This window comes from Eublepharis macularius, chromosome 1 (assembly GCF_028583425.1).
Source record: "Eublepharis macularius isolate TG4126 chromosome 1, MPM_Emac_v1.0, whole genome shotgun sequence".
Classification (NCBI taxonomy): domain Eukaryota; kingdom Metazoa; phylum Chordata; class Lepidosauria; order Squamata; family Eublepharidae; genus Eublepharis; species Eublepharis macularius.
This window is the reverse complement of record NC_072790.1, coordinates 110406874-110519646: the sequence shown is the minus strand read 5'-3', so window position 1 is coordinate 110519646 and position 112773 is coordinate 110406874. Positions and strand designations below refer to the sequence as shown.

At 41.3% G+C, this 112773-nt stretch overlaps 1 protein-coding gene across 2 annotated transcripts; it reads right to left on the bottom strand.

The window, feature by feature from the left end:
- Positions 1-11237: 11237 nt before the first annotated feature.
- NCOA7 (nuclear receptor coactivator 7) lies at positions 11238-105601 on the bottom strand. 2 transcript variants are annotated; one of them, XM_055003484.1, is made up of 16 exons: positions 104665-105601; positions 80325-80449; positions 68458-68714; positions 51332-51411; positions 48991-49098; positions 46473-46583; positions 44809-44934; positions 42673-42857; positions 37387-38426; positions 31615-31783; positions 26023-26170; positions 20003-20152; positions 18817-18969; positions 16770-16865; positions 14413-14486; positions 11238-13884 (listed from the first exon to the last, which is right to left on the bottom strand). In XM_055003484.1, the coding sequence occupies exons 2-16, from the start codon at positions 80369-80371 to the stop codon at positions 13749-13751; spliced, it is 2880 nt and encodes a 959-aa protein (XP_054859459.1). In that variant the 5' UTR covers positions 80372-80449; positions 104665-105601; the 3' UTR covers positions 11238-13748. The 2 variants fall into 2 exon arrangements, with proteins under 2 accessions (XP_054859459.1, XP_054859538.1); XM_055003563.1 differs by having other exon boundaries at positions 37387-38393.
- Positions 105602-112773: the final 7172 nt, after the last annotated feature.

Sequence of the window (112773 nt, the reverse complement as noted above, 5' to 3'; positions counted from 1 at the left end):
GTATGGATAGTCCTCTGATTTAAACAGCCTGTTTGACTGGTCAGGCATAATGACTTCTTCCTCCTCCTCTTCTTCTGAAAGGAACTCCCTTTCTTCACCCTCCTCGCTATCAGAGTAGGCTCCCCCCCCTACAACAATATCCCCATCTCTGGCCGGGATTGGGTGTGCTTTTTGGGCTGCCTTGGTAGGCCACTGGCAGGATGTACGCCGCACTTTACTGGGGGGGGAAGGAGGCAGGGAGGAAGACTGGCTTGTTGCCTCGGGAGGGGGTTGGCACCAATGAAAAATCTCTTCCCGCATGGTCTGTAGAAAGTACATGAACTCGCCTCTCAGGAGGGAACCGAGGTCGCCCTGTACATTACCCGTCCCATGGGCTCCGGTGCCGATCGACTGCAGAGGCCACGTCACTGTAGAAGGGCCTGCAGGGCACTCTCCCGGCTGGAGGTTGGCGACCGCGGCACTGGGAGCCGCGCGGGAATCGGCGCGGGCGCCATCTTGGTTTCCCGCCAAAACCGCGGCTGCATCTAACGGGCTGCTGGTGGCCTGCTCGACTGGCCCTGATGCCTGGGAGTCCTTCTTCTTGCGTCGCGATTTTTTTGAAGAAGTACGCGGCTTTGCAGCCGGAAAGGTGCCGGGATGCCGTTCAAGCCTGGGCGGCAAGACGGTACCGGGTACAGCAGCCGATTCTGCCGCCGATGCGGCCGTTGGTGAGCTTCCCTCCTCACCCTCCATAAAGCTATCTTCGGAGTCCCTGGACTCCATCGTCTTGATAGACTTGGGCCCAGAGAAAAAAAGAGTTGAGGAGGGGGGGGGAGGAGTAGAGATAAGAAAGGTAGAGTAGAGAAGAATAAGAGAGGAAGAGGGAAGGAAAAAACTAGAGCTAGAACAAAGAAGACAAAAAAGACAGGACTGTGGGCTGACAGAGAAAACTGTAGCCACAACTGCTCTCCCTGGAGGCAGGAAAGAACTGGAACAAGGGGGCGTTCCTAGGCTCCAAGAGGAAGAGGAAGAGCTATTTTTTTGACTTCCTGCCTCCCTGATTGGGCAAAAGGAAACAACCCAAGATGTCCTCCGCCTCAGAGGGAGAACCCCTCACACACCACACACACAGTTTGAAGAACTTCAGAGTGTAATGTGCCAAAACACAAAATATCAGGAGTTTGGCATGGAAATAAAGGTTTCAAAATCATATACTTCAGAACATAGCAAGAGCATTAACACAGTGTACTTGTTAAATTAGATAATGGATTTGAAAATAACTGACCATCATAAAACACTACTGAGCATTATCTGAAGATTGATTTCCTTTCCATTCCCCCATAGAAAAATTGAGACAATCACTTCGCTCACAAGACTGTGCAAAGAAGTTATTTTTCTGCAGCTACTTTTGAGGATCAGATACTGTTCTTAGTATATCCCAAAACAAAAAAAAACCTATTTAGAGTACTTTATTAACATATATCAAACTAACAAAACAGCATGGCAATTTTCAATTTCTACAGAACTCTTCATCAGGCCACATATTAGAAAAATTGGATGGGGGAGAGAAAATATCTCTTTCTTATGGTGGCTCCAGCAAGGGAACTTCTAAAGCAGGTGAGGGGCACAGGTGATTTGCCATTTCCTTCCACTCAAATGACAGGCACTTGAGTGGAATGATGGCCCCTGGGTGTAGCAGAAGGACTCTGGTTCTGGAATGACAGGCCTCTGAGTGGAATGACAGGCCCTTGGAGTAGAAGAAGGGCTCTGGGACTGGAATGACAGGCTGCTGAGTGGAATGACGGACATTGGGTGCGGCAGAAATGCTCTGGGACTGGAATGACAGGTCACTGAGTGGAATGACGGGCACTAGGTGTAGCAGAAGCCCTCTGGGACTAGAATGACAGGCCGCTCAGTGGACTGACACTCTCTGGGAGTATCTGAAGGGCTCTGGGACTGAAAGACCTCTGCGTAGAATGATGCCACCTGGGAGTATCAGAAGTGCTCTAGGACTTGAATGACAGAGCCCTGAGTGCAATGACAGCCCCTGGGATTAGCATAAACCTTCTGGGACTAGAATAAAAGGAGTCTGAGTGGAATTACAGCTCCCTGGGATTATCAGAAGAACACTGAGGCTGGAATGAGAGACCCCTGAGTGGAATGACGGCCCCTGGGTGTAGCAAAAGGCCTCTGGGACTGGCATGACAGGCCTGTGAGTGAAATAACAGCCCCTAGGAATAGCAGAAGAGCGCTAGGACTGGAATGATAGGCCCCTGAGTGGAATGACGGTCCTTAGGTATAGCAGAAGGGATCAGGTTCTGGAATGACAGCCCCCTGGGTGTATCAGAAGGCCTCTGGTACTGGAATGACAGGCCACTGAGTAGAATGATGCTACCTAGGAGTATTAGAAGGGCTCTGGGACTAGAATGACAGACCCCCTAAATGGAATGACAGCCCTTAGGTGTAGCCAAAGTGTTCTTTGACTGGAATGACAGCCCCATAAGTGGAATAACAGCTCCTGAGAGAAGATGTGCCTTTGCTGCTACCTTTCCCCCTCCCTCCCATCCTGATACACAGCCCTTTTCAAAACAAAGTGGCCGGGAAGGTTTGGGCAGAGAATGAAGCACCAGCATTTTAACTCTTTCCTAGTTTGGCTTTAAAAAAATTAATGAGACTAGAACAAGCTTGAAAAGTACGTTTTCCTCTGGAACTCTGCTACTAATTGCCTCTTTAGTGGGTATGGGACAGCCCAATCAGCAAACACCGGGGGGGGGGGGGTCCAACATTGCAATGTTAACATACCTGTGAAATTTTTTTTTGAAAAACTGACGTCCGCTCCATCCCCCATAAAATGCAGCTCCAAATAGATACATCTCAACTCGTCAGCAGACACCAAATGACCTCAAGATAGTGCTTTGCAGAATGATGGGACCCGAAGCCGTTTCAGCACCAATTGACGAATGCTCAGCATCACCAGCTTCAAGTGTTCCTTGCGAAATAGGCCACAGTGCTTGTGGGCACTATGGCACAAGGCAACATTTTCCTGGTACCCACCAAGTGTTTTAAGAAAGGGGGGGCAAGGAGACTTTTGCCCAGCAAGGCTACTGATGGGCTGTGCAGATTTTTAAAATCATTCCTTTCTCAGAAGCAGCCACCACATTACAAGAATCTTGACTGTGTGACTGAAGGTACGCTGTGCCCATTCCTTCCTGTCTGGCTCACCTGCTGCAGCAGTCATTTTGTGTCTGCACCCACCATGGCATGTCAGAATTAAAAAGGGGCCTGCAGACTCAAAAGGTTGAGGAACCCTGAACTATTTATTTATTTTATTGGTTTTATAGTCTACTCGCTGCAAGCAGGCTCAGAGTGGATAATAATAAACTAAGTACATAAACAGTAATAGCATAAAACAAGATAAAACCATCAATACAGTTTAACTGTTAACTAGACTATAAGATTGGATTTTTCACAAAGAAACTACGGAGGAGTGCTGTGGGTCAGTGGTCAACACTGAGCAAAAGTGAGCAAGGAACTCAGGCAGTATGTGGCACATAATAGGAACATGGAGGTCTGGAAGGCTGCAGAATTGGACAGGAGAACAGAAAGGGGAACAAAGGCAGGATTTATGCTTGAAAATAGAGGAGGTGGCTGATAAACTTCATGAAAGTGTAAGTAAACCGAGGAGCTGACAGGAAGGATATACAGATGGAACTGATTTGGTGACAGAAATAACAAAATGTAGTTTTTAATTCCGCTCTACCACTTGTGACTCCAGTTGCAGACCACTATCTACTCTCAAGGGATGTCATTCCACTCAGGGGGCTGTCATTCCAGTCCCAAAAACTTTTGCTACTCCCAGGGCTGTGACTCCAATCAGGGATCTGTCATTCAAGTCCCACAGCACTTCTGCTACTCCCAGGGGCTATCATTCCACTCAGGGGCCTGTCATTCACGTCCCAGAATGCTTGTCACTCCTAGGGGCTGTTATTCAACTCAAGGGCCTGCCATTTTAGTCACAGAGCCCTTCTGCTACTTCCAGGGCCTGTCATTCCAGACAAAGAACACATCTGCCACTCCCAGGGCTGTCATTCCACTCAGAGGCATGTTATTCCAGTCCTAGAGCCCTTCTGCTACTCCCAGGGGCCATTATTCCACTCAAGGGCCTGTCATTCCAGTCCCAGAACACTTCTGCTACACCCAGCGTCTGTCATTCCACTCTTGAGTCTGTTGTTTCAGTCCCAGTTCCACTTCTGTTACTTCCACAGGTTGTCATTCCACTCAGCAGCCTGTCATTCCAGTCCCAGACCCATTCTGCTACACCCAGGGGTCATCATTCCACTCAGGGGCCTGTCATTCCAGTCCCAGAGTGCTTCTGCTCACCCAGGGCCTGTCATTCCAGTCCTAGAGTGCCTCTGCTACTCCCTGTGGCCGTCATTCCACTCGGGTCTGTCATTCTCATCCTAGAGCCCTTCTGATACTCCCAGGGGCTGACATTCCAGTCCCTAAATAGTCTAAGTCCCGAAACTTTCCTGGAACGGCCCCTTGGATACTCACCGAGAAGGGTCCTTCTCCTCTGAGGAAAGGAGGACATCTTGGGTGTTTCCCACCATCCAATCGGGGAGGCAGGAAGTTAAACTTTCTTCCTCTTCCTTTGGTGTGTGGGACCACCCTCTCTCCTCAGTTCGGGTGATTCCCCTCAGCAGTATTCCCTCACTCTATTCCTAAACTGTCGGAATAAAAAACTGTCTCTCTCAAGATGGAGAGGAAAACACAGTCAGCAGAAGAACACATCAACCAACAACCACAAAACAGTCGACAACTAGTCGAACCAGAAGAACACAACAGTGTAAACACAACTGAACTGTAGAAAGAACATATAGAGTACAACACACTGTACTGACACAGAACTTGCGAGGATCCTGGGAGGGCAAGATGTCCTCCTTTCCTCAGAGGAGAAGGACCCTTCTCGGTGAGTATCCAAGGGGCCGTTCTCCCTCTGAGGCGGAGGACATCTTGGGTGCTCCCAAAGCAGTTCCCTATGTCCTGGGTGGGATGGATCCTTCGTCCTCTACTACGTGTTGAAGTACTCTACGTCCGAAGGCTGCATCAGCCGAAGCATACGTGTGCAGGTGGTAGTGCTTGATAAAGGTAGAAGACGAAGACCACGTCGCGGCCTTGCATATGTCCTCTAGTGAAGCATTTTTTCTTAGAGCTGCATTAGTAGCTGCGCTTCTTGCCGAATGTGCCGTAATCCCCGACGGCACTTCTATCTTCATGGCTTTATACGCCTCCTGAATGCATGACTTTATACTGTAGGCAATAGCGGCAGACGACATGCGGTGGCCCATCTTAGGATGCGAGATGTTAACAAAAAGAGAGTCGGATTGACGTATCGACTCAGTCCTGATTATGTACGCCTTGAGGGCCCGTCTCACATCAAGGTTGTGCCATTCCCTCTCCTTCGAATGTGTGGGATTCGGACAGAAGGATGGAAGATTAATCTCCTGGGATCTATGGAAACTCGAGTATGCCTTGGGTACGAAGGCAGGATCCGTCCGTAGGACCACCTTGTCCTTATGAAAAATACACAGTTCCGGTCGGATTGATAAGGCGCCCATTTCTGAGATACGGCGCGCTGAAGTAATGGCCACGAGGAAGATGGTCTTCAGCTTCAGCCATCGCAACGTAATGTCTCTAATGGGCTCAAATGGAGGTCTCATGAGAGCGGACAACACCACGTTCAGGCGCCAAGTCGGGAACCTATGCACTGTTGGCGGGTTCAGCAGAGTAGCCCCTCTAAGAAACCTTTGAACGTGCGGATGTGAAGCCAGCGGGATCCCGTCTAGCGCCGGTAGTACTGTACCTATGGCAGCGACCTGTTTCTTCAATGTAGCAGGACGTAGTCCTCTATCCAGCCCTTCCTGTAGAAAACCCAACACAGTAGTTTTGGAAGGTTGAGTAGGGTCCAATTTCTTACGCCGACACCAGCGAGTGAAGGCTTTCCATGTCGAGTTATAAATTCTAATCGTAGAACTCTTTCTGGATGCCATTAGAGTAGTTATTATTTCTGCAGGGTAGCCTGCTAGTAGGAAGTGTCTCCGCTCAATTTCCAGCCGGTCAGAGACCACCACGCCGGCTTGGGGTGCCAAATGGGTCCCTGCTGGAGCAAGTCCGGATGAATTGGGAGTTTGAGGGGAGGTGCTATGGACATACGATGTAAAGTGGCAAACCATGGCCTTCTTGGCCACCATGGTGCGATCAATATTATTGTCGCTCGCTGCTCCCTCAACTTTCTCAGGACCTTCGGAATCATTGGTAGCGGTGGAAAAGCGTACAGGAGACCCGTTGGCCACTGAGAGTGGAGTGCGTCCGTCCCCTCTGCTCGAGGATGATAGTACCGGGACAGGAACCTCGGTAATTGGTTGTTCCGATGGGAGGCGAACAGATCCACCTTCGGTTGGCCGAAGTGTTCTGATACCAGTAGAAAAACCTCTCTCTTCAGGGCCCATTCCCCTGGATGAAGAGCTTCTCGGCTCAGCCAGTCCGCCTGGACGTTGAGGACTCCCCTGATGTGCTCTGCCTGGAGTGATTGTAGGTTGAGTTCTGCCCAGCCGATGATCTTGTTGGCTTCTCATTGTAGGCGTGAGGACTTGGTTCCTCCTTGTTTGTTGATATACGCCTTCGCAGAAATATTGTCCGTTCGTATCAGGACATGGCTGTGGTCTATCCGGTCTCTGAAGTGCTTCAAGGCCAGAAGGATCGCCCTCATCTCCAATACGTTGATTGGGAGTTTCCGTTCCGCATCGGACCATTCCCCCTGCGCTGGCTGTCCCTCCAGCGTCGCTCCCCAACCTAGCAGACTCGCGTCCGTGAAGATCTGGACAAGTCGGGGAGATAGAAAACTCTTGCCCTGGCGTAGGTTGTTCTCTATGGTCCACCATCGCATGCTCTCCCTGACTGGCAGAGGGAGCTGTATTTTGAGGGTGGATTTGTGAGCTATTTGTAACTGAAATGGTCGAAGTGCTGATTGCAGAGGCCGGAGATGATACCGGCCCCAGTAGATGGCTTCTGAATGGGCTACCAGTAGCCCCATTAATTTGGATAGGTCTGTGAGCGATGATGATGGTTGCCTGATTACATCTGAAGCTAAACGGATGAGTTTTGTCCGCTTCTCCTTCGGGAGGAACAGGGAGCCCTCCTTGGTGTCGAGTATAAGACCCAGGTGCTCCAGTCGTTGTGACGGCTGAAGAGAGCACTTGGTCCTGTTGATTAGAAAGCCGTGCCTCTCCAGAACCTGAATGGTGAACGTTGTGTCCCTGACGGAGGCTTCTCGAGAAGGAGATCTTATCAGAATGTCGTCCAAGTACGGATGCAGCTGGTAGCCCCTCTCCCGGAGCCAGACTATAGGTGTTACCAACAGCTTGGTAAATACCCTGGGGGCCGTTGCCAGCCCAAAGGGCATCGCCCTGAACTGCAGGTGAGTGTCCCGTATACAGAATCTTAGGAACCTCCGATGGGCTGGGGCAATCGGTACGTGAAGGTAAGCCTCCGTCAGGTCTATTGATGTTAGTAATTCGTCTTGTTGAAGTGCTTCCGCAATGGACCGAAGAGTTTCCATGCGGAATCTTCTCAACTTGATGAACTTGTTCACGTACTTGAGATCCAGAATGGACCTCCAGTCGCCGTTTCTTTTGGGAACCGTGAAGAAGATTGAGTAGACTCCTTGCCCCTTTTCCTCTTCGGGGACAGGCTTGACGGCTCCTATCTGTAGCAGATGTTGCATGGCCTGAATTGTGATGCTCCTCTTGTGAGGATCTTTCTTGAGTGGTGAGGTGAGGAATCGCTCCGGAGGAAAGGTAGAAAATTCTATTGCATAACCTTTGGAGACAATCTCTAATGCCCAGGCATCCGCCTTGGACTCTACCCAGGTTTGCTGGAACCTGAGCAGCCGTCCCCCCACCGGAGCGTCTTGCGAGTCAGGGCCTCTGCCCTTTGTCCTCGGAGTCCTGCCTGCCACCACGGTGTTGTTGTTTGTTGAATTTTGGGTGAAAAGGACCCCTGCGAGGTTGTGATCGGGGAAGCGTCCAGTTGCGCTTTGGATCTTGTCGGCTTCTCGGCAATGTATGATGAGATCTAAAGGATTGATACCCGAAGGACCTTCTCTCTGGTCTTTTGAGGGATTTTGGCAGCGCCTTCTTTTTGTCCTTAGTTTCAACCAGGATTTTTTCTAGTTGATCCCCGAAGAGCTTGCCGCCCTGGAAAGGGTAGGACATCAGGATCAGTTTGGCTTGGAGGTCAGCTTGCCAAACCCGAAGCCATAACATGCGTCGTATGGCTGAAGAAGACGCCAATGCCCTGGAGGTCATAGATAGGGAATCCAATGTAGCATCCGCCATAAATGTGCAGGCCTTAAGTATTCTGTTGGCTCCTTCCAGCAGTCTACTGTTGTTTTGAGGTAGTAACTGGATCAACCTTCTGGTCCACACTACGGCCGCCCGAGAGACCACAGAGGCTATAGCAGAGGCCTTTATGGATGTAGCCATGGCTTCGTGTGCACGCTTAAGAATTGCCTCACCTTTTTTGTCGAGACCGTCTTTAATCATGCCTTGTCCATCCTCAGAGAGGAGGCCTTGAGACTGGAGTGCTGCCACTGGTGCATCTATAACCGGTACCTGCAAGAGCTCATCAGCAAAATTAGGCAAGGCATACAGCTTTTTCATGATATTGGGGACCTGCTTGGTGGCTGCTGGTAGGGACCATTCTGCCTTAAGCTGCCTTTCAAAGAAATCGGGAAAAGGAAACACTCTGGGGTTGTTGTCAGCCCTAGGAAAAAATTCCTTGTTCCCCTTTGGTCTTGACTTGGCCCCCTGTGGGGCAGTCTCCTCCTCCTCCCGTTTCTCAGACTCGTTCAGGTCCAGTGCTGATAGAGTTTTGGACAGTAAATAGCTGTAATCCTCCATTTGGAACAGCCTAATAGACTGATCGGAGGATGTGGAGTCTAGCTCCTGTTCCTCCTCTGAGAGAAAATCCCCCTCCTCAGAGTCCTCGTCTATGGAGGAATCCCCGTCAGCCCATCTAGGTGTTTTACCCTGCAGCTTTTTGGCCGCCTTGGTTGGCCAGGTTGTGGGTCGCTCAACCGGTCCCTGAGAGGTGCCTGGGACTGCGGCTGGAATGGCAGGGGAGGGCCCCGGGGTCCCGGTTTGGCAGATGGACCAGAGCTCTTTCCTTAGGGACCATCTGATTGCTGCCAGAAAATCCGGGGGAAGATTAGGAGGAGAATCACTTACATGTCCCTCCAGAGTGCCAGAATCGGAGCCCTGCAGCTGGAACGATGAAGAAGGCCGCGTCTCTCCAGTCGGGAGGTTGGCAACCGCGTCGGTGCGGTTTGGCGGGAAAGCAGCCGCTGCGGCTCTTCCCGCCGAAACAGGGCTCCTAGCAGCTGCGCTCGCTCCTGCGTCTTGGTGTTGTCGTGTAGCTGCTTCCGGCACCGTCTGCGACAGACGGGGCCGTTTTTTGGCGGGCTGTTTCTCCTCAGGCACTCTTCTGCCGGGCGGCCGAACAAGCCTCTGAGGCGAGTCGGACCCGGCCGGGCATATTCCCGCCGTCGGAAGGACGGCCTCCGGGGAACAGCCCTCAGCCCTTTCGAGGAAGGAGTCTTCTGAGTCGGATGACTCCCGAGCTTGTCCCTCCATTCTTCTTCGGGCTCCCGAAGGAGCCTTTCCCTCTCTCTCTCTCTCACTTTTTTTTTTTTTAAACAGACAAGGACAAGAGAGAGAAATAACACAGGAGAGGGTAGACAGAAGAGGTTACAGACAAAGGACACTGTGAAGAAAAAGCACAGAAAGAACAGATTGAACAGGTTAGCTAAGCTATCCTAAAGAGCACTGCTCTCCCCTGAGGCAGGAAAAGAACTGAGGAGAGAGGGTGGTCCCACACACCAAAGGAAGAGGAAGAAAGTTTAACTTCCTGCCTCCCCGATTGGATGGTGGGAAACACCCAAGATGTCCTCCGCCTCAGAGGGAGAAAATCCGTTCCACATTCTCTTTGCAACTTTTTTGTGCTGTAATGTATTTCAATGGCGCCCATGCAAGGAAATTGATATTCCTGGTTCCCATTATTTCCAATGGGCCTTTAAACCTCTCCCATTATTTCCAGTGGACAATCCTGTCATTCCTTTTAGTACATCCCGCTGCTGGGCCACTTCAGTGATTTGGTTTTATTTTGTGTTTGAACTGAAGCGAAACCAGGTGAATATACATTTTAAATAAAACCAACAGAAGGCAAGGAAGGTGATTTCTGTTACGTGAAAGGTAGTGGGGAAAGAACCTTCAAAGCACTGCAGACCTAACCTTAATCTGTCAACCCTTCCTTGCTGCTTACTGGTTTAAAGAGCTAGAATAGCCTATACCAGTGCATCCCATCATGATCTGTAGCTTGGTCCTGAGCTTGCTATTTAGAACTACTTCCCAAACTGGCTAAGTGGCAGAGCATATGGCTTTGCAAACATGCAGGAGGGCTGAGCTTCAGATTGGGACAGCCCATGTTATACGGCCTCAGGCAGAGGTGTTGGGAAACACCCGTCTCAGCTTGAGAGCCTGGAGAGCTGCTGCCAATTAAAGTAGACAGTACTTAGTCATGTGGACTAGTACTCAGACTCAATGTGATCAGCAATCTGATGTTGTTAATGACATTACCATCATGCCTTGATTTCAAAACTTGTAGAACCCCCAAAGTAAAAATAAATGATAAACAATATGGGTCTGCAATACCTAGATTATCTAAATTAACAATTTCCACAAAAGTGGGAAAGGTGGGAACACAGTGAGCAAGATTAAAGTAGCCATATACACATCCAGTTGGGATGTGACAGGAAGCATTGCAATTTGGACCCTTAAATTTTCAGGCTTGGGCTGCTACAGAGTTGTGAGATCAGTTAAGAGGTGTTCAAAGTGAGAGACATGATCCTTTTTGTATTTTATAATTGTTAGATCCTAGATTACCAAATGCTATTACAGAAACAGTGGCCTTATTTTCCATTTCTGTCCTACATGTGATGTAACACATGCTCACTGTGCCATGAACATTTTGATTAAGGGAATCTCAGAGCAATTCTGGTTTTAGAAGTCTACGACCTGGATAGTTCCTCAGGAATAATGAAGTGTTGTGGATCAGACAAGACAACAGGCCACGTCTGATTTTAATTCTCCCGGAGTTCTATGACGTTTAGTCAGCAGGAGAAAAACCTCAAATTAAACATATGAATGCATAAATCCCTTTATTGAAAATATTGCAATAGCACTGCATTACATATAATAAATATCCATATGTTTGAAGGGTCACATAATTTTGGTAGGACAACACTGCTTGAATACAGAACACAAAAATTTCAGATATGCTCTGACAAGTATATAATGGAATAACCTGCAGGTAACAGTAGTGAAGTATGTCCAGTATCAAAAAAACCTTTTGCTTTCAGTGAGCCAGTGCCTTGTCATTCGCAAAATTCTTTTAAGAGGCTCCTGGTATGTCTTCCAAATATTACACCAATAGTAGCTCATACATTACAGTGACCATCTGTCAGAGAAGTAGTATTAATGGTCAGAATTCTCAGAGGAATAAAGTATAGAGGCAGAGATGCCACATGTTAAATCCTAATATTTCTCACATGATAAATTGTCTACAAGGATACTACTTTGATGCAGGGAACTGTGTATGCCTTGCCATGTGCCATCAGATATGATGGATGCATGCATTTTTATTTTTTAATATGTACATTTTAGAGCAAGCCCCAACTGCTGCATCTTCTCACGGCATGTATGCACACAGAGTAATAAATGTGCATGTTCATACCATGCGATTGCTTACATGGAGTTCCTACATGGAAGCAATAAACATGTATGAAATCATGTAGAAAAAAAATCTTCGAAAGTTGTACTTAATGCAGAGGCCAATCAGCACAAAGAACATTGTACGTAAAGAGCCAAAGATGCTTTCAAAGAAAAGCTACCATTTTTCTTATTTCTGCAGATTAAAAATAGGGAAGAACAATAAATGAGTTTTCACATTCTTTGTAAACTGGGCCCAGCTACACAGGTCACAGCATAACTCACAGAGAGACAATATAAACATATCCATTCCTCAGCTGCTCAAATTTGGCTTTTTTAAATGGATTCTAGTTATCATAGCTTAATCTACATTAACTAGAAGCAATGCTGTTCTGAATGGGAATGACTTGCTGGGAGAACCATCTTTATATACTAGTCTGCAGCCTTAGTTGGGACAGGTATCATGTGACAGTACCCTAAAGGGTTACATATGTAGTACTTTTGGAGTATTGAAACAAAATACTTTTTAAATCATGCTCTCTCTCAAGGTGACTTAGTTTGGGCCCTTGTTTTGCATTTTTAAAGTAAAACTTCAAGGTAGTATATGCTTTTTGGAAATTAACGGGATTACTTTTAATTACTTTTATAACTGGAATATTTTTATGAGAGACAAATAACCCAAACCTTTACATTTTAAAGTTAATGCAAAGCTACAATTCTTTTCATATCATCCAATAAAGTGAATTCAGGTCCAGTGTGTTGTTTTTCAACAAATGCACACAAGGTAGGATCCACATCAATTTGGATACTGCCCTACTGTAATCATTTACCCTTCCCAAGAAGTGAATGATTACAATACTGCGGTATTCAAGTATGTGTGAACACAGTATAAATGCCATTTTTTTAAAAAAAAATAACTAAAAAGACAAGGGTTTTTTAAATGGAAAACAAAATGTTATTCAGCAAAGAACATTATTCAAAAAAGCAGCTAAGCTACTTTGGCATGGTATTAGAACATTTTTTGTTGTTGTTAACAAAATTTCAAGTAATACATAGAGGCCTGTTCCTTTTGTGCCCCATGACAATGTATTTCTGAGAAGTACCTCTGTCCATAGTTCTTTTCTTGATAAACTAGGAAAACAGTCTACCTCCATACATGATCATATCAACACAACCAAATGTATATTTGATGAGGTGTACTACCAATATTCCTCTCTCAATCCAGAATTATGCACTCAGTGTTTCTGCCTCTCTAAATCCCTAAAATAATTAGGGCAAAGCAACAAAAATGTTTCATTTACAAAATTAAAAAATGAGCAAAATATAAAAACTAGAAAATCAAAACTATTTGTCACTGCCACTTAAGACATATGTTGCAATTAATCTGGCTAGCATATTCTGAGACTTGAAATATTAAAACAAAAATGTGCCTACTGCATTTCAGAAAATTTATACTATACAAATAATAAATATATATATATCTTTAAAAAAGGTTCCCTTTAAGTGCCAGCTATATAAGTTCAAATGACTACTACTTTATCATGGAAAACATCACATTATGCCATAGAATTTGATAATGAATTGTTTCCTCTTTTTGGTTTTCATTTATCGGAATAAAAATACACATGGAATGTACTATACAGGTCAATGTTTTCCACACAGAAAAAATGAGACCGTTTTAAACTTGAATGTCATAAATGCCTTCTATAAGTATCTTGTATCCTTATTGTAGGAGCAACAGCAGAGAAGGAATAAGATTTTAGCTAATTCTTTTGTTGCTGTAGTCTATTCCATTTTTGCCTTAAAAACACCCTCAAGTAGTTGGACGTCATCTATTTTAAGGGGAGGGTGAAGTGTATAACATTGTGAGGCAGCCTACATTCCAATTTTTGACATTCAGACTGTGTACAATAAACTTGAGTCCAGTTTAAGGCAATTAGTACATCACTCAAATGTCCACACTTCTATATCCTGGACAACAAAGTCTTCTTTTTTGGATAAGGTGTCATTATTGAACGTACTACAAGAGTTGCTCCGACCATGATACAAATCAGCATCTAGCCATAAACCAAACCTGCCACTGAAAGGAGAAGACAGTTAGCTGAAAGCTTTATTTGGTATAACCTTATAACGTTGAACATAATCTAGCAACAGCAAAGAATTCCATTTGTTTCAAAACACAAGTGAAACATGTTTAACTTTTCTTCAATGAATAAACAGAATGTAAAAGCCTGTAACTCAGGCTGAATTGTTTCTGTTAATTTTTAACTAGAGCAGACGTTCACTGACAGCACCATAAAATATAACAATAGTCCTTATTCACAGATATCCAAGCATTACAGTAGACTGCATGTGCAGAAGAAAATAAATTTAATTCTCTTTTTAGTCTCTGTTTCTTTGCCCACAGTCCAAATCAGCTATACATGCATTCATACATGCAGCTAAAACTTTGTTATAATGACTGGAGACACAAGGCCCTTTTTCAGACCAAACAGCAGTCTGACTCTTCAATAAGAGGAATGGGTGTTAGGAAAATGTCCAAGAAGTTCCAGTTACACATGCAATCTTATCTATTTAATAAATACATTACCAAAACATAATAACTTACTCTCCCCCTCCAAGTTCTAATGAGGTTACATCTCCATTGATAAAATAAGTGTTATCTCCACTCCATTTAAAAACCTGAGAGGAAAGGGTACAGGGTCATTAAAAAAATACACACAGTGTGAAAACAATGTTAGTTGGTTTCAGCCCAAACACTGCAACCAGAGCATTCTTGCTTTCCCCATTTCTGCTGTATTTATTATTTTTAGAGGTTGTATATTGCCTCTCTGACATATGGTATCATGTAGGTGGTTTCCAACAAAAAATGAATATAAACAACATTATAATCAAATGTAATAAAAACAATAGTTTGTGATTATTTTATTAGACCTCCTGGCTGCCTGCATAACTTTCCCCAAGATCTTGGGCTATTAGGGTGCCCGCCTGTATTGGTACAAAACAGGCCATAGCTTGTGTGAGTTTTGGTTTTCACTTATGCTGAATAAAGATGAGCAAGACACATAAGTAGCCTGGATACAGAGGAAAAAATCAATATACAGCTATTGCTGTATATACAGCTATATACAGCTATTGCTGACAAGTGGAAGGGGGGGGTCTTCAATAGAGAATTTCATCTAGTCTAACATCAAATTACCCTATGCACCCTACCCACTTCCTTTAATTTACACACTATAGTGGTTGTGTGTGAGGATAGCTGTGATCCTAGGAAAATCCTCAAATGGCAGGAAATCTGAATGAACACTCTATTTTCTGAATGGGCCAAAATGAATTTCCTGTTCCTTTGAAATAAATATGGGCTAGTAAGAAGCAAACTTGTCACTTTTTGCCAAGCTCTCATCCAGACACTTGCTTTGGGAGGCGCTCAGTTTACTCACAGGAAGATATTTGAAGTATGTGTGATGGGGAACAGGTACTGCAATTATTCCCTATGAACAAAGACTTCCCAAGTGCGGGTCATAAACTCATGATTGTACACACTGCTTGTAACTACTGTCAATCTGATACTTTAGTGAAGTCCTCAGATGAGCTCCTCCAGGGTCAGCTATGGCCCTGCTAGAACACCAAGAAGACAGTCATACTCGACTGTTTCACGTAGCAAGAAGCTGTGTTTTCTTTTTACCTGCGGTTAAGTGGTTTGACTGTGAATTCACACTCTATTAGTTCAAATCCCATTACTACCATGAGCTCAGTAGGTAGCCCAGGATCAGCCACTCCTCTCATCCACAGTTCCTCAGCTGTATTTTGGGGATAATAACAGACTTTGTTTACCACTCTGAGTGGGGCACTAATCTGTCTAGAAGAGAGGTATATACGTGCTGTTATTTACTATCTCTTAGATTCTCCCATTAACTTATTTGTATGTGACAATGTGTATATATAAAATAAAGTGATGTACTTTGATCCTAAGAGACTCTGGATTACTTCCCTCAGGAGCTGACTCAGCAAACTAAGAGCCAAACTAAACGTGACGTCTTACACAGGTTGGACACTAGTCGGCTTCCCTCAAGTTTTGATGGGAAATGTAGGCATCCTGGTCTTGTAGCTGTAATGCAAAGTCAAGCTGTAAAACCAGGGCGCCTACATTTCCCATCAAAACTTGAGGGAAGCCGACTAGTGTCCAACCTGTGTAAGACGTCACTTGTAGTTTGGCTCAGAGAGAGAAATGGATCCCTTTTCCTATCTCACACAGCATGCAAACTACAATCAGGAGAATTACTGGCTGGCCGAGAGCAGCCTGTTAATGTTCTTAAGATTTCCAGGTAATAGCAGAATCTACTTAAGTGTATTTTGGGGGTCCAAGAGGCTAATCTTTCCATAGAACATCTCATGCATGCACAAAAATAATCCAGAAAAAAAATAGTTACAGGGATCATTGTAAACAGTATAGTGCAGAAAGTAGCAACTTGAAGGGAAAAAACACAAAAATTACTCCTTCCACTCATGCATAAGCACCTTTGGATTCATGTCAACTTTAGGAGGGAAGCGTGGAGAACCATGAAAATGACATCTGTTGTATCAAAATGTACTATTCTTTAGCTATTTATATGAAGGAAGGATACATTCATTTTATTTAAAATAAAATAATCTTCCTGACCGGAATATTATTTATTTAACCAAATTTCTACATTGCCTTTCTGGCCTCATGATGGCCTATTACAAGTAGCAGTAAATGTTACGATATCCCAGTGTATGCCCCCCACCCCCATGCGTTACTGTTTGTGGCTACCATTTCTCAGGTCTTCCACCCAAACCTCAAAGTGTATGAAAACAATTTCCTTTCCCCCATCAGTCTTCACAGGTCTCCACTGCTTATTACTATTTTTAAAAATCTCATTTTAAGTCTCATAATTTTTTTTCAGGTAACCTTAAAGAGATTGAAGGTATCCCAGCGCACCGTACCTTGAAAAGAGGGTTAAATGTGTACAGGAATGTTTCTCCAGTTCCATAATAGTGGTCACTAAACCTGAAAGGATGTGTTGCATATGCCCCAAATATCTGTAAAAACAAAAATGACTGTTTTGCTAAAGTGAAAAAAAGTAACGTCCAATTTTTAAGGCAGAAATCCTTTGAAAAAGCCCGTATTCTAAGTGATCCCATTTGCAGTTCATCTATGAAACACAAAGAGCTAAATCTTAAATTCCAAATATTAGGCCTGATTCAAAATGTGATGGTGAATGGAAACAAAAGCTTACTCATACAAGCTTTCATGAGACCAACATTTAAACCGTACAGCTACACATGCAACTTTAACAGTGAAATGTCCAGGTAGGCTGTGACTCTCTACTGTTCTAAAGCTGCTAAGGAATTAGCTGAGAGATCAATTTAAATGAGATGTTAGGCATGTAAAATATAACACAGAAGATCTTGTCCCAGCAGTATCATGTTTAATTCTAACCATTTTCTGTATACAACTCGACTGTGATTCAGAGATAGGTTTTTAAAAATGGAGATTTTAGTCTGCTGAATCATCAGACCAGGATCCAAAGAAATAGAGGATCTTAATCACTTGTCCACTGTGTCCTGCCCAGTACATTCCAAGTACAAATAGAATTCTTCCGGTCATGCTTAGTGGAGTATTGTAATAACGTTTTAATGATACTTTATTGTCTGTATCTCTTATTTTGTTGGTTTTGCATATTGCACTGTTCTTACTGCATTGTTTTTAGTTGTAATTCACCTTGAGTCTCTGTGTGAAACATGAAGTAAATAAATAAAATAAATAAATAGACGCAGGAAAGTGAAACGTAGCAGGGCTGATAGGGATTAATTTTCTAGTTGTGATAGTTGTGGTCCTGAGCTAGCTGCCCTCATGCTTAGGGTAGCCCATCTGGTAGCTCCCACTTTGTGAAACAGGCTCCCTGAGGAGGTGGAGGATGCCATTTAAAAATTTTTAAAGAGGCAATGCAAACTCAGAAAGGAACAGAAAGACCCTGCATGCTTGCTGCACCAAGCTAGCAGCAGCTAAGGACTATCTAGGCTTACCTGTTCCGTCTTTCTATAAACTCCCTCTGATCTCCACTGGTGTGCTTGGTTCCCTCTCGTCACTGCTGGCACGCTCGGCTCCGTCTCGCTGCAGCATGCATTTAGGGGAGCAAGGGAAGCACGCCGGTGGTGGCAAGAGGGAGTCAACCACGCCAGCAGCGGTCAGAGGGAGTTCAGCGCAACAGCAGTGGTCAGAGGGAGCTGAGCACTCTGGCAACAGTGGGCAGAGGGAGCTGAGTGGTCCGGCGGCGGCAAGAGGGAGCTGAGCACTCTGGCAGCAGTGAGAGGGAGTGCACTCCTCTTGCTTCCCTAAACGTACTTGGCAGCCAGAGGGAGCTGAGTGTGCCAGCAGTCGCAAGAGGGAGCTAAGCAGACTAGATGAGACACCTAGAGAAAGAACCTCTGCCAGGGAAAAGATTCTCTCCCTCTTCTCCCTGGCAGAGGTTTTCTCATTACACTTCCCATGGAAACTTGTGGGAAACCAACACATGTCCTCTTCATGTCAGGTGTCTCATCTAATTCAGCTCTAATTTTTCTTTCCAGTTGGAAGCACTGCTTTGCTTTCTTGTATTTGAGCACTGATCATTGAGCACATTTTTCAGACTGGAAATTCTCAGATTGCTATTTTTGCCATGGGAAGGGCACCCAAATTTAGCAATATTATATATTTTATTACGCATGATAGTTAATCCAGCTTCCCTTCTTAAACCAGGCCTATTTTGTGTGTCCACTGTTTTATATTTGCTTTATACTGTACTGTTTTTGCTACTTTTCATTTAAATTGTTCTTGATGTAAATTATATGGAATGTTTTTTACTTAATGTAATCTGCCCTGGGCCTGGCTTGCAGGGAGGGCGGAATAAAAATCTAAAGTAGACAGACAGACAGACAGACAGACAGACAGACTGGCATATATTTGGACTCACAAGTTGATTGATCAGTAAAATTCTATTTAGTGCCTAACCTGGTTGTCCATATCTTTGATGACAAGAAGGACCGGACTATCAAGAGATACTGATTTACGATAAAGTGTTTTCAGACTAGTTCCATGTTCCTGTGTGCTGTACACAAGCCTCCAGGGGTATCCCTGAACTCTTGCAGGCAAGCACCGGGCAAGCTGGAAGGTGAAAAGAAAAATCTACAATTTAAAACATAACCATGTTACTTATATTAAACATGTAACTGGGAAATATTCTGTCCCATTAGAGAAATAAATGGTTTCATCCATAATCAGGTTTGCACTTTTGTACAATAAAGAGAGGCGTTTTTTCATAAACTCATGACGCATGTGTAGTCAGTGCCCAAGTCAGGATTTTATTTCTTTCATTCTCAAATCCATCCATTAATGCTCAACGCTATAATACTATACAGTGCACAAAACACTTACATGGTTTCCATCCAGTGATCTTATAAACTAGTGGACCCAATGGGAAAAATAAGAATCAACAAAAAAATAATTGGAAGGTTACATTAGAAGGTCTAAGAAAGGCAATGCAGCACTGGGTTTTATGTCACATTTGAAAAATATTAAAAAGAGAGCATAGATGAAAAAGAAGGAAACATCTGCAGAGGAGCACAGGCTGTGGTCTTCACCAACATTTTTCATGCAATTTTTTGTTTATATTGAAATAAGGAGGGCACCTCCCACACCACATCCTGTTAACTGACTTGTCTGCATGCACAACACACTCTGTCCTTCTGTACGAACTTATGCATCTCACTTAGGAGGTGATTCTTCCTAACCATAATTTGTTCACCACCATTTTGGTGAATTTTCACAATACAGACATGAACCTATGCTTTTCAATACACTGCTAATTCTGGATAGGAAACCCTAATGGTTTCCAGGGCTTTTCAGGTCTGCCCTTTTACTGGCAACACAGTGTGCGCCTGAAAAGGCATTCTTGGAGTTGGGGAAATCCTTCAGCATCGAATATGATATAATGTGTCGGGAATGCAGGGAGGGAGGATGATTGTAAGCCACCTCTATATTCACAGAAATACCTTAAGAACATAAAAAAGTCCTGCGTTATCAGATGGGTGATCCATCTAGTTCAGCATCCTGTTTCATATAGTGCCCAATCAGTTACTTTGGAAAGCCAATAGCATAGAGGCTGCACATAGCATGTTATGGATAAAATAAACTCTACCTGCTCTACATGCATATTTTCTAGGAGTGAACTCTGGTTTTTTAAGACAGGTAAAGCATCATCTTCATTATTGTCACCATCCTCATCACCATCTTCCTCACAATAGCTGCAAATGCTCTTTCGGCGTTTTGCTTCTTCTACAGTGATAATCTAAATAAAACAAACACAGGCATTGTAAACAATCAATGGTGATCTGATGGTTCTTCCATAATTTAGATCAGCAGTACTTATGACAGATCACCTTCTTTAAGCGAGAAGGGAAAAAAATTATCCAGCCTCAAGGGCAAAAGCCATATCTCATACCTTCTTCTGAAGAAACCACGTACATCTTGAAGCTTGCTGAGCTAACCAGATTAAGTCTGCAAAGCATTTTGTGGAGAGAGAGAGAGAGAGAGAGAGAGAGTGTGTGTGTGTGTGTGAGTGTATTATTTTGAGAGCCAGGGTAGGAAAGGAGCATATGGGATGAATGTAAAGGCTGCTCATCCTTTGCACTGAAGCTTGGAAAAGGAGGACAAAAAGAAACCAAGGCAGAATAACTCTCTAAACCTATATATCAAGTCTCTCCAAATGGCCGAGAAGGAGCCATGGTTACAAAATAAACATATACCAAAACAGGTGCCCAGAACTCTTAACTGATTACTACATTTTACTTCTGTGTTCAGAAAAATAATGTGCAGTTTAAAAAAGTACAACTAAATTTCACTGTGATTACTGCTGCTGAATAGATTTGTTGACCATAACTACCCAATATGAAGAACGCTACTATTTATCCAAATTCTGACTGCATATCCCCCATGTGCTTTACATGTCATGCTGATAGCCAAACAACAGTCAGAGAACTCTACAGCTTGCAAATAGTGATAAAAAGCAACCTACCTGCACAACAGGTTCTTGATCAGGTCTGGCACTGTATATTATTTGAAAATTCAAGGGTATTTGTTGAACTTTCATGCTTAGGACTTTCTTTTCCTGCCACCACCACCATCAAATTCTCGACAATGAATGAAGTTGCTTTTCTCTAGCACGAGCTGTGAAACAGTCTAGACTTCCTTGTATTATTCACTTTCGTTTTCTACTGTAAACTGCACAGGATGGCTTGGCAGCAGTCTCAGTACAAAAGAATGTTCTTGGAAATGTGTTAAGAGTCAAAGGCCTGCAGCAGCACGAGGCTGAAGCTGGTTTTCAGTTCATTATACACAAATCTAACCACACAAATTGAGGATAATTGAAGAGCTCTGTTCTCCAAAATAAGCCTTAGACCACCACATATCACCCCCCTGCCCCCCGCATTCCAGGGACTCTGCCCTCCTAGTGGACTTATGCTGCATCCTGTTCCAAAGCCCAGTTCTACTGCTAACTGCTCCTTTGTAGGGTGCCCCAGGACAAATGCACAGGTAGAAAGAAGAGAAGCTGCACCTCAAAAAATCTTTGGATCACACTGAATTACACAGTCCCGTACTCCGGAGACTGTCCCCTACAAGAAGACATGCACTTGAGCTTGACGCAAGCACTGATTCTGGCACAAACAGCTTCTATTTGGGCTGCCTCTAAGAAGTTTGTATTGGGGAAAAGATGTAAATACAGAACTGGAATGGCTCCATGCCCTCTGCACCTTCTGCTTGCAGGGCTGTCCAATTGTCCACAGAGGGGAAGAGGGCAGTAGTTCCCTGTTCCTTTTCCCCTTCTAAACATCTTTCCTGTTCAGGATCATCTGGGGCTCGCAGTGGAGGCATGTGGGTATGGGACAGCCTGCAGATGTGGCAGCCAAGCAAGAGGCAAGGTGAATTCCCTACCCCCAGAAGCTGCTCAGTCAGCGGCTTCTGGAGCAGCTGGAGTGTATAAACGGCCCAGATCCTCTGGTGGCAGTGGCACACCACTTCCAAGCCAGTCATTTTTTAACTGTGGATGGGATGTTTGGAGTGTTCTGCTGCTGTGTGGTTTGTCTGATGCTGTTTGCTCCTTGAGTTGCAAGTGTGTGCACAGCCAGAGTGAGTTGTTCATATCCCCCTTCTGCGCCATCTAAGTTCTCACTGCATGATGTTTCTGCACGGGATGCACTGGTTTTAATGTGCTCCATGCAGACACACATCAGCTGAAGGGAACTGCTTAAAAAAAAAAAAAGTCAGAATGGCACTCCAACTTCCCCCAAGCTATTTTTCTGCATGAAAATTGCACAGGGGAGGGGGGAGTTATTTTTGCTAATTTTGCTGCTTTATGCGGAGAACTTGTGCACAGATTCTCCACGTAGAGCTGCAAAATCTGTGAAATACCTTCCCATGCACACAGTTTTCATGTGACAAAACAGCACAGGAGGAGGGTTTGTCTGAGCTCTTTGTTTTAAAAAAAGAAGTCAGTTCCCTTCAGCTGATGCAGGCCACATGTTTCTGTTGGGACTGTGCTGTTGCTGGATTTCTCCTTGCTTGTCTTTTGGCTCTTGGGAGGGAGGCAGTGGAGTTGAAGGGCAGTTAGTGGTTGGCTGCACCTACGTGTGCCATCCACAGGGGCATCACTGGCTGCTGTTGCTTGGGTTGCTATGCACTCCAGCATGTTTGCTATGCCTTTAAAAGGGGCACGTGCAGTTATTTCCCCCTGCAGAAAGTCCATAGAGAACGAACCAGCAGCGTTGCTTTTGTGTTGGCTCAAAAACCAACAAGAGTCCAGTAGCACCTATAAGATCAACAAAATTTGTGGTAGGGTATGAGCTTTCATGAGTCACAGCTCAATTCTTCAGATACAGGAAAAGGAGAGTGTGGCAAAGACTTCTATGACCATTACAACACCCTTGGAAAAACAGGCCAGTATTATCTTCATCACAGAGGGAATGATAAACTGATACTTTAAGATAGTGACAGAATTAGACCAACAGAAGCAAACTGAAGCAAGGGAATGCCTTGTGCTTGTGGCTGGGTACTGCTTGGTTCTGTTCTGTGGTGTTCTTGCACTGGTTGAGCTCAGTGCCTGGCTGCTGTGAATTACACTGGTTCTGCTGGACTAGGTTGCAACCCTGTTCTTTGCTACAATTTGGTTTGGGTGGAATGGATGTGATTCTCTGATGTGCTGTTGGTTCTTCTGCTTCACTTTGGTTCTGGGGGGATTCCATTCCTGTGCTTCAGTTTGATTCTGTTGGGCTTTCTCTGGGATGAGCTCAGCTTGCACTTGGGAGTGTTTCTGCAATGGGAGTCAGTTGTGACTTTTCCCCATAGGAAACTATGGAGCGGCTGGGGGCACCTTGTTCCAGGGTCCATAGACCCTACTCCTGACTATCTTCTAAAGAACCTCCAGGTTTCAAGAATACCTGGGAGTTCTTTAGAGGACAGTCAGGAGTAAGTTCCCTCCACATTTGGTGAAGTTTGGATGAAAATGACTCCCCCAGCCCTCTGGATAGCCCCCAGAGTGATTTTCCCATAGAAAACAATGGCTGAATTTTACAGAAAATTCAGTAAAAATTCGGGATTCTTGTTTTTTTGATTCTGAATACCTGGATTTTACTGAACCAGCCAAAATTCAGTATTTTAATCTGAATTCCGAACCAAACTTCATACCCTTACTCCTTACAACATAGCATAAAGCCTCTGCACTTAATGTCAGGGAAAAAACTGTGTAACGAACAAGACGGTTGGATTTGGGTTAAGATACCTGATCAGAAGAACTGAACTACAGATGTATACAATTTTATCATAGTTGGGTAGAATCACAAATATAAAAATTAATGCCTTACCAGAATTGTAATATTTATTAATATACCACTTCAAGTGAACATATATATTTTTACATCTTGGAAAAAATTAATTAGGAATTTTATTTTGCTGGGCATACTGTCTAAGGTTGCTCTGAATACACTCACCAACCAACCAACCAGAGAGGACACCGGATCCCAAACATAAGATATACAATGCAGCACCAAGATTAGCAGATATGAAAGAATAGTATTTTCCTGATATGTATGAGTTCATTTTAGACTGAGTCCTTTATTTAAAAATTCAATTAAAAGCTTTAATTTGATTTCAGAAAAGATTATTAAAATTTAGTTAGCCAATTTTAAAAGCAATCTATTTAGAATGATACAAAATTAAGCTTTCTTTAAGCCCTGATCTTTACCCATTATGCTCTATATTAGTTAATAAGCAAAAAAAATGGAGAATTTAGATGAATTTAAAGTTTGGAAGAAGAATAATTTGGATATTGGAAAATCTGGTAAAATCATCAGGAGTTCGGTTATGAAATGTGCTTGCAAAACAAGTTATTGAGAAACTATAGTGGTATGGGTGGGGGAGCAGCCTTTGAGCTTGTAATTAGAGCTGATGACGAAGGAGAAGTTGGAATTGTAGTACCAAACTTTATTTCTTTGACCTTAAAAGAAAATTTCTTTAGAAGTTTGTTTCAATAGTGTCTTACCGTACACAGACTCGTTGTTGGCAATGTGGCTCATTTATGGCAGGGGTGGTTTTTTTACATATTTTTCCATCGTATTCAAAAATTCAACCATTTTGGAAATTAGCAATGCACAGTTAATGAAATGTTGAGTTGCAATCTACCTCCTGACTAAAATGTTGTTGTTGGATTATATAAAAATATATCAGGATTTGAATCCAGTGGTATCCTAGAGACCAACAAGATTTTCATAGTATAACTTTTTGAGATTCAATGCTCCCTTCTTCAGATAGCTGAAGGTATCTGAAGAAGGGAGCTTTGACTATCGAAAGATTATCGTCTGAAAATCTTGTTGGCCTCCAGAGTGCCACTGGACTCAAATCCTGCTGTTCTACTGCAGACCGATACAGCCACCTACCTGCAGCTATGTTCCCAGAAAGACATGCCATACTTTTATATGTAGAATTTGTTCTGATCCTACTTAGCACTGGCAATAGCAGCAAAATGAAAAACATGAATGGTTCCATCATGTGTGGAATGCTGCATAATTAACTATATTAAAATATTATCAAAGGATCCAGAGAAATAAATTTCAACGTTCAGATAAATGTATTGCATGTTAGGCTTGTTTATAATGTTTTGGAATAATAAAGTAAGACAAGAAAGTGTTTCCTTATGTGTTGTATATTATGATGTTTCTGCTGCTTTCACACATACTGAATAATGGACTTTCAATCCACTTTCAATGCACACTGCAACTGGAATTTACTGTATGAAATGGGAAAATCCACTTGCAAAAGGCTGTGGAAGTACATTGAAAGTGGACTGAACGTCCATTCTTCAGTGTGTTATATTTTGTGTTGGTACTGTTCTGTCATCTATTGAAAAAATTATGAATATATTTTTAAAATAATCCCTGTTCAGCCATGTAGTAAACTCAGTGGTTCAGACCTTGGGCTAACCACCACTTTTTAGCCTATCATACCTCAAAGAATTGTTGTGAGAATAAATGTAAGTAACTCCATACGTACACTATTCTGAGTTCCTTGAACAATGAGTAGGATAGAAATGTGGATGACAAATATATGGTAGTTAATGAAGATTTGACTTTAATTTCTAAGCAATCGGAGAGATTGTAGTTTTTTACCTCTGGTTTTAGGAAAGGTCATTAACCAGCCTAAATTCGCCTATTTTTCTGTTGTACTGAACCTTTTTGTTTTGAATATGAATCACCTTTTTGCGATATAAAAAATAGTTTTGTTCAAGTTATATCATCAACTATAAAATATCTATTGTAGAACTAATTTAGGAAGATTGGTTTTGTATTTATAAACAGAATATCTGTTGAATACATATACTCAAGAACAAGAGGATAGCGTATTGAAAAGCAATTAGAAGGAATAAAATACATACAGTTGAAAAGCATGTATTTTAACTGCATTTTGGTTCCATTGCCTTCTCATCCCATTATCCTTATGTTTTAAAAGATCTTTCTGAAACCAAAGAGATTACAATCCAAACAACCTCAGCTAACAGGAGATCATAATCATCAGAAAACAGCAGAGAGGCTCTTAGAGGCATGATATGATCTTTGGCCACAATCCTGCAATTATCTCGATGTTTCTGATCCAAAAAGCAAAAGCACTCACCTCCCAACTTTTTGTTGAGGGCTCACTGAAGAAGTTGTCTATCATATCAAGCTCCTCCTTTTCCACTACCACAAAACCCTGATCCTTAGCATCTTTTCCATACACCTCTGGCGACCACTGTACAAAAAATGTATACAGATGATCTACTCTGTAGAAAAGAAGAAAAAAAACAGTGCTCAGTTTACTAGAACACTGTATTTGAGGAATACACAGATTTCATTATGTTACTTACAAGTTTACCATTGCCTAAAGGAGGCTTTACACATTTACCATGAATGAGAAAGCTGCTGGGTAGGCTTCTACATAACATTGTCAGCAAAACAGGACCCCTGGAAGAACACTCTTTGCATGAAGAAAATATTGCCCCATGCCCAACGCCCCCCTAAAACTGCACTTCTGGTTTTCAGAGATTGCTATGGAAGAAAGAGGCATTATAGGATGGATGGACCTGTTCAACCAATGGAATTCAAATCTGAAAGGGCTTTGTACCCACATCACAAGCCTAAGGCAGCTGTGCAACAGTGAGAAGTTTGGGCAAGCATACTGCACTTAGAAACTGCCTGAGTATCAACACACAGAGAGTTGTATACTGTAGCTCTTGGTTTAGGAATTTTCTCCAAAGCAATCAAAGTTAGGACCTTACAGTCCCAGCACCTTGTATATTCTTCTGCTTCCTGACAGAAAAAAAATGAATATATAAATAAATGACAAGAGTTGTTTCAAGTTTTAATAAATGTGTCTGCCATATAGTCCTGGAGACAATATTGATTCCTGACTGCATATGTACAGAACAGTTACATTTCTTCTTGTAGACTAGCATAAATTTTATTTAACAGGATTTTAGGGAAACGTGGACTCATTTGTGGACCACTTGTGCTTGGTTTGATGCAATGCAAAGAGTTTTTAAAATTCTATTTTTATAGCAAGATTCAAGTCCAGCAGCACCTTAAAATCCAATAAGATTTCAGGATATAAGGTTTTGGAAGTCAAAGCTCCCTTCATCAGATGCTAAAGTTTTGAGAGCCTTGGCTCTCAAAAGCTTATACCCTAGGAATCTTGTTGGTCTTTAAGGTGCTACTGGACTCAAATCTTGCTGTTCTACTGCAGACCAACACTGCTACCCACCTGGAACTATTTTTAATGATTTATCTATGAATGCTGTTTTGCATATACAAAACCATCCCTTTGATATTTAGACATTACCAAAGCTTAACATAATGACTTTTATTGCAACTTAATGCTTTTAGATAATGATCTGAAATGTTAAACACACAGATGCACAATGACATTCCAATCAAATTGACTGAGTAAACTTGATTACTGGTGTTTTCCCACTCCTGCAAAGCTACAAAACGCTGTAAATTTGTCTAAGGGTTACTCACAATAAGATGTTTAAGAGAAACAAGCTACATTTCCGTAGCTACTAGTCCCTGAACTGTGGCAGGAGGCAGATTTTACATGGTATAGGAATTGCAACAGTTATAGATATTAAACAGTCCTATTATTATACTATTTTGTGAACATGCATGCAAAACACGTGTGATTTCTCCATAACCTTTTTTACAGCATGAGTTTAATATCTCTCTTTACTAAAGCCTGCTGCTTCATGCACAGAGTACAAATTCCAGGATATTATTAGTAGTTCTAGATCAAAACATTTCAATTGTATCATCAGAGAACAGAACACGTGCTTTGCATGCAGAAAATTCTATACTCAATCCCTTGTAGCAGGAATATGGATTAAATCACAATATTTTCCAGTTATACATGTGTGTTCTAGTGAACTTTGTATAAACTTCAATATAGTTGTTAGCAGATTGTATAGCTATTTCTTTTGACAACCAATTAAAAGTAGTTGGACAATGGTAGATTAACGATTCTTTACTTGCTAGAATGGACCATTAATAATCTGCTCACTTTTTGACAGCTTTTAAAGATTTATAGAGTTTATCAAGTATCTGCTGCATAACATCAGATTTGGCTTTAGTGAAACATCATATGATTGAAAATCTGAAGACCAATCATATTTTTATGTTATTGTCATGTGTAAAAGATTTTAGAGATGTCTTTATAGATAGCACATGTCAATTAATATAAAAGATGTCACCCAGAAAATAAATTAAGGTTTTGAAGAAGGAAATCTCATAAAGAAGATTTGGCTGAGAAATATTCGTATCTGTCTGTGTGTTTATTGAAAATTAAATACATTTCATAGTACACTTAAATATGATCTAATTTTAAATCATTCATAGCTTGAGAAATGAGAAATGTTAAGAGATTTACTTTTTATTACATGCATCTTTTCATCAATTATTGGTTTCATTTTAATAACCCTTTATATTTTAGTACCTTTCCTTATTAAAAATATTAGAGTTTATTTCAATAAAGAATAAAGATTAGCCTCTAAAAGAAGTCTCTGTATGCCTTGGAGGAAAGGATTCACAGAAAAATCTGTACTAAAAAGAGTTCTCTGTCTTTAGACCTTATCCGAAGGTCCCTGAGCTGTTCAGAACTTGGGATATAAATTGAAGAACTGGATGGTTTGGAAGCTTTAATGAGGTACAGATAAATCAGTTCATTACACCCTGGTACATCTCAGTTAAAGAATACCAAGTAGAAGATTTGGGGAAAGACCTTTCTCTGCCTCTGGATCGCCGGGGCCCGTCACTGCAGACACTGCCTTACTGAACAGACAAGTGCTATGACTCATTGTAAAACAGCTTCATATATTTGTCCCACACAGCAGTATTTAACAAGGATCATTCTCTGTATCTTGCATTATTCCATTTCTAAGGATCACAGTTCCTTACACTCTTAGTATAAGGTACTTTGGTGTACAAGCAAAGCTGACTTGGGAAATATAGGCTATTCTTATTTCTAGATGCCTTGCACAGATACAGAGAAGTTGTTCCTGTAGTTACATGATAGTTATGTTAGTGGACAGAGGGACTGGCACAAACTGAAACCCATCACACATGTGGAGTGTTGAGATTAGATGCACTCCTTTCATGCATCTAAACCCTGAAAGAAGAACTGTGCCATTCATTCACATGCATTCTCTACTTTCTAAAATTACTTTCACCTTGTAAACAGCAGTGCAGCTCCCCAATATACCAGGCAATATTCTAATAAGCAATTGCAACTATTTAAAAAATTATCCACCTGACAGTGTTACCAAATATGCACAAAGTGACAAAACAGCCTTTTTTAATACTCACTTTCCAGAACTGTTCATGTTCCCCATTGTAAAATACACAGGTGTTAATGAAGGGCCTTCTGCTCAACCGATGCAAATGTGTAACCGGGTCAAAATGAACATTCAGCAGGGCAATGAAATCCCCTTATAAAGCACACCTTTAATGATTATAGCTTCTCAAGTTACGTGCAAAAGATAAGACTCCTTGCATTTCACAATCACAATGCAACAGTGTCCAAGCCACTGATTAACTCAGTTTCATTGTTTGGGTTGACAAAACAACATATGCTTTAGGAGCACTTGCTTCATGTCCAAAGCCACATAGAGGACAAAAAAGTTCAGCAAAAGCAACTAAGAGCTGTGGTTGTGACACATTGCAAGAATGTACAAAGTAAGCAATATGGACAGCTGCCTCAATCAGAAAGCTTACAAACTATATGATTTCACTTGTATCCTGGGAATTCTAGTATAAAGCATACTATGTATAAAGAGCAGTGCTGCAATTTTGCAACCCAATTATAGGATTCTATACAGATAGGAGCTGCAGCTGTGGCTTTTTTTTAAAATAAAAACACTTCTGTTGCTGTATCAAGTTGTTTCTAAGTACTGGGCTCTCCTACTCTATGGAAGAAAGTCCTTTCTCCTCAAGTCCTATGTCATTTGCAAAACCTATTCCCATAGGTAAAAAATTAAAAGACAAGAGGCTTCTAAAGATTTCATTTATTTTTCCAGTTTCAGCGTCTATAGTAGCCCTGTAGTGTTAGTACTGCCATTCATGTAAACTTAAATACTTAAAGGTTTGTGGAGGAGTGAGAGAGGGAAGTATAACACTTGTCCTTACTAACCTCAGACAATAACTAATGGGTTGCTAACACTTGCGCAATCACATCTTAAGCACCAAGCACTATAAACTAAGTGTGCTATCAGAAAGAACCACCATATTTTCCAATATTAAACATCACAACAACAATAGTTTTGGGAAAATACAGTTTATCTCCCCCAAGTATGTAGTTACAGAATCACAGAGTTGGAAGGGGCCATACAAACCTTCTAGTCCAACCCCCTGCCCAGTGCAGGATCAGCCTAAAGCATCTCTGACAAGTATTCATCCAGCCTCTTCTTGAAAACTGCCAGTGAAGGGGAGCTCACCACCTCCCTAGGCAGCCGATTCCACCTTTGAACTACTCTGACCGTAAAAAAGGTTTTCCTAATATCCAGCCGGTACCTTTGTGCATGTAGTTTTAGCCCGTTGCTTCGAATCCTATCCTCTGCTGCCAACTGGAACAGCTCCTTGCCCTCCTCCAAATGACAGCCTTTCAAATGTTTAAAGAGAGAAATCATGTCCCCCCTCAATCTCCTCTTCTCCAAACTATACATTCCCAAGGCCCTCAGCCTTTCCTCGTAGGGCTCAGTCTCCAGACCCCTGATCATTCTCGTCACTCTCTTCTGCACCCTCTCGATTTCATCCACATCCTTTCTGAAGTGAGGTCCCCAGAACTGCACACAGGTGCAGCCTGATCAAGGCAGTATAGAGAGGGGCTATGACCTCCTGCGATTTCGATGCAATGGCCCTTTTGATACAACCTAAGACTGAGTTTGCTTTTTTTGCTACTACATCACACTGACTGCTCATATTTAGTTTACAGTCCACTCTTACTCCAAGATCTCTTTCATATAAACTACTATCCAGAAGTGTATCCCCCATCCTGTATTTGTGCTTCATACTTTTGTGGCCCAGATGTAATACTGATCTATGTTGAATTGCATCCTGTTCACAACCGCCCACTTCTCCAGAGTATTCAGGTCTTGTTGAATTTTAACTCTATCTTCTTGGGTGTTTGCCACTCCTCCCAATTTGATATCATTGGCAAATTTAATGAGAAGCCCATTTACCCCTTCATCCAGATCACTGATAAAAATATTGAAAAGTACCAGGCCCAAAACCGACCCCTGCGGCACCCCACTGGACACCTCCCTCCAATCTGATGAAATGCCATTGACCACCACTCTTTGGGTGCAGTCCTCTAACCAGTTCCCTATCCACCGAACTATCCTATAGTCCAGTCCACAGTCTTCGTTTATCCATTAGAATGTCATGGGGAACCTTATCAAAAGCTTTACTGAAATCCAGGTAAATCACTTCGACAGAGTTCCCATGATCCAGTAAGCTCGTCATTCGATCAAAGAAGGAAACCAGGTTGGTCTGACAAGATCTGTTGGGGACAAAACCATGTTGACTTCCCTGGCTCACTAAGCGGTCCGTCAGATGCTTACAGATCAATCCCTTTAAAATGAATCTGCTCTAATATCTAATTACATACAAAGTATGTAGTTAAGAGGAATGAATAGTGGTTTTACAAGTCAGAGAATGTATATTAAGAAGAGCTCTGTCTCACCTCTCTCGAGGAACAGCAAACCAGTACTCTGGTTGCTTTCTTCGTTTGCCATATTGCTGGGCCATAGTGGTACTTTGAGAAGTGAATGACTTCATCATAGGCTTGCCCACTTTGATGCATAGGAACATTGGAGGGATCTTGCTTTTCTCCTCTTTCGAAGGAAGCATATCTGAATCCAAGAGAAAGGAGACCATGTAATTACAACATAGCAACAAGAACATAAAAGTCAGTTTAACCTCCAATATGACATCACATTTCAGAAGGTGCAAATGGATATTGAAATTAATCAGTGTTACAATTTTCATCTATGATTCATCATAGGGAATCAATAAAATTAATTACTTTAACATAACAGGGTTGGCATTTTTCTAAAGAACCTCAAATCTTTGGGTTGTGTTTCCACATACACCCTGCAATCTGAACACCACTTTTTTTCTGGTACATTCCTTCATTTTAACTGTATTCCAGTCATGGAAACACTCACCTTTCCACACACTCATTTCTGTCTCTAGAAGCATCAGCAACTCCAACAGGAAATATGTTAAGGAAAGAAGAAATTGCTCCCAAATGAGAAAGTGGTAGCTTCCTCAGGCAAGATTTTAAAAATATTCTAAAAATATTTTTAAAATACAATTATTCCTATACTTAACTCCTCTCTGTTGCTGTCCCCTTAGGGAAAAGTATCATGGTGCTACCTCAACCACCTGTCTTAGCATCATAGAGTTGTAAGGGACCTACAGGGCCATCTAGTCCAACCCCATGCACAATGCAGGAAATTCACAACTATACCCCACCCCCAGTAACCCCTGCCCCATGTCCAGAAAATAGCAAAAAAAAAAAAAACCAGGATCCCTAGCCAAACCAGCCTGGAAAAAATTCCTTCCTGACCCCAAAGTGGCATTTACCCCTGGCTAAAGTCAGGAGAAGAAGCTAGGGTGCACTGCTTTCTCCAGCCTGGAGAAATAACAGATGTTTTAGGATTGCATGCACTGCCAGTACAGTCATCCTGAAAAGTTGTGGCTGAAAAAGCAAACAAGCAAGTGGTGCAATCCTAGTCCACAAATCTGCAATATTACAGTTGGACAATTGTAATTAGTTTCAGGAATACACTAGAAAGACACTATGCTGGATCATACATATTAAATTTGTTAAAGAAGCTGGGGACACATCAGCTGTGCTTCAGTATACAATACTGTGTGCTTCTTCCAGAATACTAAGTGTACAATTCCTGCTGACAGCCCAGAAATGGCAGTTCTCATACTGCCCTGGAGCTTGTAGCCAATGAACTCAGACTCTCTATTGTAAGACTCACAACAGTAGATTTTTTTTATTGTAAACTAGCTTGATACTTGTGCTTCACTACAGTATTTAACTACTTTAAATACAGTTATAATACTTATGGGTATGTAACATTTTTTGGTTTGTGTTTTTTTTTGGTTGGTTTTGTAGTATAATAGCATAGTACCCGAGCTTTACAAAGGTGTCTGAATAAAGTGAAGCATGTTGATGCCGAAAAGCTATGAAGTGAATTTTGAAATGTAACATTTATTGAAGAGATTTTAAAAGGAAAAGATTGCAGTGCAATAAATAAAGTAAAAAAATACGTACAACTGGTGTTTTTTTCCCTACTGAAAGACCTCTTTGTAGACCACATTGGTGGTTTTACCCTCAAGTGCTAGGATCACTAGGCTGCTGGGTGAGCTCGCTCTGGAACAGGCCATGTAGAATTGCCCATGTAAGAAGCAGTCCTCCCTCAAGTAAATTCCTGACACCTTCAGTGTCTGCCCCTGGGACTTCTTGATCATCATAGCAAAGCAGACCTTGAGGGGGAACTGCAGTCTTTTGCTATGCTCATAGAGAGACTCTGTCGCTCTGTGCACCTTGGGGTGATCTCGCTGGTACTTGGCCACCACTAAGTGCACTGCAGGAGTACAAATTGCCTATTTCTTTGACGCATCTCTAACTTGCTTCCTCCTTTTAGCATCAGTGTATCTTGCACAACGTCTGCCAGGAGGCTTCATGGGGGCAGTAAGGGTGACAGCTGCAAGAGGTGTGAGGTGGAGTTGGACTGAGGGAGGGGTGGTGCGGTGGGCACTTTGGCAGGTTCATGTGAGAGGTTCGCATCAAAATGGCCCCTAGAAGGGTCATGTACCATCTCCCCATGAACATTTAAAAACTCAGTTGCCATACTGACTTTTATATAAAATCCCTATTTAGGAGTCTTGTACCGCCTTTTTTCAACTGCCTGCAGTTTCCTTGACCTGATTTTTACCTCAGAACACAGAGTTCCACAGCTGACCAATCAGAGGGAGGGGGGTGCAACCAGGCAGGAGTCTGCCAGCCACACAGGAAAGCCAGGCCCCCATGGAGATTGGCGGCCCTAGTGAACTTTTAGGGGAAGATTGGGAGGTGCATTTTACCTCAGGACACATTCAATCACTCCCAATAGCAACTGCATACTGTTTAGAATGTTTGGGGTGAGGACCAATCAGGCTGCATACGCAAATGACCTCTGTGTTCCCACTGTCTTGGGGTGGGGGAGGATGAGATGTGGAATGTTGTGAGCCCAAATCAGCCCGTATATGCAAATGACCTTGAAAGGCTGGCCCAGTCAGGGAAGAGTGGCTGAGCTGACCGGGCGGGGGGGGAGCGGGGAGGGTGGAAGCAGGCAGCAGCCTGCCAGCCACACAGGGAAGCTGTATCCCTTTGGGAAAACACATTTTACCCCTTTTCAACCCCTTAGGAGGCGAATTTCTTAAAATCTCTTCTTAGTGGGTGTATGTTCTCCCCAAATTTCATGTTTCTAGGTTCAGAGGTTTGGGCTGGGTGTTGATGAGTCAGTCAGGACACTTGTCTTTATATATATAGATGGTCATAACCCCCACAGACAGAGGAGCCAGACGGATGTACACAAGTGAGAAAAATTTTACTCACAGCAGCTGTGTCACACAACCAACTGGCCTTCCAGCCCAAGGATGCTAATGCCATTGTCGAAAAAACATGCAACAAGTGTCATATTTTAAAGCCCAAGTATATATATGAAGTTCTGGTAGCTGTATAGCTTGGTACAATAACACGGAACAATGAAAGTTAGTGGAATTCCAACACTGAAGATGTCAGAAACCTGAATATTAAGGCTTGTAAGAGTAACAAGAGGCCACCATTTCCCAGCATACATTTTAAATGCATAGCTTACCTACCAAACGGCAAACAGAAACAAGTAGAGAGCTGCAGTTCAATAATGACCATACTGGGAGCAAAATGAAAATCTTAGAAAAGTCATGATTTCACCAGAAATAAAAAAACCCCTCATTATTACATGTATAACAATCAAAACACACTAATGGGTTATATCCAATCAGGCTGTTAACCCTTTCCCAGAACAGAGAAGCCTCTGAGTCAGAACTGACAGGTTAGCCGTTGGGGGATGGGTGGAATAGTACCCAACCCCAAATGATCACCACCTGATACCACATTCAGTTCTCTTCTCCAGTTGTTCCATATAAGGCATGACATCCACTTCACGTACTAAATGTAAGGTTAGCAAACACATTTTTGTGTACAGTGAAACTTTTCACCTCAGTGTAAAGAATCTCAATTAGTACTAGTTCTCATCTCACTCCAGTTATATAGTATAGCTTGCTTTAAATCTGTAAGAATACAGGCACAACTATGAGGACTTAAAAGGGTCCTTCAAGATCTCACACCCTAACCTATTTCAGAGGGTTGCTGTGATAAGATGGATAGATACACTTCTTGGAACTTCTGAGAAGAAAGGTGGGATAAAAATGTAATAGGTAGATAAAAAAAGGTGGGGAAAGCCTCTGCTTGAGATAATGGAGTGTTGCCTCCAGTCAGAATAGACAGTACTTTGTTAGATGGATCAAGATTCTTATCACATATAAGGAGCTGCCTTTTACCAAGTCAAACACTTGTGATGTTTATACACTGTATCTTACTATATAATTGAGTAAGCGTATTTCAGACAACTCACTTCATACCCTGGTGCACCACCAGAGGGCGCTGCCGTGAAGGGAAACGTAGACAAGGCACAATGTCCCTCCAGAAAAAGTGCTATAGTGGGAAGCCCAAGCCAGGAGCAGGATGGGAGCAGGTGGCAATGCCCACCCCGTGCCTTCACCCAGCTGGTATTAGGAGCGGAGCAGGTGGGAATGGCAACCCCCTGCCTTAACCCAGCTGGTATTAGGGGCAGAGCAGGTGGCAATGCCTTAACCCAGTTGGTATTAGAAGTGAAGGTAGCAATGCCCACCCCCACCTTATCTGTTGGTATTAGGAGCAGAACAGGTGGCAATGCCCACCCCCCCATCTTCATCCAGTTTGTATTAAGATCAGAGAAGGTGGCAATTGCCACCCCCCACCATCACCCATTTTGGATCAGGAGTTGAGCAGGTGGCAATGCCCACCCACCCCACCTTAACCCAGCTGGTATTAGGAGTGGAGAAGGTGGCAATGCCCACCCCTGCCTTAACCCAGTTGGTATTAGGAGAGGAGAAGGTAGCAATGACCACCCCCGCTGTAACCGAGTTGGTATTAGGGGCGGAGCAGGTGGCAATGTTCACCCCCCGCCGTAACCCAGTTGGTATTAGGAGCGGAGCAGGTGGCAATGCCCACCCACCCCCGCCGCCATTTTGGATCAGGAGTAGAGCAGGTGGCAATGCCCACCTCGCACCTTCACCTGTCTGGGATCAGGCACAGAGCAGAAGGTTATGCCCTTCTTCCCTTCACCCAGATGAGCAGATCAGGTGGAAATGCCCGCCCTCTTCAACCTACCAGGATAAGCCACTGAGCTTGCCGCAATGTCCACCCCGTCTTCACACTGCCAGATTCAGGAGCCAAGCATGCAGCAATGACTGCCCCCCGCCCTTCAACTTGCCAGAATCAGGAGCAGAACAGGTGGCAATGCCCACAGCCTCTTCACCCAGCTGGGATCAGGAGCAGAGCAGGTATTAAAGCCTGCCACCCATCTTCACCTGCCAGGATCAGGTGCGGAGAAGGAGGCAATGCCTGTTCCTCCCTTCACCGAGCAGGGAGCAGGTGGCAATGCCCACCCCCCTTCACCCAGTTAGGATCAAGCTCAGAGCAGGCAGCAATGCCTGCCCCCTTCACCCAGACGTAGTCAGGCACAGAACAGGAGGCAATGCCCCCCCTTTACCCGGCATGTATCATGCACGGATCAGGTAGCAAAGCCCACCACCCCTTCACAGGGCCGAGTTCAGGCAGATCAGGCATGGAGCAGATGACAATGCCCACCTTCCTCCTTCACCAGCTGGAATCAGTGACAGAGGAGGAGCGAATGCCTGCCCACCCACCCTCCCCTTTCTAGAGCCCGTTGTATTTTTTTTCTCACAACGGGCTTTGTTGCTAGTATTAAAATATACTAACAAAGAAAGGGTAAATGTAGCATTAGAGCAAGCACAAAATTTATACATTCCAACTCAAGAGTTGTTTTTTTCAGGATCTCCTACATTTTTGCTCCCACAGGACTTTTCCACTTCAGCTGGAAACACAGCATTCTTTTACTGGGCTGGTAGAATGAATTTATATACCTGTGAATAAGAATGCATTATGTGTATACTAGAGTACCTGAAATTAAAAAATCAGATGGCTGGAAGTGGGGAGAACAGCACATAATTATATTATTAAAATATCTAAAATTAGAATTAAAAGATAAGTTTTTTAACACATTGATAAATTCATCCCTTTTTAAAGAACCAATGGCTATTTCTCTCCCCAAGTTTAAAGCAGACCTACCTTCAATTGGCATTTGGATTCTCTGCAGTAGCCACAGCCTGATTTCAGATTTATTATCTATATCAATTTCTTGACAATGCTTTCCATCCAGATGAGATGCCAATGAAGATGATTTTGATCCTTCACGCTCCTTTTTCTCAGGCACTGCCGAACCAACTTCTAGCAATGGCTCTTTCCTTTCAACAAAACATGTATCAGGTCCTAACTTTTTGCTTATAAAATCTTCAGTGGTTTCAGAATGAGAAGAACTAAGCATAAGGTCTATACCTAATGGTTTATTATTTCCTCCTTCCTTGATTTTAGCCTTACATGAATCATCAGGAGGATGCGACTCATCTTTATTGAGGTAAAATTCAATAAGCCTGTCTTTATTCAACTCCTGGTTCGCATCCAAAGTAGTTTCTAGTTTATTTGTTGGTGAACTGCTGCCCTTGTTTATTTCAGGCACTACATCTAACTTCTCATAGGACTCTAAATCAATGACCTCTTTAGGGACAATCTCATGTTTTGTTCCTGATGAATCTAATTCAAATTGCTCACAATTGCCTTTATTTGTTTCTTGTAGCTGCATTTCCCTCGTCAGTTTACAATCAGTGAAAACATCTATTGGGCCTGCATCTCTACTGTCTCCTTTGTCATCAATCCGAGATGAAGTCTCCTCAAGTTCAATAAAGCCATCTTCTTCCAAAAGTGAATTATCTTTGGCTAGCTCCAAAATAACCTTATGTCCAGAACATTCTTTAGTATACTTCTCTAAAGGTATCTTTTTTGAAGGATCAGCAGTGATGGAGTCCCTTGATGGTTCTAATGACACCAAGGAAGACTTTTCAAAAGGTTTAAGAACTTCAAAATCTGTAGGTTTCTCCTTGTCTGGAGACTTTATCAGTTTGGAATTCAAGCTGACAAAGTTGTTTACTTTTGGTTGCCTCTTCTCCTTGTTCAAGGATTTAAATTTGCTGAAAGGATTGATGTCCTTCTCAGAGGAAAGGTCTTCCCATTCACCAGGCCTGTACAGAGGACAAAGATCCTTTGGTATGTCGCTGTCACGAAAAACGATGGATGTATATGGAGTGTTAAAAACAGGGGGGGGGGGGAAACAAAATGAGAACTAATACACACAATGGAAAAAAGAATAGTCAACTAAAATACTTCAAAACAACATTTAAATAATACAAATTAAACTAACAGCTTCTTCCAAAATAAAATATAACTGAAATAAGTAGTTATGAAGATGAAGGAGTGATATAGCTAACAATCTGAATACTGAAGTACATTTTGTAGTGGTCAATATATTACTGTGTCATTATGTATCCTATAGGTATTATTGAAGACGCAGGAAGAAAAGACAGACCCCCATCTGAATATTAAGTTGATACAAAGGGAACAACAGAACAGTCATACAATCTTAACAAATTTTCCTATTTGTGTGATGGATTCTAATCCACTGATGGCAAACAAATCCTGTCTCATCAGTTTGCAAAAATAGAAATTTAAGAATTAAGGGATCCAAGTCTTCAAAACTGTGATTCATCTCAAATCTATTAGGAAATCATAAGTTTTGAAATGCAAGAACATCTGGGGGTTTTGGCCTCTCTGAACTAATAACATGTCTTTATGGAACTCTAAGGTTCATGCTCTCAAGTACGTCAAAGCGAGCATGCTGTACCACATGTCACTCAACCTTGTATCAATCAAATAAATGGAAGCCTATTCACATCTAATGTCCAGCTTTTTGTTTAAAGATTAATAAAGAACTTCAAAGGCACAGGGATCTTCTATATTAGTAGAGCACTTCCACAACTCCTGTGCTTTTCACTAAATTTTCTAATATTCTAAATTAGCACCTGTGCTCTTTATAAATAGTGAAACCGATAATGTAATTGTAGCCCTTGACTTCCCAAGGCAGGTCTGGGTATGCTAGCTAGCAGGCCTGAAAGCATCTGTAATTCTCAGGGACTTCAGACAAAATATTCATGTATGGTGGAGATAACCCTGAATTTACCTTATAAAAAAACTTGAGTTGATGGAAAACTAAACTAGAAATTTTGCTGGCTCCCTTATTTAGGAATTGGGAACCCAAATCAGTTAAAACATAAACACACAAAGAGGCAGGAGAAAGAGAAACAATTCATTCAGCTATATAGGCTTCATTATAAAATTCTCACGTATGACCAATATTAAGAACATACATGAGAAAGCCTGTTTAAAGTGTAAGTCACAAATCTGAATTATGACGCTTTTTTTGTTATGTTGCAAGCAATACAGTGGTTCCACTTATCGACAGTTTTAATGAAGAAACAATAGGAAGTTATTAATATTCACAGAAACATGAGATTTGAGAAAATCCAAGAACGTCAGGCCTAAATATCTGCCAGCACAGAGGAGGGCTTTTCATATACTCACTCTTCTATTGACTATCCTGTATTGTTCACTCCACTGATATTATCTACACCACACAGTACTGAAATCTATAATCATCTCTGGAGATGGGCACAAACTGAAATACAAACCAAAGTTCATCACAAACTTAGCTGGTTTTTTGGTTTGTGAACCAGTGGTTCGTTGGAGCACATTTCTGATGAACAGCGACAAATGTATATGGTTTTTAAGATGGTTTATTTGGTTCAATTTCTAGTTCATCACTGCAGACAGCTAGGCACCGATCAATCTATTCCCTAGGCAAAGGGGAGGGGAGATAGACTTCTGCAGACCTTCTGTAGACCTGGGAACACCAGTATCAGTCCTCCAAAGTTTTATAGGCAGCTCTGGCTTCCAAACAGAAAGCTCCCATTCTGTTCTATGAGAGCAGAAGGATATATAAGCCCCCAGCTCTCAGACGAGTGGTTTCAGTTTCCAGCAGGCAGTTAGACAGGGAGGAACTGCTGTTGGATTTTCAGTCACATAGCGAGGTATTTGAAGCTTGTGCTCTGGTGCTTCAGGGCTCTGAAGCACCTGCTTCTGTTCTACAGCCAAGGTCAGGGGCTGTAGGGGCTGATAAAAGACTCTGAGGAGTCTTTTATTATTATTTTGAGCATCCCAGTCTCTGTGGCACTGCCAGCCTCAGGGGCCAAGCCTAGTGGGTTCCTGTGAAGACTCACAGAAACCTTTCATATATTTTACTTATTATCAGTATCATTATTACTTAGAACACCTGTCCCGGATGGGAAGGTGTCTGGATGGGTCAGGGCTCTGGACTACCATCCGTCCTTGTCAAGTGTGAATGTACCTCCTGACAAGGGGAATTTTAACCTCCTTCCCCATGGGTTGCAGAGATGGATTCCGCAGGTAGAAGGCTTCCCTCTCGGTCTCCCCATTGGGGAGATGGATTTTGGCTGTTGTAGCAACTTCTACCCAGGGTCTGTTTCCGCATTAAAAGGTTTTTCCTTTCTGACTTCCAGGTTCCCCATTCCTCACCTGTCCCATTGGGAAGATTTCTGTTTCCCCAAGGTCTCCTTCCCCCAAAGGTTAACTTCCCCTCATGGATCACCTCTGTACTTTCCTGTACAAGATTATTCCTGTCTCCCCAAAGAATATCTACTCTGTCCCCCCAAGATTAACCTCCTCTCATAGATTGTCTCTTACCTCCTGTTCTTTAAAAGAATATTCCTGTCTCCCCAAGAACATCTCCTTAACTGTCCCCTCAAAGAATACTTCTGTCCCCATTCCAGCCCTAGAGCAGTTTTTCTGCTCCCAGGGACCGTCATTCTACTCTGGGGGCCATCGTTCTGTTCTCAGAGGAAGATTCTCTAACTCCATCCCACGGTTTCATTGCAACTTTTGGTGTTGTAATGTATTTCAATGGAGCCAATGGAGCCAATGCAAATCAATTGGCATTCTATCTAATGGAACTTTCCCACTTTGGGAGTCTATAACTCAGAAATCCAAAATCCCTAATTGTTTAATCAGGATCAGGCTATACTGAAGCAGCCTGCAATAAAGCACAGTTTTTTTTTTCATTCTCGGTTGTGCCTTCCTTCATTTTGTACGGTTGCTGATGGATGCCTCCTGCTACAATGCTTCTTTGTGCTCTGCACCTGATTACCAGGATAGATGTCAGCACAGGACCTTGGAGTTCTACACAGACCTTGGGCCTCTAATGTGACTTGTTGGTCATACCTGTGTCAGAGAACCAAAACCTGCATGGTATTTTAAAGTATTTATGTAGATTTGTTATTTTCTTTCCTGTTCTGCACAACTTCTCTGTTTGTAATTTCTTGCAGTCTTCTTAATAAATCCCATTACTTACACTTCTGTGCTGTTCTTTGGGTTTGGGGGCTTCAATCGAAATCCAGTATCTTGGCCTATTTTGGCTACAGCTACCCAAGTAATTATTTTGTGGAGCTCAACCTGAAGGTGTCCCATCTTGCAGGGCTGACTTCTTGTTTAGTACCCAGTAAGTCTGGAGGCTTGTAATCTCAGTCTCACAGCTGAAGGTTAGTTCAAAAAGACTGGCGGTGACTCTCGTTACTCTGGAACTTTCCCACTTTGGGAGTCTATAACTCAGAAATCCAAAATCCAATCTTTGCCAAACTTGGAGGGTGGCTGTTGAAGACTTCTCATGAGTTCGGCATGTATGACTGCCAAGGGGGTAATTCTTCAGCCTCTGGAAGTGATATACCATGAACCAAATGAACCAGTTCGCAAACTGGGCAATTTTGTGTAAGTTCGTGCAACGTGACAAACCACTAACCATCACAAACTGCCATTTTCCTGGTTCGTGCCCATCTCTAATCATCTCCTTTTAATTAACATTTTCTCATAAAAAATAAATTCAATACAGACAACAGCCTCTTGAAATCCAAATGCTGTGCCCATGCTTACTGGTTTTATTTTGTTTGTTTCAGTTTCCTCTTGTTTTTCTTTTTATCAATTATCTTTTTCCTTCTTACTTCCAAATTAAGATGTAGGCCAATCTTCGTGTCTATATCTCAGGCAAAAAGTTCACAAATAGTAATTTTTACCTCATAATTTTCATGTGTTGAGCTATTTATGTAAAACAGCAGCCTCACAAAATACTCAGGAGTTGCCATATCGAAAAATTAAAAATAACAAGTTTATCAGCATGCTGTTAACCATCAGTTTTAATGTGGTGTGTCTTGCACTGTATCCAAACAAAATTAATGTATAAATTTGGCCTAAATTAGATAAGCTTAGCTGATCATCTCCCTTTTTATTTGTTGTCCTGCGACTTGTGATCTATCTTCACCATTCTCCTTCCCCTGTTCTGTTTTTTCTCTACATCCCACTACTAACATGCAAACATGACCGATAAAGAACACTTCTTACGATGGCAGAGCATCTTTAATCTTCATGTGTGAGATATCGTTGTACAGAGCAATTGAAATAATCTCCTCCATGGGACAAAGGAGTCCATACTCTTCACAGCCATTCTCAATTACCAGAGGGTCTGACTTGTGAGGGTCAAACATGATGTTGTTTGGAGTGACTAACATAACACCCCCAACCACGCCCTTGAAATAAAAACAAATGAACATTTAGCATATCAGATTATTGTCAAATGCTCATAGAACAGTCTTATGTCTGTTGTCCTGCTCTTACTTATTCTCCCCTAAACTCTCTATAATCCCCTTCCCCCTCCCAAGCAGTTAAGCTATTTACCATTGCAGTGACCCTCAGGTCAACATTCTATTGCAACTAATCACAGATAACGATTCAGAGTGGTCAAAACAAATTTATCTTTGACAGACAAGGCCAAAGTTATAAAGAGGGATTAAGGTGTTTAAATTTCATCCTCAACTGCAATGAAACATAGCTCCTGTTTGACTAGAGACAAAATATTAAGATTTTTGAGTCAACACAAACGCAAACCATTTTGGCTTATCGTAACAGAACTAGCAATAGTTCCAAGTTCCCCCTCTCATATTAGCATCATTTCAAGGTTCATGTCAAGAACTCCAATAGGAAATTTGAATGGTTATAAGACATAAAAGCAAAATGGACTGAAGGTAAGTTTAAATAGATATATCTTAAGGCATAGCTGCATATTATATGTGTACTCTTATAACAAAAGTCTATGGAGAAACATACATTTAGAATCTCACAGAAGAAAAAGTGTATGGGAGAGAAGAGGGAATTCAGACTACAGAAGCAACCAGCAGGGAGAAAGTTTCCTTTCCTTCCACACAGGGGTTCTCTGTTTCAAACTCCCAGCTCTCCATGCTGCTGTTTCCCCCTCCACAAAAGCTGCCATCATAGTTTTGTTACAGATGTAACATGTAGTTCTGCCCTTAGGTTGAGATAGTTATTCAATCAAATGACTGGAATCAAAAGCACACATAGAAACTATCTGGGAAAATCACCCATGAAGCAGCGTATGTCTGTAGGTTCCTTATGTAACCATTGCGCCTAGAATGGTTAGTTTTCAGATTCAGATAAAGTCTTGGAACAGAGGTTTCCTACAATGGTTGAATTTATAAATCAGTTCAGATGTTCAGGTCTACCAAGCAAAGCATCAGCTAAATTAATAACTGATCATTAAATTAAAGCAAGCTGCCACAACTTGCGACCACAAAGCTAAACCTGCCCTACCTGCTGTTCATGGAGGTCACAAGAACTTGGTTTTTTTCTGTGGGGACTGCAAAAAGAGGGTGTTGCCCTGCACTACAAACCACAATAAATGCTGTGGAGCTAAATTGGACCTGGTAGATCATAATATATGCCTACCTGAAAGAGTCAAAATGTGAATTTTTATTCTGATTCAGTCTAATTTACTCTATCTGAAACTGCTGGCAAAGGGTTTTTCACCTTATGTTTTTCATCTTTAGTTTTATAAATTTACTTCAAAATAAAAATGTTCTCTGTCAATGCTATTTTACCGAGACACTTATTTCTTTAGAGTTGAAAGGGAACGATTGCTGGTCAATTCGCTTAAACCAAAAATGACAATCCTTTGTATTTGCAAATTGTATTATTAGAACATCCTTCAAAAAGGTTGCTAATGGTAATGCTGTTAAACAATACAAGTTCTGCATCTGTACTATTCAGGAATTCTACAAGCCATCTTGTTCTACTCACAGCAGCCCTCTGTGAAGCCCCCCCCCAACATTGCTAGGGTCAAAAAGCCTCTTCAAAGATTAAAAAACAGCTGGTATTGGGAGGAGGGGTTATAAGGAAGAAGGAGATCACAGGTCAAATATCCACTCTGCCAGTAAGGCCTCTTGCACCAGTGAAAGCTATCAGAAAAAGGTCAAGTGGTCATGTTGCCTAATTCACCTTTCTCACTGCAGCTTCCTGTACTGGGGGGCTTTTTATGCATGGGAGTCCCCAACAATACCATTTTTGCAAATCACTGAGGGCTGCTGTGGGAAGGGGAAGGTGGGAAAGAGCTGCTTCTGAGCATATAAGATACAATCCAATATCTGTAAGCAAACTTCTGCAAAATAAACAGTTGGAATTCTCTACCTTGCCATCTGTGAAGTATCGACAATTCATTTTTAAAAATTTGACAACAGTGGGCTCATCTTCCTCTGATGTGGAAGACAGGACCCTTTGGATCGGTCTGCAAGCCCTTCTTGCCAGGTCAGCATCCTTCAAGAATAAACATAATACTCTTAAATTTCATGCAAATGTCTATTTCACATCCTCCTCATATAAAAACATGAAATTAATTAGAAATTATACCAGTTACATAGAACTTGGTTTCTGTCCGAAAAGAGTTCTCTGTGACCTGAACCGCTTGCATATTGACAGCGGCAGAAATTTGCAATTTGCAAAATTACAGAAATCCCTCCTTCATTACCTTTTAATGTTATATCTGAATGAATGAAAGCTGACGTCACAAGAGTACTTACTGCACTAATTGAGACTGTCAAAGGATCAAAGTCATACAGCCCATGCTGCAACTCCTTTCCAGGACATCACTGAAAGCTCTGGGAAATACAGCAATGCTTGTGTCAAGAACCTGGTCTACCCTAGTCAGTTTCTTGGCTTTTTCAGATCTTTGGTTCAGGTTCTTAGGCCTGGTTAGGCTACAAAAGCCCTGTCTCTAGAAAAGTGCAGTCACTATGACTTTGCAGTTTTCAGAGATAAGGTTCGAGATGGAAGTGAAGCACCGATGTGCAGGATGAGATCAGAGTTTCAAGGCCAAGCCAGGAGGGAGTTTTTGCACATATGTCATCATTGGTGCAAGGAGCCCTGTGTATGGTAGAGCTGCTCTAACCGTGAATAGGTTCCAGCTGCAGAGGGACATGATCATAAGGCCTAGCAACATCCCTAATTGTTTAATCAGGATCAGGCTATACTGAAGCAGCCTGCAATAAAGCACAGTTTTTTTTTTCATTCTCGGTTGTGCCTTCCTTCATTTTGTACGGTTGCTGATGGATGCCTCCTGCTACAATGCTTCTTTGTGCTCTGCACCTGATTACCAGGATAGATGTCAGCACAGGACCTTGGAGTTCTACACAGACCTTGGGCCTCTAATGTGACTTGTTGGTCATACCTGTGTCAGAGAACCAAAACCTGCATGGTATTTTAAAGTATTTATGTAGATTTGTTATTTTCTTTCCTGTTCTGCACAACTTCTCTGTTTGTAATTTCTTGCAGTCTTCTTAATAAATCCCATTACTTACACTTCTGTGCTGTTCTTTGGGTTTGGGGGCTTCAATCGAAATCCAGTATCTTGGCCTATTTTGGCTACAGCTACCCAAGTAATTATTTTGTGGAGCTCAACCTGAAGGTGTCCCATCTTGCAGGGCTGACTTCTTGTTTAGTACCCAGTAAGTCTGGAGGCTTGTAATCTCAGTCTCACAGCTGAAGGTTAGTTCAAAAAGACTGGCGGTGACTCTCGTTACTCTGGGAAGTGAGGATTCACCCACCAGTTTTGACTGTTTTGCTTTTGACCCCCACTCTTGCCTTCCCAACTGAAGTGAGCTGTGGCTCACAAAAGCTCATACCCTACCACTAATTTTGTTAGTCTTATAGGTGCTACTAGACTCTTGCTCTTTTCCACTGATGAAAACTTTTGTAATTATCCATTGTTTTGAGGAATCAAAACTAATGTACAAGACAGTTTGACATGATTAATTATTTAAGCAGTGTCTTAGAACAAAAATCCTTGAGAGTCTCACCAGAAGTTTATCATATTCTGCATCTGATGATGAAGGTGAAACATGAGCACAAGGACTTGAAGATAGCTTTCCAGCAGAGGAACCAGGATCAGTATCTGGCACATATAGAACCTAGACCAAAAGAAGCAAGATTAAACATATTATAGTATAAAGTACAAAGAACTCCAGGTTCAGCATAATACATTATGTACAACAGTGATTTTCAAACTCTGTCCCATGGAACCCTGAGATTCTTTAGAAGTTCATGAATGGAACACAAGCTTACTATCATTGCCTCTCTTTCTCTGTAATTGCTATCACAAGCACGTTTTGAATGTATTCTAGTGTGTATGTTTAATTTGCACAAGCTGATAGTGGGCTAGCAGTTCGCCTGACTTGAGGGCATACTTTAGAATGTTCTCAGATAGTAGACAAGCCTGGATGAAATATGTTCCCCAAATATAAAAATCTGAAAAAACTAGAAGAGCCAGACAAAGATTCCACACTCAATAAAAGTTCAGTAGTTTATATTGCTCCGAGACAACTGTCTTCTAGGATTACTAATTCATGAGGGGTAGCCATGTTAACCTGTTGTGACAAATAACAAAAAGGCAATTTAAAGACCAACAGGTGTGCTGAAACATAAGCTTTTGTGGGCTACAGCACATTTTATCAGATGCAGAAATGAAATCTCAGTCAACTGTTGAGAAAATGCGAGGGGTTGAAAATCCATGACATGCAAGGGACATACAAGGCAATGACATTTCCATATAACATTTTAACCTACTTTTCAAAAATGTTTCCCTTCACTCTACTGTCTATGCATGCCACTGACTAAAATTTCAACATTTCTATACTTATGCTTCAATAAACCTGCTAGTCATTGACAAGACTCCTTTATTTTTTCTACTTATATGGCATTCCAACATCTCTCAAACCTCCCCTCCCACCCTACCCCAGCCCCTGAGTGTAAGAAGGGACCGAGGCCCGACTTACCGGGCGGAGGCTTTGCAGCCGGCGGCCGGAGGGAAGAACGGCTGCGTGTCCTCGGCGTCGGCGTCCCGGCAGGCTCCCCGGTCTGGGCGGCCAATCAGTTTGAACCTTGGCCGCCCAATCAGCCTGCCGGGGGGGCGGCCGCCGGGGGGGCGGGGCCAACCGCCGGACCTGGAGGGCGAGGTTCTCCCTCTGGTCCGCCGGCTCTGCACTTAAGCAGACCCGGCCCCCGCCTCCCGGCAGTCTGCACCGGGACGCGAACCCCACCCTCCACTCCCTGTTTTCTTCGAATTATTTGTCACAGCTTTGCGGGTAGCATTGGATCGGATCTCTAGCTGGGGGGACCAGGGCCACGGCCCTGGTACCCTGTTCAGGGGATTCCCATATGGAATCTTGGGAGTGAGGTGAGTGGCAGACCCGGGCGGGGGTTGCGGTACTCACTCCCAGGTGGCAGGGGAATCAGGCAGGGGTATACACCCATCTGATTCCCCCCATAATGTCACTCCTCGGTGCCCCCTCCTTCAGCGGGGGTCCTGAAGGGGGGGAGGGGTCAGTGGCTGGCAGGCGGGCCAGCCTTTGCGTGAGATCCGATCCACATGCTTGCCAATGCTCCTTGTTTGCTTGTTTCTGTTGCAATAAAGTTGTGGCCTGTTTTCCCCAGCTCTGGTTGTTCTGACTCTTTTGCGCGCCGTCCTCCCCACCGGGCTTAAGCATAGGCTGCAACACTGCAACATGACAAGTGCTGGTGCTTCCTTCATCTGGAAATTCTAACATTCAGAATAAGAGCACTATACAAACTACTAGAACTTGACTGCTGCTTCCTTGCTTTGTCCCAACCCCCCGCCCATCTACAAGAAGTCAGAAGTATGTTTACAATGAATAAACACTAAGACATCACACAAGTATTAGAGGCGCGTTTCGCACACCTTGCATGAAAAGTATGGGCATGTATCTGCATGGAAGGCAGACAGACTTTCTCCCTGTTCCTCTCCATTCCTACACCCTCTTATGACTTCCCAGGGGATCATTCCTGGGAATCAAAGGACCCATGCAGAGGAACAGCCATGTGAGTCAATGGGCTGCAGTAAGAAAGAACAAGGAGATTAAACTCAGCTCCTGTTCTCAGCAGAACTGTGCTTGCAAAAGGAGCAGCCCCTTAACCTTCTGTCCTCCAACTAAATCTGTGCTGCTATTCCTTTTGGCAAGTCCTGCAACCCTGGAAGCGGTTGTTCCCAGAATCAGAAGGGGCTGCAGGAACAGAGTCCATGTTCTGTGCAAGGAATAGTAAAGTACTCATCAGAATTCTGATACTCATGATACTAGCAGTAACTGGAAAAACGTGCTTAAGACAACAGCAAGCACAATGTATCCACAGCATGAAAAATGCACAATGTATCCACAGCATGAAAAATGCATATCCAAAATCATTATCTGCCTGAAAGCACTTACCCTGGTGTATTATCATTTAAAAATTATTTCAGAATTGCAGTAATCTATTAACACATACTTATCTTTAGCAACTGGGATTTAGCCATTATAAAATTACCTGGCCTGGAACAATTGTGTGCGTGAAAAGCTTATTTAGTTCCACAAGTTTATTTGGAGTGATATTAAACTTCAGGGCAATGCTGTTTAGGGTGTCTTGGCTTCCAGCCTGAAAAAAAGTGAGGGGGAGATTACATTTTAAATACGTTGTGATCACAAATCCATCTCTAAAGCACAATATTGCAATTCACATTTCTTATTACCACATTGTAACATCATTTCTTAAAAATAATTCTATAAATGCAGTATATCGCCAAAAAGTGTCTACCAAAAATCTCTTTTCTCAAACTTCACTTACAAGAAACTTTCAAATGAAATTGTACAAACTGCAATTTATCTTCTGTTTCCTTGCATTTATAACTTGGTATTTTCATAGACTAGTCTCTATTGTTTTGTTAATTATATATCAGTTTCCAGAAATTCCAGAAAACTAGAATCAGTTTTCTAAGCATACTTTCTGTTCTACCCCACAGTATATTAAGACATATACCAACACTCAAAATATTCTTTGATGCAGCGGCTGCTCCAACTCAAACATGGAATGGCTTTCTAAGGCTTGCATTTGATGTTTGTGAGCCACCAAGGATAGACCAAGTATGCCTGCACATACAAATTCTCTTACCTTTGCAATATGTACATGAGAATCAGTGGGAAACACTAGATTGGGAAGACTTGACGGTAGGAATCAATGTGAAAACAAAACCTTAATATGTGGCAAGTCAACAGTATTGGGACACTTCCATATGTTCCATTTTTTTGGGTTTTCCCTGTCCCAAAATCACGTCTTCCCAATCCGATTTGAGAACTCACTTTTTACATGCATCATTCTCATGAGTGTTTTGTGGGTGTTTGTCATTAAAAAAAGGTCCCAAAACAGAAAATGTGTTCTTTATCTGCACCTCGTCACAAATGATGTTGGCGTATTCCTGCCCAACTTTCTTTTTTTTTCGAGCACTTGCAGCATGTTCCCAACCACTCACTCCTTATTCCCATGCAAGCACAGTACACAGGGATAAGAAGTGAGTTGGGGGCAAAACGGTTTGCCTCCCTGCTGCCTCCAGAGGTCTAGAAAGCTCAGCGTGGCTGTGAGGCCCTTCCAAGGTCCTGCAGAGGCCGGATCTCCTCATTGCCTTCGCAGGGCCTTAGGAGGGCTATGCACAAACCAAGTGGTGGCCGAGGGGCCAGAGGAGGATGGAGCCCCCGATCTCTTCCCAAATCACTCCCTCAACTGATGCTGTAGAGGGAGTGCTGCTAGGGCCCATTGTATTTTCCCAAACAATGGCCCTTATTGCTAGTTTAAAATAAAATCAGAAATAACATTCTGTTCTCAATGTTGTTCCTAGACTGATAGTCCAATTGCTGAGTGATCCAATGTAGCAAGCACTGCAGTATGATTCTCTTTGTATACATTGATATTGTAATACCGCAAGGACCATAAAAAGGGGGGGGGGGTGAATTATACGATCGCGTATGTGAGCCAGACCCATGTGTGATGTTTAAAGGAGGGGTAATGGCAAGAGGAGGGGTTAGAGATTTGTGGGAAGTGTAAAAAAGCCTCCACATGCATTGATACTGTAGGATAATCGCACGGAAAATCTGCATCAAAAATAAACATGGACCAAAACAGGTCTCACCCATGGGAAATGATGACATGTGTAATGAGTGAGATAACTCGCCAGAGTTCCGTTGGCAGGCCGTCCCATTAAGGACATGTGGAAGCAGCCTTGGTCTACTTAGGCTCCTTGTTTACAAAATAAAAGGATAGTGTATACACAGCAAACTAGATTCACTCCACACTAGGTATAATTTACCCTATTCCAATGATATTTTGCAGCATATGTAAACCTAGTTTAAGAAAATGGTTGAGTGAAGAAGAGTGAATAACTAGATTTTCTGCTCCACGATACTATAAGATGTTGGGGTATTTTCCTCTTCTGAGTTGAAAGCACCTTTTTGGTAGTGTTAATTAAATCTGAACAATTATCACAAGGGGACCATGACTATCTTTATTAATAAAGTACGTTCTTCCATTTACCACAGTGTTAACAACAATTTCTGGACTTGACCAAAGTTAGTGACAGTGGCAGAAGACCAATAGTGCTATAGGTACACCGGGAGAAGAAGGTACTCATAGATAAGTCATATATAAAGCTGTGAACAAAATACTTGTTTTTGAGATTACATGCATGCCCTATACTTGGACAAAAACTCAAAGTTCTGTTTGTTGGTAGGTAGACAAAAAAATGGAGACAAAGCGAAGATGTAATTTAAATGGCCAGATAGCTGACATGGCTATCTGGTCATTTAAATGCCCCAGCAAATTCTGTGCAATCAGTTCTTACCGTATATTCTATTGTACCAGGGGGTTTCTGGGAGACCATTTTCTTTTCTTTCTTCTCATTAGTTTTGGTTTGATTTTCATCTGAACAAGAAACCAGGATATCAGTTACCCAAAACTGAAAATTAAAACCATTAATATGTATACGTTATAGTACTAAACTGATATTAAATAATATATTCCCAATAACAACAATATAGGTGAAACATGGAACTGGAAATTTTCACAAAGAAAAGCATGCATATAATTGTTTACAGACTATAGGGGAATATTTCTACCAACTGGACCACTCCCATCTCTGACCTTTCCAACTTTGTGCTAAAACAAAATTCAACTTTATCAACATGATGGGGAATTGATAAGTATAACCATACTAACTAGCCAGAACAATAGATAAACAGCATTTTGAGCTTTGTGAGGAATTATTACAATTGTCTGTAATCTCCATTTTTGTCCTCCAGATAGATATTTAATACTTTAAAAGGGTTTTGTGATCACAACATTAAAGGAACTAATGAGACCTCCATTGTTCTAACAGACTGTAAGCATACAAACCACACTGCAGTTCTGTTCAGTATTAAGTTTTGCTTAATACAATACCTCAAGTACTCACACACAGAGCTGCTGGTTCAATAGAAGATGCCTCACTGATAATTTTGTGACTTGTGTTCTTTGAGACTCAATAGTAATATTCTGTATAGAATATTAAATATTAGGCCAAACTTTACACATCATAGGAATTCCATGACTACAATATCCCCCCTTTTCAAAAAAAGTCTAAAAGCAGACTATTAGAACCTAATATGGGTCTGAGTCATGGAGCTAGGGAAGAAGATGGCTAATCTTCCCTCCACGCTGCCATTTTCCTATCTCAATGCCCAGCTATTTGTCCTGCGCAAAAAAACCACACACCATACCCGTGTCATATTGGTACCAGTATGTTTACTCTCAGTTGGAAACAATACATGGAAAGGAGAAATTGCAAGCCCACGTTAAGGAGATGAGGGTTAAGGAAAAAGCAAGAGAAGACCTAAGACAACTTACTGGAATTTTTAAAATGTCACAACTTTTTTGGCTTACAGCTTATGGACCCTTGCTGCAGCGTACAGTGTGGATCCAAGCATCAAGCTGACCCACCTGCTGGCTGATGACCCCCTCACCTCACCTGCTGTAAGGGGGAAACCATGGGATGATAGGCCATGGGATTCCACATGGGCACAAACCTCTGAGTTGATCCCCATGCCACCTGGGAGTGAGCATGCCTCTGACTAGGCTTGTCCCTGCAATGCATCATCCCCAAGATCTTTTAAATGGACCCTCAAGCATGGGGAAACTGGTCTTGTGGTCCTGTTTCCCCCAAAAGGATCTGTGCCCAATGCTAAAACCACCCCTCCCAAAGTTGTGACAGAGAGAATAGCCTAGTTCGTGAATCCAAACACCCAACAATCTCTAGAAACAAGGGAAGTATGGGTGGGAAGCCAGTTCAGGAGCAGAGTGCTAGAAGCCTGGCCAGCTTTGCAATTTATCTCCAGCCAGAAGACAGAGGGAAAACTATGCCCATCCGGTCCACTGGCTGCAAAGCCCTTGTCAGTGCAAGCCTGGCCAGCCCACTGCTGATTGGCTGGCCGGTCGTTTTTTTGAACCCCAGGCTGCCTGTGCCATTCCAAGGAGGTTGTTGGAAGCTGCCAGGCCCTGATTAATGCCCCCACACACATTTCTTTTCGAACTGTAAGTCACATAACGTGATATACGTCATTCAGTGTAAGTGTCCCTTACTATATATAGGAAGTACCACGCGCCCTTTAAGAGTCAGGATACAAGAACACCTGTCTAGAATTAGGAATTTAGTGTGGGAGGCACCCCTTGTAACCCACTTCTATGAACAGAAACATCTTTCAAATGACTTCAAAGTTTCGGTAATTGATCATTTGGACTGCCCCTTCGCTCTGGATCAGACAAAATTGCTGCTACGTTTGGAATCCAAATGGATTTTTGGCTTAAACTCTTTGGCACCAAATGGCTTAAATTCAGAGATTGATTTCTCGTGTTTTTTGTAAGTTTTGGGACCCTTGCAAAGATCCTCCATAGATTTCTGCCCCTCCCCCTTGTGGAGATTTAATTAACAGCAGTCCTTTCTTTGTTGCATGTCCGTGAATCACGCTGGTGGAGGAATGGTAGGAGACCTTGTTTTTTGTGCCTTTTGTGTGTTTTTTTCCTTTGCAATTATATATTGTGAGTGTATTATAATTATGAGCAAGCTTGTGGATTGTGTTTTCTTTATTCACAGTATGTTCAGTCCGAAAGATCTTACGCCCAGTGAGGAGTGGTCCTCACGAAACGGGTTAATTACATTTGCCTGCAAACCCCTGTCGGCGCTCTTTCTGTACATACAATTGATTTTTGTATGGACTGTCTTTGCAACATTCTGGCGGCACGATCTCCTACCTACCGACTTCTCCTTACTAATTGTAGCATTTGCACTTTAATTCATTGGATTGTTTCCGGACAAATGTAGATTTGTGTATTTTGTAATTAGTGTACATTGATTAATGAACGGACGCTGTATTGATGCACTTTTGTAATTCTATGACTTTTTGTACATATATATGAAATTGTAGCACTTTTGCACTTTATAATATGTAAATTTGAATTACACCTTTTGGGTTTTGATTGTATTGAGCCTTGGTTTGTTGTGTTATAGGCCCTGATTAATGGCAGCCACCATGTTCCACACCTCTTTACTCCCACATGTTGCAAATTGGAGCACCGGGTAAGTCTGGGACCCAGATTTGTATTAGAAAATGGCACAGAGAAAAGAAGAATTACTAGTCTTATTGCCCTCATAATATTATGAATATGGTTATGCCATAAGCCCCTTCTCTGAGTGTATTTCAAACACAAAATACTACCCCAGCAGGCAGAAATATGGAAGCCAGATCCTGGCTGGAAGACAGAACACGTTAGCATGTGAGATGACAGGCAAGGCCAGCTCTTAGCCCCCATGCCCCAGAGTTGTGCATAGATTCTAAGACAAAAGGTCCTCCCGGAGTTCCTGAATTAATCACCACAACACACCCTACTGATCTCCCCTGATTCACTCTTCTATTCTTAGGCGACTCAGAGCCTCACTCATCCATACTTCACGGGTCTTCAGTCATCGTTGATAACTTTAGTTCTGGCTGAGAAGACTTCATTAAACTTTCCCAGTTCATTGTCTTGCCATGGAGACAGCTTCCCAGTCCTTTGTCCCACCCCGGAAACAACCATTAAGTTATTGTTTTGGGGTAGAAGATGCAGTCTTGCCCCTGTATTCCACAGTATAATTGGACTACCCCTCCACCATAGCTGTGTGCATGCTCTCAGATCCAGCATCCACCCTTGGACCTCTGTTTGAACTCTTCTGCATTGATGCACTAGTCGCTCAATGCTCTCTCTCCTGGATGCCGTCTTCTGGATGGTAACTATCACCCAATCCCTCAAACTCTGTCCAATTTTCACCACTGCTTTCTAGTTAGCTCTGTCAATTCATTGAAAGAGTTCTCTAACTGAGACAATCCTCATATACACAGGTGGAGATTCTAAAGTTACCTGCCTCTCACTGCCTCTCCTTGCACGTTAATTCCCCCAACTCTCAAGACCTCCTCATAAGGTAACAGTACGCCTTCCCTTATCCTGTGCCAGTACCCTCATCTGAATTAAGCCCTTCCATGGCTTTTTTTTAGTTTAAAAACAAAACAAGAAAGTCTAATCACAGATCTCCTGGGTTACTTTTTATTTAGCTTGTGTATGTGGAGAAGGCCTCATTTTAAAGTACATGAGATAAACCTTCTTATGAATTAAATATAGAGTAAAAAATGTTGCATGCAGCGGTGAACACTTTGGAAGAACAGGATACAAATACAATTTAAATGAAATGTTTATCTAAATCTGTCCACCTTTTATATTAACATTTCTAAGCCAACATCCAGAAAACGGAACCTTTGGATATTACTAGCCAGGATAATGAAAAAATGAGAGAAAAACTTTGAAACACATTTCAGTCATCATGTTTCAAAAATCTGTCTTTATGAAAGTGATATAGTTCTAACATTAAAAGATCACAAAAATGATTTATTTAATTAAAACATTTAGATGCCGCGGGGTTCAAGGTGGCTTACAATAATTGTTTCAGGGTGCCTAATCTAAAACTCTATTACAGAGCAGTTACGTTGAAACTGGCAGATATGTGGAGGCCAAAGACATACCAATCTTGGAATCTTACTTGGAAAATTTCCTGAAGTTGACAGTTTTGATCTGGTTTTGACAGAGTTGGAGGTGAGGAAATTAATTATAAGTTCCACCTGATTAGAGTAGTATAAAGTGAAATCATTTTCAAGTTGGGGTTTTCACCTCTAGCTTCTTCTTTGCTTAATGATGAACTGCATGATATGTGTCATAAAATAATATTAATGACAGGAGGGATGGTAAATTAGATGTTAGAACAGTTATGATCAGCTTATGTCAAATTATGATAAAATTATGTGTAAGAGAGAATAAACTGCCTTTTCAATTTTTTCAAACAAGGCCTGTAGCCACGGCCTTATTAAGAAAGCACAACAGTTTGTAACCAAAAACTCCCTTTTGAATCTGTAATCAGTGACGATCATATCTCTAGTGAAATGATAGCACAGGTTTACTCACTATTATCAAGTTTAGATACCTTGTATTAAGCTACATTTATAAAAGGAAGAAAGTTTACAAATTGGTTTTAGTTCACAGGAATGGAAAGAGCCCCATGGTGCAGAGTAGGGGTGTGCGCCTTATTACCGGTTACCGGTTCGGAAAAAATTCAAAAAGATTCAGTATTTCCGAATCAGGGCCAGTATAATGGCCCCAATTTGGAAATACCGAATCAAAGCAGCAGTGCCGGCGGTGGCTTTCCCTGATGCCCTGCTGGCCGCCGTGATGGCTGAAGCGGCAGTGCGGGCACCAGAGGCGCTGGCTGCAGCCTTTGGGAAAGGTAAGTGGGGTTGGGTTTGGGGGAAGGGGGCTCAGGGTGGAGGTGGGGGTCTCACTTTGGTATGCTCCAAATCATTTCGAAGCATACCAAAGCGATTTCCGATAACCCAAACCTGAAGCAAATTGCCGCTTCAGGCTTTGGGTTATTCCAAATCTTTTCTCCACTTCGGGTAAACCCGAAGTGGGAAAACCAAATATTTCCCCAGTGCACATCCCTAGTACAAAGTGGTAAGCTGCAGTACTGCAGCCCAACCTCTGCTCACAACCTGAGTTCAATCCTGGCAGAAGCTGGGTTCAGGTAGCCAGCTCAAGGTTAATTTAGCCTTCCATCCTTCTGAGGTCGATAAAATGAGTACCCAGTTTCCTGGAGGTAAAGTGTAGATGACTGGGGAAGGCAATGGCAAACCACCCCATTAAAAAGTCTGCCAAGAAAATGTCATGATGCAACGTCCCTCCACGTGTCAATAATGACTCGGTGCTTGCACAGGGGACTACCTTTACCTTTACCTCACAGGAATGGAAATGAATCTGGGAAAAACTATCCTTCAAACGAATCTCAATGAATGTGAAAGAACATTTTTGGAAAATACTTTTTTTATGTCTCACAAACAAGTGATTACAGCAGAAATTTTATCAGATATATACAGGAGATACATTGCGGCCATGTAGATTTGATTCATGTGTTTTCAGCTTGTCTAAAACTTAACCTATTTTGGAAAAACATGATCCAGTTGATTAATGATATGTTATGTAGTAATTAATATACCACCAAATCCTAAGATAATTCTGGTAGCTTCTTCAGACAATTTAACTCTGTTTGCAGCTGTTAAATTGGTTACTGCAGCATATTAGGGGGGAATATAATCCCCTTCTATAAAAGAGTGGTTTAATTATATTTGGAATGTGGTCTTATCAAGTAAGTTAGCATATTACTAAATAATACAGATAAGCTTTGTGAATGCTGGATAATATTATATACTGGAATGAAAAAGTTAGATATGAAACAAATCCTTTTGCTTTTTTATGAATTGCTGTAAATTCTCTTATCTTTTTTCCTCTTTGTATTAAGCTATTATATTATTCACAAACAGACACTTGCTTACTCACCTAGACAGAATCATATATGATGCTACTTATATGCATTAATAGAAACTGTGGCATAAAATCATATTTTTGTGGAATTGCTTGCGAAGCTGGACTATAGCCATGCTTACCTAAACTTTCATATGAAGAAATAATAGTAACAACAACAGCTGTGCTTACATACTGCTCTTCTGGACAGATCAGTGTCACACTCAGAGCAGTGAACAAAGTCAGTGTTGTTATTATCCTCACAATACAGCTGGGGACCTGGGCTGAGAGGTTTACCCAAGGCTACCTACTGAGGTCATGGCACTAGTAGGCTTCGAACCAGCAGAGCATTCAAAACCCAACCACTTAACCACTATGCTACAACAGATTGCTCTGAAAGACTCAAAACCGGCTAGCTCTGGCAATGCTCATTACTTACTGGAAAGGGACCTTCCTACCAGCTTAATAGATCAACACAGAAATCCAGCGGCATCATAAAGATTAACACTATTTATTCAAATATGACCTTTCACAAGTCAGAGCTCACTTCCTTGGAAAGACAAGAACTAATTTACCTCATTTTAAGAAAGGTTTAAAGGGGAGGAAGAAAGGGAGGAACTGAACAAAGAAAGACTTGATATCATAATTCAAGTGTGATTCTCTAGTTATACATAATGAATTATGAAAGGAGGTTCTAACTATTCTCTCTAACCACACAACTTTGCAGCTGATTAGCACTTTCTATGGACAGTGCTTTTCAAATATTTGTATGGAAAGGGACAGAAGAATAAACAGGCATATGGCATTTTGCAAATGTTGAGTTCTTGAATCAGGTCTTTCATATTTCTTCTACAATAGTCCCATTTGTGGTGGAATAGCCACACTTAACTGTGGGCACTACTCCATCTTGCCCTCCAAGGTGTCTGGACATCAGTGGCCATTCAAGTCTCTGTCTGGCAACATGCCAATCTCCCCGCTTTCCCCTGCTCTTGGAAGGATTTTCATTCCCTCTTTTGGTATACAACTGCTGCCACTTGGACTCTGTAGGAGTTACCCACTGAGAAGCCAGGACTCCCAACTCCCTTTCCCTGTGTTGCCATTATAAGGCCCGGCCATGGGTACTGCTTACTGTGCTAGCACACCACTACAGAATTAGCAATTTGCCATGACACCATCCCCTTCTCCTACCGCCCATTTTAAATAGCTTGTTCAAACAGTGGAGGTTTAGGTGGTACAGAGAACAGCTACCAGCATTTAAAAATTATAAAGTATTTAGTTTAAAAAATGTCCACACACATACTCTTAGCACAGAAACAGATTGAGCAGAGGATCCAAAAGAAAGGTGTAAACACCCAAGTCCTATGCCCCTCACTTTATACATGCCTTAGCAGTTGTTATTCTAAGGCAGGTTTTTTAACTTAGAAGCTACAGTGCTCTAAAAGCTTCCCATTTCTTTGGAGTCTTTCTTCAGGCCTGCAGCCCTCCACGTGGCAATGGCTGCCTTCAGCAGGAGCCCAGGTGTAAGAACTCCTTCTGCCTAGATGGAATCACCAAAAGAGAACTTCTCCTCCATGCCAAGGGGTTTGCCCATCCTCTGTGGGTCAATGAAAACTTTCCTGATGTCTTGAGGAAGAGACTTTCTAGCATCTTAAGCCTCCCAAATCTCTCTTCCCTGCTAGGTATCTACTTCTAGCAGAAGGTGAAAGCAAACCACTTCATAGCCAAGCAGGCTGTTCACATTTCTAAAACCTGTCTGAGTGCAGCTGAAGAGCAATTGACTTGACTCCGCCGCTTCCCCTGACCATTCTCTACTAAGATAGAAACTTTAAAACTAAAGGTAAATGTTTTGGTACAGTCCAAACCTCCAAAGTAAAATGTATTTCTCCATATCATTAAAATCTGAGGACTGGTAGCCTCAGCCCTAAGCTCACGTATTGGGAAAACTTTACTCTCAGTGCACGTGCTTAGGAACACAACTCTGAGGGTCAGCCTTGAGGGTCAGTCATTAGTCATGAAATTGAGCCATTTTATAAGTTAAGCTGCTAGATGTGCATACACATTCCTCCCTCCTCATTATGTCATGAGAACATTAACAAAAAAAACCCCTTTTACACAAAAGCTAAGTTTTATATGACTTTCTCTTATGTCTTCACGATTTTAGAAATCTATATTACATCATAGCAAACTGCATCCTAGTATGTTTTCAGTAGATTCCATTCAGTATTTCCTTTCACAAGTTATTGTAGAAGGTCAAGCATTAGTTCTTCACAAATGTAATAGTTTAAGAGCATAGGTTCTCCATGTGGAAATCTTTATGTAGGATGCCACACAGTTAAATATAATAATCCTCACACTTGCCTGAGGTTGGTGTGATCTGCTTAAGGTCACAAACAAACTTCATAGCAAGGAGTAGTACTTGCGTGTTTGCAACATCAACAAGACTTATAGTGCAATCCTATGGTAAGTTACGCCAGTCTAAGCTCACTGAAGTCAATGGCCTTAGACTGGAGTAACTCTCCATAGGATTGCACTGTTAGCTTTACTTCTGTCTGCTAATGTCAGAACAGCTACCAATGTGTAATTTCCCATCACCCAGTATTTTTACAGCTTTGCTTGGGAACAATAGGACTTTACGTAGACTCTCATATAGACATTGGTTTTTGCAAGATCAGGAACTGATACTTAGATTGAAGAGCAGTCTTTCTATTTTGATGGATACTTAAGTTTTTTGAGGCAAGCATATACACAGTGAATTTCACAAAAATATAACTCAAAACAATCAATTTCCACACATAAGCGGCAGAGGCGTTTTTGTTTTACATGCAAGTAAAATAATTCTAATGAATATGGTATGATATGTGAAAATCAGCTGGAACATAAAACATGCAGAGGAAATAAAGGTTTGTTTAATATTAAGTCATGTTATTGGTCTATTTAGCCCACTCCTATTTATGTTGGCAGCAACATTTGGGCAGAAGTAGGGTTCAAAAGACTTGCTCCATTATAACAGAAGCACTGTACACCTCTAATGTAATATTAACTACCATTGGTTACTTATCATCAGCTGTCTCTTAAAACTGAAAGCAATGTCCACAGCTGCAAGTTCCAGGAGTAGACAAGGGAGACCATTGGCTGCACAATCCTTTCTTTTGCAGCCATTTTTCTACTCCTGTCAACCTGCTTTTTATATGGGAAAAGACAGGGGTCTGTATCTTCTCCCCAAACCAAACTGCAAAAAGCTGTTGAAAAGGGAAGGGATAAGCAGTCCCCTTCCCCAAATTCCTAAGAAGTTACTTGTAGCTTATTTATAACATTCATACCTTGCTTTTATCCTCAAAGACTCACAGCATTTCCCAGCAAAAATTCAATTATAACCCATAAAACAACAATTACAATCAATCAATAAAAAATTAGATCAAAAAAGGAGGTGGACAGTAGTTAATCTTACAGACTGCCCTTAAATGCCCTAAACCATACATGGCCTACTAAAGGATGAAGGAACGGATGCCTTCCCAATGTTCTCAGGAGGCTGTTCCATAACTTAGAGGCCACCTCTGTAAAAGCTCAAGAACAAGTAGTAACAGTTCTTAAAGATCTGCCTAAAGGGACACAGATGATCAGGGTTGCCACCTGTGTTCATGCAGGGTGAATAGTACTGTTTGTCCCTTTTTATCTGAATGCCACACAACAGAACATTAACTTAAATTCCTAAAATGCTTAAGCTGAAGGAATCCCATGTTCCTTACTAGATTGCTCCAGAATAATATATGCTATCAAGATTTAGGCTTGTTACTTGATCAACAAAGGTTGCTTGTAATCATAAAAAACATTCCGTTAAATAAAACATATATATTTACAGCATGCGCAAAGAACAACACATGAGCGGCTTTTTCAAATATTTTACAGGACTGGGAGATTTTATTTATTTTATTTATTCAATTTATATTCTGCTATCCCCACAAGCGGGCTCAGAGAGGATCACAAAATGCAATAAATACAATAAAAACATGGTAGCAAGTTAAAACCTCAATCAGTCAATAAAATCTATATAAAACAGTTGCGCACACATTGCACATCCACCGGACATTAAACAGATCTGTGGGGCAGGGTGGCCAGCTACCAGATGAAAACAGTCTGGATGAACAACACTATGAAAAACTACAATTATTTACCTTATCTAGTTTTTACAGATCCCCATGTTCCCACTCCCTCCTTTGCTACGACATTAACTATCAGCATATCAGAATTGGTGGCTTGCATACCTAACACCAGGTAAGGCTGCCTGTAATCCACAGACCAGGAGAAATGCTTTTGAACTGAAAATATGTGCATAATCTTGAAGAGCTTCTTCTTTGCCATTAGATAACTGCTGTGGTCCCCTTGTTTCAGGCAAAGGTTCATAACTGTCTTCGTTTGCTGGATTGTAGCCTGAAGATGACAAAGCCTCTTCATATTTCATGTTGCTGCATATTTGGAGGAATTCATATGGAACAGCCTTTAAGGTTTTTCCTGAAGAAGCCACCAAACAGATCTTACAAATTTCTCCTGGACAGTGAACAAAGCAACACTCCCTAGAAAATATCTGCCGGTGTAGGAATAGGGGCAGGTCACTTAATCATGACTCGAAGATCTGGATTTTGTCCTGTTTAAGTATTTCACAACCTTCTTTTCTTAAGAAAGAACTGTGATTTGCTTCCAGCAAACTCTTTGCCACGCCTCCTGCCAAGTCAGCCTTGCCAGTCTTAAAACAGATGAGATTCACAAAGAACTAAAAACAATCTAAGCAAAACTGATGGGATCTCATCAAAATATAAACTGATTTCTGTCTGGCTGAGAAATTAGAAACAAATGCGACACAATCTTTTCTTCTTCTAAGATACTGCTCATGCAGTTTGGGGAAGGGGCTTGCCCCAATCTATGCAATCCAGCTCTGACCAGAGTTCAAAAGACCAATGTAATTTTGCATATGCCCCTCCTCTCTCTTTGCTGAAACTTGAGCATAATCCCTTGCAGCAAGGGAAACAAGATGATCACACATACAGCACATAGACTCCTAGGCAGTTTTCAAAAAGTGATGTTGAAATCAGTTCTTGTATTTCTCAGTTATGTAGGAGTTTGCAGAAATGACCCTAAAAGTGCTTTTGTGTTCCTTATGTCAGTACTGTGAATTTAAAACTAGGGATGGTCACAAAATCTTACTGAGAAACATTTTTCCAGCTGAATGTTGATTCCCCTATTCCATTCAAAATCCAAGTAGACCATAAATGCTGGTTGGAAAACTTTCATTAATGTTATACAGGTCCACACTTCTATGACACTGAAAACAAAGAAAGCACAACAATGTACTGCAAAATAAAAACAAAAAGGCAAACAAAGATAAGCTTCTTCAAAACTAGTTCAAAAGGCTAGCAAATTTTTAAAACCTTTTTTTGGCAAACAGAAGACTAATGGTGTTTCTATTTGCTAATGTTGTTTCTGTGATGACTTCCACAAAGGCTTTTTGATTCACTTTGGGCTGCCGATTGCAGAAGATGATTTCTGAGCTCTCATACAACATTGTTGCTCATCTGTTGTCTTTCTATGGTTTCCCAGTGCTTTCCCAAACCACCTTTGATCTCAAGTTGCCTGCAAATATGCACCAAAAGGTGGACTGTGCTTCAAAAAGTGCTGCCCACTTGGTGCCATTTTCCCCGTTGTGTTCCCCTACAGCTGGCATTACACCCTCCCCCTGATGGGGGGATGAAACTGCATGGTGTTAAATAATGTATTCAAACAGTATCATTTTATATACTAATAACCAAGTGGCCCTGATCTGTGGATACTTAAATCTGGAGACTGGGACCATGAATGGACAAGACAGATCTTCCTAAACACCTGGTAAATACCCTAGATTTGCAAAAAAAATATGAAATCTAAAAAGACACTCCAAAATGATGGAAGAGGCACTTGTAGCTTTAACAAGATGTTCTCAGTGTCTGTTGCTAGGCAACCATTTTAGCCAGTATTCCAGGCTTCATTTCTGTCACTAAAAGGCAAGTAGAAGGGCAGGGCCCTTTCCAGGGCTGTTTTGGCCTTTGTTCAACAGCACAACATCCCTCACAAAAGCCAGTGTAATGTAATGGCTAGAATTTCAGAGCAGGAATTGGGAGACCCAGGTTCAAATTACCACTCTGCTGTAGAAGCTCAGTGGGTGACTTTGATCCAGTTACCTCTCAGGGTTGCTGTAAGGATAATATGGAGCCATGAAGAATGATGTTAGCTGCTTTGGGCCCCCATTATGAAGAAAGGCACTACATACATGAAGTATTAATTAATAAATACAGGTGAATGTGGGGGGGGGGCAAATAAAAGGTAAGTTGTTTAGTGGGCCTGAAAGAGAGAATAGGGAAAGGTGAGCATAGAGAGGCTGCCAGTAGTGGAAATCACCAGCTCACCTGGCCAGCTCTACAGCATGGTAAGATCCTGCAGGCCCAGGGAAGGCCAGCTCTGAGCCCAGCAATTGCCAGTAAGTAGGAAAAAGGAAAGAGGGGTTGCGGGGGAAGTGAAGGGTGTTTGACAGGTGAAGGGGAATGGTAAGGGTATTTTGGAGGGAGCCAAGGAGGGATGGGAGGTAATGGTATTTGCCAAGAGGAGAGGGTAAGAGTGTTTGCCAGGGGGAACAGAGTAAGGGTGTCTGGGAGGGAGCCACAGAGGGAGGAGTATTTGCTTAAGAGGCAGATAGAGGGGAAGGGGGGAAGGGAAGAATCCTTGAGAAGGGAAAGACAGAAAAGGATCCTTGGAAAGGGGGGAAATAGAGAAGACTCTTTAAAAAGAGGCACCAGGAGATCTCCCCCTCAGTATGTCACCCTAACACAATCTGCAACATTTTATTGCAGGCCCGCACTTTTCTGTATACTAATAACCAAGTGCACCTCTTCCATGGATACTTAATCCCGCTGCTGGGGGCACTTGATTACAAAGCAGACACCTCTGCAACCTCGGGAAACCCCCAGGGATGCAGAATAATGTGAAAATTAGAAAAAGAAAAGGCACAGGGTGTTAAATCACCCCAGAACTGAAAACAATGGCTGTGCTTGCACAATGCCCATACAACATTCACAAAACTACTGGCAAACGGCTCCCCTTCCCCCGCACCTGAAGACACGACAGTGTAATGATCCATAGGCCCCTTTCAGCCTCTGAGAGGCCCTGTGAAGCACATCCCGGCTTGCCTAGGGCATGGTGGCATCTTCTCTTCTTCCCCTGCTTGCTTCTTCTTCCCCTTCACAGGGACTTCCTGCACCATGCCCAGTCAGGCAAAGAAGGTTGACTGTTTGAGCTCTACAGAAACACAGGAGCAGGTTCTTGGCAGGTTAGGAGACATTGGAAGATGTGAGAAGCTGCTTATTATTGTTGTTGGAAGATCTGGGTCAGTAAAAGCTTCTGATAAAGCTAGCCATTGGGTCAGTGATGAAGGGGAGAAGATTAGCAGGAAAGTCTCCTAGAGGTGGTTGAGGGGTGCGACCCATCATGATCAAAGTAGCTGAAAGGTCAAAAGCCAATGATGGTCTGAGAAAATTAATACGGCAACACCCTCATCTTTCTCCCAGTGCAAACAGTCCACTAGACTAACATCAGCTTAAGCAGCAAACTGAGTTCAGAAAAATCAGTTTCACCCAAGAATATCTGAACAGCTGCAACACAACTAATCGTTATGCAAGAATGAGACTAGCTGATAATTATGCAGACCAGAAGTTTAAAAGATTCTTAATATTCATATCGTTTGCCGCTTCTTCAACAATGAACCACACTGTCTGGTAAGGAGGTGTTACCCATCACAGTTCGATGTCATAAGACAACATGGTCAAGGGGTAAATTGACCTGTGATTAGTTGTCTGCATCTTCAGATAACAGCAAGTGACACTGACCCAAGCAAATGTAGCAAGACAATACTGAAAGACTCTGCTGGTATAAAACTTGCAACCAAATGGCTGAATTAGACAGGAGGAAGAGGGAAGGGATCCCCACATCAATGTTCCAACCTCAAACAGACCCTCTGATGCTGAACAAGGGCAAGAAGTTAAAACTCCTGGCCCAGTCATGCTGTAGACGTGATCTAAATAAAATCCACAGCTGCTATTTAGTAACCACAACAAAAATGGAGAAACAATTACAGATCCTCAAGTAACTTATCTAAATTGAAGAGGATGTGAGCAACATCATTAACATCTAAATGCACAAGTCACAGTAGGTTGCTGAGGCCTCCTCATGTATTCTCATCTCCTTACCACTACTCCTCTGGATGGATATGAGCATATATGAAATTATGAACAATACAATATCTTTGCCATCATGACTATCACAGAAATCACTTTTAAATAGTCTCTAATCTGTGTTTCATGTCTTCTATCACTTATGCTTATCACCAGTCTAGCCTCAGATGGCGGGGGTACCAGAAGCAGGGACTCTGAAGATGAGAAGGCCTTAAGGTATGCTGGTCCCAAGTCATATAGGGATATAAAGGTCAATACCATCATGTTGAATTGTGCCCAGAAGCAAATTGGGAGCCAATGTAGATGGAATAAGACTGGGATAATATGGTCTTTACAACCCAGTCAACATTTTGGCTGCAGCATTCTGTATCAACTAAAGCTTCTGGACAGTCTTCAAGGACATCCCCATGTAGAGCTCATGGCAGTAATCCAATCTAGATATTACCAAGACATGCACCGCAGTAGCAACATCTGTCCTGTGCAGGAAGGGCCACAGCTGGCTCACCAGCTAGAGTTGGTAGAAGGCAACCCAGCCATCGCTGCCACCTGTTTATCCAACAAGAGTCTCGGGTCTAGCAGCACTACCAAACTATGAACCTGCTCCTTTAGGGGGAGCAGAACCAAAGACTCAACTCAGCATGTTCCAGAGCCATTTCAACTGTCCAATACACCCCAGTAAAAGTATAAAATTATAACTGGGTTTTATAGTTTTATAAGATTACTCCCCGACCTAGAGCCAGAAAGGACAAGAGTCAGGCTGGACAATTATTCTGTATATGAAATTTTGTCCTTGATAGAAACTGGCTGAAACAGAAACTAGCAAGTGCTTATGCGAGAAAAATGGGAAACATTTTTGTTTGCAACTGGTATTTTTGTTGAGTTTGTTACAAAAGAAAATGCATGATTGGTTTGTATTGTTAAAATCAGTTAGCCAGTATAGATTTATGACTTTTTCAAATTTACAGAGGAATTGAAATCTACTAGAGAAAAGTGTTGGATATCCTCTCTCTTCAAGATTACTATGAAGGGTATTTATTATTATACTAGCAAAACATTTTAGAACTCTGAAAGCGAACTGCGTGCCACTCTCCAAACTAATTTCTTTTGAACCTTTTCTAAACAACTCAGGCAGTCATTTTCAATCCCCATTATCCTTGTAATGTCCTTCCAAATGTTGGAGTCATTCCTACAGATTGTAAGTATTATTTATTTATTTATTTACTTCAATTTATAGTCCGCCCTCCCCACACAAGTGGGCTCAGGGCGGATCACAACAGACTTAAAATACACCACACAACTAATCAACATCACCATTAAAAGCATAAATAATACATATCACTCAATTTAAAATATATACTACAGCTATATAAATACAAATGTAAAAACAGAGAACATGGCAGCACATGAGCATTTTACAGCAACTATGTGAAGGACAAGAGGTGACATTGGGTGGTTCTCAGAAGTTTAATGGGCGGTTCTCAGAAGTTTAATGGGCATTCTAAAAGTCACTTTAGTAACACATACCTTACTGCAAACCCAAAGAACTATTTTTTATAAATACACACACCATATATACACACACACATATATGCACATATATACATATATCCTATACATAAAAGCCAAGCTGTATTGGCAATGACTCATTTTTTATCCTGGTACAGGTGCACTGAGGGCCCTGCGGTGTGCCTGCACCAGGATAAAAATAGAGTTGTCTTCAACAGGCCTCTGAGGGGCTGTGGAGCTGGTGGGGGGGGCACAGCATAGGGGATCCCCCCTGCAGCCTTCCCATCACCACTACAGCAGCTGTGGGGCCATGTTGTGCCTCCCTATCAGCTCTGCGGCCCCTCAAAGGCCTGCCTGTGGAGCCAGCAGGAAGATGCAGCGTGGGGGAGTCATACTCTATGTACTGCTTTCATTATCCACACATTATGATGAGTTTATAAAATGCTGGGCTGGCAAATCAACCAGGAATCTCAGAGATTACCTTAATGAAAAAAATAATTAGCAGACTAAAATATTATGGTTCTCTACAAAGGAAGGCAGTTTTCAAAAGCAGAACAGTTTTGTTAATAGTACACAGAATGTGTATATATAAAAAATAAACTGACAAATCTGTCAAGAACCACAGAGGTCATCTGAACAGAGGAAATTACTCCAAGGGCTGCATTCAGACTAAACTGGCAATTTCCACTGCTCCTCTTTCCACTGAAGACACCCCCCCCCTCATGACATTCCCACAGGAGCAGCAGTTTGTAGGCATCAGTGGGCTGCAGTTTGAAAAGTTCCATTCTGCCACTGGAAAACTTCGTCTAGATCCAACCACAACTTTACATGGTATAGAAATCCATTCAGTGAGCAATGTGGTAACTATCTAGCTAACCTCAATATCCCCCCCGCCCCCAGCATGGCTGATCTGGTATCTATCTACAACAGCCTATTATAAGGACCGAGTCACCATTTTCAGGATTATGATCTGTACCAAGCTATTCATCCACCACAATGCTTTCAAATATGTATAACAGACTGTATTTTGACACCAACACTTTGCACACCCAGTCTTGTTAAGATCAGTAAATCAATAATGTTTCTGTAACATTTCTGAAATGAAGAGAGAAGCCTATAAAACTATAACACGTTTATACATTGTATATTGACTCAAAGGAATAAGATTACTGAAAGCAGAACAGCAGCATTAAAACACACAAGTGCACACTTCAGGTTGTTACATTTAAAAACACTTTAAATTTCAAAAAAGAGCACCTTTCAAGAAAAAGGCAAATTACTACAATTCTTGCATTCAACTCACCAATGCTATAGTATCTCTTGAGATCTGTGCGCCTAATATCCTTTGGCTGATTATTTTTCTTCTTTTTTTTCTCTCCATCAGTGACACAGTCTTCCTTTTCCCCAGACATTTTGCCATTTTCTCGGGAACCATTTGTTTGTGCCAAAATGTCTTTACTTCTGTCATCTTTTCCAGACTGAATTCTGCACACAAGGGTTCCACAAGCATTACCAGATGCAGTGTCTGAATTTTGTTTTGCTGATCTCTTCTTTCTCAGACTAAAAAGAACAAAACAGTGTAAGCTGGCAAACCTGGTTTTGGCAAATAGGTTAAATAATGTCAGCAATTATGAACTGAAGCCAGAGTTTCTGTTCCACTAACAGTGCAGCATTCCACTGACACCAAACAGCCTTGCTTCAGCAGAAGTGGTATGGATCCAGAGGCAGAAAGCTCCTTACATCAGAGGAAGGATATAATGTTAGTGGAAGAGAAACTCTGGATCCAATCCACCAATTTAGATACCTCAACTAATTATTAAACAAAACTCTTTTGGAAAACTCAACCCTTAATAAAATTCACAGGGCCTTTTGACAGAATGAGATCCAGTTCAGTTTGTATTGTTCCCACACCACATGGCTTCAGATTACTGACATTACCAGAGCAGCAGGGAACAAACACCACAGATGCTGCCACACAACTTGGAGAATATGATAAGGGTCATGTATACATGGGTTATTTCCAATGATACCATACTGATGCAATATATTTGGCTAACATCTCATTATGTCATGTCACCTAAAGTTAAAATTTCACAGTCAGCTGCCCCAGCTTTATGATCCACTTTGTTTTTACAGAAACTTGCCATTCATTTCACTCAAGGTTATTTAATCAGTGCCCTGATATATGTTTTACCTGAAGTTCTCAAACATGTATAAAAGAAATATGCAGGATTCACTGAAGGACAAAGAGCAACCTCCTGTTTCACAAGTGAGAAGCAATATCATCCTTTACTTGCATTTTAGTTAAGAAATTAATAGCATCTATCATGGCACTTTTGAATTTTTATTGGTTTTTGTTTTTAATTACACTGGTAAGTTTCTTTAACCTAAAAAAAGGTTGGATAAAAAAATATATAACATCTGAAATGATGACGTTCAGTCACACCATTGTTGGTGTTCCCTGTCTTATGGGTTATTTCCAATGATACCATACTGATGCAATATATTTGGCTAACATCTCATTATGTCATGTCACCTAAAGTTAAAATTTCAGTCAGCTGCCCTCACAAGTCCTGCACTCACAAAACTGCACTCACAAGTGCTGTTTTTTCAATCATTAAATTAAGAGATAGCCATTAAGTAATCACTTTAAATCATAACTAATGGGTGGGAAAGAGTGGTGTGCTTTATACATAGATTATGAAGCAAGATAATATTCGACACATTACATCAAGCATCATTCACACCGAGTTCAAGTACCATTTGGGGAGACCCACTTGGGAACAGAGAAAATATGGAACAGGGAAATAGAGAAAGTAAGTGCATGCACATATAGAACTGTGGCGGCGGCAGTGGTGGCGGCTGTTGTTGTTGTTATTAAAAAAATAAGAAATGGAACATTTAAACATTGTTATCCTTGGGGTGTGAGTGAACTAAAATTTATTGGATTAAGACATTTTTAGTCAGAAAATTATGAAGAAAATTACTGTGGAAACAGCAAACTCAGAAGAAACAGTGTTCCTTTCATTGTGAGGTGAGATGTAGCGCAAACAATTCAGAGATGTATTCCAAACTTTGACCAGATAATATCAATCAGACTTCATGGACAGCCTATCAACATAACTATCATTCAAGTTTATGTTCCAATTACAGATGCTGAAGAGAAAGAAACTGATCATACATCTACACAAGATGCACTGATAATCATAGGTGACTGGAATGCAGACGTAGGACACAAAGCAGAACCAAACATTGTTGGAAAATTTGTACTAGATTATTCAACATTGTTGGAAAATTTGTACTAGATTATGAAATGAAGAGGGAGAGCGACGCATAGAATTTTGTGAAGCCAATAATTTGTTCATTGCAAACACATGCTTTAGGCAACCAAACAGACTACTGTACACCTGGAAATCATCAAATCACAAATACAAGAATTGATTACAGAATTGGAAGCAGAAGATGGTGATGCTCTATTGTCTCTGCTAAAACAAGACCAGGAGATGATTGTGGTACAAATCACCAATTGCTAATTCAAAAAATTAGAATAAAGGTAAAGAGATATACTAGAAGAATCACAGTGTCAAAAAATCTAACATTCTTGAAGAATTTAAGGACTATGTAAGGAACTGATTTGTATTACTAAATTTAATTGGTAATTGGTTATGGGCTGAAACCAGAGACATTATGAAGGAAGAATGTGCAAAGACTATTCCTGTTGCCAAAAGAAAGGAGAAACCTATATGGACGACTGATGAAACTCTCAAAATCACTAGACAGGCAAAAAGCAAATGGTGACAGAAATAGGATCAGAATCCAAATACAGCTTTTCAGCAACTGGCATGCAGAAACAAAGAGAACTATTATAATAATCAGTTCAGAGAAATAGAAAAGAACAAAAAAGGAAGAACAACCGATCTGTTCCACAAGATCCAGAAAATCAAAAGGAAAATTCAAACCACAGGTAAGGACTCTGAAAGGTCAACACATAAACACCATATCCAATCAGGATGAAATTTAAAAAGATGGAAACAATACACTGAAGAACTATATAAAAGAGGTGGAAGGATGACAGATTCCTTCAAAAAAGAATCTTTTAACGAAGAACCTGAAATTTTAGAAAGTGAAATGAAAGCTGCACTCAAAGCAACTGGGAGAAACAGATCTCCTGGAGGAGATGAGCGATCAGTAGAGCTTTTTCAAGCTACAGAAACAAAGTTCATCACAATCTTAACAAAAATATGCCAACAAATATGGAAAACAAACCAATAGCCCACATACTGGAAACGTTTCATCTACATTTCAATTTCTAAAAAAGGAAATGCCAAAGGTTGCAGCAGCTATCAGACCATCACATTAATTTCTCATGCAAGCAAAATGATGCTCCAGATTCTACAACAAAGACTCTCAATAAAATATTCCAGATTATATTGCAAATACAGAGATTATATTGCAAATTTATGACAGTTAATGGAGCACACAAGTAAATTTCAGAAGAAAATCAGTTTGTGTTTTACAGCAAAGCTTTTGACTGTGTGGATCATGAAAAGCTATGGATGGTGTTAAAAGAAATAAGTGTACCTTAACATATGAGCAACCTTTACTCCAGACAGTAGGCTACTGTTAGGACAGAATATGAAGGAACAGAATGGTTTCCAGTTGGCAAAGGTGTCAGACAAGGATGTATATTATCTCCCTGTTAAACCTATATACAAAATGTATTATAAGTTAAACAGAATTAGATTTAGATGAAAGTAGAGTGAAAACTGGTGGAAAGAACATTAGCAACTTAAGATATGTAGATAACACCACATTACTGAAGGAAAATAGTGAAGATTTGAAACAAGTACTGAAGAAGGTTAAAGGAGAAAGTGCCAAAGAAGGATTACAGAACAACAGAAATAACGACGACCAAGGAATTATACAATTTTAAGGTTGACAATGAAGAAACTGAAAGTGTTAAACATTTTCTATTCCTTGGCCAAGTCATTAACCAAAAGGGAGACTGCAACAAAAAATCAAAAGGAAAGTGAGTCTCAGACGAGAGGATAAGGATGTGTCATTGGGGACCAAGATCACGATAATTCATACTATGATACTCCCCATTACTATGTAGGACAGAAAGCTGGACAGTGAAGAAAGCTGACAGAAAGTTGATTCATTTGAAATGTGGTGCTGGTGGAGAGTTTTGCAGATACCATGCATGGCTCAAAAGACAAGTAAATGGGTTCTAGATCAAATCAAACCTGAATTCTCTCTAGTAGCTAAAATGATGGAATTGGGACTATCTGGGTCAGGTTCTTGGTTCAGATTCAGTTTTAATCAGGAATACTGAATATATTTGACCATTATACCCTATGGAGAAAACCATCTGGGGGTCTGGTGGGGTATTTTTCAAGCAAACTCAAAGAAACCTTAAGCAAAGGTACAACCCTGGCCAAAAGTCTCTTCCCAATGCAAGTTCCAATGCTAGGTGAACCAACAAAGCCAAAGTGAAGCAATGGGACCAACATCACACCAGAAAATCTCATGAAAACCAATGTCAACCAAGAGAATCCCAGCAGAACCAGACTAAAGCAAGGAAGGATATTGTTGCAATCCCAACAGAACCAGTGTCACTTAAACAACTCAGGCAGGTAGAACTCAGGGCCAATGCAAACACAACAGGACCAACTCCATACCAAAGAATCCCTGCAGAACCAGTATCAAGAAACCAGACTGAAGCAAGAAAGGACACTACTGCAACCCAGCAGAACCAACAACCAACATCAAACCGTTACTAGACAAGTCTGGGAAGCCTACAAAGAGGGAAAACCTCACTCATTCACTCACACCCCCTCCCTCCTGCCTCACTCCCCCTCCCTTGGAGAAAAAAAACAGGAAAGCCTTGGAAAGTTGTGGAGGGAGCTTGCAAGAGCAATCAGCTAGCTTTAAAAAGGCTGTAGCTGCATTTGCTGGATAAACACGGGCTTATCTGGCATTGGAATCCCAATCTTATTTGGTATCTCAATTTAGTTTGGAATTCTCTAATGTTTGTCCTTGGTCACCCAGTGATCTTCATGGAAGAGTGGTTAAGTGGAAACCCAGGTTTAGGTCCCCACTCTTCCATGAAGGTCACTGGGTGACCAAAGGCCATCACTTACAGACCTTCAGCCTAGTCTACCTCAAAGGTTTGAGAGAAAATGAAGAAGGGGATGACTCTGAGGTTGGAGGAATGGCAGGAAACAACATATTACAGACTTCAACAAAAAGCACTAATGGTTGAGCCAGAGTATCTAATAGCTCAACTAATGGTTGAGACAAGAGGAGCACAGTTTTACATCATCTTGCTATTCTCATTTATTATTTCTCAACAAGGCCTACGGAATCTGTGCAGGTAAGCTAATCTAGCTTCACAAAGCTCCACCGTGGGGGGGGGACAGTGGGGAAGGGGGAGCACCAAAGACTTAAACCAGATGCTGAGCAACCTAACTCAGAAAGCTGTGAGCCAGCAGATTCTTTTCATGCTGTACTGATTTCAAAATGTATTTATGCAGTTCACTCCAATGCAGCACTTCCAACAAGTGAAGAAACTTGGCTTTCCCTATAACAGACAATCAGTATCACCAGAGGCTACAGCTGCGCAAGAAACTAAACATCACAAACTATGAGTTTTTATCACTGATTAAACTGTCTCTTTATACCATCAGCAATTTAAAATTCTTATATCTTATCTATGATTTATTTACTGAACTCTTTAAAAAGGAAGCTATTGCATTTATTACTGTTATGGCTTTGGTTTTAAGATCTACCCTGCTTATTTTTGTTGTCTTCCATGACAACTATTTGTAAATACCACAGTAACCAAGTTACATGTTTTAAAATATGTATAAGCCCAATTATTTGGCATATCATAAAAATTAGCATAGAAATTGTCAAGTTTTGCAAAAAGCTCTGGCCCCAAAACTCACCAGATGCCAAAGTTTGCAAGCCGCATAGGTGGGAGGTGCAAGCATGGCTACCGCCTGCCTCCCTGGCCAGCCCTCAGCAGCTCCTGCGGCTTGCTCAGCAAGCCGCAATTCAAATCCTTCAGCCAGCCAATTAGAAAGGGTGGGCTGGGGGCTTGTGGGCAGGCTCTGCCGGCGAACGTAGGAAGCACGAGTTTCAGTCAGGTCCGTAGGCCGGTTACAAAACTGGGGGCAGGGCTTACACCCAGGTGGAATCCCACTTACTGTCATCATGTGGTTCCTCCCTTCAGCAGGCAGGCTGTAACCAATAGATGTTGTGGCCTTTTTGACATCAGCTAACACCTCTGTCTGTTTGTTGCCTTGCCCCTCACCCGTCAAGCTGGCTCCGTAATCAGAACACAATAGCAAAATACTCTGTATTAGGACCAACCAAATGATACATAACAAAGTCACCAAAACTTGCTTTCATAGTTTGTATTTGTTTCATCCAGCCTGATAGAGTTCTAGTGAACTCAAAAGGTCACACACTGTTATGTGTCATTAGGTTGGTCCTAATAAAAAGGTACTATATAGATTGTGTTCTATTTTGTTTTTTTACTTTGGGATCAAAAAGGTTGCTAACAACTTCTTTCTAGGTTTTGCAAAAGCCTGAGAACATGGTCTATGTTCTACTACAAAAAATCAGATTCTCTCAAAACACTAAACCTCCATCAATTTATGAGACATAATGGTTAACCAGACTCACTTCACACTTTGTACTTAATGCAGCCAGAATATAGAAGCACGGATGAAAGTATGGTGATGACCTTTACCTTAATTCATGCTGCCTCTAAATCCAATATCTAAGTTCCACCATGCAACATCTACTCTAGCCCATCTTATTGCAAAAAAAAATTGTCAGTTATTAAAAAAAAACCTCAATAGGCTAGATCTGACTATTTTTCCAGTTCTTGTTGAAGAGTATATTCCTATGGAAGCTCAAGGTCTTATATGTATTTAGTTCATGTACACAGCCTGCCTCAGTTCCCTAGTTCCTCACATACCAGATATGCAAAACTGCAAGATAAGAGATATTTCAGGATTTTTCACTGTATGTTAGGTATTTATTTAAATTTTATAGGCCCACTTATCAAACAAATGGAACCCAAGGCATGTAACGTTTTAAAAACTATTTAAACTAGAATAAATCAGGGAATTCAGAACAGTGAGCACAAATGCTCACTTAAAAAACCTGTCCTCCTGAAGTCCTGACTGACTGTAATGTAACTTTTCACGACCCTTACAGAAATATGTCAAAGATGAAGCCTGTCTCATCTGGGAGACTGCTTCACAATAATGGGGCAACGGGCCACTGAGACAGCTTGTGACTGAGCAGCAGTGCACCAAACCTTCTCAGAGGTTAGAACAACAAACCTTAGGCCTGTTGTGAAAAGTGCAGCTACTGCACAGGTACATATTGGTAGAGAGAGTCTTAATTCTGTGGCCGTTAAAGACAAGCATGAGCACCCTGAACTGGATCCTTAAACATTCAGGTAACTTATGCAATAATTATATAATGGGGGTTACATGTTTGGCTAGTCCATAAGCATAGTCTGTGGTAGCTAACTAAACCAGGGTCACTGGTGCAAAGATTGAGATTCACTACCACAGGCTCTTAGCCAACAGTTTATTTTTTCTGTTTATCTGTGCTCTTTAGTTTCAACAAAAAGAAAAAAACCCAAGCGAATAAAACTTTGTTTACAGTATGCAGTCACTGTGCTTACAAAACCAAAAATTATTTCAGTCTACAGAAAAGGGGTGGGGGAAAGAAGCGGGGGCTTGGATGTGTGAAGTAAGTCACAACAAACATATGAAAGTAAGTTCTGAGAAGGTTCTTCATTGATTAGTGCAAGCACACCATGGTAAGGGGAAAACAGCAGTTGAGACAGAAATGAAGCCCTCATCAAACCAAAGAAAGCCAAAGTAAAGCCACCCTGTTTATTAGTCTGTGATGTGTATTTCCCATAAAGCCTAATTTTTGAACATACAGCACATTAACTTTAAGCACATTACTTTAAATGATAGGAATTGCTTGCTTTGGTCATGCCTTTGTGAGTGCACAAGCACCATGCACACAACGTAAACTTTGATATTTAGGGCAGCATTTCTGGTGGACAGATTCCAAAAGACAGTGCAAGGGTTCTTCAGTTCTACATTCTGGCAATTATTGGGGTTTCATTTTGTCTCTTGTACTTTTTAACAAATATGTGAAACTGCTGGCTGAAGTCACCTGGGATCTGGAGCAAGATGGTATATTCATTTTAGCTCTCCTTTCATCAGAGAGTGATGGATCAGTAAATGTGCAAAACAGGTGATAACTGACTGTATAATAGAAGCTCAATCCATACAAGACAGAGATGCCGGTAGTCAAGTTTCTTTGGACCAGCATCATATGTTCTGCACATGGTAGCACTCCCCTTAAGATATAATGTCTGGAGATATTCAATCTCATCTTCTCAGATGTGCAAATGGCATTCACGTCACAAACTGCCTTTGGCCAATTTCAGTTGGTATTCCAGCTGTGCCATTTCCTAGAATGAAATAACCTGACCGTCCGTGCATGTTCACATGACATCAAGTGTTGATTACTGTAACACATTCTATGCAGGGTGGCTTTGAAGACCCTTTGAATATTTCAACTGATCCAAAACACTAAGGCTAGGGTATTGACACGGATATGTCAACAGAACCACCAAAAAAGGGGAGATGGGGGATAAATCTACAACAAACATATCAAATGATCAAACCAAACTTCTAACACTGAGATCCTTTAGGGGATATGCCTGATTAGACTTATTCTGGATACAGGATTTTTTTGATTGGCAGTATTCAGGATATGCGCATGTAACTCTAGAGCCTACATTTTTCTACCATTAATTTCACTGCTTGGTTTTAAATGAAGCTGGCAATCTTATTTTTGCAAACATGCTCCACTAACTATTAATATATGACATTTTAATGAAACAGTTTATCATGGTTTTCCAAAACAAGGCCTGTAAAGAATTATTGAAAGTGCTTATTCCAACTTTATATTGCACTTATACTCTTGATATATGTACTTTTATGAAACAATGTACAATGTATGAAACAATATATGTACTTCTATGAAACAATATCATTTTCTAAGACCAGTGAGGACTATTTAGTTGAATTGTGCTTGGTCAACATGAATTTTTATCAATATATTTTCTCAATTTGGACTGTATGATATTTCATACTTTTTAGCATATAGATCTTGTGAATGTATTAAAGCAGAATTGTTTTACTAGTATCATACGTGTTCTTGGAATAGATTTTATCTGTTCTTCAATCTTTTCCAGGGTTTATCACCCTGTATCAATAACATGTTTTATTAACAACAATGACAATATATTTTGCAATTTTTCCAGACTTCAAAAAACTGGTGTGAGGAGCTGGGGCATCCATGCCCCTTCTTGTAGCAGCTCCCTTATCCATCCCACCCTTTTCTGTCCTGCTTGGGCTTGTAGAACTGGAAAGGGGGCGGTGGGCAGCTTCTGATTCTTCCTCCTCTTTGCCAGGTCTCTGCTGCACAGCCTAAAGAAAGAACCCAGCCACCTTCTTACTGGCCTGATTCTAAGCCCCTTATGAGGCCAGTACAGCAGGCTGCACATGCTCAGACCATTCCCCTGAAGTCTCATGAGAACTAGCAGTCTTATGAGACGTCAAGGCAAAATTGGGCTGCACCTGCAGCCTCTTTCTCTCTCCACTGCCCTGGGTGGACTAAACTGCCAGCAGCTGTTGGGCAGTGATTGAAGTGGGTCCTTCAAAGGCTTAAACTGCATTTTTGCTGTTGCAGCCTTTCTCCATGTTGCCACTGTCCTGGTGGGCTTTCCTTTTGGTGGCATCACAGGTTCCCAGGTGGGTGTCTTGTGACTCCTGGGTTACTCCAGGGGTGACTTTGATAATGAGGGTAAACCTGGTCCCAGACAACGGGTTTTCACCTTAAAGTCCTACATAGTGGTGTTCTACATGGGGCTTGTTTTGAAAGTCCTTAGAACAATTGACTGCTTGAGAAGAAAGCTCACAGCTTGGTGACAAACCAAGAACCACTATGAGGACAACACACCATGTATGATGCATCTTCACCAGCTCCCAGTTTTTGGGGAGCTCATTTCAAATAATAGTTTTGATATTTACAGCAGTAAACTGATTAGTTACCACAAGGACAGCCTTCCCCAAAATGAGTGTGCCATACACTTAGGTCATATGGACAGCGCTTGGTCCACATTTCCCAGCCTTCAGATGTTCGGCAAGCAGTTACAAAAGACAAGTTATTTTTTTCCCCAGGAGGTGATGATCAGACAGGGCTTTTCAGTGGTGCTTCTTCTTCCATGAAACACTCTGCCCCATGACATTTGTCTGGAACCTTCAGTGGTTGCATTTGAGAGACAGGCAAAAGCTTTCTTGTTCTGTTCTGAATTTGACTGATTTATCTTTTACTGCCTTATCCTCGTTAGTTTAACTGACTTATTTTGTTGATGTTTTCATCCACTGCCAATATCTTTGTTCCTGTTTTAAATAAGATATAGTCTGCCACTATACATACTTGAGTACTTTACATGCCAATAAGGAAGCTAAAAACATCATAAATATAATCTGATCTCATGATTGTATAGTTTTTTTGTAAGCAGGTTTGACCTGTATGGAAAACTAAAGCACATTTGTAAAATTTAAAAATAAAGCAAATATTCTCAGTGTTCTCATAAGCATTTCACCTGTCAGTAATCTTTCTTTATTTGTTGGCTCATTTGACCAAAGGTCTCAAGCTCAGAACTTATAACACAAATATCCACAATTTAAAACAACTTACAGTAGTACATACATACATACAGAATCACTACAACAAAATCACCGTAAATCATTATCTTAATAGGGTATCAGAGTTAATATATAAATTACATAAAATATTTATTCAGAATAAAATATATAAATATATAAAAAAAATTAAAACCAATACATTGAATGTGTATAAAACAGGGTAGGGAAATATATATACAGGCATCTCCTATTCATTTCTAAGTAATGCAAGTAACATTTCAGTGTTGTTTAAGGGAGTTTACTATTGTTAGGTATTTTGCCATATAGCACGTTAACTCTGGGTCAGAATCTGCCAACAGATGGACTAGTACCCATAATTCCAGGGGAAGTTGATGTTTAAGTTATGCAGGAATAATCCACTGGGAACTAGGGGCTTCCCACTGGTGGCAGAATAATATAAGGTGGTCCAGCATCTCTATTGCACCGGTCACGCAGTCACATAAACGATTTGAATATGGAGGTTTGGCAAAACGCCCCTTCAGCTCTGTGGTCAGGAAGGAGTTTAGACTAGCAAATGTAGAAGCATGGCTGTGATTAGGGATTGTAATAGAACTCATGTACCAAGGAAGAGTCATAGGAGGAGGGATCCCAAGTGAAAGGGTGGAATACACTCATTGTGCGCTGGCTATAGAGTGCTGGCCTGGTCTAGACTGAACACCCTTGACCTGATCAGCTTCACTGCTTCACTGAAGTTTATATTCTTGAGTATTGGTGGTGAAAGACCAAGCACTGTGTTATCTATATATCTTCCCCATATGCTTCTATGGCTGTCTTCCTTTAGCAAGTAGAAGAGACCTCCTTGGGCATTAGGTGCCAAATAGTAGGCCTTCATTCTCAATTTGAAGGCAGCAAGCCAAGCCCTGCTTCCCAAGGAGCATTGTGCAAATTCTGCCCTAGGCACAGGTCCAGCAACACAGTTAGGCACTCCTGCCATCCGACGTAAAGACCAATGGAGTATATAGTATAAGGATTCAGTAACTTCCTTTATCCATGTACTAGTCCCAAACAAAATCTGAGGGATTATTTTAGCATTGAAGGCTGTGATAGCCATTGGTATATACCCTGTCAGTAATCAAAATTAATTCTTGGATATTTTACCTGAGTAGCTTCACATGCCACCCATAGTACCTAAATTATTCTCTCTGTTTCAAGTTAGCATGTAATTCTACAAGCTCCATTGCAGAATGTCCACCATCCTCTCTATGAAAAAGACATACATTATGCTTAGTATGCTTCACTACTCGGTTGTTAGAATTACAGAGCAACCTTAACAGGGCTCCTCTGGTGCCCCAGATTAAAATGTTATGAAAGTGGGAAATCCACAAGCACATTTGTATCAGCTTACCGGTAAAAATAGCCTCTTCGCTCTTTTTTGTCTTCCTTGGTCTCCATAATAAACAGTAAAAAGTCCAGAGTAAGCTTTTGAGGTTTTGCGTTTCCAGTCAGTGCCTCATGTCCCCATTACAGCCCCTACATTTATCATTTAGAAAAGAAAAGTAGAAGCTCATTAATTAGCTTGTCAACACCACCTGACATTATTTATAAAGACAAGAGTTACAGTGTGCAGCTCCACAAGTAAATTTTAACCAGGGAAAGTCACATGATACAGCTTATTGTACCGAAAACAAAAGACAATGGACATTGGCCAGCTCACTGTACAGTGAACACAAATTATATCTTGTTGCTTTTATTAAGACAAATACAGAGGTTTCTGATACGAAGAAGTTAAATGACAGCTTTCTAGGCAGCACTTTAGAAGGGATTCATTCCAAGCCTATAGCAATTATTTTAATACACAGTGATGATGCTCTTTAAATTCTTATTAAAGAACCAAACTTTGATGACCTCTAAAGACAAAAAAATATGAAAACCAGCAAAAACCTGAAGAATGCCCCCCTGACATAAGAAGCACTCAAGTCTCCAGACATTCTACATTCTCTTTTCGCTGTTTCTTCCCTGTTATTATACAAATGCAAAATACACTACCATTGTGACCAAACTGTAGCCTCTCTGGATAGAAAGTGGGCCTTGCCATTACTGTGCTAAATATCAGAAACGAAAAATGCATCTGAAGGGAGCTATAAAACCTATGACTAAAACTGGAACCTATCAGAACTGAATAGACTGTAATACTGAGAATTAAAACATGAACTGCTGAGCAGGCAGACCAACATAGATATCCCCTACATTTCAGACTACATCATCCCTTAAAGGAAAGGAATCTTTCATTTCTATGAGGAAATCTTCATCTTGGCTGCTTTCACATGGAGAATTTCCCTGTTTCACCCACCCAACTCACGAGGCTTTTTTCCTGTTTCCACATGATGTCATCCTCCAGTCATGCCCCAATCATAAAATATGGAAAGGATTTCCTATCAATGAACTTCTGAACTCTGCCTCAAGGATCTCTGTGAATCACTAAGGATTCTGTAATATGTTCTATGATGCGCTTTCCATTCACACAGTTGTCCTACCCAAAGTGAGTATACCCTGTCCCTGTCAATTAGTACATATTAGCAGCTATGGGGCATCTTGTCAGCCTATATGTATCTTCTCACCAGGAAGCTTCTGAGAAACACTGGCTTCCTAGAGCATAATCTGCAAACTGCTGATATACAGGACAGTTGAAGTAAAATATTATAAATGCTTTTATTAGTCTAATTTAACATTTCCTTTCCCATTTCTGCAAATTCACTGGCAGACTGTGACATGACATTAATTTCAAACTAAACTCCATTTCATGAGCACTAATCACAGCCTGTAGTTTAAAAACAACACTGCAGTTGTCTCAGAATGAAATGGTAGCAGAATGCTATAACCTGCAGCTATTACAGAAAGCCACAGCTTATTCAGTTCAGACAAGATGCAATAACCACAAATAAGAGTGGAAGCTCACCAAAGTACTCCCTTTCTAATTAGTGTACAAAGTTTAAATAAAATTGAGTATTTTGATGGTCCTGAGCAGCAAAACATGGAGAATTAGTTAGGAAGTTGTCTTTAAAAAGACAAGGACATAGTCACCCCTGATAGCATGAAAAAATGCATCTGTGAAGTTAAGGGATACTCTGAAAGGCAAAACACAAACTGTGCCTGTAAAATTGTGACATTTTTACAAGAAGATTTAGTGAATGCTGTTTCTCTACTCACAGAAAGGAGAACTCGTCAGATTATCTGGCAGCTCAGGGCCAAAATATATGATACGAAATCCACCAGGACATTTAGTTCCCGGCCTACCTGCAGTTAAATGTTCAAACTGGGGCTCATCTTTTAAAAGCTCTCAATTTCTGTGTTCAGCTGCAAACAAGGCACAAGAGCTTTGATCTTCCCTCCTGCAGCTTTTTCGCCCCCAGAAGTGGCACCAGGGAAGCCATTTGCCCCTTCTTCTGGCTTCATGTGCCCTGGGATGGACTTGCAATCAAATGGAGAAAGGGAGCTTTTTAAAGGTGATTCCCCACTAGAATGTATAACTGTGAGCATGGTCACCTGTGTCCTGACAAGTAGATTTTGTATTGTTTATTTTGGTCCTAAATAGATTCTCCTTTGTCCTTAGTGTTAAATGCAATCTAGAGGGTTAAAAATGTGTTATAAACTTAGCTTTCACTTTCTGCAAAAGGAAAGTGAGAATCTTCATGTATATATGCTAATTCACTTAAGTGTGTGCATATTTAAAGTTTGCCCACTGTCCACTGCAGACACTGAACAACAACAATAAAAAGACCAATACAACAGATGCAATTTAATAACTAAAATCTTATCTCCTATCAATCCCTCAGTTTTTCTGCCTTGGCAAGGAAATGGGAAATCTGATAATTCATACATTAATAAGTCCTTGTGATCAACACCAAGAACTCCATTCACAGACATGCAGAGGACCAATGTGAAGGACTGCAGTGTGGGGAGGGAGGCTTCAGCGTTTCCTCCATGCCATTTCCCCAACCTGAAATGGCCCCAGGGACCTACTATTTACCCCACTGGAGAAATGTCCATGCACTCAAGTTTGCCCCAAGCAGCAGACAGTACCTCCCCAGCAGATCAGGAGAAAAGCACAGAGACGTCAGTCTCCCTCTTTCTGAATGCCATAGTTCTGAATTAGGTGTTCCAAGCAGAGAACTCCCAGATCATGAGCATTATCTAGCTGCAAGGAACTGCCCTGCTGCCACTACAGAAAGGTGAAAGATACCCCGATAAGGAAGCAGAAAGAGCAAAAAGAATCCAATAGCTCAGACTAGGCAGCAACATGGCTTGCAGAACCATAAAAAGAACTTCCAGGCCTTTCACTATCATTACATCCTATATTTTTTTCCTTAAAACTCATCAGAATGATTCTAGTTTCTTCATTTTCTTCATGTGCTTCTATATGAGCATTACAGTTTTATGTGAAATGTAAATACACAAGCTTAAACTTTGGTCCTTGCACACAACATGTTGACTGAAAGTGCCTTAATATGTATTGGTTTAAAATATTTTTCTCCGCTTTTCTCAGTATCCAAAGCAAAGTAACATATTTAAGCTAAAACTGTTAAAGTATAAGCAAAAATTAATGCTGCAATGCAATTATTTAGTCAAAACTGTAACAGCAGCTCCGTAAGAACACAGAGTGAAGCAACAATCCTGAAGGCAAGTACAAGCAAAATAAAACAGTAACTTAACCAAAACCTTTGAGGCACTGCCCAGTTCAGAGTTTCAAAGAATCCAGGAACCAGAAGTACAGGGTGTAGTTGTCTTTGAATAAGAACGCTAGCGAGTTATGTTCTGTTTGTAATGGCTGTTTCATTTACAAATACTCAAACAGAGAATTTTGGCAGGGTACTCCTAAGGCAAACACAGCATGACCTCTGCTCCTGTACCAGGTTCCCAAAGAAAGAACTGAACCATAGGGATACCTCCATTTTAGCCTACTAAACAAAACAAATTGCTGTCTTTCCCCACCCTGGCAGACCCCTGGTCTCAGGCCACATTCTGCAGGAAAACTTCCTGTAGGGGGAAAGGAACCATCTTCACCATTTCTTCATCATCTTCTTTCAGTGTCAAGAATGACACTGAAAATTTATCCTTGAGAAAGTCCGTAGGATAACTTCCAGAAGACACTATGGTCAATGGTATCAAAAGTCTCTAAGAAATCTAGGAAAATTAATGTGCGCTCTCCCTGACAAGACATCTACCAAAGTGATTACGGCTGTTAGCCCATGATGCATGAAGGGAATATTCACACAATGAACTTGGAGCTTCTTCAAGGCTTATCCACAGAGCATCGAAACATAGCTTCGATCTTATGGACTTGTTCCGTAATCAGTCTGCCTCTTCTTCATGCTGCTTTTCTTGAAGGAGCAGAACCACAAGTGACAAAAGGCACAGATTGGACACTTGTCAGCTTCCCTCAAGTTTTGATGGGAAATGTAGGCAGCTTGGCGGAATGTTGGACAAGTGACAGTTGAAAAGTCCATTGGACAGCAGTCAGAGAGCCAAGCTGCGAGACCAGGATGCCTACATTTCCCATCAAAACTTGAGGGAAGCAGACAAGTGTCCAATCTGTGCCTTTTGTCACTTGTGGTTCTGCTCTCAGTGACTGCAGTGTTGTCTGTGTTACTGTTTGGAACCTCTCCTATTAATTCTCCCATAGACTTTAATGTTAAACTCTGGAGTCTTTCATTGCCTTAAAATGGGGCATGGGGGGTATTCTATCTGTCTGAAACTTGGCATTGTGGGTGTTCTCAGGGAATTCTACAATCCTCTTGAGTTTTGTGGTACTTGGATGGAAAACAATGAAAGTACAGACCCAAGGAAAAAAGGGTCTTCCACTGAAACCAAAAGGAAATAACAGCAAAATAGAATTATGAAAATGAAACAACACTTACACAAAAAACATTAATGAAACAAAACCATACGAAACAACTCAATAATGAAATGGTCCCTTTTGGAATTAATAACAAAGCTGAAAGAAACAAAACAAACTCCCATGCACAAGTCTAGAAGCTAGTCAGAAAAAACAAACAAACATGCATTGCATTGGGTTCATGCAGACCTTTGCAAACAAACAGTCAATTCAGTGGACTAGGATTGGTCAACTGAGAAACTTGCTATTTAAAAACATTAATTTATATAATTTGTCTTGCTGAACCTTAGAAGATGTGGGGAGGAGATGTGAGGCAGCAAAATTGACATCCACACATATTGGCAATTACACATATTTATTTATTTACATCATTTATAGCCTGCCTTTCTCACGGATCCTCAAGGTGGATTACACGACACAAGACAATTTAAATCAACAGAAATGGGACATCCAATAAACAATACAATACAAGTTTGGATTGCAGAAATCTGAAAACAAACAACATCTGTAAACACAGCTGAAGTGAAGCTGAAACAAAGCATAAGTATTATCATGACATATTAAATAGTGCAGGAGTTTCAAAGAAGACTCATGCTTAGCACAATAGATAATATGTACTAGACACTATGGTACGGACCCTTTACCAAAACATCTTTCCAAAAACATTTCAAAACAGTACAGTCCTATTACTTGTGTAAAAAAAAAAACCCTTCCCATATAATTCACTTTTGTATAGTTTGCAGAAACCCAGGGAGGTGGAAGTCTTGCTGGCCTCATCTAAAGTTTACAAATTAAATTGAAATTCTAGGTGGGAAAGCATATGGGCAACTTTCAAAAGACATAGAAGTGAGTTTAAAAATATTGTGGAACATTGTTTTAATGTAGCACACCAAGATACAATGATATAAAAAACAGCTAATCCCCCCCACACACACTGGTTTCCAAAATGCCCAGAGCAGCAAAAACTGTCACATCAAATCTACTTTAGTGTTTTACACACAAACACTTAGTGAACTTAGAGAGGAGAGTCAAAAGAAAAAACCTAGTAAGGCACAGAAGGCAGGTAATATTTCAGGACAGACCTCTGAAAATTTCAGAAACTATGTAAAATAGCACCCTCTTGTGGGGCTATCGCAAGGTCCCACACTTCCAGGAAGCAGAACAAATCAATGAAACAACCTGAAAGCAACTTGCGAAGATGTTACAATAGGCAAATACTATTTGAGTTTCAAGAAATGTATCAGAGTGCGGAGGGAAGAAGATTTTCATATAAGTCAGAACAATCAAGTTGTACACACAAGAATAAGTAAATGCATGAAAAAGGATTTCTACAGCAAGTCAATACTGTATTATCCGATATCTGAATGTTGAACATACCTAGGTTTGCATGTAATGCTAAGGCTAGAAGCACATTTATTTATTTTTTTTATTTATTTTTATTAAACTTTTCCAAACAAAAATAACATAACATTCAACCAGCAACATAGCAATAACATCAAGTAAGGTATAGCTAGAAGCACATTTACTTGGGAGTAAGGTCCCCCAAATTAGTGAAACGTATTTCTGAGTAAGGCTATATTGAATGGAGTATGAGGAAACCTCTCAGTCTATCAAGCAGCCTTTATGATTGCTGTTAATGCAGCAGAGAGCCATTTCCAAATCCAATCTACATTTTAGCCAACATACGCCTGCCAATTACTGATGCCTGAAGTACAAAAATGGATTTTGAAAATGGTGGGGGGAGGGGGAGGGAGTCCATACTCCCACTATAAAACACCAGCAAGGTAACTACCATATGGTGCCTATAATATGTATGCCAAAGAGAAAGGGAAAAGAACCTGGATTTTTTCAGGGTAACTGAAAAAATGACAGAGCAAAACTTACTGTTTCTAAAGTTACTTTAACTCTAGCGTGCTGTGCCCAGTATACTAAGGCACAGCATGATCCATAATACAAAATGTTAAATATATTCAACTTGAGAAAACTTCAGATTTTATCAAAACAGCCATTTTGCATTTGCTAGCAAGTTTAGACACAACGTCCAGAATTGCAATAAATTGGGGTTGACATTACTCTAGCTTCTGCTCCGAGGAACACCAGAGCTACACTTAGAAAAATGGTATATAAACCGTTTAATTAAGGACAAGTTAAAGGAACCCTTGTTTTGGAGTCTCTAACAGCTATTATCTTTCTGTCATGTGGAAATCCCATATATTAAGAGCTATTCACACTGAATATGAACAGGCCTTAAAATATATCTGTATATTTGTTTCTATTCTACCAAATGGCTGTGACTAAAACTCCTGAAATCCTTTGTGTTTTGTTTTTCAGGACAGCAGCCTCTAACTTTATTGTATAAACAAGGCCATGATTACACTACAGATGAACCAAGTACAAGGAATTCCTGCATTAGTCAACATTTAGTTAGACTAAATGTTTTCTACAATTGAAAACAAACTGAAAAGTCAAATGAACTCAATTTGCCCCAGACACCTACAATGTGCCAGATTCCTAGACATTTCCCGTTTATTTAGCTCCAAGAACCCACAAAGTCACAATTTCAGCAAGTCAACATAAAGATTTGAAAGTGACAGGCCTTTAAACCTCTAAAAACAATGAATGTCTTAACTTGGGAGGGGGTAATGCAGCTTTCTAGAGCAATCACTACAAAGAGAAGCTTGAAAAATCTGGCTTAAAAGAACATAATCATCATGCACTTGAATCATTTGCACTCTTGAGACTGCCAACTAAGAAGAGCAGTGTAAAACTGCTCCAACTGGCATTTGTATAGTATCACCTTTTGAACACTCAAACCATTAGTATGATTCATTGCTACTACAGAAAGCACTTGAAAAAACTGCCCACAATAATAAAGCTTCAAGCAAGCAGTTGCCAACATTAGATTCCAGCATTTCAAACCTAATCATGCTGGCTCTAATCTGGAGATAATCATGCACAACTAAGTGCTATGCCTGACTAGTAACACATGAGTAATAATCATGCACAGTGGATGCCAAGAACAGGCAAATAAATGCATTTCCACCCACACTAGGTCAGATACGAAAGCTCAGCTTCACTGATGCTGTGCAGTATCAATAGGGATTGCACTGGCTAGGTAACAAGAACCCAATGTGTACCTCTTTTTACACATGATGCTCTTTTGTGTCCAGCTTATTTGATTTATGAATGTAAGAGTTGTAAAACTACAGGCAGGATTTGATCTTAACAACTGCTTGCACCATGCATTGCTGAGGCAATGCAGCATGCTTGCCAGTTGCCAATTTTCTGTCAGATTTTCCAGAAACAAATAAATTCCAAAGGGATATCCATGGTACAGCCAAAATCCCATGGAACCTGAAAGACTAACAAATTTAGTGTGGCATAAAGCAAAAACCTGGGCTATGATATGGTAGTGTGACGTGCCACTAGGCTTTAAAAAAAAAAACAGACCAGTGCAGGCTAGTCTAAACTTCATAGTTGCCAGGTAGAAGCCAGTTGAAACTGCTTCTGCCAGTCCTTCTGAAGCCAGTCCTTCATCACAATCATTACTCAGACCCAGTATGAGACAGCACCAACTTAATGTTTCAGAGATAAGGATCAAAAACAGGCTACAGAATCATGTAACTCCCCCCCCCATTCTTCCCTTTCCGACATGAAGTCCCACACATCTATTGATCAATCAACTAAAGCAAGATAAAAACTCTGAACTTAGATAAAATGCAGCTTTGTTTGCCAATATACTTCAACTGTTTTTGAAAATTCTAGCAAAGAACATAAAATACAACAGCTGATGTGTGGGGCAAAAGCAAGATGCACAATAAGGTCCACTGTGACAAAACATAAAAATATTCATGTCTAATTAGTCGAGGTGGGGGGAATGGCACTGACATCATTTTCTGTAGAGATGAGCCTGTAACTACTGGCTCTGTCCTATCATAAAAATAAAACTTGTCCACAGGTCGAAAGCAACATGGGGTCCTGTGTATTGTTTATAAATAAAGTTTAGGGAGGATTATTCACCCTTATCTAAAAATGGATGTATATGCACCAGTTTCCCTTGCAGACTTCCTTTTTACTTTAGGTTCTCTTTACTGTCATGGTACTATCTTCTTCCCTCAGAGAGTCTACAGACAATACCAGAGCACACACCTTGAAAGCCCAAGGTAAACAGATAGGCAATACAGGACTATATGTGCCAATGATTCAATGCAGCATAAGGTAGTTACATACATTGTAATAAGTAGATTTATATGTTCTTAGGACCTACTTCCCCTTCTTGGATACACACCTTAACACGGTGAAGGGGTTTGAGTGTGTCAGTGAAGCTGAGAGCAACACCGCCAGGAGCACAGGCTTGGTCAAGAGTCTAAACTTCTGGAAGAGTCACTCAAGGCGGAATGGTCAAAACTGATATATCAGACTAAGATGTATCCACCCCCTTCAAGAATCCATGGTCACATCAGCAGAAGAGAACTGAATGTTCCAATGGTGATGGGAGTGGAAGAATCCTTGAAGGGGGGATTCCGCATGATCAGTTTTGATCGGACTTTCTGAGCAGTCATGCCGCGGTGGAGTCCTACGAATCCACTTCTCCCCGATTCCACATTAGGCTTTTGTTTCGCACATTTCATCGGCTCAAAGTCCATCATGCAGAATTTTTGACAGGATAAAAATCGATTCCTCATCGCTTTTTCCAGGGGAAGTGTCGAATGACACACATCTTCATTTTTTTTTAATTCCCCCCCCCCAAAAAAAACATTGCTACACATAAACGTTGCATCAAACCAACACATTAGAAAAAAATGCCTCACAAAAAAACGTTGCTACACATAAACGTTGCATCAAATAAACATACTGGTTAGGCCAGAGCACTTCCCACCGATATTGTTGAAGATTATTGGCTATTGACATTTGGAGGGAAAATTGTTACCAATGACCCCGCGTCTATCTTTCCCACTTTCTTCGTGAGCGGTGTGGTTTAGTGATAGGTGTTGTGTTGAGGACGGTCTCTTTCTCCCTCCATGAAATGCCTAGACCACTAGTTGAACGCTGAAGTCCCTCCATCACACTTTCACTCTACTTCAGAAGCTGTTAGCGAGCAACAAGTAACAAATTTGGCGTGTTGTAAAATGGACCCATTATTGGTCAGCTGTTGTCATGTGACACAGGATATGTTTCTGCATAATTTGTAGAAACGTTGCAACGTTTTTTTACATTTTTTTAAAAAAAAAAAGAGGGGAAGGGAAAGGGTAGTGGGTGTAGCCTAGAAAACATGATTGGCCAATCAAATTAAGTTGATTCGAAGGGCGAGAGAAAAGAGCAAGGGTGGGGAGAACATCGGATAAAGAATTCCGCATGATTAAAATCCCTAATCTGCTGCGCATGGACAAATAAGTCGGGGGGAAACAGGATGGAAAAAAACCGGACAAAACGTGCAGTGACTTCGAATCTGCTGCTAGGATTGCCTTCCCACGTGTGGAAACACAAGAAAAAATCGAGGTCATTTAGAAGCTGAAGCAGGGGAAACCATTCGTGTGGAATCACCCACTGTTAGCTACTGGGCAGCAGCAGTAGTGGAAGGTGACACTGGCGGAGGATCTCTCACAGACAACATCAGAATCACTTCAACTAACCCTGGTTAATACTGCGAAGCGGAAGAAGGCAATGGTAAACCACTTCTGCTAATCGCTTACCTTGAAAACCCTATGACAAGACAGTCCAAAATGAAAAAAGATATAGTTCTAGAAGACAGGACTCCCCAGGTCGGATGGCACTAAATTGGCAACTGGGGAAGAGCCGAGGACAAGTACGAATAGCACTATTCTTAATGATGGGACTGGATTAAGTCCAGTCCAGTTGCAGGCGTGAATAGATGCAAAAGGAACATCCAAAGCTGTGCGACACACATAATAGGAACATGGAACATGAGAAGTATGGAAACAGGTAAGCTAGAAATTGTAAAAGAAATGGAACGTTTAAACATTGCAGTCCTGGATGTGAGTGAACTAATGTGGACCGACTCAGGACATTTTCAGTCAGAAAATCACAGTGTTTTACTGCGGAAATGAACTCAAAAGAAACGGTGTTGCTCTAATAGTGAGGCGAGACATAGCACAAGCAGTCAAGAGCTACAACACAAAGTCTGACCGAGTAATATCAATCAGACTTCAGGAAAAGCCTGTTAACATAACCATCATTCAAGTTTATGCTCCAACTACAGCTGCTGAAGAGGAAGAAATAGAAAACTTTTACGCAAGTGTCCAAGAAGTAATTGACCACACACCTAAACAAGATATGCTGATAATCATAGGCGACTGGAATGCAAAAGTAGGAGATAAAGCAGAATCAAACATAGTTGGAAAATTTGGATTAGGATCATGAAATGAAGCAGGAGAGCGGCTCACAGAATTTTGTGAAGCCAACAACCTGTTTATTGCTAATACATGCTTCAGGCAACCAAAAAGATGATTGTATACGTGGAAATCACTGGGTAACCAATACAGGAACCAAATAGATTACATAACTGGAAGCAGTAGATGGAGAAGCTCTATTCTCTCAGCTAAATCAAGACCAGGAGCTGATTGCAATACAGATCATGAGTTGTGAATATCAAAAATTAGAATAAAACTGAAGAGAAACACTAAAAGAATCATAGTGCCAAAATACAATCTAAATAATATTCCTGAAGAATTTAAAGACCAGGTAAGGAACAGATTTGCAATACTAAGTTTAATTGATCGTGAGACAGAAGAATTATGGGCTGAAACTAGAGATATTATCAAGGAAGAATGTGCAAAGACTATCCCTGTAGCCAAAAGAAAGGAGAAGCCTAAATGGATGTCTGAGGAAACTCTTAAAATTGTTAAAGATAGACGAGAAGCAAAAACAAAAGGCAACAGAAATAGGATCAAAACTCTAAATGCAGCTTTTCAGCGACTTGCACGCAGAGACAAAGAAATCTATTATAATAACCAGTGCAAAGAAATAGAAGAGAACAACAAAAAATGAAGAACAAGAGATTTGTTCCAAAAGATCCGAGAAACCAAAGAGAAATTCAAGCCGTGGCTTGGGATGCTAAAAGATCAACATGGAAATACAGTATCTGATCAGGACAAAATAAAGGAAAGATGGAAACAATACACTGAGGAACTATACAAAAGAGATGGAAGGATGACAGATACTTTTGACGAAGAATCTTTCGATGAAGAACCAGAAATCCTAGAAAGTGAGGTAAAAGCTGCACTCAAAGCAATTGAGAGAAACAAAGCACCTGGAGTAGATGGAATACCAATAGAGCTATTTCAAGCCACAGAAATGGAGTCCATCAGAATCTTAACAAGAATATGTCAACAAATATGGAAAACAAAACAACGGCCCACTGACTGGAAACGCTCAGTCTACATTCCAATCCCCAAAAAAGAGGATGCCAAGGAGTGCAGCAGCTATCAAACAATTGTGTTAGTTTCCCATGCAAACCAAGTGATGCTCAGAATTATACAGCAAAGACTCTTATCATATATGGAATGAGAAATGCCAGATATTCAAGCTGGATTCAGAATAGGAAGAGGCACCAGAGATCACATTGCAAATTTACGATGGCTAATGGAACATACCAGAGAATTTAAGAAAATCAGCCTGTTTTTTATAGATTACAGCAAAGCTTTTGACTGTGTAGATCATGAAAAGCTATGGAGAGTCTTAAAAGAAATGGGGGTGCCACAACATTTGATTGTTTTGATGCGCAACTTGTACTCTGGACAAGAGGCTACTGTCAGGACAGAATATGGGGAAACAGAATGGTTTCCAATTGGCAAGGGAGTCAGACAAGGATGCATATTAACTCCCTACCTGTTCAACCTCTATACAGAGTATATCATAAGGAAAGCTGAATTAGATCTAGAAGAAGGTGGAGTGAAAATTGGTGGGAGGAACATTAACAATTTGAGATACGCAGATGACACATTACTAGCAGAAAATAGTGAAGACTTGAAACGACTACTGATGAAGGTTAAAGGGGAAAGCGCCAAAGCAGGATTACAACTGAACATCAAGAAGACAAAAGTAATGACTACCAAGGAACTACACAATTTTAAAGTTGACAATGAGGAAACTGAAGTTGTTCAAGATTTTCTATTCCTTGGCTCAATCATCAACCAACATGGAGACTGCAATGAAAAAATCAGTAGAAGATTGAGGCTTGGAAGAGCAGCTTTGAGGGAGCTAGAAAAGATCCTCAAAGATAAAGATGTCTCTCTGGGAACCAAGATCAAGATAGTTCAAACTGTGTTATTCCCCATTACTATGTGCAGATGTGAAAGCTGGAGAATAAAGAAATCTGACAGGAAGAAAATTGATTCATTTGAAATGTGGTACTGGAGGAGAGTTTTGCGGATACCATGGACAGCCAAAGAGACAAATAAGTGGGTACTAGATCAAATCAAGCCGGAATTCTCCCTACAAGCTAAAATGACAAGACTAAAGCTAAAATAACAAGACTTAGAAGCTAAAATGACAAGACTACTTTGGTCACATCATGAGAAGACAAGATTCTCTGGAAAAGACAATAATGCTAGGAAAAGTGGAAGGCAGCAGGAAAAGAGGAAGACCTAAAATGAGGTGGCTTGACTCAATAAAAGAAGCCACATCCTCCAGTTTGCAGGATCTGAGTAGGTTTGTTAGTGATAGGATTTTTTGGAGGTCTTTCATTCATAGGGTCGCCATTAGGTCAGAAGCGACTTGACCGCACATAACACACACACACACAGGACCTACTTCTTTCCTGAGGACTGTGAGCTCACATTGGTCTGTTTTTTTTTGTAAAATGTGCTTAATAATTTTGACATAAACTGCACAAACAGAGAGAGGACAACCTTAAGGCATCTCCTTGAGTTTGTCACAAACTACTTTGCCACCACTTTCTTAATCAGTTAAAAAGGTAAGATTTCTAGAGCAGAAATCTGCAAATTAAGCTTTTTTAAAAAAATAAAAAGAAATTGGTTCCAACGTTGAAGAAGGAATCATTCAGTGGTCTGGATGATATTAGTGACCTTACTGAAGAGGTAAGCAATTGTCATGGGTAAAAAAAATAGGAAGTTGTGTGTTCACTGTATGCTGAAGACTGTACGCTGCACCAGCTATTGTAAGTATGCACAGGGGCAGCGCATGCAAAAAAAAATAGATGCTGTATCTGCCCTAAAACTGTGAACACTTTAACTGATGAGGATACCTTGTTAAGCATGACAGGATAATGAAGGTAGCATATCCAAATGGTTGGTGAATATATCTTTTTAAAAAATCAATGATGTTGCTTCTCCCCAAAACTTACTTTCTGTTCAATCATTAGTTCAGTCATTATGATTTAGGAAGACAGGTAAAATTCAATTGCTTCTACTACACCAAAGATTAGAGCAGATAACAGTCCCTCAGGACGAGGGCACTGGGAAGTTAGGAACAGCAATTGCACAGATAACTTGGGCTTTTGAACAGCCTTGGACAAATACAAAATCATCCAGTTCTTGAATCTCTTTCTACTCACCTGTTTTATTTATATCTTGATTTTTCTTCCCTCCCAGAATTCAAGGTGGCTCATGAAGGAATCTCAAAAAGTCTCCACACCCATTGATCACACCCAGTCCAAATCATTCTCTAAAACCTGGCAAGATACACAGATCCTTTGAAGGATGAGAGCACAGGAAGCCCTTGGGGGTCCTTGTATTAACCATGCTGTACAATGAAGCCAACTGAACAGGTAGCTCTACCTTGTGTTGTGAGCGAAAGCCCATAAGCGCAGTCTCATCCCAGGCTTGTTCTCTCCCACTTGACAAATGGCTCTCTTTTCCTGTTTTTTGTTTTTGTTCTTTTTGTTTACACAGTTTCAGTACATCAACCAACCCAGCAGGTTAATAAGTGGGAAAATTAACTCCTGCTCAACACCAAACTACAGTAAATCTGTAATATAGCCAAGCCCTGGGACACAAGGTGAAATGAAATTTCGCATATAGAGTAACTAGCAGTCCCTGAGGAATCAAGCTGGTATCTAAACTCACCAAAGGAAGCAGTTGGCATTTTCACAATGAGCATTTTTCAGGCACTGAGGTCAATATCCTGATGGAGCCAAGCCGTATAATTGCTTTTTGGCTAAAGGTCTCTGTGACTTGATTAATGCAGCATTCAGACTAGAACAGCACTGTGTGCACTTCTATTGCCCAACATATTTTAGAAATGCCTAAAGCTGACACTTACCTGCAACACGGCAAGTTTCTAATAATATGCTATAATGTATTCATGATTTGCATGGCATCAAATCTGCTGCTCTCAGTGAAATAAATTAGCAGAGAATCAGAGGAAAATGCCCTGATCTCTTTAGATTCTTCTGGTCACTGGGTCTGTGTTTTCTGGTATCCAATATAGAAGTCATTCTAAAATTCCGGCTGTCTATATATTTATTTAAAACACTTGTATGCCACCTTTCCACCCAAACACGTCCTTTTCAAATCAACAAGTATGTCCAACCGATAATGTTTGTATGCACACATAAGCATCAGCTATCTTTTCTGCTCAGCTGTGGTTCCACTTTCTCTCCCCCCCCCATTACTTCCACTATCTCACGCCTATGCTCCCTAATTTTCTCTCTGCCCCTTTAACTGCTGCAAGTTCTACAATCCATAGTGTCGCTTTTTTCTATAAACTGTCCACACACACACACTCATTAGAACCTTGCAGGCATTTGCTAAACACTGAGTAGGGAAACTCAGAGATGAGCCAACAAGGAGAGCAATCTCTCATATAAAATTTTGTCATACTACAAGTACATGAATGCTATTCTGACAGTATTCAAATCATTGCAGAGAGATCATGCATGGATTTACGGGGAACCAAGTTAATCTATAAAACTTTCTCATCTATTGAAGCATCAATTATACTACTGAAGATTGCAGCTCAATTATTATTTCAGAAATGTGCATCCCATATAATTCTCAGGCCAAATGTTACCAAGGCAGGTTACATAAATAAATAATAAAGCCTTCATTGATTAAAACAAACAATATCAAGAAATATTTTCTAGTTCTCAATTAAATAATCTTTCCTTTCACTACATTTTATTCAAAGTCCCTCATCCCTCAACCCCATCTTCCTCTTTATGTTCTGAATATGCCCATATTTATTTTATTATCAAAAAATAACAGAAGTATTGCAGCACATTAATTGCTAACTTTTTAAATTCTAACATAAGCCTTCATGGGCTACAACACACATCAGATACACCATGCATCCAGCAAAGCAGGCTCTAGTCCACAAAAATGTATGCTGCAATAAAAAATTGTTAGTCTTTATTACCACAAAACTACTATTTTTATGCATTGGATTTAGAAGTTCCAACAAGACAATGATGTCTGCCACAGAGGGACAGGATTTTGTGGTTTTCCTGTTGTTGGTGTGGCTGCAAATTAAGTGCAGAAATAACAGGACTTCCATATGGCAGATTTCCCCATAGTTTTCCTGCCCTAATCCACTGGAAGTGGCCACCCGTCCCATAAGCCAACAGGGCTTTTGCTGTTGTTGTCGTTTTAAATCCATGCTAGAATATCATAATAATGATATATCATTGTGATTATAGGTGTAGCAGGTTCTCTGAATTCCCAGCTTCCATTAAAAAAAAAAAGTATTTAGCCCCTTCCCTTGCAAGATATGCCATTTTCCTTATATCTCTGCAAGGGAAGGGGCTAGAGACTTTTTAAAAAATCAAAAGTTGAGAATTCAGATAACCTGTTACACTTACTGTTACAACAGAATATTGATATAACAATACCCTAGTGCTGACTGGAGGGAGGAAAGCCCTTTAGTGGTACAGGAAGAAATGGCTGTTGTAAGGACAGAGTCACGTAAAATGGCTGCCTTACAGGGTAGGAAATCTTAATTTACCCATCCACACAGCAGCCACACAGGCTTTACAGTCTTTCCCAAAACTTCAGAGCAAAGTAGGCTCGAGAAAAATCAGAGAAATCCAAGGAGGTGCACAAATGTATCACAATGCTGTAGGGAAGCAGGGAAAAAACCCACTTCCCAAAGCATTGAACTCAGGACAGGTAACGCATATGGAAGACACTTTTTTGTTTTTCTAGCAACAGACCAACACTAAGCTGCCCCTCTGGTATTTATTTTTATTTCAATAATCCATAACTTTGTAGCTGTTGTTCCTGTAACTGATGGATAAGGAAATGCTGATCAACTATGTTGATGAGTACAGACTTTCATTTTTTGAGAGATAATGGTGTAGCTGTGAGGCATACAACCAGTTTCTGAACATGATGTACATTTGCAGATGGGAATCAAAAGTCACACAACAGAAGCCATTAGCATAATGTGATTTTCTTTTCACCGTCACCAGCTACCACTGCTACTGGGCTTTTGTGACAAGTACAGTTCTATTACTGATATGGTACAGACTGGTATGAACAGAAGCCTTGTGGTACCTTAAAAACTAACAGTGTTGCATTCTACCATCAGCTTTCATGGACAAGAGCCAACTTCATCAGATGTATCATGCTCTTCTGTGCAACATAGTTGGATGATTGTTAAGGGCACATACTGAACAATACATGGGATGACACACACCCAGTCCCCAATGTATGACATACAATTGGGTTTGGTTTTAATAGGTGTGTGTGTGTGGGGGGGGGAACTACCCTGTTCTGTTTCCTAACAGCTCACAGAAGTGGGGGGGGGGGGGAGAGACAACAAAATCAAGACTACCACTTCTCCCACAACCATATCCAGCATTTTCAGAACATTTTATTCTTTATCTGCGCCATTTGTTTCTCCTTCCTCCAATATTGGAAAACATATATTACTTGATTCTTTTTTAAAGGAGAAACTTCACACTTCATGGGAATAGAGGAGGAAGGAGAAGATGTGTCTTTCTATTGTTGCAGGACCCACTGGTTTGTCCAACAGTAACATGACAATTTTTTCTAAAAAACTGGTCCTCCCTAGCCTGAAAGTTAGATTTGAACTCAAACTCTCTACATTCACTTCCTACAATCTTACCTACATTTGCAATCACCAATAGTGTAATCCCATTCAAAGTTACTCCATGATTAGCCTGCTGAAATCAGTGAATTTACTGGCATAACTCTGCCCAAGACTGCACAGTAAAGATATCACTTGCAGTATGGATACCCTGCCTTGTTGATTATATGGGCACTTTCCAAATTTTGAGAACAGGCACTGAGCACCACAACAATATGTCTGCCATGAGGACTAGGTCTACTCTCAAAACATGGATCCACGTCAAGCATCGTCCTAAGGTGGATGAGCAAGGTTCAAGTCCAGTAGCACCTTAAAAGACCTACAAGAGTTTCCAGGGTATAAACTTTCAAGAGTCAGGCTCCCTTCATCATATACGAGTTCAAGGGGAGAAATGCAGAAAATCATGATGCAAATATTCTGCATTTCCTCCCCTGCTCTAATTAAATTTCACATTATACCTGCACTTTTTTGCAACTCCCCTCCCACCTTCTGACCGGGATAAAAAGACCCGTGTATGATGAAGGGTGCTTGACTCTCAAAAGATTATACCCTGGAAACTTTTGCTGGTCTTTAAAAGTGCCACACCCAACTCTACCCTTGCTCAGCTACTGCAGATCAACAAGGCTACCCATCTGAAATTATCCCATAGTGGAGGCAGCTGTTTCCAAAAGGATGCCTCCAGGGCTCTTCTGAAGCACCTCCTACTCCAGTGTTGAAAATCAGAACTGGCTGTTTGCTTTGAGGAAGAAGCAACTGGGCACTAGGAAACACAGTGATAAGTATGAGGATGCCACTACATGGGGGCAGGGGGCTCAAGCCCCCTTGGATTTGGCTAGAGGGGGCAAGCAGTGACAAACTCACATGAGGGACTCAGTTACAATGGTAGATGAAGCACAGGACTGTCCACCTTTCCTGTCGTATTATATTACAATTTCCATGATTCTTTGGGGCTATGTTCATTTTTTGCTCGTATGTTATTTGTATGGTTATTAAGAATTTACAATTTTAAAAAGGAATTGTGGTTTATATAAACAATTTACAAATAAATGTTACAGAAGAATTAAGAGACTGACAGAAGATATATGATTTTGAAAATCAGGCTCCTGGAAGGCAAGATTTTACACACTAGTAACAATATATGCGCCAAACAATGCAAGAGAATATTTTTATGAACATAGTTTCCAAACCATTTTCAATTTTCAAGAAGATAATGATATTCGGAAACATGAATGAGGTAATAGATCTTAAAAAAGAATAAGTGAAAAAAACCGAAGAAGGCAAACTTCCCAAAAATGTGTTTAATTATATGGAAATGTTACAATTGGAAGATGCTGGGAGGATCAAAAATCTGAATACTATACTTTCTTTTCTGACAGACACCAAATACATTCAAGGATTGATATGTCCTGGATATAAAAAAACTGAGTTACTTATATTGTTTATTATAGGTTTATGCTTTCTTTTCTTTTTCTTGATGTAATTATAATTGTGTTATTGTTTTTATTTCATTTTCTCTGTTCAGCTTATATTTACAAAAGACTCTTACCATATATGGAACAAGAAATGCCAGATTTTCAAGCTGGATTCAGAAAAGGAAGAGGCACCAGAGATCACATTGCAATTTTATGATGGCTAAAGAGCATACAAGGGAATTTCAGAAGAAAATCAGCCTATGTTTTATAGATTACAGCAAAACTTTTGCCTGTGTGGATCATGAAAAACTATGTAGTGTGTTAGAAGAAATGGGAGTGCCACAACATCTGACTTGGTGCACAACCTGTACTCTGGACAAGAGGCTACTGTCAGGACAAAATATGGGGAAACAGAATGGTTTCCAGTTGACAAAGGTGTGAGACAAAGATGCATATTATCTCCCTACCTGTTCAACCTCTATGCAAAGTATATCATAAGGAAAGCTGGATTAGTACTAGAAGAACTAGAAGAAGATAAAGTGAAAATTGGTGGAAGGAACTTTAACAATTTAAGATATACAGATGACACCATGTTGCTGGCAGAAAATAGTGAAGACTTGAAACAACTACTGATGAAGGTTAAAGGAGAAAGCGCCAAAGCAGGATTGCAACTGAACATCAAGACGACAAAAATAATGACTACTGAGGAATTACATAATTTTAAAGTTGAGAAAGAGGAAATTGAAATTGTACAAGATTTTCTATCCCTTGGCTCAATCATCAACCAAAAGGGAGACTGCAATGAAGAAATCAGAAGAACATTAGACTTGGAAGAGCAGCTGTGAGGGAGCTAGAAAAGATCCTTAAAGATAAAGATGTCTCTCTGGGAACCAAGATCAAGATAATTCAAACTGTGTTATTCCCCATTACTATGTGCAGATGTGAAAGTTGGAGAATAAAGAAAGCTGACAGGAAGAAAATTGATTCATTTGAAATGAGGTACTGGAGGAGAGTTTTGCGGATACCATGGACAGCTAAAGAGACAAATAAGTGGGTACTAGATCAAATCAAACCTGAATTCTCCCTACAAGCTAAAATGACAAAACTAAAGCTATCGTACTTTGGTCACATCATGAGAAAAAAAGCTTCTCTAGAAAAGTCAATAATGCTAGGAAAAGTGGAAGGCAGTAGAAAAAGAGGAAGACCTAAAACGAGATGGCTTGACTCAATAAAAGAAGCCACGTCCTCCAGTTTGCAGGATCTGAGCAAGTCTATTAATGATAGGATGTTCTGGAGGTCTTTCATTCACAGGGTCACCATAGGTCGGAGGTGACTTCATGGCACATAACAACAAGAAGACTCCACTTCTAACACTGTCCCTTTCCTCAGGTTTCAGAGGAGGAGAAACCAGAGAGTTAGAAAGATAGACAGGTCAAGGCATGTGTTTACTGTTTACTTCTTTACTGCCCTGAACTAGCTTTTGATGTGTAGATTGCTAATCTCAGGACTTCCTCCTCAGAAATAGATCAGTAGATAGGAATCTTTCTCTTCACTTTCCTACCAAAGTATGGAGTTCCTATAATAAAGAACTCTTTATTCTTTTCTAAAACTAAGGAAGTTTATTATTTTCTCTTTCTCTTTCACACTCACACCAGCCAGCATGCTCCAACCACCCATCATCATGTTTACTCTGCAATCAATGCTACTCTGTTAAGGACCAGTTTCTGTTCCTTTTAATAGGGAAAAAGTAAGTCTCTATTTTATTTTACTTTTCAGTTACATTATCATTACATTGTATTTTGGAAATGGAAAGGGTAGGCCCTGTTTCCTTGTTGAAACAGCTTTGCTTGCTTGCTTGCTTGCTTGCTTGGTGTGGAAGAACAGTTATTTTTATCATGGTATTGGGTGGGGGCTGCTTCAGCCACTCCTAAGCTCCTCTTTCAATTTCCATTCCACTTTTAAATGGAGAGGTGGTATCTATTGCAGAAAATAACAATTCCTAAAATGGCAGCCTGAGTGCTCTCTCTCTGAAATAATGAGAAAGCCCATCTGCATGAACAAGATTGGGGGTGGAGGATACAGATCAGAGGCCTTTTTAAAATTTCTTTTTGCCATGTACGTATGCAGCCTGGAGAGAACATTGGCAAGGAATGTGCACTTAATTATGTGATTTTGTTAATAATGTGTTCTGAATGTTTGTGTTTTTAAGGTGTTTTTAAGCAGTGTGCTAATAAAGCAAGGTATATAAAATCCTAGGTAGTATAACCGAGTTTTCTTTAGAGTCATGACTAGCTCTGCTCTGAACTGCCTCAAAATGTGCTTGTACTCATTTATAGGATATGAGTTTGAAATGAGGAGATTGCTACTACTCTGAACTCTGCACATTGCTCAGAAATCAAGCGCACAGCAACTGTTTTGTATTCTGCCCTGGTTCAAACTTCAACCACACATTTACCAAATGAAGGCATCTGCAATGTCACAATTAAGTAAACTTCAGTACTAAGTTACCCTTATGAATAAGGCAGAATCAAGACTCCTGTAAATGAACATCCAGGAAAACTTAAAAAATGTTCCCCTACAGGCTTTTCTGTGTTGCCTTTCTTAGTGTGAAATTTGTGACCATTACTTTGTCCTATACAAATGGTATGTATATCTGTAGATCTTAAAATGACTATCCTGAAAGTGAATTTCAAAAACAGGACACACCAAGAGATCATTGAGATAGCACTATAACCACTGGCCAACTCCCACCTTTTCCTAGGTTTGGCCCAGCTCAGGGGCATTGTTAGGGGGGTCCACATGGGTGTCCAGGTCCCCCTAAACTTGTGGGGAAACTCTCTCTAAATTCCCCATGGCCCCGCTCCATAGATGGTGGTAATGGAAGCCCCTCCCTGTGATGTTATTGACTCCTCCCTATGATATCACTGGGCCCAGGTTCTTTTAAGGACCTGATATAGCAATGCCTCTGCCCCAGCTCCAGCTCCCCTGGAAATTGGAAAGTCTATGCCCCTGGCCTTAGCCACAGTTAAATGTAACATCCAAATACTTAAAATCATGGTGAATCACTAGCAACGAAACAGGGAATGAAACTATGGTTTCCAGTGGTCTTGCAAAGGTCCTTATCAACCATATTTAAGAGTTCCATATACTCCAAGCAAACCATAGTATAGCCTTAGAATTGCCTACTCAGTACAGAACTTAGCTCCGCAAGCTAAACAATAGTCTTAATTATTAAAATGTTTGGCATTTTCATCAAGATTAAGAGAACCATGGACAGTGCACTGCTATGTTAATGATTATTTCTGCACTGAACTTTAGCCATGTGAAAAGTGTTAAGTCACATAATTAATTCCTTCAAGATCTTTAGGAAAGTCCTGCATATATGTAAGAGTTACAAAGATGAGCGTGCTTTTAAAATCCTGGTGAAAATCTTATTTGACTTACTTCTGCACTTATGTATGTGTACTACTTTATGATGTTTGACATTAACGGGTAACCTGTCCTAGAGCTATTTTGCAACTCACACTAATCTAAAACTATGTAAATATTTGCTCATGCATTAGAATAGAAAGACCAGCTTGTTAAACACTGTTTTAAAACACCTCAACACTACTCTAGGCATATCAGAATCAATTTGTGGGCAAACATTTACTGTTGAAACTGAAACCTTATTTATTCTAGAGCTATGAGAATATAAATCATAAGAAAAACAGCCATTCTACTATATAAATTCAGCTCAGAGTAAGAATATAAGACTGTGTATTTTCTCAAAATATTAATGATGAGGTGTTAAGCCATTTGCAAGGAAGTACTGCAAAGGATCTACATTATGATTGTCTCTATTCTACTGGACCATTATAACTGCTTATTGATCATGATACAGAATACCGAATACGGCTGACACAACTGAAATTTTACAGCAGGGGAAAGCAACCTAGAGATTTTAAGAACCCAGCCCTAAAAGAAAGTTAACTCTTTGTTAATTGGCCTAATGGAAACATACTTCAGTTAACATCATACAAGATACCTTCTTCCTCACTGATCTTTTAACATACATCATAGGTAGCAACTTTTGTCATACTGTTTCTCTAAGTCAGGCTTTCATTTAAAGAGTGCTTATTAAAACTGAATTCAGTAGACATTATTTCCAAGTAAATAAGTGCAGGGGACTGAGATGCAAGGGATTTGGAAATGTTACAAAAGGATAGGTCTGCGCTTCTGGCCTATACATTACAATTGAAGACTTTTTGTTCTTCCCTTTTCACACTTTTTTCAAAAGAAAATCAAAGAAATTAAAACATTACAGGAAAAAACTAGCACTCCTTCAGAAGACAGGATGCAGAACAGTCTGAAACACATAATTTCTATGTATACATTTAATGTTACATGAAAACTCAGTCTTCAGTGTTTTGCTTGTTAATGCTCACCATGTCAGTAACAGATTTACAAAGAAGCTTGGGAAGGGAATTCCAAGAATCTTGATGCTTAGAATCCTAAAAGATCCCATCTGTTTTAATACCTACAGATAAGTTTTGTTTTTAAATAGCTGGCAAATTATGTCATTTATCTCTCCTTGCAAATTATACATAAGTTGAAGTTTTGCTGACATGCTAAACTATTTGCACTTTGTACTTTAGTGCTTCACTGCAGTAAATTCAAAAGCCATGGTTCTAAGGACCTGAATAAAGTTCAGCATTCCAAAGCTAATTTGTAAAAACAAAGCCACAGTTCTCCCTCCCACACCTCAAATTGCTACGGAAGAAGAAAGACGCATCCCAGTTGATCATGGATGTAAACATTCTGCAAGGTGTGAGAAACCTCTCGGAAGAGATGAGAAACTGCCAGTGTACATATCTGAGCAATAGTTCTCTCTCCCCATCCTAGCAACCGCTAGCTTGCAAAACGCTGCGGCCGTGACGATTTATCCCCAGCACAGCCCACGCCGCAGATCCAGCAACTGCACTCTCTGATCATTAGTTACGCTTCATCGACAGACGAGTCAGCCTTCGGTCGTGCCAGGAACAGAATTTTGCAGCTGCTATCGGCAACATCAATGCCTCACACCACCAACGAGGAAGTGAAGCGGCTGATGCTTCCCCAGCTTCTGCCCCGAGGAGGGGGCTGGAAGGGAGTGGCCACACCCACCCCGAGAGGCCAGTGGCCTCGGCGCGCGCCTCCCGCTCCCTCCTGGCAGCTCCTGACAGCCCAAGCGAGGAAAACAAGCCCCGCGAAGGCGCCGCCTCCTCTCCTCCCTGCCTTCTCCCGGCCCCGGCCCCTTCGTGCTCCCGAAACGCCAGCTAGGAAAAGGGGAAGCGCAGTGGTAGCTGCGCTCTTCTGCAAGCCGCCCGCTAAGCTACGCTTACCACAGAGACGCAGACCCGTGACACACACCCACCCACCCACCCACCTACCTCCGGGGAGGGGGGCTGCTGAAAGGGCGTCTTCAGCCCAGGCTTCGGCATGCCTGGCCGCCGCTGCGGAGGCTCTTGGCGCGGTTGCCAAAGGGGGAGCCCTTCATGCTCTCTCGGAGAGAGGCGAAGAGAAGCGGGAACAGCAGCAGACTCACAGAGTGGGTTGCGCGGAACCGCCGCTACGGAAGAAGGATCGGCCAAAGGCCCCGGCTGCCGCCACCGCTGCAGTTCAGCCCGCTATCCAAAGCGCGCCCTTCCTGGCGGCCGGCGGGCAGCGCAAGGACAGCTGTCGCCGCACCAGCATGGTCCCCCCGGCGGACGCAGCCCTCCGCTCTCGTACGCTCTGCGCGCTCCCAGCAACGCGTCACCCCTCCCTTCCCCCCCCCCCCGCGGCAGCGAATCTCTGCGCGCTCCGTTCAGCCGAGCCGCAGCTCTCCACGCACAGCTCCGCCCACATCCTAAGCGTGTGACCAGCGGGGAGGAAGACCGGCAATAGTCCCCATCCTCGCTTCCAAAGCCGAAGAGCTACCCCGGCCTCAACTTGCCGCCCGGCGTCTGTCGCTCAAGCTTAAGATGTCAATTGTCTGTCATCTCCGCTGATATCAAATACTATGTACACATTCTATACAGCTAGGATTTCTTGTGTCTTTGTAAGAATCAATTGCAACTGGCTAGCCCACCAACATTTTATTACTGCAATCATGGCCTTGTGTTTTTTTTCTTTTTATTGCAATCTAAATTGAGCTAGGACTCGAATCTGTAGGAGGTGTTTCAATAAACCTTCATTTCAAAAGAAAATAGGTGGAGGAAGGATGTGGCGCAATCTTTAGAACGTTTCTCTGGAGAAAGCCCTGCTGAATAGGCCTGATTGGATTGTAAGCAGATTGGTTTAGGAGTCTCAGGTGGGCAGCCATGTTGCTCTAGCTCCTAAAGCCCAACAAAAGCTCACTTGGTCAGAAAACTTGGAACATTTTGCAGGCTTTAAGATGCTACTGGTCTCAAATTATGTTCTGCTTAGGATACAAAATACTGGCAATATATTATGGATTACCAGAAAAGCATGTCACTTGTGTTTTGCGTTGGGTGTGGGGATGCTTTCATGAGATCCGTTGGCTACAGAATACAAGCTTAAATGTGTAATGAATGTATGAAGGGTTTGGGGGTTGTTTTGCTGTATTCCCCTTTAAAATATACTAAAGTAGCAATAAATTCTAACTAGAATCCAAAATTAAAGGAGGTGTGCACTAAAAATGAATACACACTTAATAAGTAGCTCTTGTAATTTGTTCTTGGCTGTCCTACACCTGTACAAAAGGAAAGCAAAGGAACAATATAACAGTGGGGCAAATACCCCTGTTCCTAGATATATGGGAAGTCTTTATGATTTGTGAACAAACAAGGCTACCTCTTCTAACAGCTTCATTACAGGGCAAGGATTTAACAAGTGAAATATTTTACATCACTGTATCACTTTGCTAGGGAAAGTACACTGATTAGACCTCTGCCGTTGCACATATTAAAGACATGAAGCTATGATTACCAACAGGCCTGGGAAAAATGTGGAAATAGGGAACTGAAACTTTTCACGGAATAGGGGCAAATAACATCCCATTAAGCTTCTATTTTTTTAAAAAACCCACCTTTTCTCCCTATCCAAGCAGGTGGCAAACCTAACAGAACTACTGTTTTCCACAGTTGAGCCTTGGCTATGAACACCTATTCTGAGGCTGTAAACTTGTTTTGCCCTCCCCAGTGTGTTCAGATTTATTTATGACAAGTAAGGGATCACTAAGGACTTGGGGCAGCTCCTCCCCTCCTCCACCATTTTCTCTTTCTCTTCCCTGAAAGCCACCCCCCCAGCCTTATCCTACTTCCTTTCCACCCACCAGTCATCTTACCTTTATTTCCTTCTCCCTTAAATTTTCCCTTTAATCCCACAGCAACCTGTCCCTGAAAAAACTATGCATAGTTCTGGCCACTGGGCTATGGGGAACCTGCATGGACTTCTGGGGGGTGCTGCAGTTACCCCCCCCACACACACACACACACTATGCTCATGGCTTCAGTCTATGGATTGAAATGTCCACAGATTTGGCCACACTGAGTATTCGATATAGTGACAAGGACTTATGGGGGACATCTAATTTTCCCTCCCCCCAGTACTTCCTCTTTTCCTGCCCTGAAAGCCCCCATAGCCTCTTCCCTTTTCCTGCCTCTTATTTCTTCCCACCCACTAGCTACCGTACTTTTAGCCCCCTCCCCATATTTAGTTTTCCCTCCTTCCTTACTCTTGGCATCCTCTCCCTGAAAAAAGCCTGGCTGAGTTTCAGAGTGCTGGCTGCCAGTCTGGACCCAGTTGCATGGTGGATAACTCACACGGACTTGCAAGGGGCACCTCCATTTCCCCTCTATCCCACTCCCGACACTATTTCCTCTTTCCCTTCTCTTGGCAGCCCGCATATCCTCAAATTCCCTGTTTCCTTCTCTCCTTCCCATCCATAAATGTAACTTTTATCTGCTCCATTTTTAGCCTTAATTATTATTTTTACATTTGCACACTGCCTTTCTGCCCACGGTGGACCCAAAGAAATTTATATAACTTTCTTCTGTTATATCTTAACATCAGCCCTGTGATGGAGGTTAGGCTGAGAATGTGTGAGTGATCCAAGATCAATCAGTGAGCACTAGGGTAGAATGGGTGTTCGAACCTGGGTCTCCCACATGTTAATTTGAAACTAACTACTACAACACAGCAACTTTCATGTGGTGGCTACTAATGAACAATAGTGACCAGCTGGGCCTGATGAGTCATGGAATTTGCATGGTATCAATTTGTGTGGTAGTTGCTTCCAGGCCTGGCCTCAATGAGTCCTCCCTCAAAGGCCCAAACAGCCCTTGAAAGGGCCCGGCTTCAAGGCTTCAACTAGCAATACTGTTGTGGTTGCCTAGCAACCCCCACAATGGCCACTGCATCCTGAAGATACAGGTGCTGATTCTAATATTTTGGTGTTTTTTAAGCCTCCTCCATGTAATTTATATAGATTTTGGATTTTTCTGCAAACTAGGGGCTTTTCTTAGGTTTGTAGAAATATCTGTCATACATGTTCGTGGCTCCATCTCCAAATTTAAGTTTCCACAGATTTGGCCACATAGAGATTTAGATGTATACAAATGGGAGACCTGCAAGGATTTGCAGGGATGGGGAAATCTTATTTCCACCATAGAGTTGCCAGATCCCCTTACCCTTTTGGTGGGAGGGGGGAACCTAGCAATTACTGGGACGATGTTATTGTGTGTACGCTTTGCGTGTGCGTGAGGATGTCACTTCCTGAAGTGACATCATTGTACCCAGAGGCAGGTATGCTGCCACACTTTACAGGGGCCAGTTGGGCAGTTGGGGCCCCTATGAAGTGCAGGAGCATGCCTGCTGCTGGTGTGATGATGTCACTTAAGGAAGTGACATCGTTGGAGCCAGTGGAAGCATGCCTGCTGCTCACTGGCCTGGGAGGTTTTTGCCTCCCAGGCCCATTCCCTGGGCCTTTCCCCTCAGATGACCAGGTGAGTGACAGCAGGGGGCAGAGGATAGGAGTGCAGAATCTCCTGCCCCCACTGAGGGACCAAGCAACCCTATTCCACCACCATGGTCTCTTTCCCTTACCTGTCCTCCATAGCCTCTCCTCTTTTCCTGCTTCCTTCTCCCCTTCCCTCCCATCTTCGTCTGTGCCCCTGTCCTCAACCCTCCTCTATGGTCCAGTTGTATGATGGGGAACCTGCAAGGACTTGCAGGGGGTACTTTACTTTTCCTGTATCACCTTCCCCACACTATTTCCTCTTCCCCTCTTCCTGGCAGCCTCCATGTGCTCATCTTTCCCTACATCCCTTCTGTCCTTCAAACCCACTAAACAACTTTCCTTTTATCTACTAACCCATCTTCATCTATATTTATTAATTTACTTGATTTATATACTGCCTTGCTCCACAAAAGGAACACAAAGCAGCTTACATCATTCTCCTCTTCTGCATATTATCCTCACAACAACAGTGAGAGAGTTGGTTATGTGTATGACTATCCCAAGGTCACCCATTGAGCTTCCATAGCAGAGTGGTGATTTGAACCTGGGTCTCCCACATCGTAGTCTAAAACTCTAAGCACTACACTACACTGGCTTTGCGGGGAGAGGGGGGGCTGTCGAACAGCTGCAAACACCAGTCCTGGATGAGTCATGCAAGTCACGTATTATCAAGTTATCCAGTGGTTGCTTCTGGGCCTAGCTCCAATGAGTCCTCTCTTAAAGGATAAAACAGCCCTGGAAAGGACCCTATACCTGCCTTTTACTGACAGAAACCAAGCTTAAAATTCTGCCTACACTGTTATGGTTGCCTAACAACAGCCACTGATTACTCCTTTTATCATTCTGGACTTTTAAAAAAAATAACTATGGGTGGGGTCCCCCCCCCATTTTTTCTGCAAACCTTAGGTATTTTGCAGGCATATAGGAAGATCTGCTTGTCCATTCATGGGTCCAGTCTCCAGATTTAACCGTCCACAGATCAGGACCACTGTTACTGTATAAGATTGATATAAGATATCCAACAAGCCTAATTAGAGTAAATTAAAGAAGTAAATCAGAAATAAAACACAGTTGCCAGGCTACTTGAAAGGACAAGTAGTAAAAGTAGAACATTTTGCCAAAGCCTGCTTCTTCTGTTCATTCCATTGTATAGATGTTTTACGTTATTATAATCATAACAGGAGCTAGACTGTGTCCTGGAGAAAATGGGCCAGTAGACAAGAACAGTCAAAGTAGTAAGATGATCAATTGCAAAGGAGGATGGATTTAGTATGCCTTTAACAATGAAGGGAGCTTAAAAGATTCAGTTCTGGCCAGTGTAAGCTTGGCACATAAGGGAGAGAAAAATTGCACCTGTCTAACATCTCATTTTTGTACCCTGTAGGAGTGTCTTGTTCTTTGCACCTGGTTTATTCCAGGGAATACTTGCTATGCCTTAACAAGCCCTGAGTAGGAAGTACGCGGACTGGAAAAGAGTGATGGGGAGATAGATGAGACAATGAACAGTACCTCCTCCCATATCTTAATAGATATATTATCTTTCCACATATTGCCTTTGGGGTGAAAGGAAGAAAGTGAGCTGTACTTTCATACTTGTACCATTAACAGCAATTTTCTCTGCAGCCAATAGGAGGTGATACGGGGGAAGCTATAACAAGAAGCTTCACTTCTGTTAAAGGCAGAGCAAACTTTTTTGTTAGTCAGTTGGTAATCGTTCCTCTGTAGAATTGGATACTTTGTGCCTCTTTTTGAAGGACCATTTTGTTTTTTCTTTGTGCTAGAAGGCTGCTGTGGTTAAGTTACTTAGTTCTTCCTTAATTAACATGAAGCTTACTCTCCAAAAGGAAAGGTTGCCTATATGTATCTGTGACGTAATGGACAATCATAGAAAAAAAATCCGTGTATGTGTAGCGCAAGGGGTGGGGGATGCATTGGCATAGCTGTGGTTAAAGATGCAGGAGATGTGACAACCCAAATTAAGAAGTAAGATACTGAGTTCTTGTTAAGACTCATTGATCTCAGTAGGCCTTATGGCTGAGTAAGTAAGTATAACGGTGGGCAGTGCTTTTTTTCTTTAAAATGTTAGGGGTACTCTCAGTTGGAGTTGGTTTAGCAGGAATTCCAACATTTTTAAAATTTTACTTTCTCCTGTTAGATTCACAAAATGTTTAGGGGTATGCGTACCCCTGCGCCCCCCAGAAAAAAAGCACTGACCATGGGACATAAGACTGTTTGCCAACCTTCTGTAAAAGAAGGCTTTTGAGCTGTGTGGCAATTAAAGGGTTTCTGTCCAGCTGCTGGTAGCCACTGGTGTTGCTCAGCCCAGCAGTAATACATTATAATTTGACTTGTAATAATTTTCATTTTAGATGTCTTGTTATATATATTAATTAATTTGTGTCCTGTAGATTTATTACTGACTAAACATTTGGATGAATTCTAGTACTGTGTAGCAGTCAGAGAGACCATGTATGAGCTGGGAAATCTAGGTACAAATCCCCACAAGGCTGTGGAAGCTTTCCAGGTGATCTTGGGCCAGTCATTCTCTCTCTCTGTTTTGCCAGCCTCTCATGATAAAATGAAGAAGAGAACAATTTTGTTAGCTGATTTGTGTGGTCACTGGGGAGAAAAGTAGAGGTATAAATATCTAAAATAAATAATAAACCATCTTCAGCAATGAAAGTGGGGAATTAAAAATTTATTTTATTATAAGGACTAAAAAATAAAATCTGAAATGTTTTTTAAAAATTAATTTTCTAAATTTTTTCTGTTTGGTATATTTGTGGTTGTTTGATAAGTAGCCCCCTTACAATTTTGGGGATCTTTTTTGGCAACATGCTATGAACAAAACTTAATATATTAATGTATTTTGTAATATTCTGACTTTGACTCTGTGTACACAATTCATAATTTGTTTTTTTCTGTTTGCTGGAAAATACATGAATTTTCTGAAGTTGCTTTGTAACTTTAGCAAGAAACCTTGTGTTGTTTAGTTCTTTTCAGATCTAAAAAAGCCTTGTGCTTCTGATTTTGGCCATTTCATTCCCACATTATTACATAAAATGCTTATCAAAATATACTTACCCAGTTTTAAAGACCGAGAAACAATATTTTTATAATTTTATAAAGGGGGTAGGAATAAGAATGTTAAAGCAGATATACAGTACTCTTGAAATAAATCTTCCTTGTATTATCTGACATTTATGTGGGAGTGTTGTGGTGCCAGAGAGACAGATAAATATGCACAAGCTCTTATAAACCAGAGCTTGTCTCTTCAAATGCAAATAAGAATCCAGATGTTGGCTGATTTAATAACCTCAGACTCTATATAGATGCACTTTTCCCACCATGTGGGTTGTAATTAGAGAAAAGAATTTGCCACTGAAGTAGGGACTAGAAAATACTGTCTAGTTTAGCAAACCACAAACAAAATAGGACTTGGAGTTGTATGATAATAAGGAGATGCAGTTTGATTGACGTTGGAGGAACCAGAAGAGAAAGAATATGGTGAAAATACATTTTTGCCACAGTAGCGTTAGTATGGAGGTATAAAGTATAGTCTTTTAAAAAAAATGTTCCCTAGTAGTCTAGTGGTTAGGATTCAGCACTCTCACTGCTGCGGCCTGGGTTCGATTCCCGGTCAGCGAAAGTATTTTTTTTAAATACTTTCTTTTTACTATTGTTCAGAAGCAATTGAGGGGGATTCCGCTTCTTTCAATGAGTAACAATGCAACACAGAGACAATATCAACTGATTCTACAATCCAGCGGTCTGAAATAAATCTAATTTTATGTTCATTGCTGTCACTTTAAATCCATTTAATTCGCTTTCTAATGGTAGTCCCTGTGAGCGAGAACACGGGTTAATTGTGTGTGCAGTGCCTGCACACATGAACGTGAGACAAAAATGAAATGGTTTCACAATACACTCATGTAAGGCTTGCATGCACTGTGAAAAGATCTGATTTAAGCAGCTGCCTGTGAGCTTTATACCTGAATTTATAGTCTCACGAATGTCTGGAATATTTTGCTTTCTCCTGTCTTCTCCCTGGTAGGGATCCTGTGCCTTTAAATAGTGATGCGGCAGCCAGGTATTCAATAGGTATTATCTCCCTTTTCCTCATGCTTAAAAGTGGGGATGTTCTACCTGTTGGATTTATGTCTGATGCAACCGGTGAGAGAAATAAAGACAGCAGAGACCGAGCAATGACCTTGACGACCAAACCACGTCACCATTGTTTCCAACCGCTCTGGACGTAGCGCTGCAGCGTTCACAGACTCAAAACTGCTTCTCCTCAGTTTCGTACTTGGCATTAGGCTCCCGAGAAATCACAGGAGGCCAAGAGGTCCCTGGCTGCCTGAGGGAACAACCCCATTGCGGAGCCAGTATTCTTTGTTTGAGTTAGGCGGGTGCGGGAGGGAGGAGGAGAGCGAAAGGGGAAGGGAAAACCCCACAAGAATCAACTTTTTATTTGTTGTTTGTTCGTCCTGCCTTCTACGGGCTTGTCGACACTGACAGAATCTTCAGTTCCCCTTGC

Excerpts from the sequence above, each read along its gene's own strand:
- NCOA7 (XM_055003484.1), bottom strand. The coding sequence starts at position 80,371 with ATGGAGACCAAGGAAGACAAAAAAGAGCGAAGAGGCTATTTTTACCG. Across the intron at positions 49,099-51,331 it reads CTGGTACAATAGAATATACG|GCTGGAAGCCAAGACACCCT; the intron begins GTAAGAACTGAT and ends ACTTTTTTTCAG. Across the intron at positions 13,885-14,412 it reads TTAGAACTTGGAGGGGGAGA|TGGCAGGTTTGGTTTATGGC; the intron begins GTAAGTTATTAT and ends TTCTCCTTTCAG.